Raw genomic sequence first — 144,179 nt, 5'->3', positions numbered from 1 at the left:
AGTTTCGTTGTGATAGCATGTGTGGAAACGTTTAAAGGGGTCATATAATGGTACATGCACTTTTACAAGTTGATTGTACTGAAATGTGTGTTGGCAGTGCCTGTACACAACCTTCATAAAATGATAAAAATCCATCCAGTGTTTTTTTTTTTATCTTCTTATATGTTTTCCCCTCTCTCAAATCAAGCCGTTCGACCGTGTGACGTCACACGGTCGGACGCCCCTCCCACGATTGTTGATTGACAGCAGCGTTTCAACACAGACCCGCCCTCGCTCGTGAGCGAGCTGTCAATCATAGTCCGCGCGTCATTGTTGATACGCTGGAGCACTGTCTATGAGCAGAATGGCTTCTAAGCGATTGTGGTGTTCTGTTCTTGGGTGTAATAAGGTACACAGCAGTCATTTTGATGTTCCTAAATCCGAACCGCTGAAGACGCAGTGGCTGAGTTTTGTTTTCGAAGGGAATATTCCCCACGATCAACGTCAATGCTTTCATGTTTGCGTGAATCATTTCACACACCAGACTGCTTTATAAACGAAGGTCAGTATAAAGCTGGTTTTGCTAAAAAGCTGCTCCTGAAAAAAGGATCGGTACCAACTATTCGTGTTCCTGCTGCACCTCAAGAAGAACTGAAGTGAGTGTAACGTTTTATTAACCTTTACATTAATCTTTATATTAATCTGTGCAAATCGCTAGCACGCTTCACAATGAATGCGGCTAAGGTTTACACTAAGGGTACATTACGGCATGTTTTCTATGTACGACGTTCTCAATATAATTCATAATCCCACGGTTATAATGAACAATGCGTTATGGTTATTGTGTTATGGTTATAACAAACGGTGTACGCACAGAACAGAGGGGCGGGGTGAGCAAAGCTCATTATCATTTAAAGACACATGCACTTAGACGGCGTGCTGAAAACAGCTGTTTGTGACCAGGTAAAATGTGTGTTTTCTTACAATAGTAATGAGAATTTTTAATTAAAGTATATTACAAACTTTTAATTTAGACCCTAAAGAATCATATTAGCTTGTACAAAAATGGCATTATATGACCCCTTTAAACGATGTGTGTTAAAACTAGCCTCGCGTAGCATGCCCAGATTGTGACCTAAATCCCATTTTTGGCCAAAATCTGGGGTATACAAAAGAATGCAATGCACAGAATATTCTTTCCTCAATCTGATCTTCGTTTGGAAGCCTTTTCCCACCCTGTTTCTGCTGTTCAAAAATAAAAAGGTATAAAAACATTATTGCATCTTTATTTTTAGCAATTATTGTTAATTGAACCCCACTCAATGAATTAAACATGCACTGTGGCATACATGAAATTAATAAAATAATCTGTTTCTGATTAAATAAAATATGTCTACACTCTATATACCACACCATAAGCAGTACACTCATCTTCCATTCCAAATACAGCATGCAAACCTTTCATAATCTTCTTTTACAACACTATATATAAAAAAACAGCACTTAGATATGTATTTCTCACAAAGAACTTAAAACAACTCAACTGAAAAACTTAAACTTTTTTTTGTAGTAAGTAGAGTTTCTAATCAGGTTTGAGTATTGAGTAATGGATGTAAGAATTTTTCCTGTTTTGTTCCAGAAGGATCCGATTCTCTCCTATTCTGTGGCTATGGGGACATGAACCGAACTCTCAGCACTGATCAGGGTTGATCTTAATGAGGAGCTTGTTTTGCGGTAAACTGAAGAGATCGCAGCAGACCCTGAAACAAACCTCTCAGGGAGACTCGAGTTACACCAGCGAGCCACAACAACAGACCTGTACCTCCGGGAGCAGAGCTTTCCACACAAACACGACGACAAGCCTGTACGACAGTATTTCACCTGTCAGCCTGATCGATCTCTCTGAGAACAGAGTGAGTGTTGTAACACGACATGAGAAGGAGACGGCAGAGAGAATAGGGTGTAAGGGAGGGAGCATGAAGAAGAGGTTGTATTGGGCAGAGAGAGCGGCTCTGCAGGGAAGCTCCTGCTGCGTGCTGATAAGAGCAGGGTGTGAAAATAAGTCTCTCTAACATCACACTCTGATCAAATGAGAACGCAGCCTCCTTTGCATAGGCAGACAGGGAATAGTCGGATAACCCGACATTAAAACAGTTCATTTAGCTGCCGTGTCACAAGCTGTAGAAAAACACTGTTAAATCAAATGGATTTCAGCATTTATTTGAGTCACACAAGTGTATAAAGATATTACTGCATTTTATATAAACATCTTTGATGAAGTCAACATGAAATCAAAACTGACCCAATTTACTTTCTACAAATACACGTTCCAGGTCTTATTATAATAGCCTAAATCTTATTATATTCAGTGTTGGGGGTGATGCATCCCAAGTAACGCGAGTAATGTAATCAGATTACTTTTTTGTCACTAGTAAAGTAACATATTACTTTTAAATTTACAACAAAATATCTGAGTTACTTTAAGTAAGTAACACAAGTTGCTTTGTTTTCCAGTTTATTAAGTCTGTGTGAAAAAACAGTAAAATGCAAACTCAGAATATTACGCAAACCTGCAATTAGGTCATGTGTCTACTAAATAGTTTTTTCCCCGAGGCTAGCGTATTTACAGTAGCGTGACGAGTTGCCGAGCGACTATTTCTTTCGACTATTGACTATTTTTTGGTAAAACACTTTTTACCCAGTCGTCCAATCAGAGTGGAGGAGGGGCGGGACAATTACCACATGACCGACGGTAATATTCTGCTTGTACAAAGATCTCAAAATCTATTTATAAATAGAAAAAATTATAAAAAAATTTAATACAGAAAAATATATTTTAAAATACGCTATTTTACTCTGAAATACATCATATTGTGTACAAGTTTCATGTTGACTTTTAAATGAACACCATTTCTCCTATACTCTATCATCTACTTTGAATTTATAATTGAAAAAACTCTCACAACCATTTTTGGAATATAATCTGAAGCAATATTTACTGCTTTTTCTCTCCCTATGTGTGTACTGTATGTGTGTGGTAACAGAGTGTAACAGAGAGTGGGTGGAAACAGAAAAAGTGAGACATGCACACACACATTAAGCACATTGAAAGCACAAGCCTTTCCACATGTCAGCTCCTACAGGAGTTCACAGTGTAATGAGGGGGAAAAGGGTTTTGGCTACTCGTGGATAAACACCCACATGTGTCTAAGGCAGACAAAGAGACTTTTACTGCAGAAACCCTCTCAACCTGACACAGACAACTCTGGTTTACACTTAATATCTACAATAATGATACAAAGAATAATTCCAATCCCTCACAATACAAAAAGCTGTGACCCAAACACACATTTGATTGGTTTTGCAGAAGGTTGTTGGTTTACGCCGCATAAGGGTCACTCTGTGAACTTTCACCATAGTGTCCTTAGGATGTTTAACCCAATGGATTGTCAAAACAAATGGACAAGTGTCTCTTGTACCTCATAACAAACACCTAAATATTCACCTCAATATGGCTGAGAGGTTAGAATTTTACCGGAACTGCAAAGCGAACCGTCAAAACAATCATCTTTCATTCAGTACAATATTGTTTCTTACTTTTCACGTTGAGGTACATGGACTTGCTGACATCGGCTCCCACATCATTGCTGACCTTGCACAGGTAATAACCTGCGTCCTCCTCAAGAACATGCTTTATCAGTAGTGAGCCATTCCCGAGCAGCTGGACCCTGAAGCCGGAGTTTAGAGCAATGGGTTGAAACTGGGGCACCCCAGCACCTGGCAAAGAGAGGAAGACGTCCTCTAGTTAAAGCGCCAAAAAAAACAGTGACATCATACTTTCCCCCCCTTTTTTTAACCACTGGCATATTGTTTTAAAATGTAAAAAATAAAATAAAATTGTGCACTTTATTCGTAAAAAATAAATTTACTTTTAGATTTAATCATTTAGCAGATGGAATATTTCCTTCAGCTGAGACACTTCAGATGCACTCTGTTCGCCATGATTGTTTTGAATTGCTTGAAATATTATTGAAATCACTTCAAAATGGAAAATACAGTTAAGTGGAACATGCAGCACAAGTCTGTCATATAGGCTACATAAAAACATAACGAGAACATTATAATTGTGTGCTTGGGACATGGCTTTTAATAGTAAGACTTTTGTTTTTGTAATCAGGCCCTCAAAAATTCTGCAAAAATGTGCAAATATATCAAAATATATCAGTTAACAGCTTTCAAATATAAAGAATTATCGGATATCGGTATCGGCCAAAATCAATCAATCTATCTATCTATCTATCTATCTATCTATCTATCTATCTATCTATCTATCTATCTATCTATCTATCTATCTATCTATCTATCTATCTATCTATCTATCTATCTATCTATCTATCCATCTATCTATCTATCCCCCCCATCTCTCCGGCAAATTGCTTTCAAATCTAAAAAAAAGTGACATTTATTCTTAAAACAACAAAAAGCTATTCTGCCAGTGTTCCAAGAAAAACAAACTTAATTCAAGGTATATTCCCTGAAAACAAATTGTATTACATACGTTGTATCTTACACTATTTTGTTTCTCAAGCAAGTGAGAAAGTAAGTAAGTGCTTTTAAGAATGATTATACATTTTTCAAGACAAAATACCAATTAAGAAATTAATTTTTGCATGCAAAGTTCCAGTTGTCAGTGAAGCCAAGTACCTTTGGAGTATTTCCACTCAATAGTTGGCCGTGGCTCTCCATCCGCAGAGCAGTTCAAGATGACAGATTTACCGTAGATTCCATCCTGGTCTTGAGGCTGCACTTTGAACCTTGGTGGAACTACAAAAAAATCCACAAATCACATTCAAGTTGTGTCTTTGTGAAAGTTTCTCAATTTATAATACAAAAAAAGGATGCTTAACATTTAGTCTTACCTCTAACAATGAGCTGACTCTGGTATTTGACGACAGCGGCATCGTTTTGTGCGATGCAGGTGTAGGTGCCGTTGTGCACCCGCTGGAGGTTGGAGATACGCATGGAGCTGGTGAAGTCGATGTTGTCGATGGTAACACCCAGACTGGCATTAATGGGCTTTCCATCTTTCTCCCAGGTGATAGAGATGGGAAGGTCACCTGAGCGCACAACGCAGGGCACGAAGACGCGATGGCCGATGGAATATCGTGGGAATTCGAAAGGCTGGATAAAGGGAGGCACTGACGACAACCAGAGAACATTGTTAAATATTGCTACTGAACAGGACTTTTTAACGACATTATTCAACTCATTTTACTTCAGATGTCAAGTATCACTAGCTACCTTTCACAGTGACGTGGACACTCTGGTTCTTGAACAGCTGGGGCTGAACGAGCACATGGCAGCTGTACTCTCCTTCGTCCAGTTCTTTCTGCACGTTCAGCAGCTTCAGCGTGCCGTTGTTCTCGAACGCCCTTTGACGGTCATTAGAAGGGAGGAGGTTGGAGTTCTTGTACCATTTGATGGAGTAATATGGGTAACCAATCACATGGCAGTGAATGTACATGTCCCGCCCCGCTATAGCTGTGAGGTTTTTCATTGGTCGTATGTCAGCAGAACCTTTAAGCGTACAAAAAAGAAACACTTCTCTTTAAAAGAATATTGACATTGTGATGGAAATCCAATTTGCATAAAATGTAGCAAAAAAAGAAAGAAAATATAGATTTATGGATTATGGATGAGGGCCTTTCTAAGATCAAAGAAAGAAAAAGACAACACAAAGTAAACAATTAAGAGGGTAGTTTGATACTCCTAAACTTAAAGTCCAACTGAAATCAAAATTGACCCTATTTACTTTGTTAGCGCACATTACTGGTCTTGTGGTGAAAAATTAATCCGTGCAAGTTAATACACAGAAAAAAATGGTTTGCCGTCGTAATCTTTAATCAAAGTCTGAAAAGTTACTTCCGGTCTGGAATGGCGTTCCTTCTCTGATGACGTAGGTTTGACGGCTTGGGTTGGGAAACGCTTAACCACTCCCCTCAAACCGTTAGTCTGCTATGAGCGAGAGATGGAGAGGAGGAGCGCTAGAGTAAAACCCTGCCCTCTGTTCAATATTCCGTTTCACTGGGAAATACGTCACAACACTGGAGAAAAGTCGTTTGCAACTTCCGGTTCACGCGGACTTTAACTGTTTCTCACACATTGCATGCCTTTTTATACCATCAGAGATTGACATTAACACTACTAGCCACTTTTATGTGTAATACACATATTTTTCAATGGCAGTCTTTTAAAAAGGCATCTGAAAAATTAAACTAAGTGCAATGTAGTGTTGTCAAAAATATAGATTTTTCGAGACATATCAATACTGAAATATCTGAAATGCTTCCAATACAAATTTTCCTCAGAATAGATACACAACACCAGCTGCTCTTTTTCTTTCTCTCAACTCTCCGACAGCGAGTTACACACAAACCCGCCTCCCCTCACTCACTCATTTAATTTGCTCCGGATGAATATTGTTGGTGGCTTCTGGCTTGAATTTTGGCGTGGTATTGTGTGTATTGCACATAATTTTACTCATTCCCTGATTCATTTTTGTGCTCACAGCCGCCTCTCAGTACTAAATTGAGTTCTTTTTCGCTGCATATTGCGCTTAAACGGACAAATACACACAAAGTAGTGTCAAAATGCGGGCTTGGCGAGTATTCACGTAAACACATTCAGTTATGTTTTAAGTGTACATAAACAGTTGAGAAAAAGAAAACGCATGTGTAACTGTATAATGGATCCGTGCGTCAGTCTTAAAGTGACAGCAGCCTAATATACCTGTGCCAACTTATAAGATAATATTGAAAATATCTATATGGCAGTTTTTCCCTATGGTATTGAAGTCAAAATAGTGGCTAGTGAAAATGCTGAGTGGCTACTAACATTGGATAACCACTAGTCACAGTAGCTGATGAGCAAAAAAGTTCATATCAAGCCCTGTATACCACTGTGAAAAAGAAGTGTGCTTAATTGTATTGAATGTGTACTTGTAGTGTACTTCAAATCTTAGAAGTATATTGTTAAAAAACTGTACTAGCTGATCATGTACTTTTTTTTAATAATGTCCGATTAAAAGTTTTACTTTAGAGTAGATTTTAAATCATTTTGTTTTAATAATCCTATGACACCTATTTTGATTTGTTGACTAACATACAAAAGCACATGTAAAGTACTTGATTATAATTGTAACTGTAGTGTGTTACTGTACATTAGATTTAAATTAGTGGGTCAGAAGAGGCAGTCAAAATGTCATTATTAGCTAAAATATAAATATAAAATAATATAAAATACATATCAATTTAAACTAATACATGCATAACATGCAATTAACTGTCAGAAAACAATACATTCAGTTCACATTTCCATTATAAGAACGCCATTTCAAAATATGCTAAAGTGTACTTCATTTTCACAAGGATAATATGAAGTCTCCAGAGGATATTGTTTAAAATATAGATATAAGGACACTTAAAAACTTCTTGAGATCTACAACCGTGGTTTGAGGAAAACAAAAACACACACAGCCATATGAAAGAGTGAACATGACCAAAAAAAGCAACTAAAAGAATAAAAAGCTCAGCAGAAATGAAATAACAGCAGATGTTAGTCAGGCCCTCGTCTCATGTATGAATTTGAGATGAGCAGAATGAAATATACGTATATGTGTGTGTTTTGGAGGAGTCGAACTGACAAGCACCTCTTACGTTTATTCGAGCCTGGTAGGAGACCGTCCCTGCAGAGTTGTTGCCGGTGCAGCGATAGACCCCGCTGTCACGGACCTGGGTGTGGGAGATGTTCAGGTAGCTGACCACGTTCCCCTCCGCCGTTATACTGTGACCGATGCGGTGCCGACTGTCCTTCGTGATGACGTCATCGTCCAGCGTCCAGGTGACGGCGGGCTGTGGAGTTCCCTTGACGTGGCACATCAAGGAGACAAACTCGTTCGGACCGACCACTTTCTCGCTGAAGGCGGACAGGATCTTAGGGGTTCCGTCTGCGGACAGAGAGGTTTTTATTAAGCTTTAAGAAATCAAAATGCAACCAAAATGAAAAGGCCGGGACAGTGCTGACCTTCTAAAATGACTTGCACGAAGTCCTGAGCTGACATTTTGGCTTTCCTGGCAAAGCATTGGTACGCTCCACCATCGCTCTTCGCCATCCCGTCCATCACAAGGTTCTCCTTATTGATCCCGTTCATTCGTACGTTGGCGCCGGCAATGATCTTGTCGCCGTTGCGGTACCAAGAGAGCTCAAACTCATCTGAACCAGTAACACTGCAGGATAGCGACACCTGGCTGCCCACGCTGCCTTTCACCTTTCGCGGACTGACCACCACTTTAAGAGGTTCTGGAACACCACAGTGGCATTATTTATGTCTGCTTCATCAATGGGATATTAAGAATTCACTGACTCAAAAAAAAACAAGTAATAAAAACTCAGTGAGTGTTTTAGCGCAATTTTCTGCCGTCATGGGATCACAACACTAAGAGATAGTAAATCTTTTCCTGGATTTTTTTTGTGCGTTCCCGAGATTAGACCTTCCTTAACATAATGCCGAAAACCCGAAGTCTCTAGGTGGTCTGGTTGAGGAGTAGATAGAAGTGCAAGATTGGTGCGCACAGACAGAACAGAAATCATGAGTTAACAATCGCAATTTTGTCCGGTGGAAAATTGCGCTAAAAATGTTGGAATGAGAAACATATATACCTTTTACCGTGAGGCGACCTATGACCTCTGCGTTTCCGAAGCTGTTCCACACTTCACACAAGTAGCTGCCGCTGTCACTGGGCTGGGCTCTCTCGATCAGCAGGCCCGTCACGCTCTGACGGAAACGCGAGTCTGATTCCAGTGGTCTGTTGTTCTTCAGCCAGCGGTATTTTGGTGTGGGGTGTCCGGAGGCCTTGCACGGGAGCTCCACCCTGTGGGACGCCATGACCTCCCGCTTCTCAAACCCATCGAGGACCGCAGGCGCTGAGTTTGTAGGATCTATTAAATATAAGTGTTCATTTATATATAATTTTAAACATCTATCTATCTATCTATCTATCTATCTATCTATCTATCTATCTATCTATCTATCTATCTATCTATCTATCTATCTATCTATCTATCTATCTATCTATCTATCTATCTATCTATCTATTATCTATCTATCTATCTATCCATCCATCCATCCATCCGGCTGTCTATCTATCTGTCTCTCCATCCATTCATCTGTCTATCCATCCGTCATCCATCCATCCATCCGGCTCTCTGTCTGTCTGTCTGTCTGTCTGTCTATCCATCCATCCAACCATCCATCCATCCATCCATCCGGCTCTCTGTCTGTCTGTCTGTCTGTCTATCCATCCATCCAACCATCCATCCATCCATCCATCCATCCATCCATCCATCCATCCAACCATCCATCCATCCATCCATCCATCCATCCATCCATCCATCCATCCATCCATCCATCTGGCTGTCTATCTATCTGTCTCTCCATCCATTCATCTGTCTATCCATCCATCGCCCATCCATCCATCCATCCATCCGGCTCTCTGTCTGTCTGTCTGTCCGTCCATCCATCCATCCATCCATCCATCCGGCTTGCTGTCTGTCTGTCTGTGTATCCATCCATCCATCCAACCAACCATCCATTCATTCATCCATCCATCCATCCATCTGGCTGTCTATCTATCTGTCTCTCCATCCATTCATCTGTCTATCCATCCATCGCCCATCCATCCATCCATCCATCCATCCATCCATCCATCCATCCATCCATCCGGCTCTCTGTCTGTCTGTCTGTCTGTCTGTCTGTCCGTCCGTCCGTCCATCCATCCATCCATCCATCCATCCATCCATCCATCCATCCATCCGGCTTGCTGTCTGTCTGTCTGTCTGTGTATCCATCCATCCATCCATCCATCCAACCAACCAACCATCCATTCATCCATCCATCCATCCATCCATCCATCCATCCATCCATCCATCCATCCATCCATCCATCCATCCATCCGTCCGTCTGTCTGTCTGTCTATCTGTCCGTCCGTCCATCCATCGACTAAAATCTTCTGTTTGTCAAGCTTACATTCCCACAACATCAGTTAAAGTCACAGTTTGAGTTTGAGTCACATGATGATACACCATGAATGCACTTTAAGTCACTTTGGATTAAAGTTTTTAGACATTTTAGAAATGTTTAGACTCCTTTTAGACATTATAAGTTATGTTATATATCTAGTTCTTGTAAAAGATTTCTTAAAATGCGTTAGCTGCTAGCACTCACTGGTCTCTGGCTTTTTCACAGAAACTTTAAAGCAACAGGAACAATGAATGTCTCATCTGACTGATTAATTATATATCATTAAACACTTTCACCTGGCACAAAGAGCCGTGCGCTGTTGCTCTGTCTGGTCTCGGATGTGTAGCGATGTCTCGTCATGCAGCGGTAGTTGAATAATTCGTCCTCCTTCTGCACATCTAAGATGTACAGGGCCCCCGTGGACGTTATGAGAAATCGAGCCCCTAAAAAAACACACAAAACACAATATTATTAGCGTGAGGTAAACATCTTAAATTAATTGGTGAGCGTTAAACACAGTTAATCTGTAGCATCTGTGTGTCATAATGAGACATTACAGACATGGTTAACAGAATCTTGTTTATCCCATCAGCCTCAGCAGGAACTCGCTGATTTGGCGCAGCTATTCCTGCCAGTCGAGTACAGTTTTGATTGCCCCGCCGCTCATGTACCAGTAAGCACTGATTTCATGCTAATGGTTTGATAACACAGAATGTGCAGGTCGTAAAACTTTATGAGGAATAATGTCTGCCAGGGCCGCCACACGCTCTGCCATGCCTCTCAGAGGAGACGTCTGTGTCAGATTTGATTGAGAATGCCATTTGCTCTCATTTCTATGCAATGACTAAAACGGAGGGGTGGAATTTGTCTCACTTTCTGTAACAAGAACATATCGTACAGCCCTCAAATAAGAAGGTAATTCCACTACGTCATTTAAAGCTCAGTTTTCTGAGGATTCCTGAAGCAGAAGCACACTTCTAGAGTGAATTCAGATGTCAAAAATTGAATATAGTAAATATAGTATTATTTATATTAATACATTTAATAAATTCATGTTTTGGAATCTTCACAGACCCCTTCCCCATTTGCTATCATTGTACAGAAAAGAAAGACCAGGAACACGCTCTTCAAACTCTTTTTGTGTTCCACTGCAGAAAGTTATACTGGTTTGGAACAACATGAAAGTGAATAAATGATCATTCTAATTTTTGGGTAAACTATTAACGTATAGTAAAAAAAATCACAAGCCGTAAAGACCAGCTATAAGGATGATGCTTCCCTCTAGATTTCAGATATTCAAACGCCCCTCTGAGCCGCTCCTGATGCTCTTGTTCTCCTGTGGGCTTTGTCTGGGCTATTTTCCAACATGATCTCCATTTTATTACAAAATGCCTGTATGTGTGTGTGTGTGTATATATATGTGTGTGTGAGTCTGTTACTGTCTGTGTGTTAAATCAAGCACCATAAGTAAACAGTTTAGCAATGAATAAAAGAAGCTAGAGTGAGCCATAAGGCGAGATGTAGCTATTGTGAGTTCTGACCCAGTTAGAGATGACACACCGCAGATCTGAGGTCCTGCAGGCATTGCCAGTCGTGGACTTAATGTGGAGTGTGACGAGCTACAATTTACACAGCGAGTGGGTGGAGAGAGAGAGAGAGAAAGAGAGAGAGAGAGAGAGAGAGAGAGAGAGAGAGAGAGAGAGAGAGAGAGAGAGAGAGAGAGAGAGAGAGAGACAGAAAGAGAGAGAGGAGAGAGAGGGAACGTATTCGTTTGTCTCAGCAAAGATTAATGAGCTGTCTGATTTTTAAACCACTAGCATGAGGAAGTAAGGATCTAAATGTAAAATTAGTTTATTAAATGAGTGTTAATTTTTTTATGTTTTGTTTGACAAAATATACCCTATTTACCGTTATTGCTAATTGTTGCTGTTAATTATTAAATATGTTTAAAACCCTATTTAAAAACATAAAATAATACTTTAAAAATAAATATAAATAAAAAACAATGTACATAAATTAATATGTTAACATCGATAATCTGAGTATATAATATTATTTTAATTATTATACACATATTTTATAATTATATATTTTTTTTCTTATATATATAGGCCTATCTATCTATCTATCTATCTATCTATCTATCTATCTATCTATCTATCTATCTATCTATCTATCTATCTATCTATCTATCTATCTATCTATCTATCTATCTATCTATCCATCCATCCATCCATCCATCCATCCATCCATCTATCTATCTATCTATCTATATCATTTTAATAATGGTAATTAAGTGTGTGTGTGTGTGTGTGTGTATTATATATAATACATAATAATATAAATTATACTACATACAGTATATACATAATACACACACACACACACACACACACACACACACACACACACACACACACACACACACACACACACACAATCACACAATCACACACACACAATCACACACACACACACACACACACACACACACACACACACACACACACACACACACACACACACACACACTTGCCATTATTACAATTATATATATAAAATTGTATATATTGTGTGTATATATATATATATATATATATATATATATATATATATATATATATATATATATAGGCCTATACATATAAGAAAAGAAAAACCTATCACATCACAACCTTCTGCACTTGTTTTCTCATATTTCTTCACAGCCCCAAGACACATAACATTAAAGAGATATGTGAAGTACTTGTTTATTCGTTCCTTTGCATGCGAGCAGTGCTGGTATATAAGAAGACAGCTTGTCTTCCGTGACAAAAGGAAAATAACTGTGTGTGTGTATGTGTGGACTGCAGCACACACACAAACACACACGCACACACACACACGTCTCTGTCAGAGCCTGCTATCTCCCCTTTCCTCAAACATACACTTCAGCGGGAGCAAATTACATTTCTACTAACAGTCACACTTAATGTGCTGCTGTATTTGTCTTGAGAATGAGAAGACTTTTCAGGTTATTTAGAATGAGATTATTAACCCAGTAGCATTGCTATCCCGTGCCATTTTGTATTTGAGATGGCGCAACGAAAGGCCAGACGTTGAGGACGAATACACTTACAGAAGAGCCGATAGGGGAGCTGTGTGCCCCAGTTTCCTAATCTGATAGCTGAAGCATTTGAGGTGCTTTAACTGTGTCGAAATGACAGGTTACTGGGTTCCTTTCTCTTCCTGTAAAGCCGATATCTCTGTTTCTCCCTCTAGCAATCTCACGTTTTTTTCTTTCCTTTGAATACTGTAGCACACCCAAGCCATACAATGCTCCTCCCTGATCTTTAATGCCGTTTTGACACTTTTCTTTTTCATCACTGGCCCTGTCCCAAATTTCACACTTCATATGTACTTTCGGTCTTGTGGACTTACAATGGCTGCCGCGTGCGCATGTCCGTTAAGTCCATGAGACCGTAGGGTGTCCCATTTGTCATTTTAGGCCTCAGAAGGGTGCTCGCGAGCGCCCCCTTTGAAGCCAATATGCGCCCTCGATGCGCACTTTTGCCGAGCCCGCACTAAACTCCGCAGCAGACTTCTTCCCGACAGTCAAAGCGGCATTACGTCACTAAAGTGCGGACCCTTAAGACCACGAGTGCTTAGGGTGCAATATTGGAGCAATATTGTACACAAAGTTCAGCTATATCGCTAGTAAGTGCTTTTTGATCCTTAAAAAACAGCACTAAACAAAATAGTCACAATTTGAAATCAGTACAAACTGGCACATATTCCCACAATGCATGTTCCTAACCCCTCACCGCAAAACACCCACAATATTTTACATTTTGTTATGAATTGTAAATGTGAGACTATGCTGTATGGAAGCTTTTTTCTGCCACAGAATAAATAAAGAATAAAGATAATTGCACCTTTTTATCTCACAATTCTGACTTTTTTTCTCACAATTGCGAGTTTACATCTAGTTTTTTTCTCAGAATTGCATGTTATAAATTCAGAATTGCGAGATAAAGACTTTTTTCCTCAGTATTGACTTTTTTATCAGACATTTTTTCCTCAGAATTGGACTTTATATCACACAATTCTGACTATATAATTTGAAATTGTGAGTTTATATAAAGCAATTCTGACTTTATAACTTGCAATTGTGAGTTTATTTCTCACAATTCTGACTTTATTTCTCGCAATTGCAAGTTTATTGTTTATGTTTAAAAAAAAGTCAGAATTGAGAGACGTAAGCAAGTTTATAACTAAACTCAGAATTGCAAGTCACAATTGTGAGTTTCAGAATCAGAATTGTGAATTGTGGATCAGAATTGTGAGATATAAATTTGCAATTGCGAGTTAAATGCCTGGTTTCACAGACAGGGTTTAGTTTAAACCAGGATTAGGCCTTAGATAAATTAGTGCATTTAAGTATCTTTTATAAATGTGCCTTAGAAAAAAACATTACTGGTGTGCATCTTGTGACAAAACAATGGCACTGACATATTTTAAGATATACCAGTTCAAGTTGCTTCAGTTAAAACAGCTTAAACATGCATTTTAGTCTGGGACTAGGCTTAAGCCTTGTCTGTAAAAACCGGGCAATAAAGTTGGAATTGTGAGATAAAAAGTATTTTTTAATGATGCTTATTTATTTTTTATTCCATGGTGAAACCACTGTTGTTTGTCATGCAGGCCAAGTTGCTGAATTCTGAATAAGCATTAATATGTAAATGTGGGAGGTCATATGTTAATGTGCTTGTGGTTCTGACTGACATCAACACCATGATGATTTCTGAAAGACCAAATTATCAGCTTAGTTTCCATTGTTGATAAAAGATGAATGTCAGAGTGGGTTGTTTCAAAAGAGCAAGGGAAATTATAAACCTTCTTTAACAGAGTTTCTAAGAGTTTAAGATCACGCATGTGTCACCTTCCAAAAAACACAAAAATACTGAACGCAATCAACATGAATCCGTTCCTGTGGCTCTGACGACAGCCCATAAGATATTTGATCAGTTAATTGGTTTATATATGTTTGTGTGTGTACACTGTACAATAGAGTGTAATCAATATTAACGATCTAGCTCGCCTCTGGCAGCGGCTTGTCTGCAACGTGATCTGCAGAGAAAAGCCTTCAGTGAGTATTTGATAACGTTGAGAAGTCTGATTCAGTATAGTGAATTGTCATTGACACTGTTCTAAAGGCATTATTTTGAGTCATTATATAAAAGTATTTGTGGTAAAATAAATATGTGGTTAGTGGTGCCTGCTAAGGTGCTTACTGTTGATTATATGAATAGAATAATTAATTTGTGAATCAGACATTACTAATGATGATGTCTAAAAAGTCAATGAAATCTTTTTTTGAATTGATGCCCATCTCAAGTAAACCTAACATAACCTGTTCAGGTGATTTATAACTCTAAACAACACAAAAAAGTAAGATAAAAAAAAAAAAAAAAAAAAAACATTTAAGCTTACACAGGTAAGGAGTTTGTTCAATTCTAAACAACAGTAAAAGCACAAAAGCCAGTATGACCGCATTATCCGGAATAAAGTGGGGGAGAGTTTTTAAAAAAAAAAAACAAGAGCAAGACCTAGGCGTTTAATAAAGCCTAATCATGCTAATAAGTGAGCTTCAGTTTGATCAGTGTCTTTATCAGAGAGAGAGAGAGAGAGAGAGAGAGAGAGAGGGATGGAATGCAATTAACAGGGTTGTAAAAAGCGTAATTTGTCAGAGTGTGAGATGTGAGTTGACAGCAGCTGCTGTTGTCAGGGAAACGTGGCCCATACTGTTACTGTACACACACACACACACACACACACACACACACACACACACACACACACACACACACACACACACACACACACACACACACACACAGTTTCCATGTTTTATTTTTTAGACTTTGCACATAATGATAGACAATGATTTTTTAACTGTATACTATCCCTTAACCCTAAACCTACCCAACTACACTTTCTGCATTGTTGTATGATTTACCGTTGCAATCGATATTATTCAACCACCATTGTAAATTAAGGTTATTGGCAAAATGTACAGATTTTCAGCTGCTTGCAATTAACAAATAAAAAAAAATTAATTGAAATGGCTCAACACAACAAATGTTTCAAGTGGTGTCCCCAAATTCAACTGAAAATGCAACTTTTAATGATTTCTGCAGTATTCAGATTATTCAATCCCTTTATGGCAAGCATCTGAACACCCTTTTGCTGTTATGACCTGCTGCAAACGAGACGTATAACCAGACACCAGCTTCTGGCAGCATTTCTGAAGAATCGTTTGTGTGCTACAATCCCACCAGAGATTTTCTATGGGGTTCAAGTCAGGTGACTGTGATGGTCACTGTAGAATCTTCCAGGACTTCTTCTGCAACCAAGCCTTGGTGGAGTTTGAGGTATGCTTGGGATCATTGTCCTGTTGGAAGGTCCAATGACACCTAAAGGCCTGTTCACACCGGGACGAATTTCGCGCGCGATATTCGCAGACGTTTAACGCCTCGTGACTAAACAAAGGGCGCCAATGTGAGTGTGCACACCGACGTGAAAAACGCCACGCGCAAAAGCGTCATTTTTTAAAAAACGCCTCGGGTTCGTTTTTTTGGTTTGACGCGGCGCGTCAAAAACTATCCGACCAATGAGATTGCCGCTTTTGCTCACGTGTCTGGAGCTTCTGAAGTTACAGTAAAACACAACTTGGGGGTGCTCAAACACAAAACGGTCTTGCCGAGCACACATACGTAACGGCGAAGAAGATATACGCAGAGTAGCGTCTACACTGCCGGGAAGAAATAAGACGAGGAAGATGCAAGGAAAGATGAATGTAGAGCTGCTGGTCTCGTTGGTGTCGGAACATGAAGAACTATATGACAAACGCGACAGCGACTACACAAATCTTGATAAAAGAGAACTGTTATGGAGTGGTATTAAGCGCCATCTAATGTCAGGGAATGAATTTGCATGTTCACTCGGCTCATCGTCAGCGAAAATCGCTTGGGTGTGAACACAAAAAACGCGTTGAAAAACATAGGCGAATAACGCGCGCCGATATTCGTTCCGGTGTGTACGGCCCTTAAACTTCAGCTTCCACATTGACGGCATGACGTTTTCTCCTAGGATTTCCTGATACTACAATGAATCCATCTTGCCTTCCACACGCTGAAGGTTTCCAGTGCCAGAGGATGCAAAGCAGCCACAGAGCATCACCGAGCCCCACCATGCTTAACTGTAGACAGAGGGTTCTTTTTAAGCATATGCTTCATTCTTCTTTCTCCAGACATACCGCTGATCCATAGGGCTGAAAAGTTCGATTTCTGTGGTTTATTTATATAATTTTGAGCACATTTCTTGTGCTTTTGGGTCAGTAGTGGAGTCTTGGAGTTCTGACATGCGTTTAGTACACGCCTTACTGTGCAAGCTGAAACCTCAGTCCTGTTGCCACCAAGTCTTGCTGCAGGTTTTTTGCAGTCACTCAAGGGTTTTTCTGAATCTGCCTTCTGAGAAATCTGGTAACAGCCGTTGATAGCTTCCTTTTTCTGCCCCATTCAGGTAGTGTAATCACTGTTCCTTTAACTTTGAACTTGCGAACTATAACAGTGTCTCAAGGAAAATTGAGTGCCTTCGCAATCTTTTTGTATCCTGTTACTTGTTCGTGAAGGGCAATGATATCTTCTCTTAACTTTTTGTACCATTCTTTTGACTTCTTTCTAACATGCAGTCAAACATGACACTCAACAAACCCAATTTGGGTATTTCATGTGTTCTAGCTCAAGTACACATGTTGCAGCTAATGAAGCCCTTGATTAGTTGCATCAGGTGTGCTTGAGACAACAGCTGTTTTGCAGATTTGTGCTGTTGTGAGGGATTCTATTCAGGGGATTGAATAATTTTGAGATTATTCACTAACCCTACCCCTAAACCTACCCATCACAGAAAACTTTCTGCATTTTTACATTTTCAAAAAACATAATTGAACATGATTTGTAAGCTGTTTTGGCCACACACACACACACACACACACACACACACACACACACACACACACACACACACACACACACACACACACACACACACACACACACACACACACACACACACACACACACACACACACACACACACCTGAAGAGGACTGATCTTCAATCTAGCTGTTCATACAAACATTCAAAGAGTCTGTAATATGTTACAGTACAGCACAGGATTAAATCAATTGCTGCAAAACAACACAATATTATTCACAATGCATTGCAAGACATTGTGAATGCATTGAACTGCATTATATATAAAGTGATGTCAATTTAGTTTTTAAAATACATTTTTGTACTGTTGATTTGGTGCTCAAGAGCTAAAAAATAAAAAACTTTTAAATGGTAATGATATTTCACAACATTACTCTTTTTCTGCATTTTTAATCAGCCTTGGTGAGCAAACATTAAACCTACTTATTGACCTGTAGTGTATAAAATTGTCTACATAACATGATTACCTTCCCAGCGTTTTGAGGTTTCATTTTTGCAACCAATCTCAGTGATTAGCAGCAGCTGATAGGAAAGGTATCCAGCTGAGTCAGGGAACACACAGTAGCCCTGGAGACTGAATCTGGATTAGATATTCAAACAAACCTGACCCTTAAAATCATTTAGCTTCTCAGCTGCAAAACGAGCGAGAAGCTCAATTTGTCTGATATCTCTTCATTATGGATGAGAGGCACTGTAATTCAAAGACATTAAATATTCAGGACCAAGTGTGTGTATGTGTGTGTGTGAGAGAGAGAGAGAGAGAGAGAAAGATGAGTGATGGAGAGCGAAAGGGTAGAATGAGACAAATGAAAGATAGATGGACAGATGAAAGCGTGCAAGTCTGAGTGCACGTGTCCTTGCTGTTGTGCTCAGTTCATTAAACTCCTTGATATAAAAAACTGCAGCGAACTGAAGCCTATAATGTCAAATCATGTGCTAAAATAGATCCTGTTAATCTTTTATAACGCTGCTTAATGGAAACGAGTTTTATTTACAGTGAGGAGTTGATGACAATAAAATAATGCAGCTTTATGGACCAAAATTAAAACTAAATAAATATGTTAGCCTCCATTTGGAGAGAAAAAAAAACATTTTGCATTTCCGGCAATGTCACAGGATCAATTCCTAGGTAACACATATACTGATATAATTTTACTTTGAATGCACAGTAAGTCAGATTGGATAAAAGCATGTGCCAATTGCAATGCAGATAAATTGATTTACACTTTGACACTCAAGGTATAGAATCTCTGTCAGCTTAAAGGAGCCAGTGGACCTCAATGTGTTCTCTGTTAAATGGATATTTGATGACCAGGTTTATTTGCAAATATGTACCTCCCTCTCTCTCTCTCTCTCTCCCTCTCTCATCTCAAGCTAGTGGAGAGATGAAGAGTGATAACACCATGTCAATTATCCTCAGGTTTTAATTGCTCCAGGGGGGAAGTTTCCATCCCCTCGTGACTGCTGGCAGGACTGCCATCTCCGTCAGAGTAAACAGGAACAGACGGTTACCTGCGTCTCGGGACTTCTGGACAACACTTCCCCATGTCAACTAGACGCAGTAGGCTGCATGCAAAATTACTGAGGATTTCTAAAACAAAGACAAAGCAAGTGGACTGTTTTGTCTTGTTTTTTTAAAGGTACACTATGTAACTTTTTGTTCAAAATTAACAAAATAAAAAAAGACAATCAATATATCTTCAGTCCTTCTTCCAAATAATTGTCTCACACCATGTCCTAACTACACGCGATGCCGCGACGCGCGATAAAGGGTATCTTTTCCATGTTAATCAGAGTTTTTGTCCTAACCAGCCGCGTCGGCGACACGTGACGATTCTATTTTAGAAACAGTTTCTATTTTTCTGCGACGTTGCGCTGAAACAACAAACACAAAGTGTGGCAATGATAATCTCAGGTACTTTTTATGTGCTTTATTTTCATTTTAAAAGCGTGTAATGTGATTTTGAATATCATTTAGTGCTCCCAGCTTTGTAGCTGTGAAAGCAACAATGGACAGTTCACCTCAGATTTTGAAATTAAACAAATGAAAACAAGAACGTTCAAACTGTGAACAAATGTTTTCTTTAACAAAGATCGTTTTGGTAACTCAGTATGTATTTTTAATAAGGTTTAAATGGTGTAATATTTCGTTAGCCTCATAACATAATTGCCTAAGTCATATTTCAATGTCTTTGGAAAACAAGGAAAAACAAAAAATGACTTAAGCAATTATGCTATGAGGCTAACGATTTGTGAATTTGATTATGTACTTATCCATTTTTTTGCGAGTGCCGTCAAGATTACTCTTTGGTGCTGCACTTGTCGCGAGAGCCCGCCCACACGCTGTTCTGATTGGCTGTGGGTTTGGATTGATTTTGACGCATCTCGTAGTCACGCCGCTTCTGGTGTGGACAGGCAAATTGCTTGTCGCTGGAATCTTATCGCATCGTGTCTGGTTGGGACACGGTGTTACCCTGATTCACTATGATAAGCCCATTATAAGTGTTCATATTTTAGACCTAGCGGGAAGGTTCTCGCGGGAAATTGTGTACATACATCACTCGCCTGTGCGTGTCTCGTCATAACCGTAAATTATGACAGAAAAGTTGCTCCGGCTAATTTGATGCATGTGGGAGTGGCATAGGTTAGTTGTCACAACGAGCGAGAAAGTTTGATATGGAGCAGCTTAATCTCGAACCTCCAGGGAATCACCTGTTTAAAAAAAGCAGAACAGAGCTCGTAATAAAACAAGAATCAACATTTGCTTGGCTTTTTGGAGATGGTGAGAACCGAGGGATTTGAAATGTTGTAAAAGCGATGCGGAGATGACAGGGTTTTTATTACTCAACAGATGAGTAAGATATTTTATTGAACATATAAATTGCCATATGTAGTTCTCTAACAGAGTTTATTGTAAAGCATTATCTGAAGGGTCATTTCATTATGGTTTTAACAGCGCTGTGCTGGAATTAATTATCAAGGAAGTACTGTCTTTTAATGGGTATAGCTACAGTAAAGCCTTCAGCTAGTCAGCCTGAGATCCTTTCCATCTAAACTGGTTATATCTCTTGAGTCTAGTAGTAAATATTTTATGAGCAATAGGATAACCATATTCATCCGCACAGTCACACTGAGCCGAAGCACAACCAAAACAATGTTCTTCTGCAAAATGCATGCGGTTTAGTTTTTAACCACTAGAGGGCCAAGAGAGTTACACTGTATGTATAGTTTGTGTACATTAAAAAAATTCAAACAAATAACAATAATTTTAAATAAATAAATAAATATGAGTGGTGCTATGCGTGCAAAACTCGCCACTGTGACACTATGATAAAAAGCTATCGGGGATTATAAATTGTAGAATTATTGTAGATTGTAGAATATATATAAGGGGCAGATCAAAGTGTCTACTTCAGTGGCGTAACAAGTCCGCCCTGGGCCCATGGGCAAAAAAAAATTGGTTACACTTTATTTTAAGGTGACGTAATTAAACATTACTACTACTATAGTATTTACTATACACTGTAAAAAAAAATTACATCCCCAAGTCAAAAATTTCAAGTGACCGATAACATCTAAATTTTTCAATTAGTCTGACGTATTATTTCTCATTGAGCCAATGTTAACAGACTATTGCAACAAGAATTTCACTTGGGCCAATTGAAAAATTTAGATGTTATCGGTCACTTGAAATTTTGATTTGGGAGGGCTAGAATTTTTTTACAGTGTAGTAATAACATTAAATTATGCATAATTACAAGTAACTAACCCTAAACCAAACCCTAAAGTGGGCCGCACACCGGACGCGCAGCGCCACGTCTAGGACAACTCTCACCTGAAAATCCGTTAGCATCAGGAATTGTCTGATTTGTGTAAATAAATATAAAACTAAATGTATATTGCAGCACGGGGTGAAGTCCGTATATACATCAAGTACGATTTGAGACACATAAATGTAAATTTTATATAAAACTATGTAAATGGCGCTCTGTGGCACGGCAGGATTTTGAACACGGTCCTGAGCCGTTGCTGGGCGCCGCGGACAGACGCCGAAAGGCGCCACCGGTGTGTGTACTCTCATAGAGAATAATGTGTTCGAATTTAAAAGACGTGGCACTGCGCGGCGCGGCGCTGAGCTGCGCGTCCGGTGTGCGACCCCCTTAAGCCTAACATTAACTCTATAGTAAGTAAGCCTACATGTAGTTAATTAACATTACTCAGTACTTATTTGCGTAAGTACAATGTAACTACGTCACCTTAAAATAAAATAAACTTAAAACATTTTTAATTGGCCCCCTCGGTTAAAAATCGCATTTCCGGGGGTCCGCACTACGGGCCCCAATCCACCCGGGCCTATATGCATGTGCATACCCAGACGCTACGCCACTGGTCTACTTTATAAACAGAATAAAAATAATGCCTTAGCAAGCACAACTCACTAGAAAATGCTAGTTCTTTAGCAATACAAACATTTTACATTTTATACCTCAGTTCTACACAACGTATGACAAAAAGGAGGCAAAAATAGGGTATTAACCACATGAGACTTTCTCTCTCTCTCTCTCTCTCTCTCTCTCTCTCTCTCTCTCTCTCTCAGGGTTACTACGTAATGGTCTTTCTGTCAGCTGCTCCACCTGAACAATGTGCACTGAATGTTACCGTGGAGACCGACAATTACTCCATTACGCTTTTGTGGAGTTGACATTGTTCTTTTAGCTCCGTACATCTTCCCCGAAAGCCACATTTGCCTTTGTGCAATAATAAAAAAAAAAAAAACCTTGTTTAAGTTTCCAAGAACTCACATTACATAAATCATCTAATCACAGATCTTTCGTCTCATGCTGTCGGACACCGTAACACGCTAACATGCATCTTCGTAATTTAAGCGAACAACGCCATTTTTGATGTGCTCAAATTTTACCTCTCGTCTCCACTGCAGCTGCTGCTATCTGAGGTAATTAGCCCCTGGCTACGGTTTAATTGCCTGTCAGCGCATGCAGTAAAATGCAGGTTAAACGCCCAGGTGCCAAAAGGCTGTGTTTCCACTGTGGCTGCCACCCGCGGTGCTGTGATGCGCAGACAGACAGTATATAGAGAGCCAGACGCTCTTTTCTGGAATACAGCTGTCCTGTGAAGCTTGCAAATTTGCAAAAGTCGGGTTGTCATGTCTGATACACCCAATTTCTACCCAGAACACCCCCCTCCCCCTCCCAAACCATGATTCTTTCTCTTTCCTTGACAGCTGTTCTTTTTCCGGCAATGTACTGAACAAAAAAAAAAAAGAAAAGCTTTTAGCTATTTCAGAGACGTGTCTATTTCGCGGTTTGCATTCTATCTGACTCTTCACTACGAGACGTATCTGTCTCTTTAGGTGTGATTTGACAGGCAAGAGGAAGGTGAGTCTGTTACTGTGGCAACCAGCGGAGTGACTCGTAGGCTTTGACATTAGCACGGAGTGGAAGCGGGTGGAGACGGGGGGTTGGTGGTGTTGCTGGAGGCAGATCAGAGCAATGTGTCACTGGGCTACTGCACCAAGACATTCTCCCCGTCTCCTTCTCGCAGGAATAAGCTCTGAGAGCGAGAGAGAGAGAAAATAATCCCTTTTTCGGGTCCTGTCTCTGAGGACGTCAAGCCCCCAGCAATGTCTTACTCAAAATTCATGTGACTGAACATTCGGAGAAAAATGCATTTTTTATGCATTATACATGTAATACACGGAGCTCTTTTGATGGACTAAGCCTTTTTGAAATCGGAGGGTGCCATCCAGTGTGCTACAAAAAGCCCTTGGCACACTTTTCGCCACATCAAAACGCCGCTTTGAGCGAAATTTTTAATATAAACGACAAGACTGTTTGTTTTAATTAGTAGTGCGTGATAAGGCAAACATCACTATCACTACAAATAATACAAACCCTGAACTCTATATAATAAACTCTTTCCCCACCAGCATTTTTTTTTAAGTTGCCAGCCACCACTACAGGTTTTGATCATTTTCACAAAATTTTCATGACCCCCAGAATATTTTGATGTATGAATATCTGAACATGCAATATATCAAAAGAAAGAACATACCCTCTGATTTAAAAAATAAAATAAAAAATTCACTTCATGCATTATTTTTTTTTTGAATGTACACTTGAATGTGGGTAAGTTTCATAAAAAAAAGCAACATTTTGAGCAAAAAGCTGAGAAAATCGCGTTTTTGTCAAATACTACGTCTGGATCGGATTCAGAAATATGATCAAAACATAGATGGAGTAGATCGAGTCCATCAACTCCCAAAATATTGTTTATTGTTCAAAAAATCCATTCACCCCTTTTTTTTAATCCTCAAAAAGTCTAAACACTCTCAATAATCAAGCCATTTGGATTTTCTGAGCAGTATGATGTCATATTGCTCATGCTCCGCCCACGACCACTGACGGACTGTCCCGTATTAGCATATTTCCACCCTCAGCCATTTGTATACTGTCTGCCAAGGCAGCACTTTACGTGTCTTGTGTCCACACGCCCCACGGAAGAGAGGGGTGGGATGAGCAGTTCTCCATTATCATTTAAAGAGACATGCACCGAAACAGGTCGCTGTGAAAAGAGCTGTTTTTGAGGAGGTAAAAAGGGTGTTGTTTTACACAACCACTGAGGAGTTTTAACCAAAGTATGTTACAAACTTTACATGAAGACCCTAAAGAATCATACCAACTTGTGGAAAATGGGCATCCGATGACCCCTTTAAAGGTGCAGTAGCGGTCAGACCGAGTGCAAACACTTGTAGCCAATCAGTAGTAAGAGGCATGTCCACTCATGAGGGGGGAGGTGCCTGTGTCGCATAGTGTGTTCGTGAATTTGGGGGCGGAGCTATCAAGTTGATCCTTTTGGGTAGGGGCGTGTTTGTTTTTCGTGATTGCAAAATATCAACAGCATTTTCCAGAATATGCTTACTGGTGCTTTAATGCCAAATTCGAGCACCAGAATATCATTGAGACTTGGGTCAGAAAGCAACCTCCTAGTGACCAGCCAGTACTATCAATGCCATGGCAACTGCAGATAAAACCCAAAGCAAATGCTTATCAATGCACAGGCAAGAACCACTCACATTTTCATCTGAAAATGTAAACATTGAATATGACTGATCAAGCACTGAAGGAACAGTGTTTTTGTTTTGTTGCTGGGAATGAATCATTCAGAACCAGATTCATTCAAAAGACCTGACTCAAAACATAGATTTGTTCACAAATAGTAAACAATACTTCGGTGGCAAGAAAGTCTGGCTACTATTAAGATTTTTGGTAAATAACAACTTAAAATTTTGTCTGATTGTCACACAAAGTCACATGACTTATAATGTAGAACATGATATATGGACCAAGTTTTGTGCTTTTTCATATTTTTTAAGTTTTAAAGCCCAGCACATTCTTCTATTTATTTTATTTTGTATTGGTGAATATTTAACATAAAAAGTGTATAAAAATAGTACAATATAATAATAAGTGTGTGTGTGTGTGTGTGTGTACAGTATATATATATATATATATATATATATATATATATATATATATATATATATATATAAATTACACTATTTATATTAAATATTTACTATATAATGATATAAATAAATGTTATATATATATTTATATATACACAATATACTGTATATATATCATTTGTATGTATATATATATATATATATATATATATATATATATATATATATATATATATATATTATCACCAAATGTAATTTTATTAAATATTTACTAAATAATAATTAGTAATTTTTTTAATTAGGACATAATTTTTTTTTATTAAAAATAAAACTGTGTATATACAGTGTGTGTGTGTGTGTGTGTGTGTGTGTGTGTGTGTGTGTATATATATATATATATATATATATATATATACTGTATGTATATAAATAAACATATGTATGTATATATACACACATACACATTCACTATTTATTTTACACTATTTATATAATATACTGAAAATATACAAATAAAGATAAAAAATTCAAATCTTAAAAAAAACCTCCTATAATATAAATAGGCTAATAGAAAAATAAATAAATAAAGCAGAGCTCAGGATTTTATTTATTCTGATCGTCTACTCGCAAACGCGTAAAAGCGTTTCATGTTTGAACAGTTAGTCAACAGGAGTTTCTCACAGGTGTCTGCAGTGGATCAATGAGCTAGTAACATATCCCAGAGATCAATCTAAGAAGCAGACGTTGCATGATCAGAACAGTTTTCCACATTATGCAGAGCAAACTGACAGATCTTTGATCGCGACAACAGACGGCACAAAAAAGAAGCTCCCCTGTTACTCTCCGCATCCGCTTTCATGTCTGGTGAGGTTCTGGTGCTCTGGGCATATGGTGCCTGGATCTCCTGTGATGACAAGTGACAGGTTAACAGAGCCGCCCGTGGGGGGGGGGGGGGCTGTGAGTTTACTAAACACCCCCATCTGTTCATATCCTGAGGCGCTACTGTATCATCTTATGCAGATGAACTTGTGCGGGAGGCACGTTAATGCACATACAGTACAGCGGAGTTAAGAGAGTTCAGCTTCTGCCTGCGAGCAAACATTGTTTTGTGAATTAGATCAATTTTGGGATACATGTAATCTTGCCAACCCAGTTTTACTCAACAAAGTCGAGATGACAACGCCAATAACTCATTGTTAAAGAATCCAAAAATGGCCAACACTATTTACTTTTCAATACACAATATTAATGTTCTTTGCTAACCTAAAGTGAAAAAGAGTAGTCATTAAAAGTGCATGTTTTGTGTATATCCTCAAGATCTTCAAGATTAAATCAATTTTCCTTACACAAACAGAAATCTACAGTGGTTAAATTCAGTTCAGTTAATCCTTGCGAGAGATTTAGGTATTAATGTGGAGGGTTTTTTGAAAGCAGATGTCTTATCCTGTGGAAAATCAAAAAAAATAGTCAGATTAAGCGCTTGAGAACATTGAAACACATGTTATTTTACAAACAGCTGATACACAGAGAGCTTGATCTCTATAATCCTATAGTATGTAACTAGATACACGTATTATATTTGCTTTGGCTCTGAGACAAGTTTGAAATAAACCTAAGGAGCTTTTGATGGGAACGAAACATTTCAAATGAAATCCTCAAATCCAAGTAAACCTGATGTAATTACTTCACTAATATAATTTGAGTCATGAGAGGATGATGATGATGATAATAATAGTAATTCCTGATTTTTTCCTGATTGGGCTGATTAATATCACACACTGACCTGATCGTTTAAGGAGTTTAAAGATGAAGTGCGGCTCTCAGATGAACACAGTCAGAGATGTTGTGGGCTCTGAAGAGGTAATGAAAGTGGATCTCAGAGGCTGTCAGACCGCAGTCCCTCATTAGGTGCCAATTAGACATTAACGGCCTGACTTACTGCCATGGAGAGAAGTGATCTGTCTCTGCCCACCCCAGGTCACCATTCAGCCCCAGCCACGTCAAACACACACTGCAGTATGGCTCTGTGTAACATAATGCTCATTTTCTTTCTTTAAAATGATTTCTTAATTCTAAAACACAAACCTCATTTACTACAACACACTCAATGAAGCGCAAAGTGAATATAAAATATACAACTATCACCACAGATAAAACCTTAATGCAACATTAAAATCAATTGCAGCAACAAATTCAAGATTCTCATCTACGTCACAGCAGAGAGATTCTCCCGGGTCAGCGAGCGTCTGTCTAAACCACTTCAGCTCAGCGGAGAATCCTGACAGGTCACCAAAAAAACAAATATTTGCTCTTAAGCTTCTGGCCGCTTTGATTCATTTGTTTTCGCCTCTGCGTTAATTCTGTTCATCTCCATATGCCAGGCGGATTACTGATCTGCTGTCTGGATGTGGATGCTTTAATTACTCCACGTGGCCCCTGTCTGTGTGGCCCTGGATTGCATCCCAGGGGTCCATTTTTCAACCTACTTATAAGACAAGTGGCATCACCATCACAGAAGGGAAACTTTAGACAGTGCCATCTTCATCTATAGTCCAAAGAAAGAGCAAAGATAAAAACAAAAGTTTCTTTTTTTAATGGTTGCAAATTGGAAAGATTTTAAAATGAAAAAGAGGCATTCTGTTATTCAAGACAATGATTTCAAATGAACTTTTTCCCATTATTTTCTCATTGCCGTAATGCTAAAACATTAAAAAATACATATACATAAACTATATTTATTTTTAATGTATAATATAAGAGTTATGTACACATAACATGATATAATACATATGGAAAAAATATGTAATATTTAAACACGTGTATATATAATCATTATTTATAATACTAATGCTTATAACATCTAATGCTAACAAAGATTAACAAATACAGTAACAAATGTATTGCTCATGGTTAGTTAATACATTAACTAATGTTAACAAATAAAACATTATTGTAAAGTGTTACATACTTTATATTACAATGAGGAGAGTCACCATAATAAGAATAAGTAATAAGAATGTTTAAAAAAAACTCTAAATAAAATTTCCAGACACATTACAGTAATGAGAATTTGGGGGGCAATGTTCTTAATGAAAATGAAAATCAAAAAAGAGGAACGTAATGGCCCTACTTCTCTGTACACAACCTTGTTGATGCAAAATCTTCTCTTTTCCTCTAAATCTTACATCTCAAGGGTCAGTTGAGGTCACCCCTCCCCCAACCACCCTACTTCCACTCATCTGTCCATCTAATCTGCTGAGACCCATCTGTTCAATGCACCCCACACTGAGGACCAGGCAAAAATGAGCAGAGACAACAGCAACACAAGATGTTTGAAGTGTGTGCCCATCACTCACCAGTGTTTGCCCAGTGTCTAGATGCTGACTCGCTCAAACCCTTACTTGAACGACAGGTGCAAAGTCACAGCACAATTTATACATCACAAAAACTAAGACAAAAAAGATACAGGCAGACAGGCAGACAGATAGACAGATAGACAGATAGACAGATAGATAGATAGATAGATAGATAGATAGATAGATAGATAGATAGATAGATAGATAGATAGATAGATAGATAGATAGATAGATAGACAGACAGATAGATCGATCTGACCATGCTTATCCCGTAAAATAACACAGCACTCACAGGTGGTTTAATTCGTGAAATAGACACACATCGTCTCAAAAACTACTTGAGCCAAAGCTTTAAAATGACTTCTCAGATGTCATCAATTATAAATCCAGGTTCAGATGAGAATGCATTTATACATTTTAACACATTTTAACAAGTGTGGCATCTGGGGTTAGTCATTCATAAATAATTCACCATATGTTCACAATATTCATATCAGGAGTCATTTCTGTGGAAAGAAACTGGTGTCTGATGCCTCTGGCTAAAGCCACATTGCAAAAAAAAATTGTTTGCCAGTAAATATATTTTATATATATATATATAATTAATATAAATATATTTTTTTAAGTTTAGTTCAATTTTAAAATTGTGTAAAATGTAATATTGTTTTCAGATAATATAATTTAAATTTGTCTAACCTCATTGGTAATTTTTTTCTTTGTAAACACAAATTAGGTAGCTTTATGTTTAAATCAAGAATTTGAAGAAAAATAATTGCAGGGCGGTGTCCATCATCTGTGAACGCATAGAGAAACAGCAATACATCTATTGCAAACATATCAATGTTTCATGCATGTCTGTCTGTTAGAATGTCAATATTAAACAATAAATCTATATTTTTCCTCAAAAAACATTCGTTCAGCAGTGTAAATGAACAGCTTTGTCTTGACTTAAACTTGACTGCGCAGTCATACAGAAAATGGCTGCTCACGGTCACATGATTTGGCCTCCATTTTGGAGTTTGCATGTTTGAGCAGCTGCACTAGCGGCAAAGCTTTACAGCGGGAGGAAGAGAGATAGCAGGCCTGAAACCTCAGAGTGCAATAGAAAGGATGAAACATACTTACAAACAGAGTGAGTAATAACTGTTAAGAGAACAGGGCTTATCTTCTCCGCACAGATAATATGAAGCTCTCAATTAGATGAAACGCAACTCCCCCCTCTCCCCTTTCAGTTATTTTGTTCAATTTCTCCAGGCAATTTACTAAAAAAAAAGGCGCAGGAGATTTTACTGGCTACAAATAGAAGAGGCATGCAACGTTTCAGCCAATCATTTACCTGCGTAGCTAGCAGCGGAGAACCCTAGCAACAACACTTCTATTTATTGAGGAATACGGAAGTTTTATCCTCGTTGCAAAATACAATTCTGTCTTATCCTATTTGTAATTTTGTAATGATTTTTTTTTTTTTGCTTTTGCCTAAAAGAAGACAGTAAACACTCCTTGATATTGACAAGGCTAATACAACACCTAAAACCATCCTAAGGTAGGTTATCAAGTCCACACATCAAAAACAACCTCAGATCTAGCTCTATAGGACATTAAATAGTTGAGTGAACTTATTCATAAATCAGTAAGTAAACACATCAAACGTGAACAGCAGAGTTATACGCAATATCAACATCAACTAAGTCCTTGAAGCTGTTAGCTGCTAGCTTTGTTTGTTTCAAACAGCGTTGTGCAGTCTTGCAATGCAAACAACCTTGAGCGTTTTACTCTTCCTTTACCGAGCGTTTCACCCTCTTCTCCTATTCACGAACATTTCAAAGATTTTCATGAAAGCTCCTGCCAGGTTTTTTCCCTTTTCTCTCGGTAAACAATAGCAGGGAAGCAGTGTGTAAGGGGGCTGTGGTCATGAGCACAATGAACGCTGAACAAACGTCGCCTCCATTCAAACACACTGCAGCAGCTGTCCGCCGACGATAAGGGCTCATGGACACGGTCCTCAAGAGTGATTAGCTGTTGCTGTGGGGAAACTGATTTGCAGATGCAGGATACAGAACAAGGAGTCAAAGGTCAAATGAAGATTATAACATCATCATAATTAGCCAGATTGGGGGATAACTTTTACATTCCAATTTAAGTCTTTAGGGAAATAAATGTTATTTTTATGATGCGTTTTCTAAGCTGGATATGATCCAGTCTGAGGCTGAGGTTTAATCATCTATGTGGGAAGAACTGTAATGAACACCATCATATGATAAGAGCAATTTAATTGATTCTGAAATCAGAAACTGGATTCAGTATCGGTCAGTAGACCAAAGAATAAACTACATACGGTGGGACATGATTTTATCTGTTGCAAATTTATTTAAAAATGGAGACTGGTCATGAGAGGTTTAAAAAAATATTAGGGCTTGGTGACAACAGATAAAAAGGCAAAAATGGTTTCTGTAATTTTTTTGTTGATTCCACCAAAGAGTGTAAACAGTGCCCATTTTAACTTTGACTTTAAAAATCACCATCATGGGCTGATCGCATTTTATGAAGCCCCATTTCTGAAACAACAAATAATTTCATCAGTTCACTGATTAGAAATATTTCAACAATCAGTATTAACATAATTTATATTTAAAAATCAAGAAATGATACCAAACTCCTTAAAATCACTCTAACCAGATGCCTGAGAAAACCAGTGAGCCTTGAGAACATTTGCTATGCAAAAGCACACATGAATCTCTCCCTCTGTGTACCCATAATTCTCTCTGGTACCCGCAGAATGATTAATGCACACCAATATTGATTTTCTTCTTCTCCTTTTCAGAGTATCCCTTTTATTTATCCGTCTAAGCTTCGCTTGTCTCTGTCAGAGTGGAAAAGGCACAGGGATTCAGAGAGGGTTGGGAATTCTGGGAATTCTGCTCACTGAGCACTGATGAACAGAAAAGGTTTTAAAACAGTTTGGCTAAAGAGGCACCATCCCAGAGCCACTTTCTCTCTGGTTTGCCTGTTTACACATGCTGTCCTTGGTGGGCTGGTTGACCCATTTTCCTCTAGATAACAATACTTCAACCAATCACAGGGAAAACTGAGGACAAGAGCCCCCAATCCTGCCTGTCATACACAGAAACATCGACTGCAGAGGCGAGAGCTCAGCCTCACCCAGCTTGGAGGAAAAAATCCGCAGTGGGACCAGTTAAAAACATAAGCACTACTATCCCATTGTTTTGAATGCTACACAACCTTCTTCTTTCATTTTCAAGCATGGAAATGTTTTAACTATACAGGGTCAGATTTGTGTTCTCCTTTCCATAATTGTCAAAATGTATTGATTGATCTCGGCCCCACTGCCTAAACGATCTTGAAATATTGAGCATTTATGGGTATTTATAAAGCAGATTAGCGCTAATGAATCTATTTGTTGCTGCTAGGCCTTGTTAGATTCAGTCCATTAAATGGGTGCTGGGTTAAATGTGTGCTTTGCCCCACGATGGGCGCCAAATGTGGTTTTCAGAAAATGGTCAGCTTGCTGCTCAATGGTTTTCAAAATGTCAACACCACATCGGGAAAACATGGAAAGGCAATTCTCCAGAATGCCACCAGCTTCGGTTGACGCGCAGCAAGCCTGAGGTGGGATTTGCTCACTCAGAAAGAAATGGCAAAACTGGCAGTCTTTACGGCATTTATTCTCCATCAATACGTGTAAACTTCTCCGAGTGAGCAGATAGAATGTATTTTCATATGTTTGCCAAATCTGTCTGCACTGAAATGCATTTGCTCACTGCGGAATATGAGCAGGGTTGAATGAGACAGAGAGGAAAACGGAATAGAAAGGGTCTGTTTCACTGGTGCTCTCTCTCTTTAGTGGTTGTTCTGGCCAGAGGTCTCAGTGCGAGGCATGTGTGCGGAATGCTAAGGACTCTCTAAAGTGCCTGTAGCGGTTTGTTCTGTGGCTCACCACTGCATAACACAGCCGCCTGCATCCAAATCTACCCACAATCCCCTGCGGCTAAAACACCTGAGCAATAGCAAATAATACTAAATATACTTCAGCCATAAAACCCCAGTTAGAAGTGCCTGCTAAGGCAATGAGCACTATTACTATTGCCAATACTTTGCACTAAAGGTAGTGAATGTATTGTTTTGACCGTACTAAAGCATATAAATACTATATACTATATATGCAGAGATTTAGGAAACATGTCAAGTTTACATATGTTTCTCCGGAAAAAAAAATGACAATGCTACACAATGCTGTGTGTTCCGTGTCGGAATGTCTGTTTTTGTTTTGGTCTATGAGATCCCACCCACTGCCAATTTACTCAATAGTATTCCGACACTCTAGGTTGCCAGTTGGCAGAAAACAGCGTTTTGCAATCATGAAAGCCAGCAAACGAACTGGGTCAGAGATCACAGATTCGACCTGACCTAAAAGGCCTTGGCATCTATCTAAAAAGCTCTATGACCAGAGGCATATTAAAACGTGGATAAATCAACTCATCAACTTACAGAGTAAGGCTCGTCGCCTTCCATTGTCAATTGTGCTCGTTCCTGTTGTGTGTCCTCAATCTGGCAACCCGCGTGAGCGTCGAGTCTGAGGAAAACGTGGCGGGGGAAACAACTCTCTCCAATATTTTGAATTTGGTCTGCAGTACCAATTTCAACCACTAGCTGTTATAATTACATACTGTACCTTTAATGGGGGTTTACAACCGTAATTCTTCTCACAGTTTTTATACTATGGACGTATAGACCTCAGATCTTCTGACTTATTAAAAATAGGAGGGCTAATGGTTTTCTAAGCGGACAGACTTGCAGTGTTCACTTTGCACATAATAAAATGGCAGACATACCATCCATCTACATTGAAAGGGGAACCAAGCAATATTTAAAGACTGGAACTGAAAACAAAAACTTTTCATTACTTGATGGAGTCCAAATGCACCAGAAAGAAATACAGATAGAAATGAATATTTTATAACAAAAAAGTATAGCTTTATTCTTACTTACATGAGGTCACTTAGAAAGCTTATTTATTTATAGCATATCGCAGAAGAATAGGTTTTAGAAAATTTTAGAGGGGCCATCAGCAAACGTACAGTACATCACGCACTCACACACACTCCTCCAAAATGCCCTCATAAGCCTCTGTGGAAAGGTGAAAGTGTTCCACACGCAGTGAACTGTGTTTAAACTGTGTTTGTTTGCAGGAATATTGCTTTACCTATAAAATATTTAGCATGGAAAACACGCACAGACAAGCGGCAAGCTAATGTTTTGTGACAGCCGCTATTAAATGACAGACATCTGTCAGATTCATTGCACATTTTCTCTTTTCTATGTTAAAACAGACCCATCTTGGGTTCCGACGTTCATATAGGAATATAATGTGCACACAAATTGAGATTGAGCATTAGACGTGAGATGTTTGAAGAATTTAAAGACTGCAGGCGAACATTTGTCACATTACTCCCTAAAGATGAATAAAAGATTCATATATCTCATTGGTATCTTTTACCCGTACAGAAAAATGCTACACATCTATGGAAAATGTCCCCGCTCGCTCCCCAGCCTAAACGACTTTTGATTCTTTATTGAATTTGCTAAATGCCCCATAAAACGAGCCGACAGCCCTGAGGGAAGGAAACAGTTGTGTAGACAAGTGTTCCATTTAGCTGATACGGATTTTCAAAACCGCGCTGCGTCTGGAAGGGAAGTAGGTCAGTACAGTGAATCTCGGTGACACGACTGCCACCGTCCACTTCTTCAGGATTAGACAGCCGTGAGCCGAGAGAGGAGCTCTTTATAAGAGCGTTACTGTGACAGCATGCCAAGTTAGAGACTAATAAATCTCACGTTGTCACCAACAGGACAAGAAATGACTTAAAGATGTGGATGTGTTTGCGAGAGCAGGGTTGAGGTTGTTAAACTGATGGGAAAAAAAAAAAAAAAAAACGAGGGCTAAGGACTGTAATTGGCTGAAACTTGTTTAGGAACATCAAAACTGCACTTAGAGCCTGTATATATTTTCAAATCACAGGAATAGTTCACCTCAAAATGTTGTCATTTACTTATCTTCATGTTGCAAATCTGTTTAATTATTTTGAAGTGAATGTTTGAAAAATGTCCTGGTCAGTATGTTGAAAGTGATTGACAACTAGATCTGTCAAGGTTCAAAAAAGCACCATGAATGTATCATAAAAGGTTTATATGACTCACGCACTATACTCATGAATGCACCACAATAACTCTGGGAATGTAGCTCTCAAATCAAATATGGCAGCATTGACGTCAATGACATTTGAGTCCCCATTCACTTTCATTATATAGACACAGAGGCAAACTACTTTGGAACAGCATAAGATGACACTGGTGAACTATTCCTTTAAAGTAAGATAACACTGCATCCTTAGAAGTTCAAGCTAAAAGTATGCAGATATGTATCCAGTGTCCTACCTGAGACGAGTGGTACGGTGTCTCTCTCCCATGACACAACAGTGATGTAGTTCTCCACTGAGGAAGGAATAATGCACTTGAAGACCGCTACGCTGCCTCTCATCGCGGTGTGGTCCGCCACACGGACCGTATAGGGCTCTCGTAAAACTAGAGAGAAATAGCTTGTGTCATTGGTTAAAAAAAAACACACTGATAAAATATGTAAAAATCCTTAAATTAATATGCAGAGGCAATTAGTCTTTTACCAAAATGTAAAAAGTTAAACACCATAGTACTATCAGAACATTGGTCTTTTTGTATGAGAATCCGACCAGCCCAACATAGCAACACTGGCTCAGCCAAACTCAATGGCATGAGTTTAGGGCAGGACTATCTGTTTGTCTGACCAATAACAGATGGGGAGAGGGAAACCTGTTTGAAAACAGACATTATTTTCGCTATTCCATTTATTATCAGTAGCATTGCAGAAATTACACATTTAGCCTTAAAAACAACTGTAAAGTTTCCTAAGAGGAAAAAAAGAGTAAATTCTACATTAGTACTCAATTCAAGCTTGTAGAAATTAAAGACTAAATATCAACATAATAAAATTAAGTAAAACCTACTCAACTTTTCTGATACTGGTGTTCCCATCATGCACTGGGGGCATGCATAATTAATAAGGTTGATTTTTTGCTTCAACTAAGTAGAAATTACTCAACAACTTTTACTGGCCATGTTAAAGTTACTTATTTTCTTTGTTAATTTTAATTAACTTAATTAAGTAGAGTTTACTTAAAGGGATAGTTCACCCAAAAATGGGTGTCAAATGTCATCATTTGTCATCATCAACTGTTTGGTTACTGACATTCTTCAAAATATCTTCTTTTGTTTTCAGCAGAAGAAAGAAATTCATACAAGTTTGGAACAACTTGAGGGTGATGATAGATTTTTTATTTTTGGGTGAACTATCCCTTTAATTCCATATGTGAAATTTACTTTAAAAAATCTGCATGCAAAAACTATATATACATTTTAAGCATAAATTAATTGTATTGTTTTATGAGCAATGATTTGCTACAAGCTAGTTAAGTACAGGGACATTCTGATTCAAAAGATAATTTGATTGGACAAAAATGTGTGTGGTACAGGATGAGTCATCAATATTTTTGGTCCATTTTCCCAGAAAAGACAGTAAATTTCAATTGTGTATATCTAAAAGAATGACTTTTGTCAACATTTAGGAGTACACTGGCATATAGATTAGCCTCAAAGCAAATAGACATCTACTAAAATCCACAATACCTTCAAATCTTTTTGTGTCTTTAAAACATTTGCAACAATCTATATTATCGTTAAACACTCACCGGCCTTAATATGAACATCTTGGCTTCTAATTTTCCCTGAAGGATTTTCCGCTGTGCAATAGTAAGTGTTGTCATGGATCACTTTGCTAAAGCTGGACGGAGGAAAGTGGAAGATCTGGAGAGTGCCGTTTGGGTGGACATGGCGGATCCCTGGGACGTTGTAGCTCTCCTCGCCGGTGGCCAGATACCAGCGCAGGGTAGCAGGCGGCACCGCTGCTGCAGGACAGGGAACCAGAGTCCCCGTGGTGCTGGCGAACACTACCTCTTGCAGAGATGCATTGACAAAATACAAGCTGGAATGTAGGTCTTCACTGAGAACTGCAGGAGACAACAGAGGACATGCGGTTAGTGTCTGAACTGTTCATGCAGTCTGAACCATTTTTAGAGTTAATCAGAACATAAGGTTCTTACTCTCTGTTTGAAAGTACTAACAGCTTGTTTGCCACAGCTGGTCTTCACATCTCCAGGGATGCATTACTTTAACAGCTCATAAATATATTAAAACAGTTAGTCTTGGCACTTTTTAGTCACTATGGTCCATTAGATTCCAGATCCAGAGTCATGCTTGCATAGCTCAAATGGATTGCGCTGTTTCAGGTAACTCTAAACAGAAAGCTTACTGACCAAGTCTTAAAGGGATAGTTGACCCAAAAATGAAAATTCTGTCACCATTTACTCACCCTCAAGTTGTTTCAAACCTGAATGAGTTTCTTTCTTCTGCTGAACACAAAAGAAGATATTTTGAAGAATGTCGGTAACCAGACAGTTGATGCGGGCCCCATTGACTTCCATAGTATTTTTTTTTTCCAACTATGGAAGTTAATGGCTACGTCAACGTGTTTGATTACCGACATTCTTCAAAATATCTTCTTTTGTGTTCAACGGAAGAAAGAAACTGGAACAACTTGAGGGTGAGTAAATGATGGCAGCATTTTCATTTTTGGGTGAACTATCCTTTTAAATCTCTCAAATTAAACACAGATTGTACCGGAAATATGCCAAATTGAGCTAAATAACAGCTTAGTGAGCAATTTCTCCACTGGGGCTTTTAAAAGAGGAAGATTTCATTGAAACTATATCATTTTTCATGTTTTAACACAATAATTTATTATATTTTTAATGGCCATTGCTTTGGCAATACGACAACACAGTTATGCCAATAAAGCCCTAATGGATTTGAATTGATTTGTTCACATATAACTTATTCTTAAATAACAGACGGACATACTGGGAGCAAAATACAATTTCAGTGCCCTGGAGTATTTTATAGATAATGGAGCTCAGTTTTAGGCCATGGAAAAGCTACTATTGTCCAAAAGCACATAAAAAAATAAAATATTTATACCAATACTCTAGTTGATTCCCTAAGATGAAAAACACAGATTAATGGAAATAGATGGAATAGTGGAATCAGCAGGGGGGGGGGGGGGGGGGAGAAAAAGAAAGAAAACGCATATTTCTTATCCATTTGACTTTTAGTTGTGCGTCAAAAATCTACTTGCTTGAAAAACAGGTACAAAGTTCTAGCACAATTCGTCAACGTCGCAACATCCTTTTTAAAGTCAGCGAGTTTTTTTTTAAACAAAGAGAGACACATATCAAACTAAACATTTCATATCTATTATCTATATTGCGTTAAGCGTATATCTTTCTCTTTTTTTCAGCGTTTAACACAAAAGCCTAAACGCATTTATAATCCAACACTGTGAACAACTTCTTTTTGTACACAAAACATTAAAACCCACTAAGGTCTTTCAATTGATAATCCAGAGCAAAGCACCAGTGTAAGATCAAAAGAACTTTGGATCTTAAGAACAAGCATTAAATATTAAAAGACTTTATGTCAATACTGAGAATCTACAGTGATACATTTTAACAGATATCATATGCACTGCCACTGTATACAATTTTATAAAAACATTATTATTATAAAATTATTTAATAAACAAACTTAAATAACAAAAATAATAAGTAAAAATTCAATCAGGTGAAAATTTTACATTCTTTGACTTATTATATGTAATATTTCTTAGAAATAAATGTTACATTTTAGTAGGCCTATTTTTGATATAGTATCTATATTTATTATATACCTTTCTATATATCTAATAAAATGTAATATTTTCAGAATATGCTGCTATGGCAAAAATATTTTCACTTTGGGAATCCATTAGACACAAAATAAAGAAGACAGAAGCTGTTATCCAGACATGATTCATCTGATTTACCACAGACATCATGCAGTAAGCTTTTGGATTCAAGCATTGATGGACACTAAAAATCTGCATGGTCAGCGTCTGTCAATCTGATTCAAGTTCAGATAGTAAAACCCAGCACATGCTTCGCGACGCAGTCAGAATCGCTCTGCTCTCTATTATCTAAAGGATAGAAACGGCCAGACACGACTCTTCAAATATGAATTGAATGAATTTATAATTAATCTGGCTTTTTTAGAAAGTGCTTCAGGCTGTTTGATTAACAGCGATTCTTATCAGCCTGAAATAACGGACAGAGCGCTTTCTTTGTCACTGCTTGTTTCTGTCTTTCAGAGCCGATCATTGTAAATTCCCGCTGAGAGAGTCTCTAACGCGCTGTCCCTCTGTGGTCCTGTCTCGGCTTGACTCAGGGTGATATTTATGGGGTGAGCATGTGACAGCTCAAGGGCAGAGACCATTTTAAAGTCAAGCTGATCTCAGGGCATGGTGGTCAGGCAAGCGTGCATTTTGCTTTAACAATCTATGAGATTAAGATGAAGGTCTGGGTAACATTTAACAGTGCCCAAAAATGAAACTTCTGTCATTAATTTCTCACCCTCATGTCGTTCCAAACCTGTAAGACTTCGGAACACAAATGAAATCTGAGAGTTTTCTGTCCTTCCATTGAGAGTTCAACCCCCAGAAAGGTAGTAAAGACATCATTAAAGTAATCCATGTGACTCCAGTGGTTTAACCTCAATTTTATGATAAAATTTATATAAATTTATATATATAAATAAAGTGGTAAATTGTGGTATATTTTGTGCAAACAAAGCACTCTTCATAAAACTGAGGTTAAACCACTGCATTCACATGGATTACTTTAATCATGTCTTTACTACCTTTCTGGGCCTTGAAAGTGGTAGTTGTGTAGCTGTCAATCTCAGATTTCATTAAAAAGATCTTTATTTGTGTTCCGAAGATGAACAAAAGTCTTATGGGTTTGAAATGACATGAGGGTGAGTAATTAATGACTGAATTTTCAGTTTTGGGTGAACTATCCCTTTAAATTTTTTATGCAGGCCAAATAAGACAGGTTCTACATATTAACAATGAGTTCTATATATCTGATCAGTCATGAGTAGTTTCAAACATGTTAAAATTATTAAACACACACACATGGTGGTTGAGGAGAGACCCCCTGATATGATGTAGTACATGAAAGCTCTATATAAATGCCTTATTCATTGATGAACCCACAAATGAGACAAAAGTTAGTCAAAACTTTAAAAAAGTATAGAGATAAAAATAAGTATTTTACTGTTAAATGAACAGAAAAACTCAAACCTATTTAATCTAACTGAATTTACCTCAGTACATTTAATTTCAGCAAAAAAGAGAGTAATTTTAAGATAACATTATAAAAAAAAAACATTTTCAGATTTGTTTTTAGTTACTAAAGTAAAGAAGAAAACAAGTTCTCAGTAAAGAAATGAGTTAAATGAGTGTGACAGGCCTGACTGGGCGTTTGTAATGGGGAGCATTTGAGCAGAATGACAGTTGCATTTAGGATGAGCAGAAATATGGGTTTGTCTTTTGAAAACACATTAACATTTGACCACTGATAGTGTGTAACCAGCCATCACGAGACTCTTTTCAAAACTAGCCAGGCGATTTATTTAAGTGATGTGACGTGCGATCGATATTTACCCTGCAAACCGCGTGGCCGCCTCTGGTATTAACCCTTACAAACCAGAGATAGGACTGTTTGTGTTCAAAATGATCAGGACAGACACATTAAACCCTTACAAAAAGTGTACACTAATGGTATAAATTTGCCTAATTGAAATATTTTTTGGAAGCTTTGAAAAATATAATGATAAATTGCTTATATGATGCAAAAATGGTCTAAAAACATGTTAAACATGGTAATACCATTATACGTTTTCTTAAGTGAAATAGCCCCTGACCATTCCAAAACTACATCAAATATGTTTAGATGATTTTAATATTTCAATCATGAACTGAGCACATGTATAATTCTCAAAAATAAACAAATGTCCAAAATCACATGGTACTACCATTGTGCCAAGTTCACAAATTTATACCCTGAATAACCTGGTACTAAATCTGCAATGTATTTTTCAATGATTTGAGTATTTTTATGATGAACTGCCTATGTATAATTCAGAAAATAAATGAAAAAACAAACAAACATGGCAATCCAAAAAATAGAACATAGTAATAACATGGATGGTTGTTGGCTGATTTAAATATTTTCATGATTAATTCATAAAAACATATGTTGCCTCTGTGCAGGTTTTAAAGGACCAGTTTTTTAAATCAATTATTTTTTGGATAATTCATCGATTTTCATGACGAATTGCTTGTGCATAACTCGCTTGTGCAATAATAAACAAACATTATGTTGGAATGTCTTAAAACAGTGCAAAGTATAAAATCAGAATCTCTCTGAGGATGAAATCTTGGCCCTGGTGTGGGTGGATGGGTCACGCTGTTGGCTGCACGCCCACTGTGTCTGCGCTGTTGTCTGTGCAGCAAACAGGAGGGGTGGTTCCTCCCCGCGGGCTGCGGAACCTTGACGGAACGTCACGGGCTCGAGGTAATTAAGGCAGGGGCGTGCGGAAAGCCAGAGAGCGCAGGGGGACCCCGGAAAAGCAGCCGGGATAGTCAGAATTCCTGTCCCTGCCCCAGGGCTACAGCGGGCCGGGCGTCAGGGAGCTGTAGCGGAGCACTGCAATTTAACCCGTTTGCAATTTGCTCTCATGAATATTAAGCACAGCCCAGCCGTGTCCGGGTTAATAGACCCCCGCTCACTGCCAATATGTAAAGCCGAAGAAATCCCCAAGATGCCAAGAAAGGGGGAGCAGCACAAGTCCCACAGGAAAAGTCAAGTTTCTGTGTTTTTTTTCTTCTTTTTTTCTTCATCTCTTAAGTGAGATGATTTAAATATCATCTGAATAATGTCAGAGCAAACGTTCGTTTAGAGCCTCCCTCCCTGGTGGTGAGAAGGAGATCAAACGGCCTCCGCGGATCTACATCAATTACGAGAGCCGCCGCCGCTGATGTCTGAATCTAAAGGACGAGCTGAACCAGCCTCGGCTGCTCACGCTGGGATCCCGGAGACACGTGCAATACGACAACTCCTTGAGATTCACAAAACTATGCATGTATACTTATTTAAGCAACAAATTGAATTATTGAAAAACTTGAAAAATATTCTAATGTAGTAAAATATGACTTTTTAAGAAAAGGTACATTACAGTACCAGTTATCAGCCAGGTACATTTTCAGTCTTTCTACTTAAAAATGTAACATTTAATTTAATGTGTAACTTGTTTCTTTGTAATTATTTGTAAAATGTAGCCTATTTGTCATTTCTGAGTGAAAATGGTTTCAAAATAAACTCTACACAAAAGTAAATATTTTGCTACCTCACAACTTGATTCTTGAGGTCACGATTGGATTAAAAATCGGTTCTCGATTTTGAAACAAATTTCGATTCGATGTCTTGAAGAAAAGAAATTCCACTTGGAAATCAAGTGGTCAAAGTTAACCCAATATTATAAATGCCATATTATAACGTGACTGGCAGTCTTCTGTAATAAAGCAATTTCATTACATTTTTGTTATTAAAAATAGGAACAAAGAAGCAAATTACAAACAATACGGCAAATAAAATAGAAAAATATACAAATTAAATAAACTAAGTTTATCAGGTACAGTAGCTTACATTTACTTAACATGTAGGCTAGTAAGACATAATAAAAAAATTGAATGATCAAATGTAAGAATAAAACACTGTATAGTCTATTAAATATAAATTGATTCATATTAAATATAAAAAGTGATTCAGTCAAAAGCAGTGAGTGATTTTTTAAATTAAAATGAATGAAACAGACGGCAACAGTTTATGAGGCTGCTGTCCCTTTAAGAATGAATGCACGGATCTAAAAGACTGTTAGACATCTGATTTAATTACATTCGTTTAGGTCACAATAGACTGTGTTTACATGAAAACTTCACACAGTGTGCATTTGTGTGTGTGTTTGACCATGCAAGCGCAATAAGCTGTGAAAGATAACTGAATACGGGATCACATGGATCTTTTTTCACGGCTAATTGTGATTAATAACACTCTAACGTTTCAAAAAATGTAAGTAGTACTGCGAAGTTAAAGAGGTGTAACACTTTCGAAAATTGATTTTTGACATTCGTGAATCGGTAGAAGATAGAATTGCGATTCATGTGAATCAATATTTTCCCCTACTGTATATTTAAGCTTTTAGTCAATTTGCATTTCAAATATACAGTCTTTCTCTTCAGGGAAAACGGTGCAAAAATACTGATGACTCATCCTGCACTACGTAGATTTTTGTTCAATCAAATTCTCTCTATAATGTCCCTCCCCCCAATACCACATGCAACTGACTAGAAAGTAATAATGATTTCTGGTAAAGCCTAATGGCTCTTTATTTATAATTTGCGGGCAACCCAAAATCCTCCTTCCAAAAATGGCAGCCAATGCAATGTCAGCAAATTTGATGGCCAAGAGCCTTTTCCAAATAGCTAAAAGGTTGTAGGGCTTCCTCTGAATCCTTTGTTGTTTATAGAGTATCAGGCTTGCTCAGGACACTAATTTTCTTGTGTTTATCACTTGGACACACACACACACACACACACACACACACACACACACACACACACACACACACACACACACACACACACACACACACACACAAAAATAAATAAATAAATAAATAGCAGCACCACAGTGAGGACTCACGCTGTCTTTATCGGTCAGATAAATTCCCCATGGGAGCATCAGTGGTGAAAAAAAAAAAAAAAAAGACAGATAATTATCAATTCCACAATTTCCACTCTATAGATAAGAGATTTTCAACAACCAAACAAAATTAAGCCCAAGAAAAAAAGCCAGATCTGAATTATGATAGACAAAAAAATATTGATTTTGGCGTTTTTTGAACAAAATCAGATGCTGCTAGCATTGTCAATTTTTTTTTCATTGTCGCTTTTCAATTGACTTAATATATATCATGTAAATATACAAAAAGTTGTTATTTAAACAATTTCAGTATATATTTAAAAATATACTAATATCCAGTATATTTAATTACACACATACATGTGCAAAATACTGTACATCTGGCTCTAAAGATATTATCCTCAACCACTGAAAAATCAATCTTAGTTCACCACTAGTCTAAATCCTTCCAGTAACTCTGTATTGTTTGGTTTTGTTCATCAGCTTACAGTATCCCGATGTCTCAGTTTCTGGCCTCTTCTAAACATGTGCCTGTGCTAATATTTGGGTGCGAGTCTCAGGTCAGCTCCTTTCCTCGCAGAAAGCTCGCGCCCCTGCAAATTCACGCAGCCAAGCAGATGTAAATGTATTCGGAGCATTTAGTGCTCAGGATTAATCTAATTATAATTTAATCATCTGATCAAACAGCAATTAGCATAATCACTTCTGGGGACGGGCCGATAGAGAATGCAGTGGAAACAGAACAGACCTGAGGCGAGAGCAGCTTCAATGAGACATTTGCTGGGATCTCTGTAAATGTTACACATTTCTGGGTGTTGAAATTCTGCCCATTTTCTTTTTTTTTTTCGTCTGCTTTGCTACATGGACACATTCAGTGGTCAAACAGACTTTGTTAACTCATGGACAAAAATCAAGGATGTAACCGCATATTCAGGACTGCGGGGGACCAGATTTTCTCCCTCATTCTTTTTTTGTATAAATGTATAAAATATAAAAATAGTCATTTAAAATTTAGTAAAAAAAAAAATAAGTAATTTAAAAATAGATTTTTTTAATAAAAGAATGCTCTGAAGGGAATCATAATACAGTTTTGGAGGGCAATAAACACATCGAGGGCGAAACATCACCTACAATATTCAGATTTAATTCACATTCATTGGAAAACCATTGTTGATTGTTAATATGAATATTTGAAATTATGTTAAAAAAATTATTATGATTCAATACAGATTGTATTTAGGTCAATAGGCATTTATGATATTTAACATCCATTTTGTAATGTAAGAATGAGGTATAAATGGGTAAAACTTCATATGCCGTAAAAAATACTCTTTTTCAGGTAACCTAAAAGTATATTATAAATGAATTAAAACCAACCAGTATTATTCCTTATGAATAATATAAAATATTATTAAGTGACCGAAAATCACATGGAAATCACATTACATTAAGGTCTCCTAAAGGTATTAACATGCACTTTAAAAATTACAGCCATTTTGCCAAAATTACAACCTGAAGATAATCATTATTTAGAAAATCCTGAATCAAGTCATATATATTTTCATATATATGATTTTCCAAATTATGATTTAAGAATTAACATATTCTATGAATGTTTGCAATTAGTGAACATTATTACAAAGTCTCACTGAAAAAGGTATGAGACAGATCGATAGATCGATAGATCTACATCCACTCCTTTTCACCTAGTAACAGATTAAGGCTCACCAAAAACAGCCTCTACAACTCTTTTCTTTCACAACAACAGACCAAGAGCACCAGTGACAGGAAAACTCTCAGTCTCATTTAAGATCACAGTGGATGGAGCAACCCAGGGGTTTGTGCTAAAGTCATCAAGCTACTTTACTAAAAAAAAAAAAAAAAAAAAAAAAGCCTGAAAGTCATCATCAGTGTAAAACACGAAGTGCTTTTTCTGCCAAGTCATCAAAGCAGGAAATAAATACACATTATGTCCACCAGCACAGGCCCGTCTGTCAGGCATATTTCCTGCTGATTGACAAAAAGCTGTGCTGATGGAAAATATGAACACTGATCAGCCTTACTTCTAGCTAAACAGTTAGTACAAGCAGATCATCAAAATGTCATTATGCCAAACGACTCCTGGAATTACTGATACGCTGGAGAAAGAGCTACTGAGTGGAGCTGTGTGGCTGTGCGTGTGTGTGTGTGTGTGTGTGTGTGTGTGTGTGTACAGAGTCTAACTCACACCACACATTTATATCTATTTCTAATACACATTGTGCTTTACTACTGGCATAGATTTAACCTACCCAGTTAGTTACTTTATTACTTATACAATATTAAAAAGCACCAATACGGTATCTGTATGAAACATCTGATAAAATCCCTTTTAACTGCTATGCTTTTTTTTTTTTTTTTTTTTTACAAATAAAACAAAGAAAGTTGGTGTACGTTTTAAAAGAAAATGCTGTATCAGTCTTTCTACTCCATTATTTCTTGCCATCTATGTGTAATTATTTGTGTAATTTACTAGCAATTTCAGAGTGAAAACTGTTTCAGAGTAAACACCATTTTTTTTCCAGTGTATCATCTATGGCAAGTTAGGGTTTACGTAACTATATTTTGGGGACAGAGTTGTCCCTTATAAGTGAGATAAATCACAAAAATAAATATTAATAATTAAAGTAAATTATGTTTTTTTAAAAAAAAAATCTAAAAATATGTCTAATAAAACTGGATATTTGTTATATCTGTAAAAACAATTCATAAAAAAGTAAATCTTGGTTAGTTATTTTTTTCTAAAAATGCAAAAACGAACAAAAAAAATTATGAAAATGAAAACACTTTAGAATAGCCTATATAATAACCATAATAATATAAACACAACAAGAATATGGAATATTCCGCAGCATTGTTCAGGAACAATGACTATGGAACAAGGAACAAAACAATGAACTACAGTGTTCTGAAACCAAGTTGATTTTAAAGCGTATCAGATGATTTGTAGAACAATATCAGTTTGCTTTGCTTTCAGGACTGTAAACAAGGGCTTGATTTCTCTCCACAATGCACATCACATCAGTGCAGCTGCAGTCTTAAAAACCCAGGCGTACAGTTGAGCAAAACAAATGGATATGCCCACACACTTTTGTCTGTTTGATCTGGACTCAGCTAAAAGCTCTCTTAAAAACCATCTCATGGAAAGCGACAGCTGATTGGGCACTTTGCTCTACGCCGCGCTGTTTACTCGTGTCCATTTGAGTGTATGTCAGAGTTGGCCCCTAGCATCAGTTTACAAAAACAACATCGCACCTACTTTGGGCTCCGTCTGTGCGAGGATGCTTATGTTGTTCCAATTACATTTGTGTGTTAATATGCACACGGTCTCGAGAGCTCTTCACCAACACAAGAGCCATTGAAAACAACTCAGCATGATTTTACATGCTAAAACATTTGTTGTTCAATATTAGAAAGCTGAGCTTGGAAAAAGCAGTGTGAATGTTATTAGGACTACATTATAAAAATTTTATTAACTATATTAATTGTGCATCTATACTCTTAGAAGAAAAGGTTCTACATAGAACCTCAAATTTCTGTCAGGCGCTTCATATAGAACCGTTCAGTGTTTCCCATCATGTAATAATTTTATGAATTTATTTCTAAATAATTTGTTTTGTTTTCATTTTAATAAAAACAATTATGAATTAAACAGGTCAAAACATACTATATCAATGGGGGGAAATGAAATAATATGTTAAAACGTGAAAGTATTATGCAATCATTTAAAGTCCCCCAGTGGTGAAAATCAAGCTTTTAATGTTGTTTATGCGTTGTTTTTAATATGCTTTAGGACAAACCATGTGTAAATTCATAAGTCAGCACCATTTCTGAGTATTTTCTCCTTAAAACTGCAGTGAACCAATTTAAAAAAAACGCGGTTTGAAATCGCTGGTGTGTCTGACGTCACAAACTACCTTGTAACCAATCACTTCAACGAGTGGATCTCTGAGCTGGTGCGAGTGAGTGGAGGCGGGGCTAATTTGCATATTCATAGAACCGTGTATACTAAATTAGGCAAGGGTTGTAGAGTTACATTCAAGCTATTTTGAAGCAATTATGAAGATTTTTTTTTTTTTTTCAAAGAAAAAAAAAACGTTTAAATGTGTAATTTTGGTGATCAAAGATGAGTTTTAAGTGAAACCATTATTGACTACAAAGGGACTTTAAGAAATTTCTCCTTATGTAACGGAGGCCAGCTAGTAAAGAGCTGTGCAGGTAAACCTCATTCCCCTGATCTCAAGAGGCGCACTAGCGACTGGCGCTGATGTGGTCTTTAGTGTCCTTGTTAGCGCGCCCTCCTCCCATGCCGGAAACAAAATATTGGTTCGAGTCTCAGTCTGAGTGGTTGCGAGTAGAACCGGAGGGGTTACATTGGTGCCGTGACCCAGATGGGAGTGAGTGTAACGAAGGCCAGTTAGTAAAGAGCTGTGCAGCTAAAACTCACTCCCCTGATCTCAAGAGGCGCACTAGCGACTGGCGCTGATGTGGTTCTTAGTGTCCTTGTTAGCGCGCCCTCCTCCCATGCCGGAAACGAAATGTTGGTTTGAATCTCAGTCTGAGTGGTTGCGAGTAGTACCGGAGGGGTTACATTGGTGCCGTGACCCGGATGGGAGTGAGTGTAATAAAGACCAGTTAGTAAAGAGCTGTGCAGGTAAACCTCACTCCCCTGATCTCAAGAGGCGCACTAGCGACTGGCACTGATGTGGTCTTTAGTGTCCTTGTTAGCGCGCCCTCCTCCCATGCCGGAAACGAAATGTTGGTTCGAATCTCAGTCTGAGTGGTTGCGAGTAGTACCGGAGGGGTTACATTGGTGCCGTGACCCGGATGGGAGTGAGTGTAAAAAAGGCCAGCTAGTAAAGAGCTGTGCAGGTAAACCTCACTCCCCTGATCTCAAGAGGCGCACTAGCGACTGGCACTGATGTGTTCATTAGTGTCCTTGTTAGCCTGCCCTCCTCCCATGCCGGAAACAAAACGTTGGTCCGAATCAAAGTCTGAGTGGTTGCGAGTAGAACCGGAGGGGTTACATTGGTGCCGTGACCCGGATGGGAGTGAGTGTAACGAAGGCCAGTTAGTAAAGAGCTGTGCAGGTAAACCTCACTTACCTGGCCTCAAGATGCGCATTAGCGACTGATAGATGCTGTGGTTTTTAGTGTCCTTGTCAAGCGCCCGCCTCCCATGCTGGAAAAGCTTGTTCGAATCCCACTTGGAGCAGTTACACTTATATAGAACCTTTTTAGCATAAAGGTTTCTTTAAAATTGATTCAAGAACCCTAGGGTTCTATATAGAAACCCAATGAACCTTCTTTTCTAAGAGTGTACAAGCTGCAACTGCACTGATCAACAAAAAAGGAAAAAAATATGAAATCTCAAAGAGACCAGGGAATTAATTAATCCTTCCAGATAAACACCCTAAACAAGCACGCCACGTTTTTCTCTGCTACTTATTACGGAAACACTTCCGGGGTCACCTGTACAGAAAGCTCCAAGGCCACTGCGCCAACATACATTTCAGGGGTTTCCATAGAGACCAGTGGAGAACTGGGCTGTGAGCTTAACCAAATCATGAAAGGCTCATTTTGTATGGCTTCTTTCTCTCTCTCTCTCTCTCTCTCTCTCTCTCTCTCTCTCTCTCTCTCTCTCTCTCTCTCTCTCTCTCTCTCTCTCTCTCTCTCTCTCTCTCTCTCTCTCTCTCTCTCTCTCTCTCTCTCCCACACACCCGCAAGAAACATGCTACACTGGCCAGAGAGAGAGAGAGAGAGAGAGAGAGAGAGAGAGAGAGAGAGAGAGAGAGAGCTCACTGCACTGACAGCAGCGGCACTGCATCAGAACGCTGATCAATGGAGCCTCAGAGACCCACATACACGACTAGAAAGCAGTGGCACAAATGGGACCATATTGATTCAAAGAGAAACACTTAAAATGCTTTTTAGAAATGCTCATTTGAACACAGTTCAGTAGACATGCACCACTCAATTGGCCAAAAACAAAATCCCTCTGAAATGATAATCAATTTCATTGATACACCATCAATTGAGGTTAAACGATTGTGTCCATTTCCTGCTTCATCGCAGCCCTGCAGAAAACTGATAAAGCTTGGAAAAATTAAGTCAAAAGACTGAAAATTAGACTGATATGATTCAATAGAACGTGGCCTCATGGCATTCAACAACACCCTTTATGCTAAAACATCGCTGTGTACGCTTTGTTTGTGTGTGTGCATCCTATCAAAATGCATCTCCAGTTCTTGCTATCACCGGTCAGTCTATGTGGAGAGGCCTGGGTCTGATATTAACGCTCCACAGTGTTACTCTGTTAAAACCACCTAAATGGCCCCATTTTCTCCTTGCTTCCTCCCCCCACCCCTCATAACCCCCCTCTCACTCTCTCTCTATTCCACCACAAACACACCCATCCTGATTTAGCCCAGCAACCAGCACCCACTCACTGTCTCTCCATTTTAAAGCCATCAACACTTGCCTCCTGTCGAGCATTAGCGTAGAATTTTTTTTTTTTTTTTTTTTTAGAGGTCAATATGATTCGGACACCCACATGGAATTATTATTATTTTTTTTTTTTTTTTGAATAAATGTTTTGTGAAAAGGTCACAGTGAAAGCATTCCATAAAGTGGCAATTGAGTGACAGCGAGTTATTATTTCATTCAATGCTCCAGTGCTTCTTCTTGAAACATGGCGGCTGTGTCACTATGCCACAATACAGCAATTTTTTGTAATTCTTTTTCTTTTTTTTTAGATGCTTTTCAGGGTTTTATTGGTGCTTTTTAAATGAATAAAACTGCTTAATTACTTCATTTTCTATTTTTTGTGTATTTTTAAAAAGTATACCAGCAAATCTGTTTTTCTATACTTAAAATATGTATTATATGTAAAATGTTACATGTAAAAATATAATAAGGTCATAATAAAGAAAGGGAAGGAATAAAAAACAAAATTGTCAAGATTAATATTTTTGACATTCTTGATGCACTTGAGGGTATTTGCTAGCATAATCATGCTTGCTTGTTTGTTTAGTATTATAAGCTGTTAAATGTAATAAAGTGACTAATCATATAAAACACGATTTAAATGCCTATTTAGGAGTCTGCTGCTGTACTGGTTTCACCTGAATTACTTGCTCAAATTAATTTGCGATATAACTATTAGGGAGGGAAATTGCATGCATGATATTTATGACATAAGCACTAAAATTATATCTGTAAACCTTTTAAAAGAATATACAAATGGTGCAGTGAATTAAAGAGAGACTAAATCGACTAGACCAGGATGCATCGTATTTCAAACGTGCTTAAATGTATTCCTAGTGCATTGCGATGTTAATTAATTTCAACGAAGTTACAATAAAAAAAATAAAACACTACTCACCATTCAAAATGCACTGGAAAAAGATGATGGCCAATATCCACATGCCCCGCTCCTTTCAATCTCCAAACTAAGATTTTTCTTTGCCCACTGCACACTTTTCCTCCAAAAAAAAAAAAAGAAAAGAAAAAAAAGAAAAAAAAAGGAAAAGAAAAAAGGAAAAAAAAAAACCCCGTTGCGCAGGAATATGAATATCTGTAATTAGTAGTTCCAGTGGAGAGGGTGCATATCGCTCGCGTGCGCTCCCAGGCTGATTGTCTCCGAGCTGGGATCCAGCTGTGGCTCGCGCGAGATGGTGAGCGGCGGGCAGGTGCGATGCTGAGTCAGAGCGCGCGCTTACTGAGAGGGCACTGCGCACAGGTGTAGTCTCGTGCGAGGAGTAAAACAGCGGGAAAGTAAATCCACTGAATTATTAATGATTACAAATCATATCGGAAAAGTTTACAGAAAAGAAAAAAAAAGAACAAAAAACAAACTAAAAAGAAAAAGCTCTGAAAGTCCAGCGCGTGAAGGGATCGAGACGATGGCCGTTAGCTGTATTCAGAGCAACATCCCTCTTCACCACCTCTCACCGTCCAGCAGTCAGCAAGCACGCGCATCTTCCCCTGCTGCACTGATCACTCCAGAGCTCAGCATCAGCACCAGAGCATCACACAACACAACACCCCCCTCTACTCTCTCTCTCTCTCTCTCTCTCTCTCTCTCTCTCTCTCTCTCTCTCTCTCTCTCTCTCATCTGCAGCCTTAAAGGTGCAGGGGTCCTGCTCTTAAAGAGAGAGTCCAAACACACCAAAAGCAACCCTAAGAAATCATGTGATCATTAAGTATCATCACTCACATGCAACAAATTAGGGTCAATGATGAGGTTCGTTTTTATTTTCAAGCTATTTAGTTACATTGCAATGCAAAGGATACAAATGATGATAAACGTTATTTAAATGTTTTCTTGAGTGTGCGTGACAAGTAAAAGAAGTCTTAGCGTGTAACTGTCTCCATATTGTAAAAAAAGAAAAAAGCCTAATTAAAAGGAAGCCATCTTGTTGTCATGTGACAAGAAAAACATAAGACCACCAATAAAAATATAAAACAATATACATTTGTTTTATGAAAATGTTTTGTTCAACTCTTTTTAACTTAATATTCATGAAAATAATAATAAAATATCTCTCTCTCTCTCTCTCTCTCTCTATATATATATATATAATGAATAATGTTTCACATGTATTCAAAGTGCAAGAAAAATGTTACTAATTTATTTTACTTTAATTTAATTACACCACTGAAATTTTTTTGTAAGATTTGTTTAGTAACATTTTACAATACAGACTCATAGTGAATGCTTTAACTAACACAAACTAAAAACGAGCCATATATTCTTATAGCATTTATTAACCTTAATGTTAGATCATAAAAATGTTCATGTTCACAGTAACTAACATTAACAGATACAACTTTTGATTTTAAAAATGTATTAGTAACAGTTGAGATGAACGCAGGTTCTTGAGTTTTATTTGACCCGTTAGAAATTGCACACCATACGTGTATAAAAGTAAAGGTAACAGTAACATCACAGTTGTGTATGACAACTTCCAAATGATCTTAATTGGATGACATGAATTCATGTCATTTAATGCGGTTTATGTTAGGATTCAGGACCCCTGAGGGCGTGCAAGGTTTGGTTTTTTTTTTTCGTCCCTTAAGCTGGCTCCATTAATTGACCTTGACAAATCAGAGCATTTGCCTCCTGCGCAGTGAGGCGTTGGTGCGACTCATTGCGTTTTCACGAAAAACATTAACCTTTAATTAGATTTGAGTAGCCTATGTTCTGTCTAATAATAACACAACAAACTTGATGTTTGTATATATTAAAAATAAAGAAATAAGTGTGATAACTATTATTATTATAACCTACAATTACAATTAATAATATTATTATTTACGTTACATGTAGTAACTATAGTAATAACTATAAATTATGCATAATTTCATGCAACTAACCCTAAACCAAACCCTAATCCTAACCATAACACTATAGTAAGTACATGTGGTAAATTAATATTACTCAGTCCATAAATGTATAATTACACTATAACAAGGACACCCTAAAATGAAGAGTAATCTTTTAAGCATTATATATAATATATTAAATTCTACATAATTTTTCATATATTATATTGTATTTAAAAAAAGAAATACACTAATGTGATATTTATTAACTAAACAATTACTACTGCTGCTGCTACTAATATTGTTTTAAGTGTTATACATGTGTGTGTAAGTGTAAAAAATTCATTTTATTATATTAAAAATAAAGAAAATGACAATTACTACAATCACTATAGTATATCCCCTAACAAGGCCACATATTAAGGTCTGGGTAGATAAGATGGTGAGCAAACAATCAGGATGCAGGAGAAATGCAGGAATAAAGATCTGAGCGACTTGGACAAGGGCCAAATTGTTCTAGCAAGGCGACTGGGTAAGAGTATCTCTGAAATGGCGGGGCTTCTGGGTTGCTCACGGTCAGCAGTGCAGAGAATTTACCAACAGTGGTCCGAGGAGGGACAAACCACAAACCGGCGACAGGGTGTTGGCCGCCCAAGGCTCGTCGATATGTGAGGGCAACAAAGGTTACCCCGCCTGGTCTGAGCCAACAGAAGGTGTACTGTGGACACACAGTCACACAAAAATGGTTATGGGAGGAATGCGTCACAACACACAGTGCATTGCACTCTGCTGCATATGGGGCTAACCAATCAGAGTGCCTATGATGACCCCTGTCCACTGACGGAAGTGAAACTTCTCTCTAAAATGCTTTATTCTGAATGGTAAAATCGTTTTTGTATAAATCAACCATTGTTGATTGTTGTTAGTTTCACGTGTCTTTTCACGTGCTCTCTTACTTCTTTACAGTAAATGATAGTATTAATTCAATAGCATTTCTATCTTTCTTCAACTGCAGATCTTCTATCTAGTGCGATTTGTAGACAATTTGCTCTTTTCTCGTGTGTACAGGCTCTGCCTGTGGTTTTCAGATTCAGCACAGATCTTTGCATGCTGCAGAATACAGGAGCTGTCACTCGTCACTGCCAAAACCACGGCACATCATTAGACTCAGCCACCGCAACACGACTAACCCTCCGCTCCAGGCTGCTTCTCCTTTATCCTGATACATTTACACAAATCCCCTCCACATACACAACTTACTAGAAAGTGTGCTGTTATGATTAACTCAACAGGCAGCATGAAATACAAATTCCGGTGGCAAATGAAGCCAAGAATCTGCGAATCGGTCCAATCTCTTCTCAAATAGCCCTGTGATTTTTTTAAGGCGTCCGTATTGTTCCCGTTCACAGTGTCCGGTAGTGTTTTTTTTTTTTTACACGGCTGCCTGCTGTCTTCATGTGAGCTGCACAAGTCATTTCATCCTCCTCGGATCTTCCTATCCCCCCACCCACCGCCCAGCACAACCTCTGCACCATTTACTGAATTAGAGATTTTTTTTTCTCCTCAGGATTCCCTTTAGGTGTCATTTTTGTCTTATCTTGTTTCTTAAGACATGTCGATATCATTTAGCTGTTTATTTTATGCGTGAATGACAAGACTTGTGCTCTACCTTAAATGGCAACACATTCACTCTGATTCTCTCCATGCATGAGGCGCTTCACTGCAGCATAGCTGAGCTCCCACATGCATGTTGTGCACTGTAAGCTTGTCTAAAGCAGCCATTGACTCACAGAGCATCCGCTCAGACCAGACAGGCTTTTGTCACGAGATGCGAAACAGAGAAAAAGCAATGGTTTCGTGTGCCTTTGTAGCCAATAACAATGTTGGCGCTCGGTTTGCACAGCCCACGCGAGACAGCCGCAGTCGGTACGGGAGTCATGTTGGCTGCTATCACAGAGCTCTTGCTGTTCTTTCTCAGGGGGCGAGTCATGTGCACCAGGCACGTCGAGGAGGTTGTGTCCACGGATAGGCGTTGCCCATGGACACGTCTCCTGCGGTTTGCTCTCTCGGAGTGACTCTAGCCTAGAGGATGGGAGAGAACCTCGGGGAAAGGATAAAACAGAACAGCTAATTATGAGCAGGACAGGCAGTGGTCAGGAGGGATATAGGACGATGTTTGCATGTGCTTTAGTTTTGTAAACCGTTTTATGCATTCTAAAATAAAATAAAATAAAATAAAATAAAATAAAATAAAATAAAATAAAATAAAATAAAATAAAATAAAATAAAATAAAATAAAATAAAATAAAATAAAATAAAATAAAATAAAATAAAATAAAATAAAATAAAATAAAATAAAATAAAATAAAATAAAATAAAACATTTGTTTATAGAATAAAGCAGAAAATAGTCCAGGAAGCATTTTCAGGATTCTCAGGGATTTAGGATGTTTGCATCTGTTTTAGTTTCGTAAAAGGTTTATGCATTATTGAAAACTTTATATTAGTTCTATATAAATAACATTTTGAATAAAATAAAATAAAATAAAACATCAAATAAATCTTTTATAGAATAACGTAAAAAATAGTCAAGGAAACATTTCAGGATTCTCTTGGGATTTGGGACGATGTTTGCATGTGTTTAGAATAGAATAGAATAGAATAGAATATAGTCCAGTAAACATTTGCCAGATTCTCATGGATTTGGGACGATGTTTGCATGCGTTTAGAATAGAATAGAATAGAACAGAATAGATTAGAATAGAATAGAATAAAGTAGAAAATAGTCCAGGAAACGTTTGCAGGATTCTCAGGGATTTGGGATGATGTTGCATGTGTAGAATAGAATAGAATAGAATAGAATAGAATAGAATAGAATAGAATAGAATAGAATAGAATAGAAAATAGTCCAGGAAACGTTTGCAGGATTCTCAGGGATTTGGGATGATGTTGCATGTGTAGAATAGAATAGAATAGAATAGAATAGAATAGAATAGAATAGAATAGAATAAAATAGAATAGAATAGAATAGAAAATAGTCCAGGAAACATTTGTAGGATTCTCAGGGATTTGGGACGATGTTGCATGTGTAGAATAGAATAGAATAGAATAGAATAGAATAGAATAGAATAGAATAGAATAGAATAGAATAGAATAGAATAGAATAGAATAGAATAGAATAGAATAGAACAGAACAGAACAGAACAGAACAGAACAGAACAGAATAGAATAAAGTAGAAAATAGTCCGGGAAACATTTTCAGGATTCTCAGGGATTTGGGATGTTTGCATGTGTTTTAGTTTCGTAAAAGGTTTATGCATTATTGGAAACTTTATATTAGTTCTATATAAATAACATTTTGAATAAAATAAAATAAAACATCAAATAAATCTTTTATAGAATAAAGTAAAAAATAGTCCAGGAAACATTTCAGGATTCTCATGGGATTTGGAACGATGTTTGCATGTGTTTAGAGTAGAATAGAATAGAATAGAATAGAATAGAATAGAATTAAGTCCAGTAAACATTTGCAAGATTCTCAGGGATTTGGGACGATGTTTGCATGCGTTTAGAATAGAATAGAACAGAATAGATTAGATTAGAATAGAATAAAGTAGAAAATAGTCCTGGACACGTTTGCAGGATTCTCAGGGATTTGGGATGATGCTGCATGTGTAGAATAGAATAGAATAGAATAGAATAGAATAGAAAATAATCCAAGAAACATTTGCAGGATTCTCAGGGATTTGGGACGATGTTGCATGTGTAGAATAGAATAGAATAGAATAGAATAGAATAGAATAGAATAGAATACAATAGAATAGAACAGAATAAAGTAGAAAATAGTCCAGGAAACATTTGCAGGATTCTCAGGGATTTGGGACGATATTTGCATGCGTTTAGAATAGAATAGAATAGAATAGAATAGAATAGAATAGAATAGAATAGAATAGAATAGAATAGAATAGAATAGAATAGAATAGAATAGAATAGAATAGAACAGAACAGAACAGAATAGAATAAAGTAGAAAATAGTCCAGGAAACATTTGCAGGATTCTCAGGGGTTTGGGATGATGTTGCATGTGTAAAATAGAATAGAATAGAATAGAATAGAATAGAATAGAATAGAATAAAGTAGAAAATAGTCCAGGAAACATTTGCAGGATTCTCAGGGATTTGGGACGATGTTTGCATGTGTTTAGTTTCGTCAACTGTTTTATGCATTAAAAATGTGCTCTTTTGTGCTTGTTCTGGAGAAGAGCAATAATGGTAAACCTCTTGACGTGATATTATTTGTATACAACGGTTTAGAATTATGCTTTTGGACAGCATTTTTTTTTTTTTTTATACAATAAGTGTTTCCCATAAATTTGTATTTTCAGCACATCTCTCGCTCTCTTTCACTTGCCTTTTTTTTTTTGTTGACGTGGTTGATACCCATTACAGTTATGAATAGTCACTGTGTCTGGATGGTCCCTGGAGCTCTGGCTATATTCTGCCCTAACAAGCATTTCTGTGCCGGAGCATCAGCACCGGAGCTGCCGCTCTTGCAGCTGTTGGGCTGGAGAATCCCTTACAAAAGCACACATGCCTGCAGCTCTCCCCGGACTCTTCTCACATGCTGCTTTATTTCATCTAGAATGTGGCTTACAATAAATGACAGAATCCTACCAGATGTCCGGATGTTCAAAGAACATGTGCATTTAAAGAAACACTTTTATGAAATGTCAATGTTTTCAATCTAATGCTTATACCAGACTCACTGCAATTAACGGAAATCTGTTGTAGCAACGGAGAACTTTAATCCCCGTTTAATTTAGTTATTACATATTCTTTTCCTAAAAACATACAGATGTTGTAAATTATAATTAAATGCAATACATTTTAGTCAATATGGATCTCTTAATGTTTTAATATTTCCTGACAATCAGAAATCATGCAGTAATATTCTATATTATTTTACTGTATATTATCAATAATATTCTAAAGTTTTATATAAATTAAAATGAACAAAATTATTAAACGTTTAATTAAACAGAATACACTTTTTTCCAATGTGGTGGAATATTTACTATACATTATCAATAATATTATATAGTTCTATATAAATTAAATATAATAAAAATAATTACAAATAAAATAAAATAATAAAATTGAATTAAATCAAGGAATCTTTTAGAATAAAGAAGAAAATACTCAGGATTCTCAGTTACACTTTTTAGGGAATATTTCAGTGTCATAGAGATTGAATTTTAAAGAGATTGCATACATCTTCTGAATAAAGAACTGAAGAAATCATGCTCAGATGACTGTAAATGGTGGCTACAGTCTGTACTTTTGTATGGTATGTGCTGGCATTAACTAATATTATCTGTGTCACCAGCTTTCGGACACCAGAATATGATCAAACCAAAAATATGTAACGTACACAATGATTTCTCTTTCACTTTCTTGTCTAAAATGCTTAAGATGTGACGCGTGTTTGACTTCATTAATACCAGCAGTCGGGCGCTCATGTGAATGAGCTCGTTTTACAGGAGAGGTCCTGCCTAATAAGGTAACTCCCATGAATCACTGGAAGCTAAATGAAACGGCGAATCTCTCCCACACAGGAGAATAAGCGCTTGATTGGGCTGAACAGTCTTAATGACCTGCTGTTGGGAATCCATGTATCGATCGTATATATTGAATGCTCAGAGTCTAAAGGCTCAATGCAGCATCGTCTTCATTCAGATCTCATCCTCTCAAGCAGGACATCCAGTGCAGAGCTGAATAAAACCACTTTCATCTGTAAGATCATCTTCTTTGATCTCTGTTCAAAGGAAAAGGTGAGAGAAACCAACTAAGATCTGTCGTTTTGCCCTTTTGGAATTATTTTTTTATGATTATTTTGAGTGTGTTTTCTGTGTATGAATAAAGAACTGCTGACCCTTTCTTTAATTCTGATTATGACACCCCACCCTGCCTCATTGGCCACTGACCGCCACCCGCCCGCCGGCCTGCTATTGGCTGTCCACACCGATCCACGCCCAGCAGGACTCTTCAGGCGCAATGCAATAAAACAGGGCACTGTAGGGGAGAGAGAGAGAGAGAGAGAGAGAGAGAGAGAGAGAGAGAGAGAGAGAGAGAGAGAGAGAGAGAGAGAGAGAGAGAGAGAGAGAGAGAGAGAGAGAGAGAATGAAAGGAGCCATTGAATGAAAGAGGCATTAAAAAGCATCATAATAGTACCTTTGATATGTCATTGCAGCTACAATTTCATTTTGTGACACAGGCTCCATGTTTCCACTTCTGTTTCAAATGCTAAACAAATAGAAATATAGAAACATATAGAACAAATAGAAATATAAATGTAAAAAATAAATAAAACAGCAATCAGGTAAATGTAGTAAAACTAAATATTATGTTGGGGGTTGATTTTTATTTTCATTTGATTGATTTTCTTATTTTTATTAATGGTAAATAAATGGTCTTGAAGATCATGCCTGCATCGTTTATTTTTCCTATTCAGATCTTTAATTTAAAGATATAATTGTTTTACCCTTGTATCAGACTATCTATCTACTGAAAAAAAAAAAAAAAAAAAATGGAAATTGATCACAAAAAGTATTTATTTACAACTATTATAATCTTAACTAAGAGTGCAAATCATTTAAATAGTTATTTGAGAAAATTAGATATAACAATATTTACATACATTTGCTCCTAAAATATTTGTAACCTTTTGAAACTTGAAAATCTGAGACACATGATGAGGAAATGACAAGGGAACGATTACTTGTTTAAAAAAAAAATCATATTGTATCTTGCATCTGACTTATTCAAAATGTATGAAAAACTATTAAATGTTTGTATTTAGGATACATAAAACACTAACTATGAAATTAGCCTCAACAAAGCAATTTTGGACACTTTATTTTAAAGTCTACTTGTTATAGTATAACTATACATTAGAACTGAGTAATTTTAATTAACAACATGTACTTACTATATAATTTGTTGCACGTAATTATGCATAATTTACAGTTATTACTGGAGTAAGTACATGAACAAGAATACTGTGAAATGAAGTGTTACCAATTTCTGCCTGAGAATACACAAAACATAATATGGTGGAAATTCCATTTATTAGACTGGTTCAGAAACAAAAAAATGACCAAATTGACCAGTGATGTCCACTATTCCTTAATAATTTGTGAGGTTCTAGTGAATTTTTGAGCAGGAGACAGATCCAGACAGGACTGAGCTCATAGGCAGCTGCTGTCGGGCTTGACACTGCACAGTAATCAAAGCCTGATTGTTACTCTCGCAGCCGTACAACACATCTGAGTCAACTTCTGACAAAACCCTCACACAGGCTTGCAGTGTTGCTTAGTAACCAAAGCACATGGCTGACCTTATATGTGTGGTCATAAAAATGTATGAAGTTCCTTTATTTATTTATTTCTCGATTTTGTTTCATTTTCTCCAGCTGTATATCACCAGAGGCAGAAGCCCTGTGTGCACATCATTATTGACTGATTATATTTTTATATACATATTCATTATTGAATATTACTGTTGCATTTCTTTACCTCTAATTTGAACACAAAATAATATACACGATTTTCCTAAATAATTCTGCTCATATTACATTATATTATATGCTACTGTTGTTATTATTAAAGGGGTTCTCCACCGCTGGCAATAAAAGTTGGATGCCTACAGTAGGCTTTTTTTATTTTTATTTTTAAATCGGTGCAACCTGACAAGAGAAAACAGAGAAAAAAGGCTGTTGTCTTCCCTTTTGCAAATTAGGTTGGAAAACTTCAACACCCATAATGCACTGGGCATGTTGCCGTCCAGGGCCACTCCCACCAGTCTGCTACAGATAGGCTTACATGAGTCAAATATAGTTTGCTTTAGTAGGAAATACTTCATAGCAAACTTTTAGTTATAAACTTCTGCTTGTATTGTTCCGGGATGCAAGAATTCTAAGAGCACACGTTTATCGGGAGTGAGTTACTTTCAGTTTCCAGTGAGGGATCTTCCAGCACATTATAGGCAGTGGCTAAAGGCAAAGAGTCGTAAATACAGAGAGAACAACGTGACAGACAATCTGAAAAACCTCAGTGTTTCTAGTCAATATTTCAAAATGGATGACCACGAACAGTGTTTTATGCCAAACGGAGGGGTGAAACTGAAAGAAACTGCAGTTTTCACAAAATCCCTGGAGCCGGCTGACTTTTGCTGACAAATAAACATGAATTTCTCTGTCCAGGTCAAAGCGTGTCGAAAATTGGCAAACTTACAATTTAATTATTAATTTTCATGTTTTTTTTACTTATAAAACCATACAATAAATAAAATACATTTTCCAAAAATAGTTCTACCAGACGGATGAACAGACAGACGGACGGGATAGAAAGATTAGATAGAACGATGGATAGAACGATGGAACGATAGATAGATAGAATGATAGATAGACTATTTTCAACCTTGATAATAATAATAAGAAATGTTTCTTGAGCACTAAATCATCATATTAGAATGATTTCTGAAGGATCATGTGACACTGAAGACTGGAGTAATGATGCTGAAAATTCAGCTAAATGACATTTATAAATAAATGAAAATAGAAAACAGATTTAAACTGTAATAATAATAATAATACAAGCAATAACTACTAATTTTTCATATTGTAGAATTGTGCAAGGTTGGGAAAAGTTCATTACCAAATACTGAACAGTATTTCAGTGCCTTTCCGTTTTACACTTACATAGCGGAAAACCCGTCTTGTCCGGGGAACTGCCGGCCCGTGGCTGTGTTTAAGGCCGACAGCAGCTGAGTAGATCAGCGGGACATTCTTCCCCGTCTTTCCCACAGGACACACAGATGTTGGGCTGGCTGTCTGCACAGCTGTAGGCCTGCCATGCATGGAGGAACCTGCAACTGTCTGACGGAGAGACGGCAGGTTGGCACAGATGGCAAGGAGGTGTACGGAGGGAGTGAGCTGGCAATGGAAATGGGAGGGCAGGTACCAACATAGCCTCCATCTGGACTCGTGACTGGAGAACAGCCACGGGACGTTAACATCACTGCCGCTGAAGACCTGTCAACATGACAGACAGATGAATGTACAGCGCTGCGTTTGGTGTGCGCAGATGCTGCTCAGTGTAGACGGTCTCAGCTGTGAACTTGAGCAGAAGAAATAATACTCCAATTATCCTCATGAACATTATAATGTGCTGCACAATTAGGGAGTTTTCAGTTGGATTGCATACAAGCTCCAATTTGAACTCAATTAGAAAAAGATTCTATTGAAAAGTGTGAAATGTTCAGTAAAAATCAGTAAATGAGACAATATGCAGTTGCACAACTAACTTGTTCTTGATAGTGTTTGAATTCATCTGGCAATTTCGGATTTATAATATAATTAATTTAATTACACAAATAATGCGAAGCAGTTGCACAACTAATTTGTTCTTGAAAGTATTTGAATTTATATGGCAATTTCTGATTTATTAGTATTAATAATATAATATAATTAATGTAACATAATATAACAACATAATATAAAATAATATAATAAATATAACAATATAATATAACATCATATAATATAACATAGTATAATTAATATAATACAAATTAAGAATAGTAAAATATACTAAAATAAAATAATATAAATGAAACAAATAATGTTCTAACAAAACTAACTTGTTCTTGAAAGTGTTTGAATTCATCCAGCAATTTCTGATTTATTATTATTATATAAATAAATAAAATAATATCAAGTAAAATATAAAATAAAGATAAGACACCTAGAATTCATATTGCAATTTCGTATTTAGTATTATTATCATTATAAATAAAATAAATGATGTGAAGCAGTTGCACAACTAATTTGTTCTTGAGTTTGAATCCATTGTATTGCAATTTCTGATTGCATACTGTTGTATTTTGGGAAAACTGTGTACAGTGTGAGACATTAATGAAACATTTTCTAGAACTCTAGAGGAGAGACACATTAGGAAATTATATGGAAGGAAGGAAGGAAGGAAGGAAGGAAGGAAGCATTTATATATGTATATATGATCTATTTCTCAGAAGGAAAAGCTGAGAAGTAAAAGACAAAAGTCTCAAATTCTTTCCATTTAATCTCATTGCTGTCGAAGAGACACAATGAGAGATTGAAAAGCTCTTGTACGATTTTCCTTTCACACAAAAACACTGGGAGAGTGAGATTGGCATGCAACGCCACAGCTTTTACTCTGATCTGAAACCAGATTCTTCTTCCCTTTCATCTTAAAGCAACACAGACGGACTTCAGATCAACAATAAAAGGCCATTCAAATCCAAGCTAGTCTCTCTAAAGACGGGAAATTACATTTTGCAACAGAAAGTCTATTGTTCTATAGTCCTAAAAGACTTTCAGGTGTTTGCAGCTGAATATAGTGCATGATGATCTATATACCAAACTTCTAAAACGGGGTATAATGGGCTTAATGACACCATGTTTAATCTATTTTGGGATTATAGTTGATATGGATAGTGTAAATTGAAAGGCAGATGATGAAGAATTCTGGTGAAGTCTAATCTAGATTTAAAGGTCATTTACGTGGCGGTTACACAAGCAAGGCTACAGCTCAGTGTAAATATGCGATGTAAGATATTCTTGTTTTTATTTGTTTACCTCTCAATTTAATTCACAATCCATGATGTTCGGTTCAGTAGGCCATAAAATGAGGTGTTGTTTCATTAAAGGGAAATAAAAGATGATTGCATCCTAGAGGAAAAAAAGAAAAAAAAGAAACACTAATTGTGTTATTCTACAACTGTCTCAATTTATTTGCCTCAATTACAATGCATCACATAAAACATTAAATTAAAAATATGAGATGAGGATCGACCGTCAGTGTGCAGCGCTGGTTTATTATTGTGGCTGGAGCCCAGAGAAGCTGGAGACTTCATTCGCCATCAGAGAAGGTGTCAATCACTCCTGTAGAGGACATGCTTTACTGCTGCCCGAGGGCTCCTGTGTGACCTAAATACAAAACTGTCAACAGAAAGACTGACCAACACAGAACAAGCTGAAGAGAATCGCAAAGAATATTCTGTCATATCCAAAACACATATCCAAAACATACACTATTTATATTGCATACACAGGAGAAGTAAAAATCAACCACTGCTATTTATATTAGGTTCCAGTGTGTGTTGTTTCATCAATTTACATATATAATACTGGCTGCATTTTATTTTACAGTATGTGCACTTACCTAAGAAAGTACTGGTAATAGCCTATAAGGTAACTACATGGGTTAAGGCTAGGTTTAGGGGTAGGTTCAGGGTTAGTAGCCTAGTTATTGCAATTATTATAAGAAGTTCATAGTATGTACATGGGTAAATGGAATGTAAAATAGAAAGTGAAGTGAAATGAAGTGCTAACGTTACCATTATACTGAAAATGGCATACATTTATCACAAATATGCTATCCTGGAAAACAAGTTTGAAAACTAAATCAGTATAAGCTGTACTTACATGTATTCAAAAGGTACAGAAAATATTTCTTGATGGTTCATTAAATAAAAAATAAAAATAAAAATAAAATCAGAAATGGTATATGATTACAAAGATTACAAGTAAATGGCACATGTGTAACGAATGGTAGCAATATTGGCTACCATTCTATCTATAGTAGACAATATTGTCGAAAACACTTGGTTATAATTACTAAAGATTTCTTAATTAGCTTGATTTATCATATTTAATCTTGTGAAGCGTTCAAAGGTTTAGTGTTATAAAGAAGGCCTGTAAGTGAAAACGAAGGGAAACCCCACAACTAAGTTCTGAGGTATTTTATTGTCAGTGGTTTGTTTATCCTGTCATTGACGCCCCCTTCTGTTTGTCAGGAGAACTACATAAACACACTGGCGCATTATAGACTATTCGCTTTTATTCTTCCGCGTTTTAGTATCTAAAATTATCCGTATGTGAATATCTACCGTTTTAAATGAAAAGCATCTTAATTTTATTTATAAAAAGTAATCTATGATTAAAAAGTTTGATTCTACCTGGCCTAAAGGCGTTTTCAAAACATAAGTAGCCTACTTAGGATGCAACAGACGTTAAGGCAAAGACGCTGGTGCAGAGTAAAAAAAAGAAAAGACTAGAAAACAATACAAATATGAATATATCCTTTGACATTCCCTATATACAGAAATAATCTGAAGTCAGCAGGTAGTGTTCCTCTAATAAGCCTAATATTGCTCGTGTTGCTGAGGTGAGCTGATAGTTGATGCTATTAGCTGATCTTAAAAGCAGCACATACTGCTGATGTTCAGGAGAATCGCACACAGCAGCACAGGGAATCTATGAACGCTGATGTATGACATCGACCTCAAGAAAAGAGAGAGAGAGAGAGAGAGAGAGAGAGAGAGAGAGAGAGAGAGAGAGAGAGACTCTAAACCCATAACTGCCCAGTAACAAGCTCTCCCCCCTCATTGGCTGCAGAAGCAAGTGTATTTGATCAGGCCCTCAGACTAAATGACACACTCTGTTTGATCTGAGGACACTAAACCTCATGTGAGAGCGAACAGTAGACCTCAGCATCTGTCCTCTCTGGAGAATCTGTGCCCTGCTGCTCACACCTGGGTGACTCCTTACAGGCATAGTTTACTCAAATATTACAATCCTGTCACTCACGCAATGTCGTTCCAAATTAACCCTATCTGTCTTTCCTTTAACACAAAAGTAGATGTTAGGAAGAATATTATGGCTGCTCTTTTCCATCCAATAGAAATGAATGGGTACTGGGGATGCTGAGCTTTGACTGTGACACAAAAGCAACTTAAAACAAAGTAGGCCTACAATAAAACTATTTCAAGTCTTCTGAAGACGTAATATGATTGAAAATTAACTATCACGTTTCATGTCAGTCAATCATATTGGTTCTTTGGTAACTTCAATTTGAAATTGATATCAAACCTGCTGTGTGACCATTTTATACATTTATGGTCCTTATATAATTGTCAGTCCATTATTTACTTTCTAAGTTGTTTTTGTTTCTAACAAACTAAGTTTGTTTCCCACAAAAGTGAGAATTTCATTCCCATTTTTAGCCTTTAAGTGTATAGGCCAGGGGTTTACAATCATTTAATCCCCAAATATGATCATCCTCATGTGAGGAACCTGGATATTAAAATATAAAAGGCATCTATCCTTTATCAACACCCAATTCATACACTGGAAAATTAATATTATAAATCTAGTGATAGTTTCTATTAGTTTTTATTTCTATTATTACATTATTATTATGTATTTTTTCCACTCACTAATGTACAGTTAAATATTTTTTTTTAATTTATCTAATTTTAATCAAATCTGATTTATTTAATCTATTTAACATTAAGTAATACTTTTAATCACATTTTAATCATGTATTTATTTATTCTAATCTAATTTTTTATATGTTTAGTTCATTTACGTATTCATGGTACAGAAGACTAATAAAAAAATGTAATATAAGAAATAAAAATAAAATAAAATCCCCTTTATACCATTCAAGATCATCAGTAGTTTGTGTTAAGTTTGTTTTCAAAACCTCTTTTACACAAAAAGGGTTCTGACAGAACCTAAGCTGAATAAAACCATTTCCTGCGCAATATTATATATTTTAAAATCTCATTTATTCTCGTAACCAAGCTCTTGTGTAACTTGAGTCAGGCCAGAATCAGACTGACATTTTTGAGTTTATGGACCTCTCAGCAAATTTTTCCCCGGTGAAAAAAAAAAAAAATCACGGGAAGCAGGTTTGTTTGTCAACACACCGTGGGTTCCCTGCCAACACTTCCCTCTTACAGAGACCGAGAATAAAGCTGAAGATGAAATGGGTTCCCAGGCTTCCGTGTAATTGCACAGCCCTTATGTTGAACCCCTTGAGCATTCATTCAAATGAGGCCGTAATTGCCACATCTGTTAACCCTCTGAAGGGCCGTCAGCCGAGTGTCACGCATCTGCTAATTGGTACAAACAGGTAGCAGACGCTGATCTCCTCCACTGAGCATCTGCCGATTAGAGTCGCAGATTCAATGAGCGCTGATTAAAGGTCCTGCTGAAATGGCAAAGGAGAGGTTTAAATACTGCTGCTGAATATGCTATAACACTTCATAATGGTGATTAACTGAGAGCCAGGAACCATGAGGGCTCTGTGGGTTGGTGTGAATTCATTTTTTTAGGCGTGAAGAAAAACTGAGGAAAATGGGTCATAGGACTTTTACTCTTGTGGTTTGGTCAGCGGATTGATAACCTGAATGCTTCATAAAGCCATAAAAGATATGTATACATCCAATAGGAGGTTATCTGGAATTAATCAAATAATCAATTTGTTTACAGTCACAGACAATAAATAATATAAACAGTATAATATAGTCCTCAAAATATATTAATATTTAAGTTGAAAAAAAATCATAAAGATATAGTAATATCCATGTTTCTTGTCAACTACCCATATACAAACTTAAATACCTGGTCACATATTTCATGCTACACATTTGAACTTTGTTTTTATATTTGGACTTTGACATTTATTATATTTTTAAAAGATTTTATAAGAAACATATATTATATAAATGTTTATATTTTTATATTTAACAATTTTATATATGACTGGATATAATATTTTGAGTAATACATATGATAATATCAAAGTTCACATACAAAATCTTTCATTTAATTAAATTATAATAAATAATATATTTTAAAAATATTTTATATACACTCACCTAAAGGATTATTAGGAACACCTGTTCAATATCTCATTAATGCAATTATCTAATCAACCAATCACATGGCAGTTGCTTCAATGCATTTAGGGGCGTAGTCCTGGTCAAGACAATCTCCTGAACATTCCAACTGAATGTCAGAATGGGAAAGAAAGGTGATTTAAGCAATTTTGAGCGTGGCATGGTTGTTGGTGCCAGACGGGCCGGTCTGAGTATTTCACAATCTGCTCAGTTACTGGGATTTTCACGCACAACCATTTCTAGGGTTTACAAAGAATGGTGTGAAAAGCGAAAAACATCCAGTATGCGGCAGTCGGAGTCCTGTGGGCGAAAATGCCTTGTTGATGCTAGAGGTCAGAGGAGAATGGGCCGACTGATTCAAGCTGATAGAAGAGCAACTTTGACTGAAATAACCACTCGTTACAACCGAGGTATGCAGCAAAGCATTTGTGAAGCCACAACACCCACAACCTTGAGGCGGATGGGCTACAACAGCAGAAGACCCCACAGGGTACCACTCATCTCCACTACAGATAGGAAAAAGAGGCTACAATTTGTACGAGCTCACCAAAATTGGACAGTTGAAGACTGGAAAAATGTTGCCTGGTCTGATGAGTCTCGATTTCTGTTGAGACATTCAGATGGTAGAGTCAGAATTTGGCGTAAACAGAATGAGAACATGGATCCATCATGCCTTGTTACCACTGTGCAGGCTGGTGGTGGTGGTGTAATGGTGTGGGGGATGTTTTCTTGGCACACTTTAGGCCCCTTAGTGCCAATTGGGCATCGTTTAAATGCCACGGCCTACCTGAGCATTGTTTCTGACCATGTCCATCCCTTTATGACCACCATGTACCCATCCTCTGATGGCTACTTCCAGCAGGATAATGCACTATGTCACAAAGCTCGAATCATTTCAAATTGGTTTCTTGAACATGACAATGAGTTCACTGTACTAAAATGGCCCCCCCCAGTCACCAGATCTCAACCCAATAGAGCATCTTTGGGATTTGGTGGAACGGGAGCTTCGTGCCCTGGATGTGCATCCCACAAATCTCCATCAACTGCAAGATGCTATCCTATCAATATGGGCCAACATTTCTAAAGAATGCTTTCAGCACCTTGTTGAATCAATGCAACATAGAATAAAGGCAGCTCTGAAGGCGAAAGGGGGTCAAACACAGTATTAGTATGGTGTTCCTAATAATCCTTTAGGTGAGTGTATGAACTTTGATATTATCATATGTATTCCTCAAAATATAAAAATACTCAGTCATATATAGATTTTGTATTATTTGTATTAGTATATATATTTGAGGAATATATTATATTACTATATAAATGTTTAGATTTGATTTGAACTTATTTTTTTGTGTTCAAATTTATATAAGGCAGGATAATATTATATTTTGAGGAATACATATGATAATATCAATGTTCATATTTCATATATAAAAGCTTATTAAAATATAATAATGTCAAATTCCACATATAAATTAAAAAACATTATAAAACACAAATGTGTAGCATAATTGACTATTAATTACTTTAATGTGAAGGCAAAACAAGTGATTAAAAATAGTGAAAAAAATTAAAGGATGGTAGAGGACCTAAGATACATACTTTCCTTTATACATTTATATACATTTTAACCTAAAAATATTGATGTAGTTAAAAACAAGAACAACTATCCATAAAGCTTAATAATAAAAGTATTGTTTTGCAATGCAGTCTGTCCACAGTGCTGATGGGAGCGGTAATATTGCCGTCACACCCTGTTACATTGTCAAAAAGCCTATTGCACTAATGTAAATATGAACTGTTGCAATATCAAAGAAACCCAGAAGACAGAAATTTGTCATCAAGTGTAGATTTTTATGAAGTCATTTTGTACAATTGTGTTCTTTATACAAAACATACATTAATTTTTTTTTTAAAAGTGCATATTGTAGCATACTGTGGAATTCACTTCATTGGCACTAGTGAAAATAAATAAATGGTTCTTTTAAATTGATCGGAAAACAGTGAAACATGAAAACAAAAAGTAGAATGAGCAAAAACAAGAATACAAAAAAAGTCTCATGGACACGGTTACAGTTCCTTCGTTTCATTGGTTTGGATCAGTGGCTCTTCTCAAAACTTCTTTATATAAATATAAAAGCTAATATTTCTGAAAAAGAATGAAAAGAGGTGTTTTAATAATAATAAATATTATAAATTAATTGTATATTTTATAAAATAACTAATAATAATAGTAATAATAATACATTTTCTGTGACACACTTTGGATTTTTATTTGAATTCTTACCCGCATTTGTTCATATATCCAGTCAAGGAAGTAGGTCACGTTTCCGTAGACTCCGGGCTTGTTTCTGAGAGCACATCCATCACCCCAGCTAGTGTCCCCAACCAGCCACCATAGAGAATTCTCCTTTGTGACCAGAGGACCCCCACTGTCCCCCTGTGTGGAACAGCACTTATTTAATTGTAGCACATATATTACATTTACAGTACTCTAATTTACTCTTCTGAATGATTGAGTAGCATCTAAGTGTGTATCCAGAGTGTGTTTCTGACCTGACAGGAGTCCACGCCACCCTCCAGCTTGCCAGCGCAGATCATGGTGTCTGTGATTTGTCCGTTATACACCGGTCGGCTGTTACATGTCGTTCTGTCGATTAGCCAAATTTTGGCTTCTTGTAGGGATTCTGAGGGAGGTCCTTTAAGAAAACAAAGAATTTGCTTGTCAAGCGTTTCAATTTCTGAGATTTTAGAGAGCTGACATGACTTAAATTCTGTCCGATTTTATTCACTGCACATGCATTTGGATCTGTTGCGATTTGCTCTTTTCAAAAAATGTTTCAAACCTCCACTTCGCAGTGCCCCCCATCCTGTGACGTAACTTTCCCGCGGAGCAGAGAAGTACATGCCTTTATTGGGCAAACACACTGGCCTGACGTTTGCTGAAACAAGATACATACAAAACAAAATGAAAAACTGTCATCATCCAAACCTTTCTTCTGTAAACACAAAAAGAGATATTTTGTAGAATGTTCAAGCTGCTCTTCATTTCCACACAACGGAAATGGTCGGAAAAAGCTTTGTAAAAGTGGTCCATACAACGTCTGTCTTTATGAAGTAATTTGTGTGAAGAACAGGTCATCATATAAATCGTTATAATTAAAATAATTCTAGAGCATTATACAAAATTTTAAAGCAATAATAACAAAATAATTACATGGTTTGAAGAGGGTAAACTTAAACAAATTAGTTCAATCAAATTAACTTTTATGAGTATTTCGTACTTTATTTTTTATTTATTAAAAATGTATATTTTTTTAAATATTTTTTCTTTTGTTATGTATTGTTAAATGCAATGTTAAATATTAACATTAACATAAATTAACATTTTTAATTTATAAAAAATGTGTTTAATGAAAAAACTATCAGAGCAAGCTTGAAACCAGTTATGTTATGTTTAACTAAAACTAAAAGTATATAAAAATAAATGAAAAGCTGAAATTAAATAAAATATGATTTTTTTATGGAAAAAAAATGGAAAAAAAAAACAAAAAAAGAAATTTGAAAATGTCGACTTGGTGAGCAACTGACATAAAATACGCTTACGATGAAGTACTGAAATAACAAACTAAAATGGGAAAAATCTATAATAAAAATATCAAATTAAACTAAAATTAAACTGAAAACCAAAATAGTAATAAACACTATAATAGTACATAAATAATACTAAAATAACACTGCATGAAAAAAATGCTTGTATTTCCTTTATTGTCAGTATTATTAAATTATAATGAAATTTTCTTTTTGGCTGGGAAATAAATGTGAAAATTCAGTCTTACATGTAATTGTGAGTGGACGGTTTAGCTTCATCAGTGCAATGTCATTTTCGCTGGTTCTCGGATCAAAGTCGTGCTTGACAATTCGGCCAACAGAATTGCCGCTGGCGAGCCGCATCTCGCTACGAGTCAGATATCCAGCATACACGGTCCAATCCCTTGCATTTGAAATCCTACACAAGTTTGTCATTTATTAAAGTTCATCATAGCTTGTTGAATGAGATGGACTAAATGAAAGCACTTACTCTTGAACACAGTGAGCTGCAGTGACGATCCAGTACGGGGTAATGACAGACCCGCCACACAAATGCCTTCCGGAAGCTTGCAGGCTGACCTGCCATGGCCACACCCCCTTCGAGGTCACCTCGACTCCCCCCACGATTCGGCTCCCGCTGCTCCGTCCACAATCTACAATAGAATTCAGAAAACAGCATTTGTATATGTGAACATGTTATTTTCCAAGCTACAAACTACACCCAAAAATGGAAATTATCACATGTGAGTTAAAGACAATGCTAAATTTGCAAATTGGGATCAGTAGATGCGTTTACATGGACACTTATAATCGGATTGACGGCTCAATCAGACTAAAAAACCTTCATGTAAACACCTTAATCGATCCGATTGAGCTCGATCCGAATGAAATTTCGATCGGATTGAAAGGGGTGGTTTATCCCTTTTGTAATCCGAACGAGAGAACATGTAATCACTTGATCGGATTGAAAACCGAAACTGAAAGGACTGCGCATGTGCAATGACGTTAACTAGCATAATGACGTGTGACGCACGAGCTGTTCTTCCTGTTGAATAATGTGTCGTCATATAAGTTTCCCGTCATTCTAAAATTCTCATTTCACTCGCGCGTCTGTGAAGTGAAGCAGGACAACGTCCCACCAGTCCTTGTTTTGGATTCTCATCCACAGACTGGTTTGGGTCATTTTTACTGCGTGATCAATAAGCAGCACGGCAAAACGGTTAATATGCTCTAAATTATGACCAGAGAAAAATTAATATTACGTCTGCTGTTTAAAACAAATAAAGAACCAATAGAGGAGAATATTTATGCGCGAAAAGCAGGAAACTGTATATTCGTGCAGTGTGCGCATGTCAAAACATCAGATCCGATTTGAAACTTGTGACATATAAACGCACATCAACCCGATTACTTTATTTATCATTCATGTAAACACCTTGTTCGGATTCATCAATCGTATTGATTTCATTCCGATTGTGTCCATGTAAACGTAGCTAGTGTTATTTTAACCCTCAGAGAGTCTTCGTTTAGCAGTCACACTCAGTGCCTTCCCGGTCAGAAGTGACCGGACACCTAAAAATGAAACTTCCTCCATCCCAGTAAAAACCAATGCAATTTATTTTTGTTCTATAATATTTATTCTTTTTAAATTAGTATTTTGAGACAATTTGATTGAACTTATTAATATTTATGCAATATTTATAGTCCATTTTTTGCCATTGAAAATAATGTTTTTTTTTAATTATTATTATTTTTTATTTTTATTTTTATATGCCGTATTTTCGGTTAAAATAGAGACTAGGCTTTCAGAAAAAAAAATAAAAAAAATAAATCAATTTATTAAACATAAAATTAAATAAATCATGTTATTGCATGGGTTTACCACTAGATGCCTGTAATAGCTCTAAATGGAGATGCTTGTGAATTCTAGTTGTTTTTGGACCAAATTACTTACTTTTAAGATGTGGATTGATTGTATTTTTTTAGAAATTCTCAAATAATACTTTTTGCCAAGGTTTATAACATTTTATTAATTATTATTTTAATAATTTTAATAATTATTATATTAATTATATATATATATTAATTATAATTATTAATTATGTTATGTTTTTCACTCTTGATGTTTTAGAGTTTCACCCCTTCATTGCTGAGCACTTTTTTTCTGCATCGTGGCCGATTTGTAGCGAATTTTTGTGTTTTTGTCAATTTCCCATTCATTTCCTATGGGGGTCATTTTTGACCGAAGACCATGAGTGTGACTATTTTTTTTACGACCACTTAGCATGCTCGGATCATGACCTCAATTTTTTTCTGTGTTCACATACCTAATGCCAGAAAAGTCACCAAGTTTCGTAACATTCCAATGAAGCTGTGATTTTTAAAAATTCAAAACAGATTTTTTGTAATCTGAATTTATTGGTGTGTATGTGTATAAAAGTGTGTTTCTATGTGTGTGTGTGTGTGTGTGTGTGTGGGTGTGAATTTTTTGCACTCTTGATGTTGTAGAGTGTCACCCCTTTACTGCGGTGTACTTTTTTTTAGAATCGTGGCCGATTTGTAGATTGTACAGACAAAAATTCAGAGAATTTTTGTGTTTTTGTAAATTTCCCATTCATTTCCTATGGGTCGGTCATTTTTGACCGAAGGCACTGAGTGTGACTATTTTTTTTACGACCACTTAGCATGCTCGGATCATGACCTCAATTTTTTTTTGCATACACATACCTAATGCCATAAAAGTCACCAAGTATCATAACCTTTCGATGAAGCTGTGATTTTTTAAAATTCAAAACAGAAAATTTTTCGGTCAGAAGTGACCGAAGACTCTCTGAGGGTTAATACAATTTATAACCCCTTTTTTTTTTTTAAAGCTACAATATGTAATTCTTTTCGCCGCTAGGGGTCGCTAACCACTTACAATAACAAAGGCGTAGGTTGATGACGCATAAGCGGAATTATGGAACTTGTCGTCATGCCGAAGGATCTGATAATGTTTATGGATGAGTGAATACATTGATGTTTTTTAATGAGAGACAGATATCAGCGCCACACGCGAGTCCCCCGCGGATATAAAAGAACAAGGACATTTCATTCTACCGAACCTCAGGTTATAATGAAACTTGTGATGTCACGCAGCACTGTTTCACTTGGTCTACACTATCACACTAAACTGCATTTGAGTGTGTTGAAAGTTATCATGTTATTCTATGTGTTAGTTTATCTGTATGAGACTAGCAGTAAGCTAGATCAACATTAGAATAACATACTGATCATATTCTAACATTTCATCATGTTGAGCTATATAACATTGATTAGTTTCATGTACATTTGCTCACCTGTCTAATAAAGTACATGCAAGAGCAGCGTCTCTGTCAAGTTGAAATTAGTCGCAGATGTGGAGTTCTCGGCATCTCGAAAACGCCACGCTGATACTGATCCTCGTTTTAGTTCTCCTTTTGTCCCAAAGTCTGCCCCAAATTTTACTTGTTTAATACTTATTTTTTCAGCTTAAAGTAACATTAAACTTTTTTTTAATCGTTTTAGTTTAGGTTTTAGTTAAAGCAAACAATAACAATAATGAATGGGACGAATTATTCATTGAAAGTAATTTAGCCACAGTCAAACTAACCTAACCAACCAAAGAAGTTTGTAGCTACACTACATCAATAATAGCTATCTACATTGAAGCTCCCTACAAGGAATTTTATTTTATTACATTTTTTATTTGATTAAATAGCATGCAGAGAAAATAAACTAATACAAATCCTAAATATTTATTTCATTACAAAAAAAGAACTCAAAAAATAAAAAATAGAATATAAAGAGATGGAAAACTATTATCTTACCAATACATTTGAGTGCCACGGCTTTGCTAGATGGACAGTCTGAACTGAATTATCATAAGAGAAACATAAAAGGATTTTTAAACAAGCTGATTATAGGTGATAAAAAACATAATTAACCAATAATTAATGTAAACCGTAAAAAAATAACCAAAATTGTAAAACCTAAACAATGTGAAGAACTGAACAGTCTGTATAAAAATTCAATAGTCTCATTTATTAACATTAGTTAATGCATTAGTAAAAATGATTTAAAATGTATTTACCTTTGATAATGTTAGTTAAAAAAAATGCTCATGTTCATGTTAGTTTACAGCATTAACTTATGTTAACAGATACAAATTTTGATCTTAAAATTGTATTAGTAAATGCTAAGAATAACATTAAAGATTAATAAATGCCATTTAAGTATTGTTCATTGTTAGTTCATGTTAACTAATGTAGCTAGCCTATGTTAACAAATGAAACCTTATTGTAAAGAGTTACCAAAAATTCTGTGTAAGCTGAACTCTGTGACACACCTTTTACTGAGAAAACTTTGTGTGGACATATTCAGAGAATCTGTCTTCACCAGCATGTAGTCCAGTAATTCTCTAGAGTAAATCTCCTCGTAACCCGCATACGTGTCCCTGAAGATAAACCACAAACAAACACACAGCACATATTACAATTCATTCAAAACGCATTCTGTAAACTTATTAAACACGTCACTGTACGGATACACTACTGTCAGGAAGTTTCGGTGAGACTGTTAAATGTTTTTGAAAGGATCTCTTGTGCATTTATTTGATCAGCTGTGTCATCACAGTTTACTTTTTAATCCTGTGATGACACAGCATCATTACTCCAGTCTTCAGTTTCACATGATCCTTCAGAAATCATGCTAATAAGCAGATTTGCTGCTCAAGAAACATTTATTATTATCATCAATGTTAAAAACAGTTGTGCTGCTTAATATCTTTATGGAAACCTTCGATGAATATGCAAATGAACAGCATTTATTTGAAATAGAAAAGTTTCTTTACTGTGACTTTTAATCACTTCAATGTGTCCTTGCTTAATAAAAGTGTTAATTTCTTTGGGGAAAATGTCATACTCCTTTAATTGTAGTACTTCCACTGAGATGAATCACGCTATCATTACCTCTTGTATCCGATCTGCTCACATGCTTGAATTCCGAGGTTGGCATTCCATCCATCTGAACACACATACTCCCATTTTTGGTTCACACTTGAGTACATCTGAAGGAGGAAATTAGATCCATACAGACGAACTGCAAAAACAACAACAAAGAAAGAAGTATAGTTGTATACTGGGTTTACTAAAGAGGGCATCATCGATTGGGATCGGGAAAGTCATGGTTTAACATATGTAAGGAATTCTTACAACAATGAGCTTCATCTCCTCCTGATGGACAGTCCAGCTTTCCGTCACACCACTGCGAATAGCTGACGCATTTGTTATCTGCTTTACAGAGTCGCCCTTGCAAACACTCAAACACACCTGTTGGTGCAGACAGAGGACATCAGAACAAGAAACAACGGGTGGATGTATTGTATGAAAGCCAATGAGAGAGTTTCTTACCATAAAACCAAAGCACCGCAACTATGATCCCAGCAATGCCCAGTAGGGTGGTGACTGTGCCAACGATCCATGGCCATTTTTTTCTCCTGGAAGCTGTCAGAGAATCAAAGTTCATAAAAAACAAAACTAAAAAAAGCATTAAATAATAAATACATTAAACAGCTTTAAAATCCATTAAATATTAGGGCTAGTTTAAAAATACTGATTTCTTGATTCTCATTTTGATACACCACTATTGATTATTCATTTGTTTTAGTCTGCTTTGTTTTCAGGTGATGCATGAACAAAACTTCATTAAACATTATTTGTAGCATGCCTCACATCCAATAAATCGCATAATAATCCAATAGCCTAATACTTTTGATGAGAAACAAAGTCTCAGCTTTCAAATTCTGGAAATTTTATAACAAAATGTAAACAATAAATACGGCTTTGAGAAGCAAGAACCAAGTGATATTCCTGGTGGGCCAGATGTGTTCCGTTAACTGGGGATGGGCATTTTTCAAAAATATTATATTCGAATATTCGTTTATTTAAATGTCGTTTAACGAGAAATATGTGTTGTTGTTTTTTTTTTTGTCACCATTTCTGAACAAGCTTACACAACAAGTTTACTATATATCTTAAGGTTTTCTTTAAGTTGAAAACATTTAACAATATGTGTTAAAAATATAAATAAAAGCATTTAAGCTCAAGAAGCGAACGGAAAAAAACTATCGTTCAGAACGTATGCACTCGAGTCAGCATTATCGTTTCACGTTCATGTTGAGAAATACAATAATATCCACATGCTCGAGTGAGAAAACGCGCTGCGCTGACAAACATTGCAGAGACACAGTGTGCAAAGTGAAGTTACGAAAGGCACTTTACGTTTTCTGTTCTTAAACCTGTCTCTCTCAATCAAACTTAAAGGAGGCATATGTCTCGAAATCATTTTGCTACCAGGAGTTATCATCTCGAATCACGATTCCCTCGGTGTACAGCGCTTCGCTACAGTCGTTAATACAGTGATGGACAGTTGTTTCCTCGGCCGACTGGTGTTTGGATTTCATGTGATTTCTCATGGTGGTGGTGATATCATGATAACTCAGTTTCATTAATAATTGATTAAAAGTAATTCCATTTTGTAATATCATTGTCATCTAAGTTCGCGAGGCAGACGACGACATCATTATGTGATCAAATACAATCCACTTGTTAAACCGCTCCACAGCGCCACCCAGTGCATTTAATTATAACTGCGAAAAAAAATCGAATAGTATTTTATTAACTAGTTGCATTTTCCCACCTTCATAAACATTTTTAATATCGTTTTTTAATATTTTTTTCCCTAATAACAAATTTTGTATTAATTTTGTAATTTCAGATTTTATAACAAAAGGGGCAAGTTATGCATCTTTCCCCCCAACATTTAATTTCATTTAAAAAAAAAAAAAAATCCTTATAACAAATGTATTAATTTTGTAATTTCAGATTTGATAACAAATGGGTCAGGCTTTGAAAGGGATTATTAGTAACATTGCTATACAATTTTAGAAGAATAAATTATTTGCTTTATGCTTTTGTTTAGCTTCCTGCTTATTTTACAAATAATTCTTTAATTCTTATTTCTTATAATAAACTAATCCCACAGCTCTATTATTAACATCATACATTTATGAATAATTAGCTTATGTTCTTTTATATCTGTTGGTGGTGGCAGGGATTAAAGCAGTTAAAAGAACAAAAACCAAAAGCATTTTTGCTTCACAGAACATAAATATAATTTTTTTTTTACAAGTAAGAGTAAAATTTTTGTTTAGATCATTTTTCATGAACAAGTGGATTTCTTAAACCAGAATGTATACGCCCCTTACTGCTGATTGGCTACAAGTGTGTTTGGGCGCTCGGTCCGATCCACTTTCAACAGCGTTTCTCAGAAATCGCTTACTACACCTTTAATACCGCTTCTCTTTCGTTTGGTCGATTTCTGGGATAGTGTGAATAATTTGCGGGTGTCAGGGAGCCGCTATCAATATGTACGTGACTTCCGGAACTTCCAGAAAAGGTGGGCTGTCTGTGATACAGATACAAGTGGTTGAAAAGCATGATCCCTCAAATCCCTCAAAAGCATGATCCCTCAAAATCTGGTTATTATCTTATTTGGAGCTGAGCCTGGTTTTGGCTCTCTAGTGGCATGACAAATTGCTATTTCACCCTGATAGCGTGACGTGAACTGATAATCTCATCATCTTTACTACTAGTCATAGCACAAAATAAATATGAATGAAAATCAGAAGGTATGTCGAAAGAAACAGTACAATTTACCAAAATCTGTATCATGTCTCATGTAATCACTCAATTAGTGTTTAAAGCATGTGAACTGTAAACAAAATGTGGCATAACGTTACATTTCCCTCAGAAAAGCCATTCAGTGCCTTAAAAAGCATTAAATACCTCTGTGAACTAGTTTAGCGCCATGGTGGGGTCCAGGTGTGGTCGTGTGGTAGGTACTAACAGGTGCTGTCTGAGGTACATACTGGTGCAGGTTCTGAGCAGGTGAGTATCTCTCTGAAGGATATGGCGGAGAGGGGTTCTGGTATAGAAATTGTGGGTTTTGGGGACCAGGGTACTGAGGTAACGCTGGGTTTATTCCAGAAGAATGTGCATATGGAGGGGGCCGCTGCTCCTCATGTTGGAAACCATGGTTCACCTGAGGACCATTGTCGTAGATCTGAAAGAAATTAGAGTTCTGTCAGTTTCTCAGGTTCAAAAAGCATTCAAAAACTATTTTGCTTCCATATTGTGATGTAATTCAGTGTGAAAAGGATATTTAACATACTTAAGGAAATTACGAAAAGACTATTGTAGACAACAGTGCCCATGTTTATTACAGTATGACTAACAATAACAATGTATAAACTGTTCCAGGAAATGATTGAATATTAAATGAATGTTCATTATCTGAATCATTGCTCGCTACTTACTTTCAATGATACTAAAAAGACAGATATTAAACATGCCTTAATAGTAATTCAAATAATTCATCTGATAAACATGTAGTTCAACATTATACAAGCAGTAGACAATGGAAATAAGCTTTATTTGCTTTTATCTTACAACACTGGTAACAATAAGGATTTATCAGATTTCATTTAGTCCACATGTCCAGTACAGGTTACTTGACATTGAATATATTATATACTGTAGTTTCCACCAGAATTTTTTTTTTACCATAATGACAACAACTATTATCATTAATAATAATATAATCATAATAAAGAAAGAAAAATGGTGGCAGGAACTATATAACATTCAATGTTAATATAAAATTCAGTGTTAATAAATTGCTGCATATCCAATTCATGAAAACAATTAAATGACATTGATAGTTCTCACCACAAAAAAAAAAGAAAAAAGATATATATTATTTTCAATATTTAGCAATTAATATTGGTTAGTTACACAGTGTCCAATACCAGTACTGAATGAGTTAAAGTCTATTTTGATTTCATTTCAGTTTCACTCAGGCACAATAATTAATCTATTCAAAAAACACTTCCCTATGAACATGACTTGAACAAATGAAAACGGCGCATTGCTGTCATAGACCAAACAGAAACTCACATGACCAAACACTTAAATCAGGCCATCAACCATTGTCTTGCTAATGCGTTTCAATGTTATCTTTACAGTGATTTTCATGCATTTAAATCAAACTTCCTTTCCTTTTTAAAAAAAGATTAAAGGACCATCATGATTAATTATTCATTAGGTTTGTCTTTGGTCAGGATAGTTAATGCTTAACAAATATACCTTATGTGTTGCCTGACAGTATCTCTGACAAAGAACTCCTGCTTTATGAAATCGACAACAAACAAATGACATTGGTGACAGAAAGAATAGGATTAACATGTTCAGATAGAAACTAAGAGAGAAAAAAATGGATTATGTCATTACCGGGTCCTTATTCTTCATCTTTAGCCTTTGGCTTTGTTTGGACAGTTCAACTCAATCCAAAAAACTCTTGAACTTCAAGCTCAAACTAAAATCTGCTGACTGAACATACAGCAAAACAAACATTATTAGTCACAGAAAAGGCTATAGATATGTATGAAATGAGTCTCTCTCTGACTGATACAGATTATAAATTAGAATTATATATAGTAAAACTTACCTGACAGAAGGTTCTCCTACAGTGTTTGAGCTTTAGCGGACTCTGCGTTTGCTGTGTGTGTGTGTAATGAGCAGCCAATGCCACACCTTTGCTTGGTTAACCAGCTGAAACTCTCAATAGTCAGGTGTATGCAAATACAAAACATCCCCTGCTGACCTGAACTAAAATTTTATAAGTACAGTAAGAGCATTGCAATGTCTTATTACTAAACAAATATAACACGCCTTATGAATACAGAACATATAGATAACACAGCATTGCATTTAAGTTTACCAACCAAATGAGGTGAGACAAAAATAGGTGGCACGATATATGTAAAACATTTTTCCATGTAAAAACGCTTCCTTCTGGCTCACTTCATGTTCACAGCTTTGAACATGAGGTATGATAGCAATATAAGAGATTTAAAAAGATTGTTTTCTAGGCTTGAAAGTGCACATTTTCAACTTCCCTGTTTCTGTAAATTAAACATGTAAATTCTGCCATCCTAATTCATTCATGCCAATAGCCTAGTTACTAATTACTTTTTTACATAATAGGAGATATGATGTATTTTATATTATTTAAGCATCTGGAACCTTATCGGCTTGACAGAATTTTCAACTTCCAAGTGATGGGAATCCAAACTAACTTTACTTAAAGGGGTCATATAATGGTACATGCACTTTTACAAGTTGATTGTACTGAAATGTGTGTTGGCAGTGCCTGTACACAACCATCATAAAATGATAAAAATCCATCCAGTGTTTTTTTTAATCTTCTTATATGTTTCCTCCCATCTCAAATCAAGCTGTTCGATTTTGTGACGTCACAAAATCGACGCCCCTCCCACGATGGTTGATTGCCAGCAGCGTTTCAACACAGACCCGCCCTCGTGAGCGAGTTGTCAGTCATAGCCCGCGCCAACCGGGTGTTCTGTTCTTGGGTGTAATAACGAACACAGCAGTCATTTTGATGTTCCTAAATCCGAACCGCTGAAGACGCAGTTGCTGAGTTTGTTTTCGAAGGGAATATTCCCCATGATCAATGTCAATGCTTTCATATTTGCGCGAATCATTTCACACAACAGACTGCTTTACAAACGAGGATCAGTAAAAAGCTGGTTATTTGCTAAGAAACTGCTCCTGAAAAAAGGATCAGTACCAACTATTCGTGTTCCTGCTGCACCTCCAGAAGAACTGAAGTGAGTGTAACGTTTTATTGACCTTTATAATAATCTTTATATTAATCTTTGCAAATCGCTTGCACGCTTCACGATGAATGCGACTATTTTTACACTCAGGGTACATTACGGCATGTTTTCTATGTTCGACGTTATCAATATAATTCATAACCCTACGTTTATAATGAACTACGCGTTATGGTTATTGTGTTACAAACGGTGTCCGCACAGAACAGAGGGGCGGGGTGAGCAAAGCTCATTATCATTTAAAGACACATGCACTTAAACGGCGTGCTGAAAACAGAGCTGTTTTTGGCCAGGTAAAATGTGTGTTTTCTTACAATACTAATGAGAATTTTTAATTAAAGTATATTACAAACTTTTAATTTAGACCCTAAAGAATCATATAGCTTGTACAAAAATGACATTATATGACCCCTTTAACATTTTCTTATATTGAAATTGTTTATGTGCTACTCCTTAACAGTTCATCAGGCTCTTAACGATTTTAAGGTTTTTCCTAATATCACACATCATTAAAACAGAACACATTTCATGCGGAAAACATATTGTTTGGTCAATAATTCAAGAAGATCCACACTTTAAAGCTCTTGATTCTAACTTGTATTTGTACCATTCTTGTAATTGTTTACCTAGCATTTGTTACAATAAGGCTATAGTAAGACCATAATGCCTGTTGACTTTTTTCCCCATTTTTCTTATTGATCTATAGCATTTGTTTTGAAAAATAGCAACCTACACATTTAGAAACTCTGCAACATGCCATAGTTGTAATATAAATCTATAAATAGCCTATATATTTAATAAAATTACCTGTTATAAATTCCACAAGTTAGACAGAATTTACCACAATAAATACAATAAAATGTGATCAATTCTAGTATGGGTGGTAAAGCTTTCTAATTTATGTTGGTGCAAGATGATGTTTTCCCCTCTTTTCATCATGATTTTAGATCATGTTTGACTTTCTCGATAGGGTTGTAAAGTTGTAACTTGTCAATAGAATTTAAAGGTTGGGATGGTTGTACCTGCTAGTTTTAGTTATAAGGAAATGAAAATAAATAAGGGCAGCTAACTGTAAGCATCATAAAAATCACGAGAAATAATTTTGCACATTTTCAGGAATCACCTGAATAATAGCTATAAAAGCTATAAAATCATTACAAGGCTTATGTGATGAAGGTTTAGGATGCAACTAGACTTCCTGTTCAATTTCCAGATAGATGGTTCAAACATTAAGAAATCACTGTATTAAAAAACAAGCTGTAAATATAATCTGTTGACTACGATAAAAAGGCAATTTCCCAAACTCAGCTATCACACAGGGTCAATAGCGTCCCTGCTGTTATTCAGTAACTCAGTCAATGGGCAAATACTTTGACATCACAAAGCATCGTGTTAATATTTGACTCGATCCTCTAGACTGAAGCACAATGACTTTTCAATGACAAATAGAAGCAATTGATAATTATAAGCTGATAAACAGTCTCTGTGTACTTTGCAAAACTAACATACAGAGTTATGTGACGTGATAAGTGTGGCGTCAGAAGGTGGAGCCAGACTTTTTTCCGCAAGGTGGAGCTTTTTGCTGTAACAGGTAACAGGTTTTCTGGAAAAACACAGGATTCCTGGTTTCAGCCCAGAGAATAGCTGGGACAAATTCAGCACATTTGTGTTAAACAGTTAACAGGTGTCTAAAAAGGTAACATGATTGCAAAACGTCTCTTCAGAACAACATACTACTCTATTTCTGCAGTATATAGTATGTATACGGTGCACAGCACGCAAATTTTCCATTTCCAGTAACAGCAAGTAATTAAACATTTTCAAAGCTCTTCTTGAATCATTATTTGATTGGGTTAAAATGCAACATGAGGAGGTCATTTTACAACATAGCAATCAAGTCTGAAATGTGACTCACGTAAAAATGCTTTTAAAATGCCCATTTAAAGACAGACGGTGTACTACAGGTGAAAAGGCCACATTAAAAATATGCCAATTAGGCATTTTATCAAAAACTATATAGATTTCACAGAAAATGTCAGAACTTTACAGGGATACTCCAGCCAAAAAATTAAATTCTTTCATCATTTACTCATCATGTCGTTCCAAACTTGTGACTGACTTTCTTCTGTGGAACATACAATGGAAGTATTCTTCTTTTGCGTTCTGCAGAAGAAAAAAAGTCACAAGTTTGGAACGACATGAGGGCGAGTAAATAATTCTTTTAATTTTTTAGCGTAGTTTATGTTTAATGTGATCAACACATCTTAGTTAACATCTCATTTTATTTTCTAATTGGCAGACCATTTGTCAAGACATTTAACAAAATATCTAATAACACAGGAAAATGAATAAATAAAGCATGTAAATAAACATACAGTAGTGGCCAAAAGTGATGTCTGGAGGGGATTGGTGTTTAATGAGCCTTCAAGTTTGATTAAACCATAAAAATATTTTAAATGAGGGAAGAACAGAACACTAAACTTAAGGTTTAAGGTATTTATCTGACAAAATTATTAGGCAAAAAGAGGGTAAACTACAGCCACAGGTTTTATTTTACTACGCAAAAAATGCATAGAAAAACAAAAAGCTCACAGGAAACATACATTGACTCCAACATAATCAGTTAATAATATTTAGTTGATTCTCTCTTGTTTTTGCATGTTCATAATTTCTTTGCACGACAGCCTGTCCAAAAAATCACGTCCACACAAATTGACATTTCATTGCGTTATGACAAAACAATTGCACTTAATAAAGACTATAAGCAAAATATCATTTAAAATGGGATTGAAAGATGCTAAACAATCATAATATAATAAAAATAAAATGTGTGTGAGTTCTGCTATTAGTTTTTTTTTTTTTGGATGGATGGATGGATGGATGGATGGATGGATGGATGGATGGGGCCAGGGGTAAATCTCCAAAATATTGTGGAAAGTGAACATTTAAGCCCAAACCGTCACTTATGCCCACTTATGTCTATAGTATTTGCAACTTTCAACAATCACAAAGTAATAACTGTTTGTTCAATTTACAACTTACTTGTGGCATTTTTAGTTTCAGGTCACTACTAATCAGGTTGCCTCAATGGACCCTTTTCACATTTCCAGGGTTCTCAGTAACAGAAGTCATCATATGTAAACTTCTATAGTTTACAATGTTAATTATTGGCGAAATGCGTCATCACAGTCTGAAAACTGAAAAGGGCTCATCAGCAGCAGAGCTCAAAGCACGTTCTCCATCTGGTGTTCATTCAGGGGAACTGCATTATGTCTTATCATGAGTATAATCATCACACTCAGCATCAACAAAAACAATCCATAGCCTCTTTTATTGCAGTTACAGTTTTCAACAATTATAAACACTTTTATTACACCATTGACTGCACAGAATAAATATTACCATTTGGGAAGCATTGATAGGTTTTCCCCCTTTTCAATTAAAAAAACATGAATGACCTTTTCTGACCTTTGATATGATATTAAGTGCAATCTCAAGTCCTAATATTTCTGGATCAGAATGGAGGAAGCGCCGCCTCCTCCATTGCAGATTCCAGCCAGTCCGTACTGTCCCGATTTCAGATTGTGCACCATGTGTCCTACGATTCTCGCCCCTGACATTCTAGAAATCGCAAAACCGTCACATTAATTATCACGCAAATCTAATTCCAGTATGTCAATGTAGTGAACAGTGATGCATGAGAAGGGTGTTGCTTACCCAATTGGATGTCCGAGGGAAACTGCTCCTCCATTGATATTGACTTTGTTGGGGTCGATGTCTAACATCTTGATGTTGGCCAGCACCACAACACTGAAGGCTTCATTGATCTCCCACATGGCAATGTCTTCTTTCTTCAAACCGGCCGCCTTCAGGATCTGCACAACATAGATGTTATTACACTGAATGACTTTGCAATTAAGACAAATATTAGCTCACCTTAGGGACGGCAAAGGCTGGAGCGATAGGGAAGTCGATGGGGGCGACAGCAGCATCAGCAAAAGCTGCAAATTAACATAAAATTGTGATCCAGATGTGTAGGAAAAGCCAGCAAACATGCATTATCCAACAAAATTAGTAGGAATGCAACCAACTCAACTATATTTTTTCAGTAGCATGACAGTAACACAGCTGTTTACTCAAAACAGCAGTTTTCCCAATAAAAAGCCATTTTTTCCAAGAAGCAGTGATGTAGCAAATGCTAAAAAGAAGCATAACTCCCCTTCAGGCAGCTTTAATTATCTGTAACTATCCCCAAACTTTTGTATTAGCCAAAAATGTGTCTTAGACCCTTATCATATTAAGTTTATAATTCATTTATTACTATTCCTTGCACATTTTGCATTCATAAATGAAAAAATTATACCAATATACCAAAAGAATACCAAGATGTCGATATATATTTGAATTTTTTAAAGAACACTTAAAATGTACCTGCGACATTTATAAGATATTATGCTTTAGATTATTTCAAAATTGTATGCATTTTAATCCTCCAGGGATATTTAGTTTTTTTTTTTTGTCTTTATGCTTGTAAATGTTGTGTTCGTTCCTGCAAAAACTCTTTTCAGATATTTAAAAAAATATGCAAACATTCATCAAACGGTAGTTAGACTGTATCTTAACAACTTTATTTAAATTATTTACATTCAATTATTAAAGTGCCTCTAGCATGGTGTTGTTCTTCAATAAAGAATTCAGTTTGATGTTTCAGACATAGAGCATTGGCTAACAGCTAAAAAACTGTGATAAATACAATGGGACTAAAACATGTGATAAAAACATGAGCAAAATTTTGGGGTTAAAAAAAACCCCATTCCTACATAACTTGGAATTCATAGGAATTCCTTCAAAGCAGTGTCTGTTGAAATGTACAGAATACACCATAAAATGATTTAAACAGGTGTGTATTGCCTCACCAACAATCTTCGCCAGCGGTGTGACGTTGAGCCTCTTTGCCGCGTCTGCTGTCATGAGCACGAGAGCAGCCGCTCCATCATTCAGAGTACTAGCGTTGGCTGCCGTCACTGTGCCTACAAAAAGTTTTCTCGTCTTTTGAACTGAAAACAATTCTTTATATCCTCAAAGCATACGTTTAAAAATAGTGACATTATTAAAACAATAGCGAGATTATTAAAACAATGATTGACAATGTACTTTACAGATATTTTGCAATATGCACTTTTTAAAAAGCTACAATCTTTAAGTACACTTAAGTGGCCTTTTATTTCAGGAATATTTTATTATCTGCAAGTACAGTTTTTTTTTCAATATACTTTTAAGATTTGAAGAACACTAAAAGGGCATGTTAGTAGAATTATGCAGACTTTTTCACAAAGGCTAATGAAGTATTGATCTTGTACCGTTCTCTTTCTGGAACACAGTTTTCAGTTTGGGGACTTTGCTGAAGTCAACCTTCTTATATTCTTCATCTTCCTTCACAACAATGTCTGGTTTTCCTGCGCAGTGAGAGAGAAGATTTTAAATCACAATAATGGTGCATTTTAATATATGTAACATACATACACATGTATAAAGTGTATTTTTGTGCTAGCGTATTTTTAGGGGTGTGACGAGATCTCGTGCCATGAGATCTCATGATATTAAAACGTGACGATCTCGCAATATTAGCGATATTCGGGGTTGAGTTTGTGGCAAATCCTTCAATAACATGCTCGGTGCTCTCTGTAGATGCTGTGAGTTTAGGTTACTTATAACGTTCATCTGGGAACACAATGTGCGCCATTTCACCAGATTTATAACGTAAATCATTTAAAAACCTATGCCAACACAGGAGAATACATCAATATGTTTTAAAATGTGCGAGTTGTTTGGCCAATATTAAAGATTTGATCACGCAGTAAAGTGTAACAACAACAATTACCGGGCCTTCTGAGGACTCTGCAGGCATTTATTAATATAATGGACATTATTTTCTTGTTGATAATGTTACATCATGTATTTTAACAGTAAAACCATGAACCAATTATTATTTCCTCATTGTTATCATGTATGTATTTTAAGTCATTTTAGAAGCTATTGTTCACTTAGGTTTATTTTTATTACGACAAAAATTGTCCGGTTACTCGATTAATCGTCAAATTAATCGACTGATTACTCAATTACCAAAATAATAATAAGTGACAGCACTACATTAGTTCAAACATTTCAAAATGCACCTGCATTGTTTTGCATTTTGTGAAATTCAGTCGAATAAAAGGCCAGTCATATATTTCGTCATTGAAGATTTCTTAAAAAGGGTGTTAAAATATTGTTTTTCTTGCGAACCCAATATTGTGTAACGTCTTGTCTCATGAGATAATATTATCGTCACACCCCTACGTATTTTAGCTCATATTAGGCAATGTTTTGTGAATAATAAGGAATTGAACAGCTAAACCAACCTCTCTGAGGGATGCTCACAGGAACCACTTCCTTGGCCAGGATCCCAGACTCCCACGCTGCTTTGCTGCGGCTGTAGGAGTTGATGGCAAATGCGTCCTGCTCCTCCCTGGAGATGCTGCTGTTCTTGGCTGTGTTTTCAGCACAGTTTCCCTAAAAATGGGGAAATATGGTGGCGTTGTACACAATCATGATCTCTCCAGTGTTATATGTCCAATGTTTCCACACAACTTAATTCATTTCCTTTATTCACTCAATACTTATTATCAGGCTAAGCTATCATGCAAATACAATGCAATCGGTCTTACTGGTTTATAAAAAATGTACGTGCCATGTGGAATTTGTTGTAGACGTCCGTCAAACCGTCCTTAACAATCAGATCCTCCATCTTCACTCCACCATAAGGGGGCGCTTCTCTGGCCATGACATATGGAACCTGAGACATGCTTTCCATTCCACCAGCAACCATCACATCCTGGGAGAAATCATGTAGATTCACTCATTTTGCTTTATTAGCACGCTAAAGGCTCACTCTTTCACTTTGTGAATCTCTGGTCTTCCACACTACCTGATGGCCACACATGAGACTTTGAGCGGCCAGCATGATGGACTTCATCCCAGAGGCACACACTTTATTGATGGTAGTTGCCTCAGTGGACAGAGGGAGACCTGCATGGGGAAAACAAACATTACACAATCCCAGCAGAACCAACATTAGCACTAAAACTTCTCTTTGAGAAGTTGCATTTGTAAATTCATCTCAGGCAAAGCACAAAAAAATGAAAGGAAAAAAATATGTATTATAAATCCCTCACCTGCACCCAGAACAGCTTGTCTGGTTGGTGCTTGTCCTTCTCCTGCTTGCAACACATTGCCCATGTAAACTTCCTTCACCTCCTCCAAAGGGATTCCTGTAGATGACATGCAAACCTCCTAACATCAGGGAATTTTATCATACAGACAGCTAGAACAACTAAGATTTAATGTAGATTTAATGACATTTATTTCATGAATATAATTGCATTAAATAATAATAAAAAATATCAAACTAACTGGTATTTATTATATAGGCAAATAGCACACCGTTCTGATTTAAAGACGTGTGTTACTCAGGTTTTTATTATTATTATATTGTACATGATTATATATGAATATAATATGCACTACTGTTCAAAAGTTTGAAAAGTATGGTCAGTATGAGATTGAAAGAAGTCTTATGTGTTTATCAAGGTTGCATTTATTTGATCAAAAATATAGTAAAACAGTAATATTGTGAAATATTATTATAATTTCAAATAAATGTTTTCTATTTTAGTGTATTTTAAAATGTAATTTATTCCTGTGATGCAAAGCCGAATATTCAGCATAAGAATTATCCAGTTTTCAGTGCCACATGATCCTTCAGAAATCATTATTTATTATCATTATACATTTTGAATACATCTGTGCTGCTTAATATTTTTGTGGAAACGAATACATTTTTTTTTAGGATTCAAGTTCAAAGAACAAACTTTGAAATAGAAATCATTTATAGCATTATACATGTCTTCACATGCATTTTTGATTTAATGCATCATTGCTAAATAAAAGTATTCTTTTATTTGCTCTGAACCCAAACATTTAAAAAAAATGTTAATAATAATACAATTTATAAAGGTATATTAAATTATTATATTCTTAAAATAAAATATAAAATTATATAAAATATATAAAATAAAATGTGTATTTCTGCTAAGATTATCAGGGGCCGGTTGCATTAACTGCTAAAACTAGTCTTACAAGTTTTAGTCATCAAATTTTATTTAAGACTGTTCATAATTTTTTTTAAGTCAGTTACATAAAATTGTAGATTGGTCTAATTTGATACAGAAATTTGAAAAGTAAGACTGATAGAAATGCATAAATGCAAGTCAGCTTTGAGTATAACGTCCATGGGTTGCCATCTCATAATTATGGTTGAACACAGCATAAGCTTGTTGCTTTGATTTAGGAGGAACTGTAAAAAACTGTTTGTTTACAGCACTCAGTGACTGTGTCTACAAAGTGTTGCAGAGGTATGGAAATAGATATGTTGAAAGGCAGGTAGGACATCGGACATTCGGACAGAGTGCAATGACTGGACGAACATTTTTAGTCCTGCGGCTTCCACAGAAGATATTACATGTACATGTTATGATATTTAGACCACTTCTATTATTGATTGCTAACAGGATGTGGTTTAACAAAAAGTGTTTATAAAACAAATTGCATAATGGTTATGCTTATCATGTAATTGGCCCCAGAACTCTACCTGCTTTCTCAATGGCTCCTTTAATAGCAACGGAACCGAGTTTGGTGGCAGGTACTGCGGAAAGGCTTCCTTTGAAAGACCCCATTGGGGTCCTGACAGCACTGACGATGACAACTTCCTGTCCAGAGACAAATGAGAAAAGAAGATCATATTCACTGAATGCACACCTGACAGAAACAGTTCTGGCTCCATTCAGTGATATTACATTTTACTCACATTTAGAGATGGTCGTGTGCTGTAGGTCCTGCTCAGATATTTATGTGCCTGCTAAGACATATTCATAAAATGGGTGTCCGTTGACATAATATCTGGTTATAGCATTTATATCAACAAAGACGACCTACAGTTTATAAAGAGAAGCGCAATATTTTAAAAGGTAAACAATGAAACAGGCCTGCAGTCAAACTGCTGCATGTGCCGTGAGTCGCAAAAGTTCGGCTATCAATAACTATTTATTTAGTTCAAACTCACCAGATGTCTGCACAGGTGTGTGCGTGTGCTGTAAAGGGCACTGGATGCCATAATTGCGATGAAAAACTGCATACACAGAAGAACAAATTTCACCTTCAAACCTCCGAATGGAGTAAACGTTTGCAGAGAGCAGCCAATCACAGCAAGAGGTGTGTCTGCATCACATGGCGACGGTCCGAAGCATTATGGGTAGTGTAGTTTGTCATAGTTGTTGAAAAACTTGAAAGTAGAGCATTAGCCTACATACATAGGTGAAATATTTTTTAAATAAAAAAACACTTGTAAAAGGTTCTAAAAAATTAAATATTTTTCTCCATGTTGGTTTCATACATCTTTGAAAGACTTTTATACCATTTTCGTGGATTTCGTGGAAGTTTAGTTGGATTTAACAAAATGTGCCTTTTCATAAAAGGTTTTTAAATGTGTGATTTTGACACACAGTCCTCTCTAACTTTGATTTGGCAGACAAAAATCTGAAATCTGAATATAAAATAAAATTGCTTCACTGCTTTATTTATTTATTTGTTTATATTATTATTTATTTTGTTAAGAAATAGTAATAATAGAAGATTAGGCCTTTGCCAAACTATGTAGGCTATGCCACTATTTAAAAAGAGATTTGTGCCTTTTTTATAATCTTAAAGTTACACCATCTAGACATTTTTGACTTTACACTACAGGTGTCTTAAATTCAGAAACTGAAATATGTTCATTATAAAAGAGTATTTTTTAAATTAAGTTTTAATTTTTAGTTAATAAGTTATATTGATTTGCATAAATGGTTTGTTCAGTTTGCAGGAAAAAATGCATCCACTTTTTCTTATATATTTTTATTTATTATATTAGAAGATGAGTTAGAACTGAGTTGCAAGTTTTTGTGAATATTAATCATATTTATTTTTTTAAAAAAATCATACATTCATACATTGTGGCATTGTCTGTACAAAATAGAAAATATAGGTACATTATTTGGAATACTGAGACAGAAAATGTCTAAATTTTCAGTTAAATGTTTAGTAGCAGTTCAGCCATCCATAGTTCAACAGAACACGATTCACTCGTTTTGAGGAGAAATCATACTCCGTTTGCCTTGGACCTTCTGAGAAATACAGATAACCTAAAAATGAGAAGAAAACAAATTATTTGCGGGGGAAAATACAAAAGGGAACAGCATTAAAAATTAAATGATTGAATTGTTAATGTTTTTTTTGTTTTTTTTTTTGTGTTTAAGCTCACCATAATTTTCAAAAGCAGCGTCCACCTGTGAGCCAATGCCAGGAAAATGATGCTGAATAGTTTTAGGAAAGCCTCTGTCCATCTGAGCTGTTCTTTCATTGAAGCTACACCATTGTTAAAATTATGTTAGTTTTTATGTTTTTTTTTTTTTTTTTTTTTTTTTTTACTATTATAATCAACACCATATCGTATTGTTTTCTCACCTCCAGTATTTGCTTCCAACAAAGAACAAAGTGCGTCCGGTTGATTTCACGTGTACAGCTGCATCAATCTTTTTCACATATGTGGGAAATCCAAATTTGGTTATGGGTTTGGGATATCCAGGCAAAGTAGTGCTGCCTTTTACTCCCCAGTACTGCTGACCTGAATGTGAAAGACCACACGCACAACTACATTTACTGAAGCCTTTTTATACACCACTTAAAGACTCTATAGGAAATGAGACTTTACCATTGAAAAGGAAGCTAATGTCTCTGCCACTGAACTCATAAGCAGCATCAACAGAGTCAATGGATGGCCAGGTAGATTTTATTTCATGCATTGCAAGTCCACTGTAGTAGCCCTTTTTCCAGTAATACCTGATGGACATATTTAGATTATTAAACATATATATAATATTAAACAATTTAAACTCAAATTATATTCTTACCTATCTTTAAAGAAGTACAGTTCTCCACGAACGCTGGTTGCTGCATCAAATACTAAGTCACGCTTGCACGGTTCTGGTGGGCTTGGTTCAGGATTGGGTCTTGGTTTTGGTTCTGGTTCTGGTTTTGGTTCTGGTTTTGGTTCAGGTTTATCTATGGACGTTCGAACACCTGAAACATTATAGAAAATGGGTGGAAAATACATATTTATTGATTGTTTAATCCATAATAATAATAATAATAATAAGTATTGTATTTAATTTATTGCAATTACAGTACAGTTCTCTATATCACACACACACACACACACAAAAAAAAATAAAACATTTACCATACAGGGCCTGGACCCCAAGTCGGTCATCACGGGGAAGTGTATAGCCATTAGTGGTGACGTATCGGTAAGTTGGATACATGAGAGCTGAAGGGTCTCTGGAGTGATCTAGTCCCAGTGCATGTCCGAACTCATGAGCAGCCACCAAAAGCAGGTTTATACCTAAAGCAATTAATGATTCTTTTAAAATAAGCTTGTAATAATTTACATACACATAAGCATGTGATTCTATGTGATTTGTGCATTCACCTCGTGAACTTAGGGTCCACGTCTCATCATCATCAAAGTGTGTGTCTCCTCCCTGCTCTGGACCGGGTGAGTTGGCATGAGCCAGAACCCCATTAGGCCCGTCAAATGGGTAAAAATCTCCATGATCTAAAAGGAGGAGAAAAGAAAAGGTTATATATATACAGTATATAACCTTTAACCTTTTAACCTTTTTCAAACCAGTGGAAATGAAGGATGTGTTTAGAACCTACATCCAGCTTTGAAGAGAATCATGATATCAGCTGTGCCACTGTAGATCTGTTTGAAATCGAGTGGAATAACATCACTGTAGAGCTGGAAAGCTTTGGCAATAATGGCATCCACATCTCTCTGGCTCAACTGTGATGTATATTCAGTAATTCTAAGAGAGAAATAAGCAAATCATGTTTAGTATCCTTAAAAGTCACCATGACACCAATTGACAATTCATATTTTTATGGAATATTGCAGTGTTTATTATAAATTATTTATCCATGCACATTATCATTTCCATGCGCACTCATAGTGTTTAATCAAAATAACTTCCTCTCCTTCTTGCAGCGACATAGGGCCCTATCATACACCCGGCGCAAGACGCGACGCAAGTGTTTTTTGCTAGTTTCAGCCCGATGCAGTTTTCATTTTCACATCCTACGCCACGATGTTTAAATATCAAATGCATTTGCGCCCATTTGTTCGCCAATGGGCGTGCAGGTCTGAAAACGAGGTGTGTTCAGGCGCATTGTTGGTGCGTTGCTGTTTTGAGGCAACTGAAATAGACAACGCCATTGACCAACTGAAACCTGGTCTAAAGTCAATGGCGCAGTATTTTTGTTTGTTATTTAAAGAGCACTTTAGTAATATGAGCCTATAGCACAACGCGCGTACACTCTGCTTATTACACACATAGGGACGCACAGCAGCACACAAACATCTAAAAAAAATAAAGGGATTACAATGTAAAAGACTATTATTGTGTACATAAAGATATGGTGGAATCCGGCTTGTCCTGTAGATGCATTTTTTCTTGTTCAAGAAGCAGTTTCACTCAGATATACGTAACAATAAAGAACTACAAACTTTTTTCTTTCTTTTTTTATTTTGGCTCCCAAAGTCCCTTCATTGACAGTCTCATGCATTTTGCACAGAAAACTGGAAAGCATTTCTATATCTGGCAAGGTCTAATCTGATTGGTTGAATTTCTGGGAACAAACTTGTCTGATTTGTTATTTCATTAAGGAGCTAAACATTTCACATTTATGCATTTGGCAGATTATTTGATCATTTCTGACATTGCACTCAAGGTGCACATTTGATCACTTTTTGCTTTCCCTGGGAATCAAACCCATGACCTCGATGTTGCTCTACTGATTGGAAGGCACAGGTACATAAACTAACCTGTATGTTACAACGCTCTGCTTCCAACTGGGTCTCCCCTGGAAGTGGCTGAATTTGGCCACATCAGTGACTCCACAGCGTGGCAGCTTCATCGTCTCAAGAGTGTTCGAGTCCAGCTTGCCCGTGACCTCCAGTCCAAAAAACGCCTGCATGACCTTCAGTTCATTTTCTAGATCTGGGAGGATCATTGTTCTGCTGCGGGATTTAGTTGCGTTATTGTCCCTGTAGAACTGTGACAGATAAGCCTGGGGAGAACGAGGAAGGAACGTTTTATAACATTAATGTATAGATTAGATAAGAAACATAGTACATATAAGGCATTTGGGTTCTGACCTCTGCTATTTGATGGTCTTCTGATGATGCAGTCGTAGGTGCGCCATCACAAAGAGACAAATACACCACAAGTGTCAGAACAAGAGCTGTCAAGTGCCCCATACTGCAGTCCTCTTCCTCTGCAGGGAAAGAAAAGTGTCCTCCAGAGTCTCTGTTTCTGTCTTTTATAAGTCTAGATCGTCTAAAAAGGGGCTTGTCCCGTGTTTTATCATTTCCAATCAGCAGTGGTATTAGCGGGGATGGGAGTGGGAAACTCTCAGAGCTTCAGGGGGTTTTAAGCTCCTGTCTAAACATGTCAGACAAAAGTTTGTATTGACGATGACTTCACCTACACTCAAAAAAATAATCTGTTGAACGAACTTAATTAAATTAAGGAAAGGTTTTCCACGAAATTGAATTACATTTTTCCAACAAAATCTAAATAGTTTGATATAATTTGTTGTAATCTTGTTGTATGAATTTAAATTAATTTAGTCATTCCTGCTAGATAAAGTTATGTCAGGTTAACTACATTTAGTTTTTGTCCTGCCTTAAATAACCAACATTATAATTTTAATTAATTAGACTCTATGGTCACTTCTAATGATAGACACTACTGAATTATTAAATTGAATTATTACTTGTGCAGGTCTGTGAGTGAGGTTTACACAGTGTATACTGAGTGCCCACAGCCTGAACATGAGGTTTAATGCACATATAGCATAATACTGAGCCCACAGCCTAAACACAGTCGCCACTCTTCTGCATAATGGTAACCACAAAATTCAAAAACATTACAGAAAGTCCTCTAAGTTTATAACATAACTGAACATTAAACACTAACATTAACTAACAACATCTTTCCATTTACTGAAAAACACATAAAATAACACTTTTTCCCTAAATTGACCCTCTTAATGCAGTCCCTTGCAAAGCATGCTGGGAACTACAGATCCACTGCCCAGTTAGATGTCAACAACAATGATTCATGTAGTTTTCACTCAAATGAATTAGGTTGATTGAACACAATTAAATTAAGTTGTGACAATATTAAACAATCGTGTTACTTTTGCTTATTGTAATTAATTATTTTAACAAGAGGCCAAAATTCTTTTTTTGAGTGACATCCGGTTAAGACGAACGAAAAATATTCATGTTGACTCAATTAAAAAAAATTTGGTAAACCAAATTTTTTAAAAATTACATTGATTACATTTAATGAAATTAAGCTGGAATCATTTCTATGAAGGGTTGTGTTGTATATGCTCATTTTAATTAATGAAATTGAACAAAGAGCTAAAATCATTTTTTTGAGTGTATGACTCAACTGAATGGGCCGCTTTAGGAAGATTGTGGGTTTTGTATTCACTGCCTCTGCTTTTGATATCCCCCCTCTGGTCATTTTCAACCCCGGAGGAAATTTATTTTATCCGCGTTTCTGGTGATCACTGAAACTCGGGTTATTCCTATTATTTAAAAAACGAACGAAATGAATGCTCTGTTAACTGGAGATGTTTTGTTTATTTGTATGTAGCCTACATTCGTGCCGCGAGATGTTTCAAAAGTGGTGGGGACAATAGCCTATCGACCTTAGAAAATAGTGGTGGGGACATGTCCCACCCGCAAATTACGCCTATGCATTACACTACATTTCTACATTTTCTAAATTTCCACATTAAAATTAAAAAAATGTGTCTTAGCACATTTCCATTCAAAGTTGCACATAAAAAATATTTGCGAATAAAGCAGGGTTTCCATCACATGCTCAAGAGAACAAAATCGTCACTTCCTGGAAAAAATGTAAAAATATCTGTAATAAAAAAGGAACTTGCATCAGACGAAACGAAATAAACGCTGTCATCTTGCTGGTGTTTAGGAATGCAATCATGTGAGACAGTTCTGGGAGGTAATTATACCTAATCATTGTGATGACAGACTTTGGCTCAGGCATTTCAGAATGATCAAACCAACATTTGAAGAAGAAGAAGTTTTGTTAGCGCCTTTCTGTAGCTCAAGGTCGCTTTACATACGAGTTGTGTTGTGCATCGAGGGATTTCTTCAGTAGCCTAAATGGGTTTCCATTCATATGCTCACTTCATGTTATCGATAAAAAATATATCTGCCTCAAGTGAGCAAATCATTTTTTTATGCGCATTTTTAGAATGTATGCACGTTTTGGCGTTTCCATCCAGAGTTTTTATGCAATATCCCAAAATGTCATGTAGAATGTCAGTCAAGACATCTCACAGCCTTTAATGATCAGGTGAATGAATACATTTGACCAAATTCATCTCAAGAGTTGTGACCTACTGTGGAGAGTATTTCTGTCCCACACACTTTGATGTTAGTAGGCTAATATACAAATATTTACTAGTCGTATATAGTGAATGCAGGCAAAGTGAATGCAGATAAAGTGGGCTGCTTTTTGTTAAACGTCATTTAGATATAGATGTTTTTTTTTTTTTTTTTTTTACTTTTCTTAACTTAAAGGTCCAGCTATAATATTTAAATTTGAATACAGTTCATATAATGTGTTATTTGCAAAGTATATACCAATCATTATTTTTACATCATGCACTCCAGACAAATTTCTTTTCAAAGTAGGCAGAGCTTGTGGCCTGTTAACGTTTAATTTAATAAGCATTACATTTTTATAGACAATGGCAGGACAGAAGCGATGTTCTTTTTTTTTTCTAGGCTTTGATTGAAATTTTACATAACCACTGGAATTCCCTTCAGGGCACATCCAGTGCCTATACGAGTTTTCTAAATCCTGACATGAATGACGAATGAAAGACGCAAATGCAAAAACACAACCCTGAGGCTGTTTAACTGAGGTATTCAAAACACCCTTACTTATGCCCTAAAATGTACCACAGGAAGTTTGTCCATATATGTCCCAGTGGTCCTTTAACAGAAATTCTGCTTGTATTGAACTACAAAGACATAGTGATAACGAGACTAAACTATCCTTGATACTCAGAAACACCTAATAATATATCAACTTCAACAAGCATCAACATGCCTTGACAAAAAGTATGACCTTTTATAAAGCTTTAGAGATTTATTTATTAATGAGAGTTAAGATGGTTTGATATTCAAGATTTTACAAAGCCGATCACTGATATTGGATTTACAATCTGAGTCTGCTCAGTAAGTCGTCTCTGAGTCTCTTTAACATTAAATTCAAAAGTATTTAACCTGGCAAAAACAATTATTGCTTCCAATCTGAACATGCTCACATACTCTTCTTGAGGTGAATTAGGCACTTTAGTTTATTTGAAAATAACATTAAACAGATTCTGTAAATATACATTCTTTTAAAATGAGTTAACAGCTATATTAGAGTCCAATCACAAATTTGAACAACAGACCAATTCAATGAACAATGGATTATGCACATGCATTTCTTTTTTTTTTTAAAGTGGTATACAACGTTAAAAAAATATATGATCAATAAGTTATGACAACAACATATGTTTTTACATTGCTTTAACTAATAAAAATAAGTAATACAAGATTCAACTAACTTTTTAAGTCAGTTTAATGTGATTTAACTTGAAATGGCCAAGTTGATTGTACTTAAAAATTTAAAGCAGCAACTTTTTTTACAGTGTAGTTTTAAAATAAACTTCTGCATTCCATTTTTAATTAAATCTTGACTAACAGGACAGGAAGTAATTGCTCCTCAGCACACGGAAAAGCCTCTTACTGTTGGATGTGAACATATACATCTTTGTCCCGCTGTAGAGATAAATGTAACCTGGAAGAAAAAACTCATTATCTTTATGAGGTCTAATCATTGTACTTTAATACTTGTCGAAAATTGGTTAAAAACACTTACTTTTGGACAGGTGGGCTGCTGTAACCTCTCCGGTCATCCCTGGAAATCCATCTGCCAGTCGTTTGGGATACCCTGTGTCCATCTTCTTCGTCCCCTCATCATAGCTACCCCAAAAAAGAGAAATGTAATATTCCAACAGTTTCTTTCCAATAGTTTTTTCAGAGCAAAATCCAAGGGTTTTTGTTTATGCTTTGGCACTTGACCAACCTGTAGTACATCTTGTCAACGAAGAGAAGTGTTTTTCCTGAGTTTTTGTCGTGGACGGCAGCATTAACTTTTCTTACGGATAATGGCAGACCAAAGCGGCTGAGAAGCTTGGGATAGCCCGGCTCAACGTTGTTTCCATTAAAAGCCCAGACTTGTCTACCTGTAAACAAAGACCAGCTATGCTAAGAGGTTTTCTGAGCATGGATACAGAGATTGTAAGTGTGATTGTGGTTTAAGCATTCCCAGATTGTTTGAGAAAATACCTTTGAAAAAGATAACTTTTCCTTGCACTGGATTTTCGTAAGCAGCATCTATATTGTCCGGAGAGTTGGGCCAGAAAGTTTTTTCCCTAATAGTTGTAAGAACTGATTTTCCTGCTAAAACAAAACTCACCCTGCAATAATGCCATAAAATGCCCCCTGGACAGCAGATAGCAAAGACAGAGCACAGAACCTTGTCCTGCCCAAACTTATCTCCTTGTCCCTTTGTTTGACTTCAACTCATCCCCCCTCTCCCTCCTCTTCTCCCTCCTCAAGTCACTGAAAGTTAAATTAAGAATGTCTATATATCGCATATCTTGTGAATGTGTTGTTTTTTCCTTTTCATGTTTGGTATCATTTTTAGGGTCTCAGTGCGATTGGTAAAATGGTCTTAATTTCATTGCAGTCATTGGTTTAATGAAAAAGATTGAGAACTTAGGAGAATCCTGTATCTCCTCTCTGGCTGATATCTCTTTTCAATATCTCAAGAAACCAGGTGCTACCCCCCTGGGGTACATGGATTGGCCCAAACAACTCTAAACAACATTTGTATAACCCCTGTTGTTCTGGTCTGGTATTTAAGGCAAGGGGACAGAGCATACTTTGGGAATCTTTTACCAGGATCATTCCCCCACAGTAATGTTTCAGTATTTTCCTGTTGGAAAATCCTGACACATTACTGTGTGTCTCTGTCAGGAAAACATTACTTACTTTTAGAGTCATCTTTGAGTAAATGATGTCATGTATTTTTGAATTGGCTTTTAATAATTTACTTCTGTAATTGGCATGATAAATTTTTACCTGACAAATAAATGTTAACCTTGATTTATTCTGCATTCTTCTGAAATCATTATTTCCATTAGATTAATGTGTAGTCTGGTGTTTCCGCAAATCTTTGTCCAGAATAGATCAAACTGAAGGCACTTTGAATGGACCATGGGGCACATCTTAGGAGACCTTCTGATTTCTGACTATTCCCTGACTTAGCATGTTGTATGCTACAAATATTATATAAATTACACCTATGGGTCTGTAGTGTGCGACCGCATAGGGTAAAATATTTGTACTACACCCTCTGACTATTTCAGGACTGGCTAGTTTGTGATCGTGAGCGCGCAGTCGCGACGTGACGTCTCAAAGCGACACTAGGTCCGTAATGAACGAATATTGAAAGTATGGGATAATCAGAATAATCAAATATCTAAATTAATTCATAATCAATATTTATGATTATTTTCTAATCAGAAATACGATCTAAATTTGATTATCATTTGAAATTGGAGTCAGATTGAGCGTAGAGCTGAAATAATACTAAAACTAAATTCCAATAAATTAAGTGAACTTCACTGGATCGCTGAAAAGACATACACGCTTTAAACCTTCGCCAGGCCGTTGGATTCCGTCATTGGGTCAATGGGTGGTCCTTACATAGTTACAACAGCATCAAAGATCAGGTTAGGGTCACAAGCATTAGGAGCCGTTGGTATTTTTTGGATCTGGTTGGATGGGGGTTCTGTCTCTGTTTGGGCCTGAAGGAAATACCACATAGTAAACAAACGACTGAATATGTTTGACACAAACATTATAGATGTACTCTTGAAGATCTTATTACCATAGAGCGACTGAATCCCTCTGATGTCATCAGAGGGCAGAGAGAAACGACCCGGATCCCTGAAGTTGTATGTGGGAAACATCAGAGTGCCAGGAACGTCGGAATGAGAAAGACCCAAAGAGTGACCAAATTCATGGGCAGCCACCAAGAACAGGACAAAACCTGCAGAGAAATTAAGTAGAACAGATTAGGTACAAGTTAAAAACACATTTAAACAAATCTAAGGGGTGCCAAGGTAATGAAGTCATTGCACTTTTTACATCACTAAAATCAAAGAAAGAAAAAAATCGAAAAACTAGCAAAACTTACCTCTTGATGAGCGAAAGCTGAAAAACGTACTCGGTTACTAACGTAACCTCGGTTCTCTCTAGAAGAGGGAACGAGTACTGCGCAAGTATCTTACGCTAGGGGAAAATCCCTTTTCCGTGAGATATTGAAGCCAAAAAATTATCCTTAATTTTGTATTAATGTAAAACGTGTTGCGGCAGCATGCAGACATAGGCAAGACAGCTCGCGTGCCTATTGGCTGACCTGCGGCAACTACAGCAGCCTATCGAGCGAGGCCATTCGTGACGTCAGACCCAATGAGGGCGCTTCGCGCCCACTGCGTCACGTCCCGCCGAAACAGGTGTGGCTTAGGCCTATAAATAAAGTTCGGGGCTGCTATTATCTGTTTTTTCATCGCCGAAGCGAACCAGAGCGTGTTGCATGCACGGCAAGATACGCAGTACTCGTTCCCTCTTCTAGAGAGAACCGAGGTTACGTTAGTAACCGAGTGCCAGAAAATACACTCTTTATGGGATTTATCTGGGTAGCCGTAAAAACGGCATTTGTGTGCAGGCAAGCGGGCTGTGTTGCCGACTTGTTTACTGCAGAATACGCTGGAACAGTCGCAATTACTGGAACTGAGCGAGCGAGAAGTTTTGGTGGGAGTCCAGCCGCAGCGGCTAGGAATCCTTTGTGTTGCCATAGAAACAGTGTTTGGGTGCAGGCGAGCGGGTAGTACAATGCGCTTGTTGGCTGCAAAATACACATCTGCAGTCGCCTTTAAGGGAACTGACAGAAAGAAAGCATTGATGGCATAATTTACATTCTAATAGACCTGGGATTCGAACACGGGTCTCTCGTGCGAAAGCGTAAGATTCTGCCACTGAGCCACAGGGGGAGAATACACATGCTTTCAGTTACCACGAGCATATAACAGAGCGTCAACATGCTTGAATGGGTGCAGGCGAGCGGGTTGTACAACGCGTTCGTTGGCTGCAAAATACACATCTGCAGTCGCCTTTTAAGGGAACTGACAGAGCGAAGCACTGACGGCATAATTTTATGTGTCGGTAGACCCGGGATTCGAACACGGTTCTCTCGTGCGACTGCCTAAGATTCTGCCGCTGAGCCACAGGGGGAGAATACATAAGTTCTCAGTTAGCACGAGCATGTAACAGAGCGTCAACATGCTTGAATGGGAGCAGGCGAGCGGGTTGTACAACGCGCTCGTTGGCTGCAAAATACACATCTGCAGTCGCCTTTTAAGGGAACTGACAGAGCGAAGCATTGACGGCATATTGTGAATGGGGCGCAACTAGGGCGGGGCGGCTTTTCTTATAACGTAAAGAAAAAACTAACCCCGTGACCGTACGCTTCCGGTCTCCCTTGTGAACGGCGCAGTTTGCGCGGCTCGAACAGAGGGAGAGAGAAAGCTAGCCCCGTGATCGTCCGCTCCTGACATCCCCTGTGAACGGCGCAGTTTGCGCGGCTCGAACAGAGGGAGAACAGATATCATCCCCCACAGACGCGGCTTCTTACTGCAAAATTCGCTGGAACAGTCACATTTCCTGGAACTAAACGAGCGAGAAGTTTTGGTGGAAGTCTGGCCGCAGCGAGACCTGAACACCGTCGTTTCCCTAGGCGTGCTAGGACGACTTCAGGACCTCGGGCTTCACCGCAATCCTAGGCCGGGGCCCACGCGGAGGGGGGCAGCGGCTAGTAGAGCGAGAGTGCGGTCTCTAGCTTCGGGCCTGTCGGCGCTGCGAAGTGGCGGCAGTGGGCGGAGGTTGTGGTTGTGAACTCCGAGCAGACGGTTTCGCACGGCCTGCTGTGGAACTGGAGCGCTTCGGGAGGAAGTGCTTCATGGCCTGTGACGCTTTCTGCACCTCAGCGAATCTTTCCACGAAGTCATTGACAGAAGATCCGAAGAGGCTGGCAGGAGAGAGAGGGGCATCGAGGAACGCAGAGTGCTCTGACTCAGACATCTCTGAGAGCGTCAACCATAGATGTCTCTCAGCTACAGTGAGAGAGGCCATGCTCCGTCCTATGGCCTGTGCAGCAGACTTAGTGGCACGGAGAGTGAGGTCCGTGGCGCTCCTCAAGTCCGGCACGCAAACTGCTTCCGGTCCTTTCTCATCCAGCTTTCGGAGGAGATCGGCCTGGAAAATTTGCAGTGTGGCCATCGTGTGCAACGCTGACGCAGCCTGTCCAGCAGCGGTGTAAGCGCGGCTGAGCATAGTTGACGTCGTGTGGCAAGCCTTAGAAGGTAGCGTCAACTTAGCGTGCTGTCCAACGGAGGGCGGGCAAAGATGAGCCGCTATAGCTTCTTCCACCGGCGGGAGAGAATGGTATCCTCTGTCTTTGGCACCGTCAACAGCGGAGAATGCCAGTGAGACAGATGGGCGCATTCTAGCTGAGAGGGGGGCGTTCCATGATTTAGCGACTTCTTCGTGAAGCTCAGGAAGAAAGGGTGCAGGTCTGGAAGCAGGCGAAGCGCGATCCCCCGGGAGGAAAAATCCATCCAGCCGGTTGTGAGCAGGCTGCTCAGGCGTCGACCACTCGAGGCCGAGGCTTGCCGCTGAAGAGCTGAAGCTGAAGAGATGAAAAATCAGATACTAGCAGCCCCGAGCTTTATTTATAGGCCTAAGCCACGCCTGTTTCGGCGGGACGTGGCGCAGTGGGCGCCCTCATTGGGTCTGACGTCACGAATGGCCTCGCTCGATAGGCTGCTGCAGTTGCCGCAGGACAGCAAATAGGCACGCGAGCCGTCTTGCCTATGTCTGCATGCTGCCGCAACGCATTTTACATTAATACAAAATTAAGGATCATTTTTTGGCTTCAATATCTCGCGGAAAAGGGATTTTCCCCTAGCGTAAGATACTTACGCAGTACGAGAGACCTCTCGTAAGAGAACTCATCATCATTGAAATGTGCATCTCCACCAAGTCCAGATGAGGGAGCGAAAGCATGAGCCAAAACGCCTTATGGTCCATCAAGTGGGAAAGCATCGCCATGATCTGTAGGAAAGATGTTTTACATTTAATGTTTAATAAAGAATTTAGATCTTCTTTTTTAATTCTTATAAATCAAAGAACCTGGGCTTAAGATAAGACATACTTAGACATACATAGAAATATTGATGCGATTAATAATCCTGCTGATGCATCTATCTTCATATATGGCTGTTAAATCAGGAATTTTAAGCTATTTAACCATTTGAAACAGGCCCGGATTGGGTAATCGGGAGAATCGGGAGAATTCCCGGTGGGCCGCTTCACTTTTGGGCCGGTCGAGGAATTTTTTTTTTTTTCCCCATTTCAATGTCACGTTAGTAACATTACACGTTCCGCCTTCCACTGCAGCGCGCTGCCTCTGCATGGGTTGTACCATGTGAGGGAGTTCTCCCCTCCCCTACTATAGAGTTGGTTGGGTCCACAGCCAGTCTTTTCCAAAACGTTTTAGGTAGGCTACTGCGGCCGCGGGTCCGCGGCATCGCCGGCGCCTACCGCGCCTGGCCGGCCCTACCGTAACGGTACGTGTCAGGGAGGATGGCTGGGAGGAAGAGGCCAGGAGGTATGGAAGCTTGTTTGCGTCACAGAATAAAACGTTTTAAAAGATAATTGCGACTTTTTATCTCACACTTGCGAGTTTACATTTCGGAATACATCAGAATTGCGTGAAATAAAGTCTCAATTGCGTGTTATAAAGTCAGAATTGCCTGAAATAAAGTCTCAATTGCGTGTTATAAAGTCAGAATTGCCTGAAGTTGCAATTGCGTGTTAAGTCAGCATTGCGAGATGGTCAGAATTGCGTGATATTAAGTCTCAATTGTCAGAATTGCGAGATATAACTGTCAGAATTGCCTGAAATAAAGTTGCAATTGCGTGTTATAAAGTCAGCATTGCGAGATGGTCAAAATTGTGAGATATAAAGTCGCAATTGCGTGTTATAAAGTCAGTATTGTGTGAATTAAAGTCGATTGCTTCTTATAGTCAGAAATTGCAAGATATAAAGTCAGAACTGCGTGAAATAAAGTTGCAATTGCTTCTATTTAAAGTCAGAAATACAGAATTGCGAGATATAGTCTGAATTGTGTGATATAAAATCGCAATTGCTTCTTATAAAGTCTAAGTGAATTATTATTTAACCTTTACATTATTTGTTGAACTATGGTATTAATACCAACTACACAATAGTAACAACTGAACTGTTGCTTCATTTATCCAAATTGGAAAAAGTGCTAATTTGGAATTCCACCGTGGAAAAAGTGGGCCGGTCTTGGGCATGAACTCCAGGGCTGAAAAGTGGCCCCACTCCGAAATGACAAATTCAAGTGAATTAGGATTCTTCAATTTGGTGTACAGTAATTCAAACAGACATATATTCAATAAATTATTTTACAAGTGCAATTTAATGGCGCCATTGTGTCGCACTTCACATGCAGTACCCATATTTTAGTTCTGCCTTTACGTTATCCAAGTGGTGCTCAATGCAAAGCTAACTAACATCCAGCTCCCCCTCCCTCGATGTAATAGGTGGATCTTGACCTAATTTAGGTTTAGGGATAGGGTTATAGGTAGGGTTAGGGTGTGGCGTGACCTTCAAACTTCACCCATTACATCCAGAGAGGGGTTGGACGTCAAGTTCCACCCATTGGCTTTACAGTGAGCAGCCTCTACACACACTCAATCAAAGTCCCTATAAGGCAAGTCATTTCTCTTGGCAGCAATGTTTTCAGTCACGCAAGTACTAACAGCTCTTATCTCTTTGAATGGGGAAACATCAAATTCTCCAAAGATGTTCGCCAAGCAAGCTTACGATTAAATTGGACTAATTGGCCAGCACTAAATATCATCAATTAAAATGACTTACACTGAAGATAGATAGATGATGTTAAATACCTTTTGACTAGTAACCAAAAGTCCAAATCATAGTCTCTGCTGCACCAAATTAACTGATATTAATACTAGTGTAGAACATTGCATAGAAACTGTGTCTATTCCTCGTTTAGTGCGATCAAATAATAAATCTACTGCAGGATCTAGAAAAAATCTAATTGTTATTAAAACAGAAAATGTTGCTATTAGTAAACAAAAACAATTTCTAAAGCTAGGTATTTTAAACATTAGATCACTCACACCTAAGGCAGTTATTGTAAATGAAATAGTCACAGATAATAGCATCGATGTACTTTGCCTTACTGAAACCTGGTTTAAACCAAATGATTATTTCGGTCTAAATGAGTCTACTCCATCAGGATACTCCTATAAGCACGAGCCCCGTCTGATTGGTCGTGGCGGCGGTGTTGCAACTATCTATAGAGATTTTCTTAGTGTTACTCAGAAAACGGGTTATAAGTTTATTTCATTTGAAGTACTTGTACTAAATGTTACGCTCTTAGATGAAAGAAAAACATCCCTATTATCTCTAGCCTTGGCTACCGTATATAGCCTGGGCCTTACGCTGATTTCCTAAAAGAATTTGCAAATTTTCTCTCAGATCTATTGGTCAATGTCGATAAAGTATTAATTGTTGGAGATTTTAACATACACGTAGATAATCAAAATGATACGTTAGGGGCTGCGTTTATAGATTTATTAAACTCCTTTGGGGTTAAGCAAAACGTTACCGGACCAACTCATCGTCTTAATCATACACTCGACTTAATTATATCACATGGAACCGATCCAACCGATATAGATATCATTCCGCAAAGTGATGATGTAACTGACCATTACATGGTAACTTGCATATTACATACCCCGGTAATCATGCTGCGCCACGTTATCGATTAGGCAGAACTATCCTTCCATCCACCATAGATAATTTTTCAAATTGCTTATCGGATATGTCTCAGCTGCTGCCTGAACCCAAACAAACAGATGAACTTGAGGAAGTAACTAGCACTATGAGCACCATTCTCTCTGGTACATTGGATATTGTTGCACCTATGAGACTAAAAAAGGTCAGAGAGAAAATTAAAGCACCATGGTACAACAATACTACGCGTGTTCTAAAGAGAGAAACCCGTAATTTAGAGCGTATGGAAACAAACTAATTTAGAGGTCGTTAGAATCGCTTGGAAAGACAGTATGTCACGCTATAAAAAGGCCCTAAAAGCGGCCAGGGCTGAGCACCTCCGCAAACTAATAGAAAACAACCAAAACAATCCTAGGTTCTTATTTAACACCGTGGCTAGACTAACAAATAAACAGATGTCTCCTGAACAAAATATCCCGTTACAGTTTAGTAGTAATGATTTCATGAATTTTTTCACTGAGAAAATAGAAAACATCAGATCCACAATTGTAAACGTTCAATCCTCAATCACGCCTTATAATTCAGCCTCGATTATCACCCCGCAAGAACAATTACAGTGCTTTACAACTATAGAACAAAAAGAGTTAAATAAACTTATCATTTCCTCTAAAACAACAACATGTTTATTAGATCCCATACCAACTAAACTATTGAAAGAAGTGTTACCTATAGTGGAAGAGCCTCTCCTCAATATTATTAACTCATCTTTAACTTTAGGTCATGTTCCAAGAACATTTAAATTGGCAGTTATAAAACCTCTCATTAAGAAACCACAATTAGACCCAAATAACCTAGCAAATTATAGACCCATTTCAAATCTTCCTTTTATGTCCAAAATATTAGAAAAAGTTGTGTCTGCCCAACTGGGCTCTTTCTTGCAAGAAAATGACATCTATGAAAAGTTTCAGTCTGGGTTCAGGCCGCACCATTGCACTGAAACTGCGCTCGTTAAAATCACAAATGATTTACTCTTAGCTTCTGACCAAGGCTGTATCTCAATACTAGTTTTACTTGATCTTAGTGCTGCGTTCGATACTATAGATCACATAATACTCTTAGATCGACTACAAAACTATACCGGTGTTCAAGGACAAGCATTAAGCTGGTTCAGATCATACCTATCTGACCGCTACCATTTTGTCTATTTAAACGGAGAAAAATCGATCATAACTCCAGTAAACTATGGAGTGCCGCAGGGATCTGTGTTAGGCCCTCTATTATTCTCAATATATATGTTGCCACTTGGAAATATTATAAGGAAACATGGAATTAGTTTCCATTGTTATGCTGATGACACTCAACTATATATTTCATCACGGCCGGATGAAAACGCTAAATTATCCAAATTGACAGAGTATGTTAAAGATATAAAAGATTGGATGACGCGCAATTTTCTTTTATTAAATCCAGATAAGACAGAGGTAATACTTATCGGTTCAAAAAACCGCCCACAAAACCTCTTACAATACAACTTTAACATCGTAGGGTGTCCTGTTACTTTATCCTCTACAGTAAAAGACCTGGGTGTTATATTAGATTGTAACTTGTCTTTTGAAAATCATATTTCATATGTTACAAGAACAGCCTTTTTCCACCTTAGAAACATTGCTAAGTTACGTAATATGCTATCAGTTTCTGATGCAGAAAAGTTAGTTCATGCATTCATGACCTCGAGACTAGATTACTGTAATGCTTTATTGCTTTAATGCTGGTTGTCCTGCATCCTCAATAAACAAGCTACAGTTAGTCCAAAATGCCGCCGCTAGAGTTCTTACTAGATCAAGAAAATTTGACCATATAACACCAATTTTATCATCACTACATTGGTTACCTATAAAGTTCCGTATTAATTACAAGGTATTGCTACTGACTTATAAAGCCCTAAACGGCTTAGCTCCAGTCTATTTAACAGATCTTCTATCGCCCTATAATCCATCGCGCTCTTTAAGATCACTAAATTCGAGGCTTTTGGTCATACCTAGGATATCCAGATCCACCAAAGGAGGGAGAGCATTTTCACATTTAGCTCCAAAACTCTGGAATAGTCTTCCTGATACTGTTCGTTGCTCAGACTCGCTCTCCCAGTTTAAAACTAGATTAAAGACGCATCTCTTCAGCCAGGCATTTATATAACATTTTTAATCTTACAGTTTAATCCGGTCTCTACTTCATAAACGCCAGAGGAGGTTCTCCCAAGGTTTTTTTTTTCTCCATTAGGTCACCTGATGGAGTTTTTCGGTTCCTTGCCACTGTTGCCTTTGGCTTGCTCAGTTGGGGATACTTAATTTGATTAATCGATTCAACAGTGCTATTGATCAGCATTACCAAACGTGGATGTTTTACACCAGAAACAAACACTGATGTACTATTTTATTTAATACTGTGAAGCTGCTTTGATACAATCTGTATTGTGAAAAGCGCTATATAAATAAAGTTGACTTGACTTGACATGATAGATGATAGATGGATAGATGGATGGACATAATAGTAAAAAGTAGGAGTAAAACACATTTTGTTCCATAGGAGATCATGATGTCAGCTGTGCCTCTGTAGATACGGGTGAATCTCAGAGGAGTGACGTCTGCCCACACTTGCAGGGCTCTTCTGATGGAATCATCCACCTCTGCTTCTGACATGTCAGGGGTGTAGTTCACAATCCTGAGGAAAAGGACCACAGTCAGTTTCTGCTTCTCTTTTTTCTGTGACACCAAGAGAACTGATATTATACACACCTGTATGTGAGCTTGTTGGTCTGCCATTTGGGTCTGCCTTCAAACGTGGAGAACGCAGCAACATCTGGAACTCCACAGCGGGGCTTCTTCATCACCTCCAGTGTTTCTTGGTCCAGCGTTCCAGTGACCTTGATTCCAAAAAACCTTTGCATCTCTTTCATCTTCTCAGTCAGTGGACTGGCACTTCGTTGGAAGACAGTTTTTACATCTGTTAGATTGTAAAAACTCTTCAGGTAATGCTAAAGAGAAAAAAAAAAAAAAAAACAGGGAATTAGGAGGAATTGTAATGTAAGAGTAATGACCAACAAAATTATTAGTCCTATATGAAAAAAAAAGAACTCAGTGAGTCTTTTGTATTGTTACAGATCTGTAGAAAAGGAAGTTAGAAACACCTACCGTCGATCAGATGGGCTCCTGTAACTTGTCCAGTCAGTGCTGGAAATCCATCAGCCAGTCGTTTGGGATTTCCTTTGTCCATCTTCTTCAAAATCTCATTATAGCTGCCAAAAAAAAGGGAAAGTCTTATGTCTTTTTGGAGCAAATCTTAAGGGCTTTTGTTTATGATACGGCACTTGACCCACCTATAGTAATATACTGTATGTCAAAGAAGAGCAGTGTTTTTCCTGAGTTTTTGTCGTGGACGGCAGCACTAACTTTTGTCACAGATGGTGGCAGACCAAAGCTGCTGAGAGGCTTGGGATAGTCCGGCTCAACAGTGCTGCTTTTAAAAGCCCAGACTTGTTTACCTATAAATAAATAGCCTACAGGCCATAAGTTTTTTTTTTTTTTTTTTTGAGGATTTTACAGGGATTGTAAATTGGAAAAAAGTGCAACACTCACTCTTGAAGCAATCTAACTTAATTGAGTAAAACCGTGTGATATTTCAACCATTGTCAAGCACTTCAATAGACATGATTTAACAGAGATTGTAAGTGTGACTGTGGTTTCAGCATTCCCAGATTGATTGAGAAAATACCTTTGAATAGGAAAAGTATTTTTTCCACTGGGTCCTCGTAAGCAGCTTCAATGTTATCCGGGGCGTTGGGCCACAAATTACTGATTAGATGTTGCGTCACACTTCCGCTCGGAGAACTACGCCAGACAAAGCTGCATAGAGGCACATGAAGTCATTTCATTTATGTATATATATACACTGTACAGTGCCCTCCACTAATTACGGCACTCTTGGTAAATATGAGCAAAGGCGCCTGTGAAACTAAATCTGCATTGTTTCTCCTTTTGATCTTTCATTTTTTTTTTTTACAAAATTCTAACCTTTCATTGAAGTAAAACAGTTGAAAGTGGGGGGAAACTTACATTATGAAATAAATGTTTTTCTCCAATGCATGTTGGCCACAATTATTGGCACCCCTAAAAAAAAAAAAAAAAAAGTGCTTTTCGGCAGCAAACCCCCAGATGGGTTTAGTGCAAACAGGGATAAAAGGTTCCCCATGCCCATGGTTAAATATACTGCTGGATCTTTAATGTTGTGGGCCTATTTTTTTGCTGGAGGTCCTGGAAATCTTGTTCAGATTTATGATATCATGGATTCTAGCAAATACCAACAGATAAAACCAAAAAATAAAACCTGACAGCATCAGCTAAAAATTTTATAATGGACCATAGTTGGATCTTCCATCAGGACAACGATCCAAAACAAACATCAAAATCATCTCAAAAATGTGTCGCTGAGCACAAAATGAAGCTTCTGCCATGACCGTCCCAGTCCCCTGACCTGAACCCTATAGAAAATGAGTGGAGTGAACTGAAGAGAAGAAGCGCCAACATAAATCTGGGAATCTGAAGGATCTGGAGAGATTCTATATGGAGGAATGATCTCTGATCTCTTGTCAGGTGTTTTCCAAACTCATCAGGCATTATAAGATAAGACTCATAGCTGCTATGATCATGGCAAAATTATGTTGCAATAATTGGCTGACAATAATTGTGGTAAACGTGAACTAGAGAAAAACAATTATTATATCTAATAATAGAAATTAAAAATATATATATTTTGCAATAGGCTATATATATATATTTATATATATATTTCATGATTTATAAATAAGGTTTTAAAAAATGCCCCAGGAAATCAATTTATAGCGGAAATATCACCTCTTTATGGAAAAGTTTGTTTATGTTGCTGTCAACATTGTTTTTGGAAGATACATTAAAAATGCAGTTAGCTTCTGTGTACGGATCTACAACGCATGGCATAAAATGTGGTTAATAGTGGATCATTTGACGTGTTTCCGTGTAAAGTGTCTGTTATCAGCGGATTATGTTCATGTGTGCCCAGACATTTTAGAAATCACTAGCTGATGTTTTACGGCCATGTCCGGAATATTGAGTAGGCCTATGTATGGTAAACCTATATACATACAGTTAGGGTGATATTAAAGGACATAAACCGTGATATAAGATTTTGGCCATATTGCCCATCTCTAAGTCATTTAATCCCTGCGTGCGTGACCTGTAAAGTCACGTCCACATTCCACAAACCTCTTTTGTATTTTTTGGTCACACCACAAGGTGTCACTGTGGCCTCAAAGCTTCAGCACTGCCACTCTTGAGCTCGATTGCAATGTCTGCAATCCAGCTCAAGAGTGGCAGTGCTGAAGCTTTGACAATGTTGACAATGCAACATAAAAAACAATGTTGACAGCAACATAAAAAAACTTTTCCATAAAGAGGTGATATTTCCGCTAAAAATTGATTTCCTGGGGCATTTTTTAAAACCTTATTTATAAATCATGAGATATATATATATATATATATATATTTGAATTTGAATGGTGTAAATTTGAAGTATTTACAAGTGTAATCTAACAAAATTGAATTTTATGTGGTATTTTAAATAGGTCTGAATTTGATTTCTTTAAGCGAATATTGAACATTTGAAATTTATCGAATTGAAATGTTTTCATGGCTGAATTTTTTAGACGTATTTTCAAACAGCTATTTTTTTGTTCTGAATTCTTAGACTGCAAATATTCAGTTTAAAAAAAATACAGATTCAAGTTTTCAAGATGAAGAAAAAAACAATATTTCTCCGGACAATATAGATGCTGCTTACGAAAATCCAGTGCAAGGAAAAGTTATTCAAAGGTATTTTCCCAAACAATCTGGGAATGCTTAAACCACAATCACATTTACAATCTCTGTATCCAGAAAACCTCTTAGCATAGCTGGTCTTTGTTTACAGGTAGACAAGTCTGGGCTTTTAATGGAAACAACGTTGAGCCGGGCTATCCCAAGCTTCTCAGCCGCTTTGGTCTGCCATTATCCGTAAGAAAAGTTAATGCTGCCGTCCACGACAAAAACTCAGGAAAAACACTTCTCTTCGTTGACAAGATGTACTACAGGTTGGTCAAGTGCCAAAGCATAAACAAAAACCCTTGGATTTTGCTCTGAAAAAACTATTGGAAAGAAACTGTTGGAATATTACATTTCTCTTTTTTGGGGTAGCTATGATGAGGGGACGAAGAAGATGGACACAGGGTATCCCAAACGACTGGCAGATGGATTTCCAGGGATGACCGGAGAGGTTACAGCAGCCCACCTGTCCAAAAGTAAGTGTTTTTAACCAATTTTCGACAAGTATTAAAGTACAATGATTAGACCTCATAAAGATAATGTTTTTTTCTTCCAGGTTACATTTATCTCTACAGCGGGACAAAGATGTATATGTTCACATCCAACAGTAAGAGGCTTCTCCGTGTGCTGAGGAGCAATTACTTCCTGTCCTGTTAGTCAAGATTTAATTAAAAATGGAATGCAGAAGTTTATTTTAAAACTACACTGTAAAAAAAGTACAATCAACTTGGTCATTTCAAGTTAAATCACATCAAACTGACTTAAAAAGTTAGTTGAATCTTGTATTACTTATTTTTATTAGTTAAAGCAATGTAAAAACATATGTTGTTGTCATAACTTATTGATCATATATTTTTTTAACGTTATATACCACTTTGTTTTTTAAAAAGAAATGCATGTGCATAATCCATTGTTCATTGAATCGGTCTGTTGTTCAAATTTGTTATTGGACTCTAATATAGCTGTTAACTCATTTTAAAAGAATGTATATTTACAGAATCTGTTTAATGTTATTTTCAAATAAACTAAAGTGCCTAATTCACCTCAAGAAGAGTATGTGAGCATGTTCAGATTGGAAGCAATAATTGTTTTTGCCAGGTTAAATACTTTTGAATTTAATGTTAAAGAGACTCAGAGACGACTTACTGAGCAGACTCAGATTGTAAATCCAATATCAGTGATCGGCTTTGTAAAATCTTGAATATCAAACCATCTTAACTCCCAATAATAAATAAATCTCTAAAGCTTTATAAAAGGTCATACTTTTTGTCAAGGCATGTTGATGCTTGTTGAAGCTGATATATTATTAGGTGTTTCTGAGTATAGAGCTATCAGGGATAGATTAGTCTCATCATCACTGTGTTTGTAGTTCAATAAAAACAAGCAGAATTTCTGTTAAAGGACCACTGGGACATATATGGACAAACTTCCTGTGGTACATTTTAGGGCATAAGTAAGGGTGTTTTGAATACCTCAGTTAAACAGCCTCAGGGTTGTGTTTTTGCATTTGCGTCTTTCATTCGTCATTCATGTCAGGATTTAGAAAACTCGTATAGGCACTGGATGTGCCCTGAAGGGAATTCCAGTGGTTATGTAAAACTTCAATCAAAGTCTAGAAAAAAAAGAACATCGCTTCTGTCTTGTCATTGTCTATTAAAATGTAATGCTTATTAAATTAAACGTTTACAGGCCACAAGCTCTGCGCACTTTAAAAAGAAATTTGCCTGGAGTGCATGATGTAAAAATAATGATTGGTATATACCTTGCAAATAACACAGAACTGTATTCAAATTTAAATATTATAGCTGGACCTAGGGCTGGGCGATAAAACGATAACGATAATTATCGCGATATAATTTTTCTCGATAAAACGATATCAAGAGTTCGATAAATGTTCGATAATGTTTATGCGCCAAAAGCGGAACGAAACTCATTTGAACCGCGCGCCACACGGACCATTTATCCGCTCGGCTCAAAGAAAGTCCAAACGGCAGCGCAGCGCGAGCTCACTAGAGGAGATGCGTCAGAGAATATGCGTTTACTCTGATCGCTCTCGTCACGAGATCCAGTGAGAAGCGCTTGAATTCAGCGAAGAACACATTGCAGGGTTGCCAACTCTCACGCATCTCGCGTGACAGTCACGCATTCAGCCTCAATCTCACGCTCTCACGCTCAACAAAGAAATCTCACGCAAAAATAGACATTCTTCTGTGCTGTATTTTTTTTTTCACTCATGTGCACTAAATTTCAGAATTACTATAAACAATTCAGGCCCTTAACTACTGGATGGACCACTAGTTATGGCGCAAATTAGTTAAAAATCTCCCAGAACCTAGAGCGAGCACGCATGCGAGACAGAGACTGTCGTCCAAACCAACCGATAGCGCGCGCACGCACGGCAGAGAGGGAAAGTCTTACAACTGCGCATTTTATCAGTTGCGGCGCCTTCATCTATAGGCTACACTGCAGCACGACGTATATTCACATCAAATGTTAACGCAGAGGAACGGGACACTGCAGTTCACAAAAGTTCATTATTTGCATTGCATGTGCTTTAAAGCCTTGCCGGTTAAACATGTCATTCGCTGCTGATGCGCTGTTCAAATATGCGCTTTACTGAGTGCGTACACTCGACGCGCACATACACTAAAAGCCTGTTACTGGACTAAAAGTTATCTTTTGAGTCTTATATTGCGCTAATACTGTCAAATACAGACAATGTTTACATAAACAAAGTTGGTTATGTCTAAAGTGAAAGCAAACAGAGAAAATTTATTAAAATCTGCTTGTCATATGCGTGTATATTAGACGCGTCGCGTGCAGTTCTTAAAGAGACAGTAGCCCTAATAATAAACATGCTGCCGCTTGTTCTTAAAGAGATAGTTCACCCAAAACCAAACAGTTGCTGGTCCCCATTGACATACATAGTAGGAAAAAAATATACTATGGAAGTCACAGGGGTACATCAACTGTTTGGTTACTGACATTCTTTCAAATAACGTTTATTTTCAACAGAAGAAAGAAACTTATTCAGGTTTAAAACAACTTAAGAGAGTAAATTATGACTTTTTGGGGGGAGAAGAACTATACCGTTAATGTTAATAAAACAACAAAACACACAGAGGAAATCATTCACTGCTCTTGACTGAGAACTTTAAGTCTGTTGTGTTTTATTTTCATATTTGTCCATTTAATTACTTTCTTCAATTCTACTGTTAAATACACCTATAGCTGAAAAAATAAATCACTGTTTATTTCATTTGTATATTAAGTTGTGTATGTGTAATATGTATCTCTGTTCTTAATTTTTAATAACAAAGAAAATAGTGACAAAGATTTTATCTTCGCCACTTTGACCTAAATGTCTGCCATTCTTTTTTATTTTATATTTTGTTACCTATATTTTGTTATAAGGCTTTGTTTTTAAAATAGGGACATTAGTTTGGCTGTAATGCTCAGTCACATGCAAAATAGTAAAACCAACATGAAAAAGAATCATGATAAAATCGTGATTTTTTCTGAAAAACAAAAACAAAAATTGTGATATTATTGCCATATCGCCCACCCCAGGTGTAAAAAAGTGCCTAGATGTGCTTAGATGCTAAAAATGTGTTATTATTGATCATTATATCACACTACAATTAAACATAATGAAACATTCATTTGAATTGAAATTGTTTTATTAGCTTAGCTAATATTATTTATTAGCTTTTTCTAGAGATTGCAGTCATGCATGACATGGTGAAAAATGACTTGAAATAATACTGAAAATAGGTTAAGATGAATGTTAAAGGTGTGCCCCCTAAAAGCACAAGTGGCCCCTGCCTGCCCCCCCCCCCCAGTTAGCCCCCCCCCCCCCCCCCGGAGAAGTCTCACTCCGAGGTAAACTGAAAAGTTGGCAACCCTGCATTGTCTCAGTGATTTAAACCAGTTTAAAGGCAGATGACACAGCGCTGACAAACAGGAGAAACACTGTGCGCAAAAGGCTTTTCCGTCTACAAATTCCCATCATTTACCATGGATTTACTGTGATGTTAGCCTAGTCATATTAACTGCACCATGAAATGTGGGAAATACATATTGAATTGTATTATTATTAATGTAGACGATGTATTAAAGGACTGATGGAATATAATTACAGTATTTAATAATGTATTTAGGCTACTGTTTTTCATACAAATACTACCATAGAAACCATAAAGTTACATTTTGCCATGATAGTGAGGTTATCATGATCTAAATGCATGATACTGGATGACCAATGGTTGAGTTTAATAAAACTCAAACAGTCAGAATATTAAATTTTACCAAATAAAAATTAGCTTATGCAGAAACTAAGAAATTAATTGTCCAATAAAGATATTTATTTTGTTAAGGAAAAATGACAAATGTTTGAATGCTCTACCTCAGATTTGTGAAATGTTCACCTGTTTTGGCAAGAGTTGGTCCTGATATGTTCTGACAATAAAGAGTAGTTTAAAACCACAATTAACGCTCTGGTTTCTACAACTTACATTTTTTTTCCAGGAAGTGATGATTTTGTTCTCTTGAACATGTGATGGAAACCATACTTTATTCGCAAATTTTTTTTTATGTGCAACTTTGAATGGAAACTGCTGAATACTGAATACCCTGCAGATTTCTAATGTGTTAATTAATCGGTTTTCTCCGTTGCTAAGACACATTTTTGAAAATTTAATGTAGAAATTTAGACAATGTAGTGTAATGTATAGCTAGCTACACACACACACACACACACACAAAATGGTTTAAGTGAGTTGAGTTAACTAACTAAATTTTAACAATTAACTTTTTGACGATAAATGTATTAAAATAATTTATAGGCCCAATGAGGGATTAAGACAAGCTGTCAAAGGAACATGAAAAGTCATGTCTCAAATCCAGGTGCATGACAAAAAAGTACAGAGAAATGCAAAACAAAGTCAGCACATTGTTGCTCTCACGGTCTGAACAAGAGCTGATTTGTTCAAAACATCACATTATAGTATTCTGGTGATTTTACTTTTGAACTGTTTTTGTGTGTGTGTGAGCAACAGTGTGCTGACTTTGTTTTGCATTAAGATAAGCTGTCAAACATTTTGAACACATTTCAACCATCTCTCCTTAAAAAAAGTAGTATCTTCATTCCATAATTGCAAGTCATAGTGTTTTAGGCTGCTTGCAATGTTGAAGATAAAAATTTTTTTTATCTAAAATAAATAAATTAGATCTAAAGTTATAACATAATATTAATCATACCTTTCCACTCAGAAGCAAAAATGCCAGTCGGAAATTGGAAATGCATCCCGTCTAACCAGAAACGCGGATAAAATAAATTTCCTCCGGGGATGAAAATGACCAGAAGGGGGGATATCAAAAGCAGAGGCAGTGAATACAAAACCCACAATCTTCCTAAAGCGGCCCATTCAGTTGAGTCATAGGTGAAGTCATCGTCAATACAAACTTTTGTCTGACATGTTTAGACAGGAGCTTAAAACCTCCTGAAGCTCTGAGAGTTTCCCACTCCCATCCCCGCTAATACCACTGCTGATTGGAAATGATAAAACACGGGACTTTAAGCCTTATAAAAAGCTTATAAAAGACAGAAACAGAGACTCTGGAGGACACTTTTCTTTCCCTGCAGAGGAAGAGGACTGCAGTATGGGGCACTTGACAGCTCTTGTTCTGACACTTGTGGTGTATTTGTCTCTTTGTGATGGCGCACCTACGACTGCATCATCAGAAGACCATCAAATAGCAGAGGTCAGTACCCATATTCCTGATATGTGCTCATATGTTTCTTATACATTAATGTTATAAAACGTTCCTTCCTCGTTCTCCCCAGGCTTATCTGTCACAGTTCTACAGGGACAATAACGCAACTAAATCCCGCAGCAGAACAATGATCCTCCCAGATCTAGAAAATGAACTGAAGGTCATGCAGGCGTTTTTTGGACTGGAGGTCACGGGCAAGCTGGACTCAAACACTCTTGAGACGATGAAGCTGCCACACTGTGGAGTCACTGATGTGGCCAAATTCAGCCACTTCCAGGGGAGACCCAGTTGGAAGCAGAGCGTTGTAACATACAGGTTAGTTTATGTACCTGTGCCTTCCAATCAGTAGAGCAACATCGAGGTCATGGGTTTGATTCCCAGGGAAAGCAAAAAGTGATCAAATGTGCACCTTGAGTGCAATGTCAGAAATGATCAAATAATCTGCCAAATGCATAAATGTGAAATGTTTAGCTCCTTAATGAAATAACAAATCAGACAAGTTTGTTCCCAGAAATTCAACCAATCAGATTAGACCTTGCCAGATATAGAAATGCTTTCCAGTTTTCTGTGCAAAATGCATGAGACTGTCAATGAAGGGGTTCGCACTGCAGTTTTCTCTATTGTGACGTATATCTGAGTGAAACTGCTTCTCGAACAAGAAAAAATGTAGGGTGGGTTTGGATTGTTGTGGTTTGCTATTGGTCGATCTCAAATGAGTGACATGTAGCCCCGCCCTCACATCGCTAAACATGTCATCAGAGAAGAGACTAGGGGCCTTATTTTAACGGTCTAAGTGCATGGTCTAAAGCGCATGGTGCAAGTGTACTTAGGGCGTGTCGGAATCCACTTTTGTTAGTTTGACGACGTGAAAAATTCTCTTAATGTGTAATGGGTGTGTTTTGGCCGTAACGTGCAATAAACCAATCAGAGTCTCATCTCCCATTCCCTTTAAAAGCCAGTTGCGCTTGTGCTATGGTGGATTCGCTATTTATATGGAGGAATTTGCAAGTGGAAAGACTGAGTCCAGAGAGGAATCTAATCTGCTCATGCACAAGGTTAAAGTGCGCAAGTAGACCATCTACACAGGACAAGCCGGATTCCACCATATCTTTATGTACACAATAATAGTCTTTTACATTGTATACATTAAAATGTATAAAATTTACATTTTATATTTGGCATGTCTGTGTGCTGCTGTGCGTCCCTATGTGTGTAATAAGCAGAGTGTACGCGCGTTGTGCACCCGCCTATAGGCTCATATTACTAAAGTGCTCTTTAAATAAAAAACAAAAATACTGCGCCATTGACTTTAGACCAGGTTTCAGTTGGTCAATGGCGTTGTCTATTTCAGTTGCCTCAAAATAGCAACGCACCAACAATGCGCCAGAACACACCTCGATTTCAGACCTGCACGCCCATTGGCGAACAAATGGGCGCAAATGCATTTGATATTTAAACAACGTGGCGTAGGACGTGAAAATGAAAACTGCGTCGGGGCTGAAACTAGCAAAAAACACTTGCATCGCGCCTTGCGCCGGGTGTATGATAGGGCCCTATGTCGCTGCAAGAAGGAGAGGAAGTTATTTTGATTAAACACTATGAGTGCGCATGGAAATGATAATGTGCATGGATAAATCATTTATAATAAACACTGCAATTTTCCATAAAATATGAATTGTCAATTGGTGTCATGGTGACTTTTAAGGATACTAAACATGATTTGCTTCTTTGTCTCTTGCCAGAGAGATGTGGATGCCATTATTGCCAAAGCTTTCCAGCTCTACAGTGATGTTATTCCACTCGATTTCAAACAGATCTACAGTGGCACAGCTGATATCATGATTCTCTTCAAAGCTGGATGTAGGTTCTAAACACATCCCTTATTTCCAAATATATACAGTATATATATATATATATACAACATTTTTTTTCTTCCTTTTAGATCATGGAGATTTTTACCCATTTGACGGGCCTAATGGGGTTCTGGCTCATGCCAACTTACCCGGTCCAGAGCAGGGAGGAGACACACACTTTGATGATGATGAGACGTGGACCCTAAGTTCACGAGGTGAATGCACAAATCACATAGAATCACATGCATATGTGTATGTAAATTATTACAAGTTTATTTAAAAAAAACATTAATTGCTTTAGGTATAAACCTGCTTTTGGTGGCTGCTCATGAGTTCGGACATGCACTGGGACTAGATCACTCCAGAGACCCTTCAGCTCTCATGTATCCAACTTACCGATACATCACCACTAATGGCTATACACTTCCCCGTGATGACCGACTTGGGGTCCAGGCCCTGTATGGTAAATGTTTTTTTTTTTTTGTGATATAAAGAACTGTACTGTAATAGCAATAAATTCAATTCAATACTTATTATTATTGTTATGGATAAAACAATCAATAAATATGTATTTTCCACCAATTTTGTATAATGTTTCATGGGGTTCGAACGTCCTGAACCAAAACCAAAACCCAATCCTGAACCAAGCCCACCAGAATGGTGCAACTGTACTTCTTTAAAAATGGGTAAGAATATAATTTTAATTTATATTGTTTAATATTATATATATATATATATGAATAATAATCTCAATATATATATGGGAAATGCTGAAGATTTAAAAAAAAAATTATCACCAAATTATAAACCTAATGTGGTTTTGGCAATGTCATTGGTGCAAGTACAGCAAAAAAGCCAGTGTACATTTCACTCAATTTCCAAATTTCCTCTCGATCGGTCTAATGGTTTCGAAGATATTGGCAAATGTTTTAAGCACTAAATCACAACGCTACACAAACCGTAAGGTGAAACCTAGCATATCTGGTAACGTTGGACTTGGCAAGGATTCAGGAACCTAAGGAGATGAGTAGGTGGTGCTGCACCAAAACGCACCATGTTGCCTCAGGTCATGGTTGTGATGACATACCAAGTTTGGTCTGAATATACGATAAAGTGTTGTGGACATACGGGCTTACGTCTGTTTTCACAAGCACTACGTAAAATTAGTTTGCGCGGTATTCAAGAAAGGTTAAAATGAATCAACATGAATTCCATAAATGTTTGTCGGCATTCAATTTTCGTGACAATCGGAGTAACGGCCTAGGAGGAGTTTGAAAAAGTATGTTTTTCAGAAAATTCAAAATGGCGGACAAATTTTCATGATGGAAAATGACGTCAAAGGTGCAATCGAATCGTCTTGAGGAAAGGAATCAGGGGAAAAAAAATATTTTCTTGCATAAGTTATTAGCATAAACATGAGTGCAAATTTGGACAGTTGGTGGCGCTAGAGTGATTGATTTGGAGACTCCAAATTTGCTATGTTGACAGATCAGACTGTCCTCTATCAGTGTGCCAAGGTTCATAAGTTTCCTGCAAGCGGGTCTATGGGCTGCCATAGACTTCCAGAGCATAATAATAATAATAATAATAATAATAATAATAATAGGAATGGGAACGGATACAATAAGTGCCTATGCATCTTCGGTGCTTGGCCCCTAATAAAGCAGATAGCAAATTCATTCAACATTAGACAATTCATTCGCACTTTCACACAATATAAAACAATAAATTCTAATTTGCAGTCCCTCCATTGACCACAAGATGGTGACATTTCTTACAGAAACACCAACAAGGAGATCAGAACGCTCTACTTGGTAATATTCTACTAAGAACTATTCAAACCTTTTTCAAAGAAAATATAACTGAAACGTATTATTAACAAATACATGTAATTAGAAGTGTATTGTATATTTCCTTTCCTTTTCAAATCAATATCATGATGTTAACTTGAACATTTGGGACAACTACATCTGGAGAAAGTCTGTTTTCCCACTGGGGGACGCAATTGCGAATGGCAGTGTTTAGCTCAAGGAGAGCTAGGCTTAACTCAGAAGTTTAGCGGTCTGGATGTTTTTACACATAAATCAGGTACGATGGGTTAAAATGGGAGGGAGGGGTGTTATATTCTTATTATAGGATTAAAGGTATTACAATTCCGTGTAGTAATGTTTCCAATGAGACAAACAACCTCCTCATATTTGGATCGAGAATGTTGCTATTTAAGCTCCCATTACGCCCCTTGGCAGAAGGGGAGCATGTCTATGTTCCCACAGCCCTATGTTCCCACAGCCCTATGTTCCCACAGCCCTATGTTCCCACAGCCTTATGTTCCCACAGCCCTGAGACTTGTCTGGGATGTTATTGGGCTATCCCTGTACCAGTACAAGCACTAAAACCTACCCTTCGTGGGGGAATTAGGCTTGATTGTTTGACATACCTAAAACCTACCCCTCACAGGAGGGAGACTTGTCTGGGATGTAATTGGGCTATCCCACCAGCACAGGTACTAAAACTTACCCTTCATAGGGGACTAGGGCTTAATTAGTTAACATACCTAAACCTACCCCTCACAGGAGGGAGACTTGTCTGGGATGTAATTGGGCTATCCCTGTACCAGCACAAGCATTAAAACCAAGCGGCAACCTCCCCGTCTCTCTTGAAACCAACACGGAAGTGAGTTAAACTGCAATTCATTGACTGGCCGCTTGAGCTGGCTGCAGAAGTGAGTCAAATCTGTATCTCCCCCATGTTAAAATGGCCAACTTTGCTGCAGAAAAAAACATGTTTACAGCCTGGATCTCTATGTGGCTTTGGTCTATACAGCTAATTTTGCCCTTCATAACAACTGTGAGGGGGGTGAAATTTTTTATAACTCATCCGTTTAGTTGATTAATATTTAAATTTAAGGGTGTGGCCAGTGGCCACTTGAGTGACAGATGGATTGCCGCTGTCAATGCTAGCCGTTTGTCCGCTGTTACTAGCCGTCACTTCACCTCAGCAAATGTTAGCTGCTGAAGTTGCTTTCTCTGCAGTGTTTGTGCTTTTTTTCGGGATTATTTCATACAATTTAATACACCCAGGGCCGTTTCTAGGCATAGGCAAACTAGGCGGTCGCCTAGGGCGCAAACAGCTGGGGGGCGCCAGTGAGAGCCCCCACCACACCAAGAGATTTTTATATACACCCAGAGGTGGAAAGTAACGAATTACATTTACTCGCGTTACTGTAATTGAGTAGTTTTTTTGTGTATTTCTACTTTTTTAAGTAGTTTTTAAAATCTGTAATTTTACTTTTACTTAAGTATGTTTTGTTTAAAGTATTGTAATTCGCTACATTTTAAAACATATCCGTTACTGAGTAAAAAAAAAAAAACATTATTAAAAAAATGAACTAGCCTACAACAGCGTAAAACAGCGCGCGGCGCGCTCGTGCTCAGCATGATTGATTGAAGGGCGGGAGAACAGACACGCAAAAACCACAAAAAATATGGAGACGGACTATGGAGCGAAATATGTGCCATAATTTAACAAACAAATCCAGCATTTTGCAAACAAACTCAATCTACTTTGCAAAGGAAAACTCGACTCGCAAACAAACTCAATCTACTTCGCAAAGGAAAACTCGACTCGCAAACAAACTCGATCCGCTTTGCAAAGGAAATCTCGACTCGCAAACAAACAGAAAGCAATGTGCAAGCACAAAGGTCACAAATGCGTCCAGGCAGATTTTCTCACAAATGCGTCCTGGCAGATTTTCTCACAAATGCGTCCAGGCAGATTTTCTCACAAATGCAGTTGAGCAACTTCCTCCTCTAAAACAGTAGATGGCGCTAAACTATAGGCTAATTTAGCGCTAGTCTCCCAGGAGAAGCTCTGATTTGAAACTTGCCTTTGCCTACAGCTGAGGAAAATGACCGGTGAACGGGTGTTTCTGTCTTATTTGATCTATAATTAACCTTTTTGAGGTTTTCTCTTGCCAAACGTTTATTGCATATCTAGACAGAAATCCACATTAGCACCATAAATTAGTGATTATGTCTACACTTGAACGAATCTATTTCTTTCGTTCTCCATAAATGAATGAGAACATTTCATTTAATTGACCGGCGGGTTTCATTTGTGTGTCCAAAATAATAATTTGGGCACTGCATAGGCTACGTCACAGGCAAGATAAGAAACAATTGTATATTGTTTTTTTTTTTTTTTTTTTTTGCATTAATTATTTTATTACATTAATTGTTAAGCTGACTGAATTCCAACAAGGCTAAATAAATAAATAAGTGGGAGCCTCCTTTCAATTAAATTAAATGTTCTCATTAATTTATGGAGAACGAAAGAAATAGATTCATTCAAGTGTAGACAATCACTAATTTAGTAATTTCGCATGAGTCCGATGCAGAAAAAAATGACAAAAAGCAACAAGATGGCAGAGCTTTCAGCTTATAGATTCCCCGATCCTAGAGAGTGAAGTGCTACTAAGTGCTAATGTGGATTTCTGTCTAGATATGCAATAAACGTTTGGCAAGAGAAAACCTAAAAAAGGTTAATTATAGATCAAATAAGACAGAAACACCCGTTCACCGGTCATTTTCCTCAGCTGTAGGCAAAGGCAAGTTTCAAATCAGAGCTTCTCCCGGGAGACTAGCGCTAAATTAGCCTATAGTTTAGCGCCATCTACTGTTTTAGAAGAGGAAGTTGCTCAACTGCATTTGTGAGAAAATCTGCCTGCACACATTTGTGAGAAAATCTGCCTGCACGCATTTGTGAGAAAATCTGCCTGGACGCATTTGTGAGAAAATCTGCCTGGACGCATTTGTGAGAAAATCTGCCTGGACGCATTTGTGAGAAAATCTGCCTGGACGCATTTGTGACCTTTGTGCTTGCACATTGGTTTCTTTTTGTTTGCGAGTCGAGATTTCCTTTGCAAAGCGGATCGAGTTTGTTTGCGAGTCGAGTTTTCCTTTGCGAAGTAGATTGAGTTTGTTTGCAAAATGCTGGATTTGTTTGTTAAATTATGGCACATATTTCGCTCCATAACGGACAACACAGATTCTTTACACACACACGTGAGGCAAACCCCTGGTAAGTATGGGGATACTTTGGATATAGAAAAACGAACGCGTGGTTGTCCTCGAGGCTCGAGCATAGCCTATTCATTTTGAAAAAATTGTGGACGCAAATTGGCTGCAAAAGAAGGAAACACATAGAACGTGTTCGGGAACACCATCCCTCCGTGCAGATTAAGATATGTCCTATTTATAATTTAAGGCCGAAGGATTTCTGTGATGCAGAGGGAATCCCGGAGTTTCATTGTCATGAAAATGGAATTTAGCCTACAGTAACGCAGACGTCACGTAAAACACATGAAAGTAAAGCTGTACAATAAATCAAATTGCGACATGGTCTGTAGTCTATATATTAAAGCACAAGAGAATGCTATATAAATGTATAATCTGCCTGTCTGTGTAAATCAGTGCGAATGAGACGAGCCGTTTCGTCTACTACATACTCAAGTACGCGGCGCGCTAATGGTGTTTTCAGCAGCTCACAAACAATATGAGAATATGAAAACATGAACATCTCCAGAGCTGCTCTGAGACCTTTGAGAAAAACCTTGTCAAATAGCCTACACTCTGAAACAGGACTTCATTACAACCCATCAAAATAAAAGTTTGGTTTAACTTCGAAGAAATGATGACATAGCCTAACTGTTGTGGGCCTACAATAGAATGTACTTCTCATAATAATATTAACAACAACAATAATAATACAGATTATTTAAACATTATTTAAGGATTTTTGTCCATGGTTTATTTGAGTAAACCTGTTTTGCAGCACTTTGCCAAAAAATAAAAGGATAAAAAAATGTGTTAAACTTTTATTTGATTACCACCGTTTTGGATAATATATTTGTTTTAAATCATAAAAACAAAAAGGATTTTTCTGAATTAAATACATTTCATAGAAGTCTATTGTTCTTGAACATTTTAATAAATTATTAATGATAAAAAATAAGTTGTTAAATGAGTAGTTAAAATGAAAATGAAAATTACCCCATGATTTATTAGCCCTGAAACCATCCTAGGTGTAGGCTATATAACTTTCTTCTTTGTTCTTTCAGACGAATACAATCGGAGTTATATTAATAAACACTCTGATGCTTCTGAGCTTTATAATGGCAGTGGATTGCAACCATCAGTTTAAAGCTAAAAAAAAGTACACCATACGCAGTCTACTTACACCTTAAACGCAACTTATACAACTCATGACGTCAGAAGTAGTGTAGTGCGTCCTGGCGTAGCATAAATATCAGCAGTATGTCGCATTACTCGCATAAGTTGCGCTTTAGATTTAAGTCGAATACATATGTTCGTTTGGCCGGAAGCTAGTTATTTTACTTCATAAAGATTTAAATATGAATATCTTTCTTACACAAACTCAACGTTTTGTTTCAGAAGGCCTTTATTAACCCCCCGTTGCCGTGTGGAGCACTTTTATGATGGATGGATGGATGGATGGATGGATGGATGCACTTTTATGATGGATAGATGCACTTTTATGAGCTTCAAACTGATGGTTGCAATCCACAGCCATTATCAAGCTAGGAAGCGTCAGGGTGTTTATTAATATCAGAGGCTTCCTTCACCTCTGTACAGATAAAACATTATCTAAATGATTCCAGTTCGCATGGAAATTTTTTTTTGTATTAAGCAGGCCAGACAAGTAATTTGGTGAGGTCAATTTGTAAAGAAAGACTACTCGCATGCACACATTCAAATGCACATACCTATAGATTAAACACGTAATACGCATGTGCACGCCGTCAGCGTTTTCACAGATTAACGTTTTTGAAGTTTACACAGAGACGATAGTGTTTTTCAAAAAATTTTAAAGCTTGCACCTTGTAACCTATTTCAAGGTTTACATTCTCGAGCTCCAAACACTGTTGTCGTGCAAATGAACGGCCAGAACACATTAAAGTTTTCTGTTTTCTGTTAAAGCGGTGTCGTGTTAGCGGCCCCTAAATTAATAACTAATGTGCTTTTCGCAACGAATGAATCAATCAAAAATGAATGAATCAAAAACTAACTTTAGCTGGACAACAACTTTATTCTAGAGCGGCTGTAAAGCCAAAACACTCTCTGTTACTGTAATCTCCTATTATCTCTGTAAAGCTGCTTTGAAACAATCTATATTGTTAAAGCGCTGTATAAATGAAGGAGACTTGACTTAATATAATTCTGATTGTATTCGTCTGAAAGAAGAATGTCATATACATGGCTTGAGGGCGAGTAAATCATGGGCTGGTTTCATTTTAAAGTGAACTACTCTTTTAATCAAATTCACAATCATTTATTGAAATTAGTTGATTAGACATGTTTTATTGAAATTTTAATAAACAAAACAAATGTTTCCAAAAATACTGTTTTCATCCCATTTACTGTAACTGTCATTTTAACTGATGATAATAATAACCCTTATTTAATAATACAGTTTTTATATTTAATAATTGTTTAATACCATTATATTAGTCGGTTATCATACTGGGAAAACCTCATACCTTTACAACCCTACTCGGGGGACTCCCCAACCCACCCCGCTGTTAAAAAAGTAACTCAGTTACTTTTACTCTGAGTACATTTTAAATGAGCTACTTTTTACTTTTACTTGAGTAGATTTTTCGACCGGTACTTTTACTTGTACTTAAGTAAAAAAAAAATTTAGTAATAGTACTTTTACTTGAGTAGAATATTTTATTACTCTTTCCACCTCTGTATACACCCATTACTTGGGTACAAAGCCCACGGCTTTGGATTCCGTCGTTGTCGTCGAGTATCGTTCGAGAGAACAACCAGCGCTGTATTTCAGTTGTTTTCCTCTGTGAACATGCACTAATGGATGTCTGACAATTTTGTTGCTTTTTGGAGTTTTCAAATGTAAAAACGTGTCAATAAAGGCTCGTTCGTTCTGCTCTCACGGAACAGATATAGATTATAATATGCTTATGTACCGTCAGATGAAATCATGCAGGCGTCGGCGCTTTCTCCGTCCGTGCTATAAATGCACATGAATGAGCGCGGATTTTCTAGCGCATTTACTTGAACCTCATAGGCAATATATCTAACGTTATAGTTTAACCCATTTGAGAGGCGGCCAAAATAAGAATTTAAAGGGCACCTATTATGCCCCTTTTTAGAAGATGTAATATTGGTCTTGGGTGTCCACAGAATGCATTTGTGAAGTTTCAGCACAAAATACGCCACAGTTAATTTATTATAACCATTTGAAAATGTCATTTTTGGGGCCTGTTTTAAAAAGAGCTGTTTTGGCGTCTACCACTTTAAATGTAAATGAGCTGCATATCCCCGCCCTGCTGGACCTAGATGATGAAGAGAGTCCGGCACAGAATAAACACGAAAGAGAATGGACTAAACGTCTCGGAATGGTTATTTGATACATTTCTGTACTTACAAAGTTTTAATCGCGTCCCTTTTGCCATTATGGATGTGCAACACACACACACACACACACACACACACACACACACACACACACACACACGAACTGTGATAACGTTCGCGCAATTTTTTGAAACTACACACACACACACACACACACACTACTGTGAAGTACAAACGAATTTTTTTATTTATTTCTTAAGGGGAGGGAGATAGACGTTTATATAGCCTACTGTCTATGGAGATAGAGCAGACCTTAATTTATTTACATTTGTAAATGCTGCAAAAAAATGCCTACGTGACATAAAACTGTCTGACGTTGTTTGTTGAGACATCCTATGACGAGTTGACGACGACAATAAATAGCTTTAGACGCATTTGTTGTTGAACTTGCTGACATCGATTGAAATGACTATTTGCTCAAAAATCATAAAATACACTTACTTTTTCTGGAGGTGACGTTGGATCGCGAACTGTAGGCAACGATCCACACTCTAGGATTAACTTTGACCCTCGTTCACTAAACAGTCAGTCAGAAAATGAATCTCGTATTTAGGAAGTTTAAGTGGTGCCTTTTCTTCATAAATAAAATCCATCCGCTGCGTTTTCAGTGGCTCTGATGTCAGTGAAGACTAGTATGTCCATTCTTACATCCCACAACACACTTCTTAGGAGACATTACCGGCTGTCGCTGAGGATGCAGATCACCGAGGGCGGGGTCTATGCCAAAACCAGATGTCAATCAAATCACGTTGGTGGGGCTTAGCTCATTTCTACGTCACAATGAGGAAAATCTAGAACAGGGTGTTCTGAGACAGTGCTTATGATTTATTGAGATAGTAAAAAAACTACTGGGTGGATTTTTATCATTCTAGGGTGGTTTTGCTCACACACTGCCAACACACATTTATGTTCAAACACCATGTAAAAGTGAATTTTGCATAATAGGTGCCCTTTAAAATGGACTGAATAAGCTCTCTACGAACTTGACGAGCGATGCCGCGCTGACGGACCATAAGAAAGAGTGACTGACATGTATGCACATAAATCAGTCACACACACTCTCAGAGTAATATTAAGTTACTGCATAATACATGTTCAACTAGCAGAATAGTACAGAATCACAATACACAGTCTCACTTATAGCCATGTCTTTTAACTATTATAATATTTCAAAGGGCAAAAATAGGAACTTTTAATTGGCTTTAAATCATCAGCTAACTCAATCAGGTCGAGCTAGGTGATTTCAGATAGCCAGGCTCAGCTCCAGTCACGCCCCGCCTGTTTGCCTATGTATTGTTATCCGGGAGTGACGCAAGGCCAAGATGGCGATGGCCGGCTCCGCCTACTTTAGGCTTCAAAAATGCTCTTCAGAAACCTACGGGTGACGTCACGGACACTACGTCCATATTTTTTTACAGTCTATGATTAAAACCTACCCTTCATAGGAGAGAGAACATAGGACTGTGGGAACATAGGGCTGTGGGAACATAGGACCTAATTTTCAAAATTTTCAGTAAAAAAAAATTCTTAGAAATGTGGGAACATAGGGCCGTGGGAACATAGGGCTGACCCCGGCAGGGGACTACTCTGGCCCTGTCCCAAATGGCACACTTCATATGCACTTTTGGTCTTGTTGACTTACAATGGCTGTCGCGTGTCCGTTAAGTCCGTGAGACCGTAGGGTGTCGCATTTGTCATTTTAGGCCTCAGAAGGGTGCTTGCCAGCGCCCCCTTTGCGGTCGATATGCACCCTCGATGCGCACTTTTGCCATAGACAGTAAAAGAAATGGACACAGCGACCCCATTGGATTCAACGGAGAAAAGTGAAGTCAATTAGAAGCACTCACTTCCTGATGGCTGAGCGTACTGCGCAGACTCAAACTGAGCTTGACGACGTAGATGTGACGTGAGCAACCTGTCTGTCTTCTAGTAGCGGTGCCAAGAGAAATCTGAATCATTCCCTTCAGAAACTTGCAGAGACGGTGAGCGTGAGTAGGTGTCCATGAGCTAGGAGCAGGAACAACTTTTGCTAAGTATTCTGATTAATTATTTTGTCACTTTGCCTCCACGTCCCCCCGATTGCGCGCGAGCTTCTCCTCCTGTCCATACAGTAATTCTCTACTGTGCAACAGAGAGTCGCGTGGTTATGACGCAATCGTTAGCCTATTCTTACAAAAACTGCTCCATTGACTCAATTCACGCCAAAATGAATGGGAGTCAATGGGGCGCAACAGCCGGTGGGGGTCTGCTAATGAATGGCGGCGCCCAGGGAAGCTTCAGTTTTTTATAAAAGATTACCCCCCTGACCGAGCCCGCACTAATGCGGCAAACTTCTTCCCGACAGTCAAAGCGGCATTAGGTCATGAAAGTGCGGACTAGGAACACCACGAGTGCTTAGGGTGCCATTTGGGACAGGGCCTCTGTCTTCCCATTAGAAATGGTTGCTGGCGAGTAGCCTAACATTCGCCATCCAGTTACACCTGTTGACCAAACGAGGGATCACGCTAAGATTTCTAAATAAAGAAAGATGGTATTTGATTCTCTTTTACAGTTCCAGCCAAAAGTTCTGATACACTGCATGTTTAATATGACCCTTTGATCTAAAGATTTATACTTAAGTGCTTGAAATTTAGACTTATTACAAATATAAAATTAATTTAATAAATAATTAAATAATTAATTGGACAAGAGTGAAGAAAAAGCACCCATTAAGGACCCAATACTTAAAAGAATCTAGTTTTGTGATTTTAATCCACTGCATTATAGCCATACTTCAATTTTTTTTGTCTTCACTATTTTTCTAAAATGTCATCTAAATGTATCAGTCAACAGGATGACTGGCCTTTGTTTCCCCTTTGGGTCTACCTTAAACTTTCTTTAACATTTTCATGTTAAAGTGAACAAATAAAATGCATTCTAAAATATAGACAGTTGTTCGGAATTCATACACCCTTGTTATTTAAAAAATTAAATGACCCATGAGTCATAAAAAGTTTAAACTGCAGCAGTTTAGAAACTATGAAAAGAAGAGTAATCTTTAAACTGATTAATTCAATACACAAAAAAGAAGCTACCATTAAATTAAACTATACGTTGCCTTTAGTTTGGTTATCAAGAAAGTGAATTTGTGAAGGGCCTCAGACCTAATTTGTCATATAACACGTCTTGCTATAAATAATTTATTTGAAATAAATGATTTAATATACAAATATACAAAGCTCAAGACTGCAGTTAACTAAATTATGCCAGGTAATTAGTTGGTGCTGATCTAAGCATGCAGCTGTTTGTTCAAACTCTCCTTATGGTCCGTGTTAGCAGTTGACACGGTCAGAAATAAATGTAGCTTTGACAGCGGAAACCAGATAGAGGAATGTGGGTGTCCGGTTTAGACGCTTTTCACGTGTCAGGACAGGAGTCGTTTGATTGGGGTCACTGCACCCAAGTATCATAATTCAGGACCTTGTATGGAACACGAGTCACGACCAATAAAATAAAACTTTGGATGTCTTGATGACTGTCTTGATAAAAAAAAGAATAAAACATTTTTCCTTCAAACATGATAAACAAAGTAATCAAACATTTATGGCTTAAAGAAAATGTAGATTGAAAAGATTGTTCTTTCTATTGCAACCTTATGCAGCTGAATTATTCAGTTTGTGGATCATTTAAAATATTACCTTTGATTTAAAAAGTTAGAAATTTTAACAAAGCAAAATTATTTCTATGTATCAACTCTAAATGAGGGCAGATCAATGAGTTTTGACATTTCACGTGTTAAAACATTTAATGCACTTTTCTTTAATTTGTAAAATGTATTTTTTAGAACTCAAAACACAATATATGCTGTGTGTAAATCATGTTCTGCTTTATCTGTTTATTTCTGAGCTAAACACTATATCCCCTGAAGGTATTTAGGGCTGTGAGTGATGAGAAGCTTAGTTGTTGGCTGTTTGTGGCTATCAATTATTGCTGTAGAGAAGCCTCGATGAGCTGCTGAACTCAGGCTATTTACAGTTTCACAATGAGAGCTATTCCAACACAGCAGGTGTGAAGTTGTCAACCTCTCATCTTAATGTGATTTAAATGTTAAAGAGTCTATGAAGCCAAGCTGCCTTACTGCATACTCCCGTAATATGTTTTGGCACATTACTGACAGTACTTTCATACAGTTCATTCACTCTGAGGGCATTGCAATGTAGGCCTGAATATACTTTACATACACAACTATGTACAGGTCATTCCCACTACAGTCCCTAACAAACATTTTGCCACTACCATACCTTGAAAATGTCTCACATAATTCTCCACTTTTTGTCTCATGAGATAAAGAAAAAAAGTGACTATATTTCTATTTAGTTTTAGGCAGGGTTGTAAACATTACTGACATTGACGCAACATTCAGAATAGCGTTTAATTTTTAAACGTATGTTTTCCCTTATATTCTTTTATAGGATTATTTACCATAATTGAGCAAGTTTTGACCCCACCCTCTGAATTCCTTTTGAACATCACACAGGCATATGTAACACGTCCTGTAAGATAACCAAGAGAGCAAGTATATATAGTACATGTTTCTGAAGACTGTTTGGCTCGGACAAGACTGAGCTGCAGGGCACAAGTCGTCACGGTTGGCATTTGGCAACATTTGCAGGAACGTGCAAATAGGATGCCAAGCAAGTTTTGAAACATTAAGGAAATGGCTCTGAATGCGGTAAAGACCTTAAAGCATAGCAGATTTGATTTCTTCAATAACATCCGACTTTTGCATGGAATTACAAATGTAATTTATTACTCAAAGCCAATTAGTATTGAATGCATGATGGGAAAAAATATTACAAAATAATATTTTTTTTCGACTACTAATTGGCAGTAAATATTGAACATTTATCTAACTGTACTAATATATATATATATATATATATATATATATATATATATATATATATATATATATATAGCTTTTTTCAATTTCTTTATAGAAACATGACATTTATTGAATACAAACATCATTGCCCATGCAGGAAAAAATATACCATTTATGATGAATGCCTTTAAGTGGTGTATGGGGAATGTTGACACAGCAAACTTTTATTAATGTTTTTTATGTACCAAAGGTTTTAGCAATATTTTAAGCAAGTACGTCTATTGTGGAAATACGTTTAGTAAAAGCTCAAAAATGCAAAAGTAACATACAACTAGAATTTTGGGAAAATCTACAAAGAAAATGTCAGTGGTGCATGCCCATGCAAACTTGTTCTGGATGCTTGCAATAGTGTTACTATCCAGTTGCTAAGGTGTCTTCAGTGGTTGTTAGCATATTGCTATGCTGTTTCTAGAGTGTGCTGGGTGATTGCTATGTGATTAAGTACTGGACTTCAAAAATTGTAGTTATTGATTTATATAAAATTACAACATGTACAGTACAACAGAAACAAATGAGAAAAGTTTGTCTGTGTGTTTATGTGTGAGTATGAGAAATCAATGTGACAAGAACAAATTTTATGTTAAACTTTTCAGGTCAGTGATATAGTTAAGCATTGTCTTAAGTTGCCTGGCCTTAAGGCAAGTTTACTCAATGAATGATACAAAAAAAAATGAATAAAGAGATGTTTAAATGTGGCAAAAAGGTGTTTGAGACCAACATAGATAACATTGCTAGACAAAAAGCGTTTATGCAGTAGGGCTTGTCCTCTGTCCCATGACTCTGCTCAAATTATGGGAGTAACTTCTGTTAAACTGTAAACAATCAGCAAAAGGTTTGCTCTGTGAATGCAATAATATCCATTTTCAAAAACTGGGTACAATAAGATATTATTCTACTGACCCTTCAATCATCGAACATTAAAAATAAGTTTAAAATATTTCACTGTAGTAATATATATCTGTATTGTGTAACATATGTTGCCTTAATCAAAAATGTTCATTAGCTGGAACATTAAGTGCTAATATTTCAGTGATTTCCGTAATTTTGACAGTTAATAAATATTGTGATTTTCTGCTTTAGAAGCATTCCAGTAAACACTTCTCATAAAAATCTGTATTATTTTTTTCTATTATTATAATTATATAATCAATACAATTACATTTTAATGCATCTGTGAAAACAAACCTGGAAGGAGATGTGAGGATTTGTGGAGAAAAACAAGAGATTCTTAGTGCATTTCAGTGAATTATTCATGGTTATTTAATAAATCAGGGCAGCAGACCACAAATGTGCAGTATATGTTGTCTTTATTCATACTGTTACAGTGGAATACAAAAGAAAAAAAGATAAAAGAGTACCATGTCATTCTCAACTGACAGATAAAGATTATTTGTAGCACAACCTTATGATTTGAAATGATTTGTTTCAGTGTTTTTGAGTGCCTCCCATAATCTAAAAAGTAGTAGGCTTGTTAGGAAAAAGGTGCATAGCCTCTGTGACAACTAACCTCTGCCATAGGAATACACACACATGTATCCACTACATTTACATTATACATTTAGTCATTTAGCAGACGCTTTTATCCAAAACGACTTACAAATTAGGACTAAATTAAGCGAGTCATCGTGAAGAGGCAAAAACAATGCAAGAAGTGCTCAAAATACAAAGTGCAGGCATTGCTCAGAATAGTATAAGCCAGACAAGGGAGGATTAAGGGAAAAGGAAAGGAATTTTTTTTTAATTTTTTTTTTTATTTTTTTTATAGAGGGTAAGTGCTCCACTAGTAGCCATTAGTATGTTCATTCTTAAGAAAAATGGTTTTAAACAGTACCCGATTAGGGTCCCTTGGCTTGTAACAATAGCAGAACTCTTTTTTCCCCCATAAAGAATTATGTTTTGAACTGTGCTATAAAGGACATTAATGGTAATGGTGTAATAAGCAATACATTCACTGTTAGAAAAATCTGTAGAAATTACAGTATTACTGGCAGCTACTTGCCAGTAACTTACTGTAGATTTAAATTGATGTTATTTACTGGCAACAATTTGTTCGAAATTAAATGAACATTAAACATTAACAAGTCTTTATCTTTACAGAATAAAACTAAAATAACTTCCTCATGCAAAGCATTCTGGGAACCAAAATCTGAAGGAAAAAAAACAGAAAAAGGTTGATGAAGATTTCTGGTTCCCAGAATGCTTTGCATTAGATTGTTATTTTATAATTTTATTCTTTAAAGACAAAGACTTGTTAATGTTTAATGTTCATTTAACTTTGAACAAACTGTTGCCAGTAAATAACATAAATTTAAATCTACAGTAAGTTACTGGCAAACAGCTGCAAAACTACAGCAAATTTTTTACAGTGTTGTTATAAGGAATAAGCCCCAAAAAGCCATTTAGAACAGGTAAGGGTCGTTGTTAAATCAACTAAAACACTCTGTTCTAAATTCACTGTAAATCACAGCTTCACTGGGCTTATTGCCTTTATAAAATGGTTATTTTGCAGACCTGGCAAGGTTTCATAAAATAAACACGCAGACACAAAAATGTAAAGCTATTGATAAACAAAATATTCTTCCGCCATGCAATGTAGTTCTTCAGAAGTGGAATGGCTGTAAAACAACGGACAGACGCTGCAACACAACACAAGACAGTGGTGCAGTAACACTGATGTCATGAGGCCACAGGTATGATTGTAGATTACATGGCTCAGCCAATTATATTAATCAAAGACTGGAACTATCCATTTTGCAAAGAACCTTTTGAATAATACTTTATCATTTATTGATATTATTTATTGATAATGTTTTGATATCTTTGCTTTACATCCGTCATTATGTGTGTATTTTGGTATAATTGAGTGCTGATGATAAGGTTTTTGGTCATCTCTCTGGGTAGAAATACACCTGTTTTTTTTAGTCTTTGCATCTCTTCCATTGAGCAGTTATTGTTATGATAGCCATAAGAAGCAATTGTAATATGACAGTATGTGAACCCTTCATGCTGAAATATCCCAAACAGTTGCCTCAATGTTGAAACCCGAAATTCTCTGGAATGTAATGCTGTAGTATGTAGATCTGCATTTTTTTATTTCTATAAAAGCCAAACCCATTATTTAAAAGAGGATGTCCATATATTTCTGGTCAAGTGTACATTTTCCAGGCTTGCATGCAAAACATTTTTGATGTCTTCTTTTTGTGAAGTTTTGCTGCTACAACATTGTAATTTTCCCACCCACAGAAATGAATAAAGGCGAACCCTACTCACTTACACTTCCAATGAAAGTGTGCGTTAATGGTTTTCATTATTTGTAACTCCACCATTATAACACAAGTAGATATATTCAAGCTGTATTTATATACGGTACCTGGTAGACAGACAGAAAGTCCACTGGAGAGTTCCTAGTCACTGCAGTACCCAGTCAGATCAAGAATATCTGTTTTAACCAGTCTGAGGATTCTGTTGCATTTTATTGAAATGTTCACAAAAATACACAACATAATAAACGGATTACAAACTATCATTGTGTCATTCCATCCAAATCATAACTAAACTTTCAATTTAGGCAAGCTAATTCATTTCCCTGATCATGTTCACAGTGTGTAGTTGAAGTTTTTTCAACAATGTACATAAAATCCTAAACCATTCTTTTGCCTTATAAAACAATGAATGAATTAAAATAATGTATAAGAAAACGAAACACCAACATGAGTATCTTCCTGTATGTCTAAAGAAACAAAAGTGTTTTCCAAGCACATGTTTTTGCTAGAGTGGTAGATGAGCTAAAAACACTTTACCCCCCTTTACCATTTACCCTGACCTCAAGTAACATCAGGTCATTTTTACCATCATGCAAGTCCATCATCATGCAAGTCCAATGTCCCCTTAAGTCCTATGATTACATTTTTCACATTGTTGATTTAGCTATTAAAAGACCCCTTGAATATGATATTGATATACCCTTGATATTGTAATTACGAACAATAACTTAGAATTGATATTAAAATACGTTTTTTTGTGTGGGTCCCATTATATTGTTAGTTGCATTAAGGTCATTGCACACTGAGTCCGAAATTTTCGCACATAAAAAATAAATACGACCTCACGCTGTGTCAATCACATTTACACACTGCCTCCGAAACTTTCAGAAAAAATGAAAAAAAAAATTTTTTTTCACAAAAAAATTCGGATCAGGTTCGATTTTCTGCGTTTTTCGCATCCGTAGCAAGCATTTTGAATGGTGTTTTGACAATTCAGAGCCACCGAATCACAAATACTCAGTGTGCAAGGACCTTTAGCCTTGCAGTTCAGTGCAAACTCACTAAGGGTCTGTCTGCAGAGTTATTTACACCATGCCTATTCCATGTCACATTCAAAAATCCCGTAAAAAAATAAAACGGTAAAAGTCTGCCAGCAGAGTTTCCAGATGGATTCCAAAGTGACTTACCAATTAAGAGAACAATAGCAACAACAAGTGCAGTGACAAGTCCCAGTTAGTCTAGCACAGTAGCCTACACATAGCAAGTTTTTTTTTAAGTTTTTTTTATTTTTATTTATTAAAACAAAGATTTAGTATCATTGGATCAAGTGTTTACGAAAAAGATGGATCTTTAGCAGTTTCTTGAAAATGCAGGAAACAGTCAAGGTAGTAACAGTCAGTGAATGTGAATTTGTGTCTCTTTGGGATGATGGCACCACAAGCCACCGTCCACTTGCAGAACACCAGCTTCTGGAGGACACATAGATCTGAAGTAGTGAGTTTAGGTATAGGGCTACCTTTAAAGACCACTTTTGCTGCAGCATCTGAATCAGTTGCAGAGGTTTGACTGATGCTGGAAGGCCAAGAGAGCATTACAATAGTCTAGTCTGGATAAAACAAGAGCTTAGACAAGGAGTTGTGTAGCTCCGATAGGAAGGGACGGATCTTTCTGATGTTGTATAAGGCAAATCAGCAGGATCACACAGCAAGGATGGTTTGGCTGAAACCATAATCAGTTCTGTCTTGGCAAGGTTGAGTTGAAGGTGAAAGTCATTCATCCAGCAAGAATTTTTCATCAGGTAGGCTGAGATGCGAGCAGCTACCGTCAGATCATCTGGCTGGAATGAAAGGTAGAGATGTGTCATTAGGATAGTATAGTGATAGGAAAAGCCATGTTTCTAAATGACAGAGCCTAGTTAAAAAACAAACAAACAAAAAAACAATAGATTGGTGGAATCTAACACAATCATGGTCTTACTGTAGCAAAACCAAACTTTGTGCAGCCACAGTGGCCTCACAAGGATCAAATGAATCATGGGTTCTCAATCCTAGTCCTCGAGGGCCACTTTCCTGCAGAGTTTAGCTCCAACCCTAATCAAACACACCTGAACTAGCTAATTAAGATCTTCAGGATTATGAGAGAGCAGAGAATGTCTAGTAGGAAGAGAATTGGCACTCTCTGGTTACTTCCGGTTTCTGGACTGGCTGCAGTAACACGTCTCTGTCCATGCGGGGGCGCTCGCAGGCGAGTGCAGAATGAATGGGAAGATAATACGCTCAGCTGAAAATTGCATTTTTAAGTTCACTTATCTGTTCTAAAAATCCGTTCAAAAAATGTGATGACGTCACATATTTTCATATTGCCAGAGGTGCTGCTTTACACTCTCCAGTTTTTGCCAACATTCCCTCCCAGGTGCAGCCCTCCGGTAGCCTATGGCCATTTATACAGGAGCAAGAAAGAACATTACCTTTTTTTGTCCTTGGGGAATGAAAAGAAGGACAATCCATTCCCACTGTTGGAACAATGTATTGCTGCACAACTACGAGGCATTTTCAATCTTTATTTCGAATTTATGCTATGATCAATGAAATGTTATTGAGCGGGATATTGACTGGATTATTTAAGGTTGTCATACCGTACCATGCATATAAACACATTGAACATTGAACACAAGAATAGAAAAAACACTCAAATTCCATTTATATGTACTTTTTACAATACATAACGATATGAAAATAAAAGTGCCCGCAGGAAAATATAAATACAGTACACAAAAATTAACTTCGACAGAAAGTCCTCCTTAAGATAATGTTTCTGATTCTGCTTTAGCTTCAGGTGCCATCAAACGGGGTCTCTGGTCGTAATCAGTCGCAAGTCCGTCACTGACCAATCAGCATTCATTAGCAGAATGCTAGCGTGTTCCGGCCAACAACGGCCCAACCTGTAAGAAATTGAAAGCACATAAGTACTCATTCATTCGACTTTTGGACTGTAATCTATATTGAACTTGCGGAATCAACAATAAAATCTACGTTGATTCAACGACAAGCAGGAGAAAGAGATACATTTAGCCGTCTAGCTCCATAGACTCCCATTCAGTCTGCGCTCGCCCGCGATCACCTCCAGTGGAATTCTAATGGAACTGCAACCAAGATCGATACAATGGGGCTAATAGGAAGTGCCGGCTCTCCGTAGACGGGCTCTGGAGAGAGCTACAGGCAGGTGAGTTTGATCAAGGTTGGAGCTAAACTCTGCAGGAAAGTGGCCCTCAAGGACTAGGATTGAGAACCCCTGAAATGAATACTCACATGGGAAAATATACAGTATAAACGGATTAACTTTTTTTGCCACTTTCAGTGCAATGTAATCAGAAGACTCGGCCATTACGATTTGTTTAAGTTACTTCTTCCCATACCTTGTTTGCCATGATCACCTGCTTTCCACATGACCTGAAATAAAAAAATAAAATAATATATATATATATATATATATATATATATATATATATATATATATATATATATATATATATATATATATATATATATATATATATATATATATACTGTATATATTTTTAAAACTCAGTATTACATTTACACATGTCAGAATATGTTCCACCGGGACATTGCAAAACCTCAACTGACTATGTTCTGGAAGCTGAGCAGGAAAGGCTAACAGTTATGTTTTGAGCTGCCATGTGATTTTAGCTATACATTTATAGAAAGTAAATGTATATGATTTACTGTGACTTAGCAGCATCAGTTACACCTAGGTCATCAGTGTCCGTTTATCTGGATCAATGCAATTTTCATAACCAATGATCAAAAGTATCCTATTATAAAGGGTGCCTATGATGACCCCCAGGCCATCCAAAATGTAGATAAGTTAATTTCTTCATCAGAACACAAGCATTCTATCAATTTTTATTTTATAAGCCTAATATATGCACCTATATGCATTATATAGCTACGTGTTGGCAAGCAGATGTGGCCAGAATATGCAATTCATCATGTTGTGTTCTAGTCTTCATGTTCTAGGCTATCATTATCAACAAATACAGTAGTTTACTGAATCCGATTTCTTAAAGCTCCAATATGTAATTTTTTTCACCGCTAGGGGTCGCTAACCTCTTACAATAACAAAGGCGTAGGTTGATGACGCATAATCGGAATTATGGAACTTGTCGTCATGCCGATGGATCTAATAATGTTTATGGATGAGTGAATACATTAATGTTTTTTAACATGACTGTGGTATGAAGCAGATCGCGATTGCTAATGATAGAGAGAGATATCAGCACCACACACGAGTCCCGTGGATATAAAGGAATAAGTAGTGGTGGCCAGATCGAGGCTTCGTGGAACACTGAAACAGTTGAAGCAAATGGTGACCCCTAGTGGTCAGAACAGTGTAAATGCAACAGAAACCTGTGCCAAACATGCATAAAAACACCTTTTCCAAATCTATTCCAAATCTATTTTTTATTGAAAGTAAAATCTTTCAAATGCAATTATCTAATCATCTAATAAGATTATCAAGTGTATATAACGATTGCTAATGTGTCGTCATCATGACGTATTCCCAGTGGTGAACGCAAAGCATTTTGGGAATCTGCGGCACAAATATAAGGCGCCAGACTTGATTGCATGGAGGGAAGAACGCAGTGTTCAAGATGCCGTCTACCTGCTGTGTTATAAACTGCAATAGTCGTTCTCACGATAGAAGTGGCATAAAGCTTAAGAACGGAATATCCTTTTATCATTTTCCAGCGTGGAAAAATAATAGTACAAGACATGTTTCAGTGGTGACAAAAAGGCGACGAATGGCATGGATAGCAGCAGTAAGGAGGCCCAAGATTACCTTTGATAACACTCCACCACACATGATGGTGTGTTCAAAGCATTTTCACAAAGGTAAGTTACAATTACTCTCTGTAAATGTTATGTTGTGGGCAAATAACCAGCGTGTTTTGTTTGACTTAACCAGACCATTTGATTTGACGTTAGGCCAATGTTAACTGTTAACATGAAATGGCTAGAAAATGAGCTTAAGTTACCAATGTACTAAAGCGTAACGTTAATCAGTTTTAAATGTTGTACATCTAGGCTACATAGCAATTTATTTGGTGACTGTGTTTGCAGGCAAACCTGCCTATGAAATGTTTGAGTGTGATCCTAACTGGGCCCCTTCTCTGTACCTCGGCCATACTGAGGTCAAAGCTACGAACACAGACCGGTTCAAGCGGTTTAGGAGAAGAGCGACGAGGTCACAACAACAGCAACCCTCATAGCTAGGCACTGACAACACTGGTCCTGAGGCTGAGTTGGATAATGCAGCACCTTTATACCCAGGTAAATAGTAAAAGAATACAATATATGTTGCTCCCTGTGTATAGCTAATCTGGATTCCTTAGGAATAGAGGTTGTGATATGACACAAAATTTATTTTTATTGTTACTGTCAGACAACACTACACCTGCAACTGAGATGGAAGGTCCCGTGAATCCACCCCCATCGCCGGGCACTGTCCACACCGGTCATGAGACTGAGTTGAATGAAGTAGCACATTTGTTCCCAGGTAAATATTGGTAACAGACGCAAGTAGACTCAATATATTTTATGTCCAATGGTGTTTCTTTATCTAGACAAAGGATTGAACCTAAGTGTAAGTACCTTTCACACAGAGTTGTAGCTTTTCTGACACAAAGGCCAGTCATTCTAGGAGGTCATTAGGCATTTGGCATGCTAATGTAACAGTCTTGAAATACTTGGAGCAGCTATCAGTAACAAAAGTATGGTGTGAAAGTCACATCCCTGGGCCCAGTTCTTCAAAAGTGTCATTTGGATCAAAGTGATCCAGATTGATAAATCCCATGTCTTGATGTGTGGAATCAAGGATTACTTTTGAATTGGTCCCTGATCACAGATACAAAAACATGGATCTTTCAAATCGGGATCATTTTTATCCAGATTACACTGTTTTGAAAACAGTGGGCCCTGGGTATCAGGCAAGTACAGAGATTTACAGTTTATTCTTCTTATTGTTATTACAATCAGACTACCCTGCACCTGTGGCTGAGATGGAAGGACAAGAGACTCAGCCCCTACCACCAGCCCCAGACAATGCAGGGAGAGAGGAAGATATGGAAACTGAAACATCAGGGGATGATGGTGCTCCAATGGGGAATGCAGATGAACAGCAGAAGTGCACCATGTGTGGCCTCAGACTCAAATAAATAATCCGCTTGCAGGAGGAGAATCGAAAACTGAAGGGAGAGCTCTCCAAAAAGGCCCTGGATGAGAATTTTCTCAAAGACAATTATTCAAAGGTGAAGTACTACACTGGCCTTCCATCTTTCAGTCTATTGATGGGTGTGCTGATGCAAATCATTCCCAGTCTACCAAAATCAAAAACAAAAGAAAGAAAACTCTCCCATTTTCAAATGCTCCTCCTGACCCTTATGCGCTTAAAGGAGAACTCC

The 144,179-nt window shown here is 37.1% G+C and overlaps 6 protein-coding genes across 10 annotated transcripts in view; 2 read left to right on the top strand and 4 right to left on the bottom strand.

Annotated features, from left to right (window-relative positions):
- dscama (Down syndrome cell adhesion molecule a) overlaps nt 1-51,204 on the bottom strand; it is a gene marked incomplete at both ends in the record, with an annotated part of 82,523 nt that extends 31,319 nt beyond the window's left edge. For both annotated transcript variants that reach the window (XM_081353706.1, XM_081353707.1), the window contains 11 exons: nt 3,577-3,756; nt 4,684-4,803; nt 4,899-5,177; nt 5,281-5,556; nt 7,688-7,984; nt 8,062-8,337; nt 8,698-8,976; nt 10,354-10,500; nt 35,389-35,535; nt 36,735-37,052; nt 51,162-51,204. In XM_081353706.1, the coding sequence (XP_081209832.1) occupies nt 3,577-3,756; nt 4,684-4,803; nt 4,899-5,177; nt 5,281-5,556; nt 7,688-7,984; nt 8,062-8,337; nt 8,698-8,976; nt 10,354-10,500; nt 35,389-35,535; nt 36,735-37,052; nt 51,162-51,204 (2,362 nt within the window). The remainder of the gene's footprint in view (nt 1-3,576; nt 3,757-4,683; nt 4,804-4,898; nt 5,178-5,280; nt 5,557-7,687; nt 7,985-8,061; nt 8,338-8,697; nt 8,977-10,353; nt 10,501-35,388; nt 35,536-36,734; nt 37,053-51,161) is intronic.
- Nucleotides 51,205-69,724: 18,520 nt separating this feature from the next.
- On the bottom strand, nt 69,725-81,270 carry tmprss2 (transmembrane serine protease 2). Its single transcript, XM_081354189.1, has 14 exons — nt 81,065-81,270; nt 80,848-80,946; nt 79,345-79,621; nt 76,909-77,001; nt 76,711-76,827; nt 76,468-76,597; nt 75,846-75,953; nt 75,328-75,371; nt 71,970-72,132; nt 71,728-71,897; nt 70,735-70,830; nt 70,445-70,587; nt 70,176-70,328; nt 69,725-70,037 (listed from the first exon to the last, which is right to left on the bottom strand). The coding sequence occupies exons 2-14, from the start codon at nt 80,863-80,865 to the stop codon at nt 70,029-70,031; spliced, it is 1,521 nt and encodes a 506-aa protein (XP_081210315.1). The 5' UTR covers nt 80,866-80,946; nt 81,065-81,270; the 3' UTR covers nt 69,725-70,028.
- A 3,512-nt stretch (nt 81,271-84,782) lies between these two features.
- acat1 (acetyl-CoA acetyltransferase 1) lies at nt 84,783-91,591 on the bottom strand. Of its 2 annotated transcripts, none has more exons than XM_081354736.1 (12): nt 91,414-91,591; nt 91,159-91,209; nt 90,943-91,060; nt 89,468-89,563; nt 89,221-89,321; nt 88,984-89,127; nt 88,655-88,805; nt 87,614-87,709; nt 87,170-87,283; nt 86,190-86,254; nt 85,971-86,128; nt 84,783-85,874 (listed from the first exon to the last, which is right to left on the bottom strand). In XM_081354736.1, exons 1-12 carry the CDS (start codon nt 91,483-91,485, stop codon nt 85,754-85,756), a joined length of 1,287 nt encoding a protein of 428 aa, XP_081210862.1. In that variant the 5' UTR covers nt 91,486-91,591; the 3' UTR covers nt 84,783-85,753. The 2 variants fall into 2 exon arrangements, with proteins under 2 accessions (XP_081210862.1, XP_081210861.1); XM_081354735.1 differs by having other exon boundaries at nt 91,159-91,206; nt 91,414-91,538.
- Nucleotides 91,592-92,426: 835 nt separating this feature from the next.
- On the bottom strand, nt 92,427-95,706 carry LOC308683457 (collagenase 3-like; the record flags this gene model as incomplete). The annotated part of the gene is made up of 10 exons (XM_081353927.1): nt 92,427-92,530; nt 92,650-92,753; nt 92,853-93,012; nt 93,100-93,227; nt 93,299-93,467; nt 93,628-93,789; nt 93,877-94,002; nt 94,107-94,255; nt 95,272-95,516; nt 95,605-95,706. The coding sequence occupies 10 exons, from the start codon at nt 95,704-95,706 to the stop codon at nt 92,427-92,429; spliced, it is 1,449 nt and encodes a 482-aa protein (XP_081210053.1).
- A 9,419-nt stretch (nt 95,707-105,125) lies between these two features.
- Nucleotides 105,126-114,668, top strand: LOC308683674 (stromelysin-1-like). Of its 3 annotated transcripts, XM_081354258.1 has the most exons (4): nt 105,126-105,346; nt 113,531-113,690; nt 113,794-113,897; nt 113,978-114,467. In XM_081354258.1, the coding sequence occupies exons 1-4, from the start codon at nt 105,322-105,324 to the stop codon at nt 114,076-114,078; spliced, it is 390 nt and encodes a 129-aa protein (XP_081210384.1). In that variant the 5' UTR covers nt 105,126-105,321; the 3' UTR covers nt 114,079-114,467. The 3 variants fall into 3 exon arrangements, 1 of the variants encoding a protein (XP_081210384.1); XR_014029281.1 differs by lacking the exons at nt 113,531-113,690; nt 113,794-113,897 and adding an exon at nt 110,117-110,558 and having other exon boundaries at nt 113,978-114,668; XR_014029282.1 differs by lacking the exons at nt 113,531-113,690; nt 113,794-113,897; nt 113,978-114,467 and adding exons at nt 110,117-110,558; nt 110,691-111,210.
- Nucleotides 114,669-119,082: 4,414 nt separating this feature from the next.
- LOC308683456 (matrilysin-like) lies at nt 119,083-143,933 on the top strand (the record flags this gene model as incomplete). Its single annotated transcript, XM_081353926.1, has 7 exons — nt 119,083-119,184; nt 119,267-119,521; nt 120,939-121,056; nt 121,139-121,264; nt 121,351-121,512; nt 143,162-143,275; nt 143,755-143,933. 7 exons carry the CDS (start codon nt 119,083-119,085, stop codon nt 143,931-143,933), a joined length of 1,056 nt encoding a protein of 351 aa, XP_081210052.1.
- Between the last annotated feature and the right edge of the window lie 246 nt (nt 143,934-144,179).

This window comes from Scardinius erythrophthalmus (assembly GCF_964197995.2).
Source record: "Scardinius erythrophthalmus genome assembly, chromosome: 23".
NCBI lineage: Eukaryota > Metazoa > Chordata > Actinopteri > Cypriniformes > Leuciscidae > Scardinius > Scardinius erythrophthalmus.
The sequence above is the reverse complement of the archived record's forward strand: the minus strand, read 5'-3'. Positions and strand labels throughout refer to the sequence as shown.

Excerpts from the sequence above, each read along its gene's own strand:
- acat1 (XM_081354736.1), bottom strand. The coding sequence starts at position 91,485 with ATGCAGTTTTTCATCGCAATTATGGCATCCAGTGCCCTTTACAGCACA. Across the intron at positions 88,806-88,983 it reads TCTACAACAAATTCCACATG|GGAAACTGTGCTGAAAACAC; the intron begins GCACGTACATTT and ends CCCCATTTTTAG. Across the intron at positions 86,129-86,189 it reads CAGCCTTTGCCGTCCCTAAG|ATCCTGAAGGCGGCCGGTTT; the intron begins GTGAGCTAATAT and ends TATGTTGTGCAG.
- LOC308683674 (XM_081354258.1), top strand. The coding sequence starts at position 105,322 with ATGGCTGGGAGGAAGAGGCCAGGAG. Across the intron at positions 105,347-113,530 it reads TGGGAGGAAGAGGCCAGGAG|GTAGACAAGTCTGGGCTTTT; the intron begins GTATGGAAGCTT and ends CTTTGTTTACAG. Across the intron at positions 113,691-113,793 it reads GTTGACAAGATGTACTACAG|CTATGATGAGGGGACGAAGA; the intron begins GTTGGTCAAGTG and ends TTTTTGGGGTAG.
- tmprss2 (XM_081354189.1), bottom strand. Across the intron at positions 76,828-76,908 it reads TGCGGTGCTTTGGTTTTATG|GTGTGTTTGAGTGTTTGCAA; the intron begins GTAAGAAACTCT and ends CTGCACCAACAG. Across the intron at positions 75,954-76,467 it reads GAGCAGATCGGATACAAGAG|GGACACGTATGCGGGTTACG; the intron begins GTAATGATAGCG and ends GTTTATCTTCAG.